This window comes from Camelus bactrianus, chromosome 15, assembly GCF_048773025.1.
Source record: "Camelus bactrianus isolate YW-2024 breed Bactrian camel chromosome 15, ASM4877302v1, whole genome shotgun sequence".
Lineage (NCBI taxonomy): Eukaryota > Metazoa > Chordata > Mammalia > Artiodactyla > Camelidae > Camelus > Camelus bactrianus.
Genome location: NC_133553.1, coordinates 60,232,668 through 60,376,846, shown reverse-complemented (window position 1 = coordinate 60,376,846; position 144,179 = coordinate 60,232,668). Strand labels below are relative to the sequence as shown.

Below are 144,179 nucleotides of genomic sequence, written 5' to 3'. Positions count from 1 at the left end.
GGAGGTATATTGACTCTTTCTCTCCCAGACCACATCCAGTGCTGCAGGGAGTCCTGTTGGTTCTGTCTGACCACTTCCACCTCTACCTCCCTACACCCAGGTGGAAACCACTCCCTGCCTTTCCTTGCATCGTTGCTGTGGTCTCTCAGTTGGTCTCCCTGTTTCTGCCTTGTCCCCCTCAGTCTGTTCTCAACTGAGAAGCCAGAGAGACTCTTCAAAAATGAAAAAAAAAAAAAAAAAGTCCTATATATATATAAATGAATTACTATGCTATACACTTGAAATTAACTATATTTCAATTTTAAAAAAATGAAGTCCAATCATGTTCCTCCTCTTCTCAAAAGCAGAGTCTCACCCAGAGTAAAGGAGGAAAGAGTGGAGGCTGAAAGCCTTCCACAGCCCCAGGCCCTACGTGGTCTCCGTCCATTTCCCTCCTGGCTCACTTTTCTCCAGTCACCCTGGCCGCCCTGCTGTTTCTGGAATGAGCCAAAATGCTCCTGCCTTCTCGGAATTCTATACCAGCTGCCACCCCTTCCCGGAAGGCTATGGCCCCAAACGTTTACACATTTTCCAAGTCTTTGCTTACAGTAACCTCTTAACAAAGCTTACCCTTGTGATTGCACCCTGCTCTTCCCCACAGGCCAGGTCTGTCTAACCCTGCTCTTATTTCCCTGTGGCACTTGTCGCCTTCTAACACACTCCCTATTTCACTCATGTGCTGCTTATCACTGTCTCTCCTGCTTGAATGTCAGCTTGGTGAGGATGGGGATGTTTTGCTTGCTGTTAAATACCCCATGCCTAGAATCCTGCCCGGCCCAATATGGGGCCTGGAAGGCAGTAAATAATTTGTCAAATAAATGAATTGAGTGTAGAGTGGCACTTTGGGTGCATTTCTTGAGCGGAGAACCTATAGTGTGAACTTTAATAGGCCATAAATTAAACTGAAGTCAAAACTCTTTTAAGTCCAGAATCTGCACTCCCCCTCCTTTCACTCCAGCTTGTTCTTTATTGTCCCACTACAATGGTGCAGAGCTGTCTGTGAATGGCCTCCTCTATGAATGATTTCATTGTTCCTTTTACTCCATGTGTTGCAGTTCTTGGAACTTGTATCAGTTCAGCTGTTTCATTCAACAGTACTTCCTTAAGGTGAAACATTACTCAATATGTGAGAGTCGATGTGAGTTAAAGTCAGAATAAGAATAATCTCCCTTTGAACTGGCAGAATTTAACAAGTGTCCGGTGGGATGTGAAGGTGCACCTTTGATATCCATTTTCCCTAAAACTCATCCCCACCTCTACGTTCAATAACAAGTCAGTTTCTTCCTAAATGGTATTAGTCTTTCGGACCCGTATGAAAAATTTCCTTTTGGTAACATAATAGATTTTACCCAACCTTTCTTTATGGATTCCTTACACAGGAGAATCATTATGCTCCCAGAAAGGGCCATTTATGTCATGTGACACTCTTCTTCTCTGTAGTAATTCTGCTGCTAAAAATAGCCTGTTCCAGAAGATGGCCCCACTTTTTTCTAGCTTTACCATGTTCATAGACATTTTAAATGCCTATCTTGGTTCCTTGAACTAAATCTCATAGTTTTAAATGGAGGAAAGCCCACTGGTAATGGATTAGAATAAGTGCATCTTATTCAGCCTATTCCATTGCCTCCCTTTCTGTTAGAGCATGAAAATTGGTGAATTCAGAGAGAAAAGACAGCTAATATAAAGCAGTAAGTGGGAATGAATTGTGCAGAAGTAAGTTGAACAGAGATTTTAAAAACATCTGACCCCTGACAGAGAGAATGATGAAGTTAATGTGGCAAAACCCTCATAGTTGGTAAATCTGGGCAAAGGGTATCTGGGAGTTCTTTGCACAGTTCTTGAAGCTTTTTTTCTGAGTTTAGAATTATTTCAAAATAAAGATTTTTTTTTTAAAGGTTTGATCCCTTTGGGCTAAATATTAGTAAACAAGGCATCAGCATGTATTAAGCATGTAAGCAGTCGCTGGGGATACAGAAAGATGAGTAACATTCAGATCTTGTCCACATATTGTTCACAGTCCAGAAGGGGAGGGAGACTTGTAAACAGATGTCATGGGATAATAAAGCAGGGCATCTCTGTCTCTGCTTCAGCTGAGGTACCTGTGAATAGGTACCAGTGTAATAAAGCAAGCTGATGATAATAGTCCCCTCCCCCCATGCAGATTTTACATAGGGAATGAAAAATAACTTGTTTTAGAATTCTGAAACTCCTGAGCCAGAGCACCTCATTGGGGAGAGGGCCCAGTCCCATGCAAGAGGGTTGGAACGCGACCTTCTTAATCCCATGCTTGAGGGGGACTCCCAGCGGATACCTTGGAGGGCTTTCAAATGTGTTTCTTCGGAGGGAACCAACAGAAAACAAAAACCCAAATGGCAGACTTAAGCCCTAACATGTTGTTAATGTAAATGGTCTAAATGCACCAGTTGAAACACAGGGCTTGGTAGAGTCCATAAAATACATGACCCGACTAGATGCCGTCCACAAGGAACTCACTTCAAAGATGACCACACAGGTGTCCTGAAATGTGTTTCTTCCAGGTGACAGCTGCAGAACTCAGGCCTGAGACATTTCCAACATACCGCGGAGCAGGGTTTGATTCCCATCCCAGATAATACAGTGCGTGAGAGAGGGGGCGCTTCTTTGGTAGTGTGGTCAGGAGACTGCCCTGCATTGGAATTGCCCTGCACTTCCTGTGTCCTGTCCAGCAGGACTGACTGCCTAGAACAGAAGAGGTTGAAAGGGGCCCCTGAGGCCAAGGGGCTGAGGATGGAGGCACATGTGACTCCCCAGAGGAGCAGCCCATCCTCTTGGGCAAGGAAATGGTGAGAAAGGGGCCCATTCACCTCTCCTCCAGACCCCAACCCTGGCACTAAGGAAGGGAGTGAGCAAAAATAGAGCAGGAAGATCTCAGTTCTCCATCCTGGTGCAGTAGGAAGATATGCCCCACTTTAGGCTCTGGGTTTTGATGATTATGGGAAATTGGACATTCTAATTTCTGAATTGAGCCTCTATTTGCTACTTAAGTTGACTGCAGGTAGAGCGAGCATAAGTCTATTTTGTAAGGCTGAGCAGAGACATCGCAGGCCAAGTGGAATTTCCAGCTAGTGCTGGGAGAAGAGGAACTCCACTGAGTAAAAAATGATAGCATTTTTATGAATATTGATTCTAACAAGAAATTATGGTTAATTTTTTAAAGAATGACATTAATATCATGATAATGTTTTTAAACTTCTGTATCATTTGGAGATACATCCTGAGGTATTTGTAGATGGAATGACATGAAGTCTGGTATTTGCTTTTGAATAATACTGTTGAGGCGGGGAAGTGGGTGCAGGCATAGGTGAACAGTCTTGGCCGTGAGCTGGTAATTGTTGAAGCTGGGTGATGGGGACATGGGTATCATTCTCTCTACTTTGATACATGTGAAAATCCCACTACATAAAGGTAAAGAAGAAGAAGAGTGGAAGAAAGAAAGTTAGGTTTTGATCACAATCTATGTGTGGTGCTTGCTTAACCTACTGGTTTGATGGGCAAATTTAACATATGATGCTAAGGGCATAAGATAGAAACAAAGGGTGATATCAGCTCAAAACAGAGAACACCTCATGCAGGGGAGTTAAGAATGCTTTACACAAGTGGGCTATTTGTTTGGGGTCTAGAATGTTGAGTGGGAGTTTCTAGACCAGAAGTAGGGGGTGGCATTGCAGATGGAAGAAAATTGTCCTGTTCTAAGACAGGACTGTGACGGCGCACGGTGTGTTCAGGGGATGGTGGCAAGCCTAATATAGCCACAGTGAAGGATGTGTGGGTGGGAGGCAGGGAATGGGGACCGGTAAGGATTGGGTAGGCTTTGAAAAGCCTTGTATACCATGTTGGGGAGTTTGCATCATATCCTGTAGCAGATAGGAGAGAGTCTGCAGAGACTTTCAAACAGGAGAGTTACATGATTCAATTAGATTATATTTTAAACAGAGAAACTCTAGTGACAGAGGGAATGAAAAATGTCCCACTGGGCGGTGAGGCCAGGGACAGGGAGACCAACAGGGAAGTTATTGCTGCAGAACAGAGCACACAGGAAGGGCGATAACAGAGCCAAATGGAGTCTTAGCAGAGCCCGTGGCATCATTTCATCCTGTCTTCTAAATAATTATTCTTTCTCCCTGACTTCCACAAACAAGCCAGTCACTCCTCACTAGAAAACCCCTCTAAATTCTCAAGCCACTTAACAACAACAAAGGCAGAACATAGGAAATCCAGAAGCTGAAAGGACAGGACAGGGAAGAAGACCAGGTAAACTGTGTGTTGGACACACACATCACTTGTTTTCTGTCTGAACTCATTATAGGGACTAGGCACACAGAAGGCAATTACTAACTAATCTGGGGGGCAGCCAGATAGTATGTCTTCTGTTCTTAAACAAGACAAATGATAAAGACAGTTAAGGATCTGGATATTGAGATAAAATTTACTAAACTGAAAAGATAGAGAACATTGACTGAAAAAAAGAAAAGCAGGTTACAGAACAGCGTGTAAAACATAATCTAATTTTAGTTAATAATTACAAAGGTAAAGATTTCGAATATGCACTAATATGATGATCTCTGGTCTTTATTTTTGCTCACTTGCATTTCAGTTTTTTCCCTGCATATATTACTACATCTGCAATAAAAAGAGGTCATTTAAAAGATGTTACAGTGGGGTTGTGGGTGTAGCTCAGTGGCAGAGTACATGTTTAGCACGCATAAGGTCCTGGGTCCAATCCCCAGCACCTCTGTTAAAAAAAAAATTAGATTTTTTTTTTTTACCTTAATAGGCTGGACCCAGCTTCCTTTCCTCTCCCAATGATTTCTTACAGTTTATTCACTATAAAAAAAATACTGCCACACAAAAAGAAAATAGCTAATTGGTTTAATTGTGAGAGGAATTCAATCTCATGTTTAACACCCCTAAGTTAGTTATTCATTGAAATTAATGCATGTTGCACTGAATGATGTTTAACAGAGTATGGACAGCTTATGAACAGCAATTCTGTTTGTGCTTCAGTTTATCTTCCAGTGGCTTATTCACCGTTATGTATTTTGTGACTATTCAAGAAATACTTGTTGATGATTATGTGACGGAAAAGTAAAGTTAGATTTGATCTTTCTGTTCCATCAGCACTACAGTTTGGAGACTAACTTGTGTGTTTCTGTCCTCATTTTCATTTTATTCTGTGGTGGAAGCAGATGACCCAGTTACTGCTTCCTGATTTTGAAGTAATTATAAGGCATTAGTGCTATTGCTATTTCTACTTCTAATACTTCTATAACACAGAAATAGCAGTAGACTCGAGACTAGCACATGTGAGTTCTACTCCCAGTTCAGTCACTAACTAGCTTGGTTTTTCACATATTTGAGCAAGGGTTCCTCCCAGCCCCCAAATTCCATGATCCATGAAACATTGCTGTTTTATATTCTTTCCAAAATGAGATTTTTCCAAGCCAGAACAAACAACAACAAAACCCCAAATACATTGTGAGGCTTTAGCCAGCAGCAATTTGTGTGCGTGACATCACATAAATTTGCACATGATGACTTCATAAAAGACACTGAGAATGGATATTATTGTGATTTTTTTAATATTTCCAGAACAAATAAAAGCAGTGCTTCTAGTTCTACTGATGATCCAGTAGATTCCAAAATAACTACAGACTGAAGCTAACTCTAATAAACTTAGCGATATAAGATGCCCTGTTATCCACCACAGGGAAATACAAGTTTATAATTGAGGTTAAACAATGTTAACAAATGTAAGATACCTTTTATTTTTGTGTGGGCTTTGGGGTCAGGGTAACTTGGGTTTAAATGACAATTTTGACACTTTGCGCTTCATTTTCCAAACCCTCTATTGAGTTTTTTATTTTTACCTTTTAGTTTTCCATTTCCAATACCATTCTCTGAAGACTTTTTTTTTTCCTGGTAGCATACTATTCTTGTTTCATGCTTACTAGTTGCCTGCTCCCTGCATTATCGCTGTTCCTGACAGTTTCTTTTTCCTGTTTGCTTGTCCTGGTCCACATCTTCGGCGTTAGAAGCTTCCTTCTGATGTCTGTTAATCCTCAGGTGTCTGCTCTTTTTTGATTGGGTTCTTTGCTTTTTTATTGTTGAGTTGTAAGAATTCATTAAATATTACAGGTACTAGACCCTTATCAGATACACGATTTGCAAATATTTCCTCCATTCTGTAAGTTGCCTTTTCACTTTCTTGATAGTGTTCTTTAACACACAGAAGTTTTACATTTTGACAAAGTCCAGTTTATCTATTTTTTCTTTTGTAGCTTATGCTTTTGGTATCACATCTGAGAAACTATTGCCTAATCCAAAGTCATGCTGGTTTTTCTATTTTCTTCTAAGAGTTTTATACTTTTAGCGGTTACATTTAAGTCTTTGATTCATTTTGAGTTAATTTTTTAAAAATATGATGAGGTAGGGATTTTTTTTCTCTTACATATGAATGAATATCCAGTTGGTCAAGGACCATTTGTTGAAGAGATTATTCTTTCTCCCACTGAACAGCAGTCTTGGCACAGTTGTTGAGAATCAATTCACCATAACTGTATGGATTTATTTCTGGACTTTGATTCTGCTCCACTGATCTATATGTCTATCTGTATGCAAATACTGCACTTTGATTATTGTAGCTTTGTAGAAAGTTTTGGAATCAGGAAGTGTGAGTCTTCCAACTTTTTGTTTTCTTTTTCAAGATTTTTTTTTTTAGTTATTCAGGGTTCCTTACAATTCCATATGAATTTTAGTATCAGTTTTTTCGTATCTGCAAAAAAGACTGTTGAGATTTTGATATGGAATCTGTAGATCATGTTGGGTAGCATTGCCATGTTAACAATATTAAATCTTCCAAATCATAAACAAAGTATATCTTTCTATTTATTTAGGTTTTCTTTAATTTCTTTCAGCAATGTTTTAGTTTTTTTAGTTTTCATTGCACAATTCTTGTATTTCCTTAAATTTGTTCCTAAGTATTTTATTCTCTCTGGTTTTATTGCAAATGGGATTGTTTTCTTAATTTCATTTTTGGTTTGTTCATTGCTACTGTATGGAAATATGACTAATTTTTGTGTGTTGATCTTACATCCTGTAACTTTGCTGCATTCATGTATTAGTTCTAATGGTTTTGTGTGTGTGTGTGTGTGTGTATGTGTGTGGTTTCTGTAGGATTTTCTATATGTATGGTCATGTCTTCTGCAAATAAACATAGTTTTACCTCTTTCTTTCCAATTTGAATGCCATATATTTCTTTTTCTGCTTAATTACTCTGACTAGAACTTCTAGTACAGTATCAAATAGAAGTGGTGAAAGTAGGCATTCTTGTCTTGTTCCCAATCTTACAACAGTCTTATTTGAGAAAAAGTGTGGGGAAATGGAAAATCTGATTTGAAGCTTTGAGTGTGTACATGGACCTCACTGACCGAGATGCTCTGTAGTTGACTCCCAGTTAGTTGGGGGACCTTCAGTGTCATTACCTTTAGGTTTCTCTGCTCTGCTAAATACCTTGTCTCCTGCTCTCCAGCTTCCAAAACTGTGTTGCTGTTGTCTCTTCTTCCATTCTTCCTGTCCCGGTGGGTTTATGCCTTGAAAAAAGAAATCCCTTTACAATGTATTGCTATTGTTTTATTGGGAAAAAGTATTCACCATCTTTCCTGGAACTCTAGGACTGAATTAATAGGTTTTGTGCCAGTTGCTGAGTTTCTGATTCATGCACTCAGGACTAATTCAGTTCCATGGATAAAATATGCTTTTCACTTTTCAATAGACTTTCAAAGTTTGAAATGGCGTGAACTTTCTCTTTAGATCTTTTAATAACCCAGAGACACCGCTGACATGACCTACTGGACCTGACAGGAGTTGTGGTGGGCTGTGCCATGGAAACATTGGAGTTATCCAGCAACGTGGAAGGAGTTAGTCACCAGCTGAGGGGAGCCTCCAGTGTGGTTTCCATCTGTACTATTTTTGTGCTCTTTTTGCTTATCTATACCACAAAATAAACTCTAATTACAAAAACTACTTGTGAATTGGCCTTATATCATATCAGAAAAAGCCCTTCTGGTAATCTAGTTCATCAGAGAGCTGCGGCACCAGGAAGCCACGAAAGGGCCCTCAGCAGACCCGTTTTTAGACACTTGTCTTCTGATCGTGGCTGGAAGTCATTGGTTCCCTGGTTCCAGGGCAAGGGCTCTGAGCCCTGACTGCACATGACAATCATCTAGAACTTAAAAATAAAGGGGAAATAAAAACTTGTCTTCGATCCTCACTCCAAACCAATTAATTCAGAATGCCTGGGGATGGAGCGTGATGGACAGTGGTATTTTTCTAAGGTCCTCTGGTAATTCTAAAGCACAGCAGCGTTAACAGCCCTGATGTAAGGGGCTGCTGGAAGGAAGTGCTTTGCTGAAGCTTTGGGGGCTTCTCCAGAGCCTGGTAAGACATCTCCTCTAGATGGGGCTAAGCCAGAGGAACCCAGGCCACCTCAGTTCAACCCGGAGAGCTGGGAGATGAAGCAATAAGAGCTTTTGATACTTCTCCTTCTGAGGAAATTGTTTGACCTATGCATGCTTGTTAAGGACTTCCCCCTTGAGTGTGGCAAGGAGTGCTGAGGAATTATACGACAGTCCTGGCTTCACACTCTTGAGCAGGTACTGTAATATCTGTTATTAGCCTCAGTTTCCTCATATATAAAAAAGAGGATCAGAGTTTCCTAGTGCTCAATGGACAGCAGCTCTTCCATTGTTCAAAAAGTAAAAATAAAATAAAAGGCAAAATAAGAGCTTAAAAATGGTACTACCAAGTTCAGAGATGCTACGAAGAGCTCTGAGCAGCTGTGTCTGGCAGGAAGGTTGCAAGGATGGTGTTGCATCACAGGGCTTTGCACAGTAATGTTCCCACCAATCACCTGGGGATTGTGTTAGGATGCAGATTCTGACTCAGGAGGTCTGAAGTGGGCCTGAGAAGCTGCATTTCTAACGAGCTCTAGGTGATGCTGATGCTGCCAGTCCGGGGACCACACCTTGAAGAGTAAAGCAGAGGACACGTCGGCCAGCCAGGGCGTCTGCTGAAATGGACTGCCCTCCTGCACTGCCTTCCATCCAGGACTTCTGTGAGGAGTGGACAGAGGGGGAGCTGACTGGACTCACAGTGGGCCTCTGACCCAAGGAGAGCTCATCCACAGCCTGGGCTTCAAAATATAAGGTGGCAGCGTCAGTCCCCTGTAATGAAAATGGAAAAGAACGTGGAAAGGAATGTACGTGTGTACGTGTACGACTGAAGCAGCATGCTGCACACCAGAAATTGACCCAACATTGTAAACTGACTACACTGCAACTAAGAAAGTAAATAAGTAACTCTGAAGGGAAAAAGAAGATGGCAGAGTGTAAGGGGGCCTGCTCATTAGCTGGGCCACTCAGACCAGGAATTTGCACCAAACGAAGGCCAAGCCCCAGAAGCAGTACCTGTGGCTCCCAAGGGGCTGGATAGGCTCTGGAGTTCTGTTCCATGTGTATCTAAAACACCCCTCCCTTTCCCTCAGAGTCTGGATACATTCCCTTACTCACCATTCATTCAACAAGTATGTACTGAGCACCAATTTGACTCAGGGCACAGTTCTGGATTCCAGAGATACAGCAGGGAGTGAAATGAGGCCTCTGTTTTCAGGGAGTTTGCGTTCTGGAGGAAGACTTCTTGCAACCAAATAGGAGAGCTAAATGCAAGAGGGATCCCAATGAAGGGCCTCCAGGGTCATTCTGTCATGTTCCGTTAAACACTTGGAATGTGTTTAAGTTAAGGGAGCTTGTTATGGAAGAGTCTGTGTTAGTCAAAAGTGTAAACATATTTCAGAAGGATGAGACAAAATAATGTATCACGTAATTTTATTTTAATTGAAATATAGCTGATTTACAATGTTGTGTTAGTCTTTGCTGTACAGCATAGTGATTCAGTTATACACATATGTGTATTCTTTTCCATATTCTTTTTCATTATAGGTATTACAAGCTATTGAATATAGTTCCCCGTGCAGTACAGTAGGACCTTGTTGTTTATGTATTTTATATATAGTAGTGTGTATCCGCTAATCCCAAGTATCACGGAGTCTTCACTGTCAACGTATGAAGTACGTATGCATTCAGGCTACAGAGATGGTGGGAGGTACCTCGAGGTATGCTTTAATTTTCCAGAATTGTACTTTAGAGAGTGTTTGTTTCTAAACAGCCTGATCTGAAAATGGTTTGGAAAAGGCTCTCGGCCCCCACTTTTATGCTGAACATTTTTAAGTACTATGATAGGATACAAAAAAAAAAGAGAGAATCACTTATTTTAAATGTGTAAACTCGTGAGAAAGACTGAGTCTTTTTCTATAGCATTTAGTAACAAAATGACAAAAGTAGCATTCTTAATGGTGTTTTATAAAGTAATAGTTAATGCATAAAACGGAGCAATTAGCAATATTTGGAATTCTGATGTTCCCAGCCTGTCCTTGTTTTCTGCATCAGGAAGCAGTGAAGCACAGCAGTTACGGACAGAGGTTTTAGAGTCAAACATACTTGGGTTCTAATCTCAGCTCTGCCTCTTGGGAGCCATGTGTCCTTGGGAAAGTTACCTAACCTCCCTGAGCCTCAATTTCCTCATCTGTAAAATGGGGATAATAAAAATACCACCTTCACAGAATTATTATAGGAGTTAAATTTTTAAAATATATGTAATTCAATACCTTTCGACTTTTATGAATCACTGTACACACTAAAAGATACTCCCATCTCCTCCTGCCACAATGACCCAGCGTTACCACTGGGAGTGTTATCCTCTCATGTCATCCTCCCCCATCTTCTCCTCCAGATTTGGATCTTCTTATCCACTGCTGCTGTATGTAGCCTCACGGTGGTGCTCACCGATTCCTGTCTCTAAGCTGTGGTCTCTGGGTTTTCCCAATATTTCCAGTTCTCAGAGCCCAAGAACAGCACTGAAACAAACAGAGTGGGGAGGAAGGAACCTCCTCCTCCTCCTTCCCTGTTATGGACAGGTCTCCCAAAGCCTCACCTTGAATAGTCCCATCAATTTCTGCCTCTAACTCTCTCTCACTAGTGAGCTTAAAATCAGTCTAAGGAACTAGATGGATGCCGAAAGCCCTTCTATCTCGTTCTATTCTCCAGTTCCTTAACCTCAGCCTCCACCTGTCCCCAGACTTCCTCTCCACATTCTGTTACAAAATAAAAACTCCTTACATATGACTGTGTACATGCTAAGTGATACTGACCTGGATGTAGGGTTGGTGGCAGAAGTAAGGTGTCTATGCTGAGAGTAGCCAAACAATTAATGCCCTGTTTTATACGTAAGTGTTTGGATAGTAATTGCACTTCATCCCACATATGACAACTCTCTTTTCCAACTTGTAATTCAATCGGCTAGTATAGAGTATAATTTTGTACACAATTCACCCTACTGGAGACAGACACTCAATTTTTTCTATTATTGACAGAACAAATCAATTCGGCAGACTGTGTCAGATATTTATTAATAGGGTTTTGGGCAATGAAAAGAAATGCGGTGCTGCTCCCACCTTGCTTTCCCTGTGGGTGAGAGGAACAAAATTAATTCTCAAGTCTTAATGATCTGAATGTTTTTTGAGTCCAGTGAACTGACTCCAAGGTTGAGACTTCGAGAAAAAAGAATAGAGAAGGTAGTTCCTTTCTTTTGAATTGTCCAAATGAGCTTATATGGGTGGGATTTCAGGAAAGACTGAAATGGTTGGATTAACAACAGTGCAATCTGGCAGGACATCTGGAAATACATGTGACCAAATTCCAAGGAACAGTGAGTGTGTCCACGTATATCAGAGTGATGTCATGCCCTTTGCCCCAGAGAAAAGGGCTTTTTGTGAATGAAGTATTATGGCTGCACATTTTTTAAGTACATAGAGTCTTTTTATATTGCGAATGTTCCAATTTAATTTTGTTTATTGTGGCAAATTACATATAACATAAAATTTATCATTTTTATCACTTTAAGTATATAGTTTATTGGCAGTAAGTGCATTGTTGTGCAAACCATCACCACTCTCCATCTCCGGACATTTCTGTACCATCCTGAAGAGAAATCCTGTGTCCATTAAATAAACACCCTCAGTTCCTCCTTCCCCCAGCCACTGGCAATCACCATTCTACTTTGTCTCTATGAATCTGACAGTTCAAGATACCTCATATAAGTGGGATTGTATAGTATTTGTTGTTTTGTGATTGGCTTATTTCACTTAGCATAATGTCCTCAAGTTCATCCGTGTTGTAGCACGTATCAGTTTCTTTCCTTTTTAAGACTGAATAATATTCCATTGTATATATGTTTCACATTTTGTTATCCATTTTATGCATCTGTGGATGAGCACTTAGGTTAATCCTGCCTTTTGGCTACTGTGAATAATGGTGCTATGAACATGGGTATAGGGCAAGCTGAAAGGTATATTTCTTACTGAGCACTTTTCAATTATGTCAAAATACTTTGAAAATTACTTCTGCATGAAAAAAATTTTTAAATTTAAGCATATTTTTCAGATAATGCAGTTATTATACTTAAGAAAAAATGAAAGAATATATGTGATAAATCTAAAACAAATATGAAAAGTTATTGGAAAAGTTAGAAGAATTTCAAGAAATGTCATTCTATGTATCCTAATGGGTAGATGACTGTCATTAGGTCTATGAACTACACAGTTCAAAGATAGGTATCCGCTCTTGACTGCCTGTGTGATTTAATAATTCCATTTGGATTCAAAATCCAGTCAGAGAAGAGCATGGGGGAAAATTTGATCAAATTGTAGAGTTCCCTTAATGAAAGAATCTTGTATTTTCTTTTTGATATAAATTCCAGTTTTCACCTGCAACTTTTGACCTTCAGGTATAAAATGAATATAGTTTGTTCAAAAAATGTTTATTAAATCCAAACATTAATATACATTTTTTGAATGAATTAAATGTGCTTAAGGGGAGATGTACCCAGTGGAAAAAAATAAATATAGTCTGAATATATATTTAACATTAAAAGGAATATATATGTATATGTATAACTGAATCACCATGCTGTGCACGAGAAATTAGCACAACATTGTAAATGGACTATACTTCAATTTAAAAATATATATATTCAGAGCAAACACACTAAACCAGTGGTTCTCAATTGGAGAACTATGAGGCATTTGGCAATGTCTGAAGATGGTTTTGGTTGTCACGACTCCAGGGCTACTGACACCCAGTAGGTAGAAGCCAGGAAGCCGCTAAACATCCTGCATTGCCCAGGACAACCCCTACAGGAAAGACTTATGTGGCCCAGAATGTCAAATGTCAATAACGTCACTGTTGAGAAACCTGGCACTAAACAGACAAAATGCACTGAACAATTACAATCAACTAGGACAGAATGGATGTTTGAAGGTAGTGGGTCACAATGAGGCTCTATTTCCACTTCTCATAAGGAGTGCTGATTATGGGGCTCTGATGTTTCCTTTTCTCTCTCTTTCTCCTCTCCTTCACCCTTCCTTGCCTCCTTCCTTTTTATGGTGACATGAAAGAAATTTATCTACCATTTCTCCACTCATTTTGGACTTTCAGCATTATTTCAAAGTGGTAAGAAATGTGATGGGAGGAAGGGGGTTCAGATTGGAAGTCAGGTAGCCTGGAACCAGTTCTACTACCCTGAAGTAGAAAGTACTGACTGTGTGACCACAAAGCATAGTTTTCCTGACCATCTATTTCCTCTTCTCACAAATGGGTAGGGCCACTTTTCTTCATGGGCTCTGCTCCAGCTGTGCTGGGAGTTCACTGCTGGTGTCACTTCGGATTCGCTCATGCCTCATATGGACTGGTGGTGCCTGAGCTAAACATTTTTACCACTGCCACAGAAAGTGGATATAACTTTAATGCCTACCCCAAAGGGTTTGGAAGGATCTTGTACAGTAACTAAAAATACTTTCAAAGAATAACAATCATAAATGTAAGGTTCCAAGGAATGAAAGGATATTAAAATGCCAAGAACGACAATCCGAAGATCAAAATATGCACAGCCCCATCTGGGGGTTCAGATGAGGTTATTTTAAATTTGGTTTGCTTTTGAGGGAGAGGTAATTAGGTTTATTTATTTATTTTTAGAGAAGGTACTTGGTATTGAACCCAGGACCTCATGCATGATAAGCATGCACACTACCACTTGAGCTATATTGCCCCCAGCAAATGTGTTACTCTTTTTAAACTAAGCCTTTGTTTCTGCTACCATTTAATTTGGGGGAAACAAAGGCCATTATAGCCTTGAAATTTATCGCAGAGTAGTTCAAATCCTTTATTTTGGTCACAGGAGAGCAAATTATGACAGAAAAGAAAAACATCTTCTAAATAATTGGGTCATCATGGTGTGGATCCATACGAGCCCTTCTGGGACAAGATTTAATCACTTCATAAATAATCCTGTGTGCTCATTAAGCTGCAGATGCATGTTCTTGCATGCAACTCATTCCTTTCCTTGCCACCCGGACTAGATGCGTTGTCTTTGGAGTTGTCTTGGGAAACAGGTGCACTTGGTTCAGAGTCAGGCAGGTGTAAGATGTCTCAAGAGCAGTGAAATTTTATGCTTATCAATTTTGACAACCCATGCTCTAGATTAACTAACAGGGCTTTCTCTCTCTCTTAATTAACTGGTGGATCAATTAATAAAAATTACCAGGCAGGACAAGTCTCTTGCCTCCTGAAACTCTGGATAATCTGTCATAGTCTATATTTAAGGCTTGAGATGGAGTTTTATGAAACGCCAACCTGTCCTAACTTCTTTCACCAAAACCATTTAAAATATATTTGCTTAGAATGAGCCAACGTCCTCTGATGTGGCAATAAGGAAAAATAAACATAGATGTTGAATGGATTTTCTTTTAATAATAAAGAACGTAATAAGGAACTCCCACCTTTCTGTAGTAGCTCATTTACAAGAGACCTAGTTATGGTGAAAGTGGACAATACGGGATTTGCTTCCTAAGCCTGCCTCGTGGGGCAGTGCTACTCAGGGTGGGATCCGGGGACTGAGACCAGTCAGCAAACTGTTTGTTACTTGTCCGTGATAACATAAGCACAGAAATTGAGAGGAAGCATCTAGGAATGTTCATAGTGACCTAAGCTTGTGATTGTTTTTCTAGTGCTTTATTTCCATTTCAAAAATTGTCAGTAGATGTTGGATTGGAAATGAAAAACTCTGGTCCTTCACTGCAGATAGTTTAAGAAGTGCTGTTGTAGGGAATTCTTTCAGCACTATGCTATCTTCTCCAAGGATAACTGTCCTCATAAATTTTTCTTAGGCCACAGAATAATACTATTCTGTCCTTCTGAGCTGCTCTGCTTCAAAGTGTGAAGACACACAACATCCAGCGTTTTCACCTGCAAAGCCCAGCTCTTTGATGGAGAGCCAGTTTCTGTTCCTTCTGCCCCTCTAGTCTCTTTAACCCTTTCCTGACAGGACTCATTTCCTTCCAGATCTTGGGCAGTGTCAAAAGGGCGCCCTTTGTAAGGTGTCTGGGATATGCTGGACGGGCCCCAACAGTTAGAGGAATGCTAAGGATGATCTCTTCTCTCTGGTGCCTCCACATTCCTCGGCCTCATTCCAGATGGAGTTGTGTGCTATTATCATTCTTGCATCAGCGGCGAGTCGGGTTAGCTGAGATGTGAGGGAACCGGTAACAGGAGATGAGATGACCTTCCCACAGTACGTCATGTTGTGAAGGAAGCAGCGCTGACTTAGGCGCCCTCCTGGCGTCCCTGGTATCCTTTCAACCCGCATGCCTCTCCCCACCCTGCTAAGCACAGACAGGAGCCTCTCGAGGATCCAGGGCTCCTCTGGCAGGTGACACAGCATCTAATGGAAACTGATAGGTTTAGAGTCTCTTTGGTAGACCTATATCTGCTTTTTGGAGGAATATGTGTATATTGGGAGGGGGGAACTGGACAATTTTTTTAATTAAAACCTTTCAAACCCAGAATTAACAAATGCTAATTTTATCTTTTTTCCCAGATATTTTTCTCTTTTTTTTAACATTTTTTTTATTGAGTTATAGTCATTTTACAATGTTGTGTCAAATTCCAGTGTAGAGCACAATTTTTCTGTTATACATGAACATACACATATTCATTGTCGCATTTTTTTTCGCTGAGCTACCACAAGATCTTGTATATAATTCCCTGTGCTATACCATATAATCTTGTTTATCTGTTCTACACATGTCTGTCAGTATCTACACCATTTGTATTTAAAGGACTAACACATTAAGTTCTCTCAAGTCTCAATCTTCTTCCCTCCCTTCCCAGGTATATTTACTATCATGAAGTGGGCAGGTACACTTTTTGTCTCTGTTTTTATATTCTTCCTATTTTATTTATTTTAATAAACACTTACATACACTATATAGATATCTGTTGCTGCATTACAAATCACCCCAACACTTACTGGTGCAAAGTGACAACAATAATTGTGTATTATCTCTCATGGTTCTGTGGATTGACTGAGCTCAGTTGGGCGGTTCTCTCATAAAATTGCAGTCAGATGGTGGCTGGGGCTGGAGTCATCTTGGAAAGTCCTCATTCATGGATCTGGTGGCTGATGCTGGCGGTTGGCTAAGACCTCATCTAAGGCCATCAGCCAGAACACCTACACGTGGCCTCTTCGTGTGGCCTGGACTTTTTTACAACATGGTGGCTGGATTCCAGGAGTACCAGGTCAAAGTTGTATCACCTTTTATGATCTGTGTTCAGAAGCACATGGTGTTTTTTCCGCCATAGTCATAGGCCCGTCCAGATTCAAGAAGAGGGAGCATAGAACCTCCCACTTCTCAACGGGAAGAATATAAATGTCACAATGTAGGATGATCATGTAGGATGGGAAATCTTATTGTGGCCAGCTTGGAAAATACAATCTATGCAAGCACTTATTCTGTGCCAGGTACTATTCTAAGTGTTTTACAAATAGTACAATCAAGATGTGGTACTATTTTGTCTGTTTTTAATCTTTTTATAAATGGCAGCATATGTTATATATCATTCTGTAACTTTTTTTTTGCTCCACTTTATAGTTTTGAGTTCTACTTAGCTGATACATGAGGGCTAATTCATTTCTTTGAATTGCTATTTTGTATTGCATGGTAGGACTACATCACAATTTATTCATTCCTTGTGTCCATTTATCTTCTTTTTTTAAGTTTTGCATATAATACTGTTTGACTTTTTTAATTATTATTTTTTTATTAAAGTGTAGTTGATTTACAAAGTTAGCTTCAGGTGTACAGCAAAATGATTCATTTATACATGTACTTTTTTCTCCAGATCCTTTTCCATTATAGCTTATTATAAGAAATTGAATCTAGTGCCCTGTGCTATGCAGTAGGTCCTTGTTGTTTATTTTATATATAGTAATGTGTATCTGTTAATCCCAAACTCCTAATTTATCCCTCCCCCTATTTCCCCTTTGGTAGCCGTAGTTTGTTTTCTTTGTCCGTGAGTCTATTTCTGGTTTGTAAATAAAATCTGTATAATTTTTTTAGACTCCACATATAAGTGGTATCATATGATACTTGTCCTTCTGTGTCTGACTTACTTCACTTAGTATGATAATCTCTAGGTCCATCCATGTTGCTGCAAATGGCATTATTTCTTTTTTTTTAATAGCTGGGTAATATCCCATTGGTCTTACATACAGTGAGGAATGTCCAGGCTGGTGAAAATTATGCAAACATATTTGCAAGATATGCAAAATTTGCAAACATTTGCAAGAAGGGGGGAGGGTACAGCTCAAGTGGTAGAGCACACGCACAGCATGCACAAAGTCCTGGGTTCAATCCCCAGTACCTCCTCCAAATAGAAATAAATAAACCCAATTACCTCCCCCTCATAAAACAAAACAAACAAACAAACAAAGAAATAACTAAAGAAAATGAGGCTGCTTGGTCAGAAAAACCGGAAGACCAAAAAGTGTTATGATGACAGTCCTCAATACGTAGGAAAAGCAGTCACATGGAAGAGAACTTGAGTTATTATTTGTCACTCCAGAGAACAGATTTACTTACTGACTCCATTTCCCAGACATGGTCAAGCAGAAGCAAATGGCCAGCTTTCCAGATGCAGTGGGGCACTGGGAACCTGGAGGTCTAAGGACGGACTTTGCAGGTCCAGTGAGGCCCCTGGAGATGTTGGCAAACTGTTAGTGAAAGTGCTGGATCTTTGGAAACAGAGTTCCTAGCTTTTTTGTCACAAAATCCATAACTCCAATCTAATCATGAGAAAACATCAGACAAATCCCAAATGGAGGGGAATTCTACAAAATACTTCACCAGTACATTCAAAAGTGTCAAGTTCATGAAAAACAGGAAGGGACTAAGAAGCTGTCATAAATGGGAGGAAATATGATGAGTAAATGGCATGTGGTATCCTTAATTAGATTCTGGAACAGAACTTAGATGTTAGTGGAAGAACTGTAAAATCCAAATAAAATCTGTTGCTTAGTATTGTACCAACGTTAATTTCTTAGCTTTGATAAATGTGCAGTTATCAGATTCAATGTTAACATTAGGGAAAGCTCAGTGAAAGGTGTATGGGAACTCTCTGTACCATCTTTGGGTTTTCTATAAATTTAAAATTATGTCAAGACAAAAGTTAAAGAATATAATTTCAATGAAAAAAAAAGTATGGAAGCACAGAGAGGTTAATTGATTTCTTAGGATCACATAACAGATAGTGGTTTATCTGAAATTAGAACTCAAGTCTCTAGACCCAAACCCAGAATCATTTATCCTAAAGTGAATCTCCAATAGGCCACCCTAACCGTGGGGTCCGTAATTCTCCTGCTGATCCTGGTGGATATATTTATGAATTAAACTTCTTTTGAACTTGCTGAGTAGGAACCAAATAAGATTTTTCCAACTACAGTCTTGCAACACTGCAAAGCCACTCTCCCATTCTCAGAGGCAACCATTTAAAACTTCCTCCACTCCTGTCTTCTGACCCTATCACCTTCTTCCTCGCACCCTCTGGTGGTCCAATCTACTTGGCAGCAGGAACAGAAGCCATCAGAGAACTTCCTCAACTTCCTATGACCCAACCTACACACCAACATGCCTCTCTCCATCCCTAGCATTCCACCAAAAGAAGTCTTCCCCATCATTGTGCCCTTCACCTATACCCTGGACTTTCCTACTGCTACCATTTCAGGGAGTATCTTTACCTATCCATAAACCTCTCCCCAACTTCCCCATCTCTACCTGTCTATTGACATCTTCAAACATAGTTTCTTATCTTCAATCTTAAGAAAGTATTTCCTCTTTAAACAACGATACTTCAATAAAAAAAATCCTCGATAGTACATTCACCTTAGACATCTGTCTTGCCCTTCACAGCCAGACTTCCTGAAAAAGTTCTCTCTCCACCTCCCACTTCACTGTTCTTTTTCTGTTTGATTCCTCTGAGCTTTTGACACTATGAAGCAGACCATTCTTTTTTTTTTTAAATTGAGATATAATTCACCCACTTAAAGTGTACCAGGTGATGGTTTTTAGTATATTAACAGATATGAACAACCATTACCACAGTCAGCTTTTCATCACCACACAAGGAAACCCAGGATCCTTAGCTGTCATTCCCCTTTCTCCCTATCCTCCACCCCCATCCCTAGGCAATCATTAATCTACTTTCTCTCTCTTTAGATTTGCCTCTTCTGGACTTTCATATGAATGGAATCACATAATATGTGGACTTTTGTAACTGGCTTCCCTCTCTTAGCATGATGGTTTCAGGATTCATGCAAGTTATAGCATGTATCAGTACTTCATTCCTTTTTATTGATGAATACTATTCCATTGTATAGATATACCACATTTCACTTATCCATTCATTAGTTGATTGGCATTTGGGTTATGTACACTTTTTAGCTATTATGAATAATGCTGCTATAAACATTTGTGTACAAGTTTTTGTGTGGGCATATGTTTTCATTTCTCCTAGGAGTGGAGTATCTGGGTCATAAGGTAACCCTATGTTTAATCATTTGAAGAACTACCAAGCTGTCTTCCTAAGCAGTCACACCATTTTACATTCCCATCAGCACTTTATGAGAGTTCTGATTTCGCCACATCCTTGTCAACACCTGCTATTATCTGACTCTTCGATCTAGCCATCCTAGTGGGTGTGAAGTGGTTTCCATCGTGACACACCATTATTCTTGAATATAAATGATTACCTTGGCTTCCATGAAGCTACACTCTTAGGATCAAAGTATAATTTTCAAAAAAAGCTGAAAAACATGACTGTTACACCAATCTAAAATGAAAATATGTGAAAATGTAATCAGTTCATCGATTAATGAGGAAATCAGTAAGATGGTAGAGCTAGCTCAAAGAGTATTTTGAGAAACTAGAGTTATAAAATCCTTTAAAAAATAATTTTAGAATAACATTACCAGGTTAGAGACAAAGTTGGTTAATGTCCTACAGGGTAAGAACCCATAACTTTTGAGGTTACCAGGTGGTATGCTGGAGCGCTGTCATACCAGCTGATTGTTAAATACTCAGATGCTTTGTAAGCAAGTCCCTTTCCCTCAGGCAGTTTACCAGCATACTATTTCCACTAGAAATAAATTATTTGAATCTCTACCAGACACAACTTAAGATGTTAGTAAGAACTTTTACAGAGTCTCAGTCCTTAATTCCTAACAAAGAGCAAAGCCAAACATGGTCCATTCTCTTAAAAAATGGCATCTTCCTTGGGTGGGCTGGTTACACAGTGCTTCACCTTAACACTGAAAGAACATGCAGTCACCCTTGTCACCTCATTTCCAAGTTTTGAACAATTTTTTTAATGCTAATTTTCCTCCAACCTCTCTAGTGCCTCCTTTTTCATCTCCTTTGTGGGCTTCTTTTCCTCTTAATTACCTTCCCTTAAATAATGGTGTTCATCAAGGCTTTATTTTCAGGGATTGTTCTGGGGTCTCTCTGTTTTCAGTCCTCTCAGTCTTCCCACTTTGCTGCCTAATTAACTACCACTCATCTTTTAACATGTCTCTGTCAAAAAAGCCTTCCAGACTCCCCTCTTTGAGAGCACTTACCACAGTTCTTATAAACAATTTATTGTGTAATTAATTATTTAATGTCTGTCTCTCCCACTAGACCATAAGCACCATGACAGCAGGGAACATGACTGTCCTTTTTACTTCTGAAATCCTCAGAGCTTAAATAACTATTTGTTGAATAAATGAATGAATGAGTGAGTGCACAAATGGAGAAATAAACAGATGGTAGATGGTGATTTCGTCATTCCCTTCCATGGCCTCAGTTTTCAGTATATTAGTGATTTAAAAATGTATCTTGCCAACTTTCTTTCTCTTTTGAAACTGAATTATAAAATGATATTCAGGGCAGATCTCTTGTTATATTTAAACACAAAGTGCTAGAACATCAGAATTCCATGTAGATATTTTTGAAAATGCCAAGTGTCAACCAAGGGGGCAGACAATTCAGCGATTGCTTGATCTAGGAAATAGCACTTGATTGCTCACAAAATGGTGGGAGATGATTCTCCACGAGTCGCTCGTGTTTCTTTATGTCTCGTGAGCAGAGGCACCAACAGACTTTGGTTCTGAATTATCTTTTCAAGGATGGCGTAGCCTGGGAAGATGGAAATAGGCTCTCCCTCCAGAGCAGAAGGTTTGTTTGCTGTGCGGTGTAATAAAGATAATGTCTCCCTCTGGGGCAAAGCTTGGGCAATGGGTTTGCTCGCTGCCCACCATACAAAATTGGAGTTTCCTAAGCGTGAGGCTCCTCTCCTGGAATGCAGTCCAGGGATGTGCAGGCATCACCTGGCCCTTGCTCTGTCACATAAAGGAACTGGACTCGGAGGACTGATGCAAGAAAGTGATAGTTCTCTGGCTACTGCTCTTGCTTTGAGTGATAAACTGTCCTTTGTTACCAACCCAGAAGATTTGTCTTTGGTCAGCCTCCACAGAACCGTGGCAGAACTTGTTAGCTTGCAGGTAGGATTAAAGTCTCCAGTCCTTCACAGGTCTTGACACAAAGTGGCTATTTATAAACATATTAATTGTCCGATGAACGGGAAGAAATGGCTTAAACATTTTATATCCTAATATAATTGATGGTCACTTACTTCATAGGGTTTTAGTTATGTCTTACAAGACTGATCAGAAGTTTGGGGTTGATGTGTAACTGATTGTACTCTTTCCTCTTTAAATAATACCATATAAGCTACCAGCTGGGGCTTTTACACAGCTTCTACTTTTCAGAAGAGCTTTTCTCATAGTGAGTGGGAGATGCCTGTGCATTTCTCCATATTTCCAGGTATGTGGTTTTGGAAGTACCTTCACTCCTTCTCTCCAGTGTAAGCTTAGCATTGCCAACAACTACCTCAAAGGCAAGAGCCATGCATGTTATTCTTTTGAACCCCTCTCCTCCTTCTTATAAGGCTTGGCAAAAGCTTCTGTCCAGATAGTATCACTATTACAATATGGTAGATTGTACTTTCCAAAGATTGCTGCTGTGGTATCTGTCACCCCATCCCCTTGCTCTTGTGCAATGTGACCTTGTCCCTCCCTCATCAAGAGATGGAATCTAGGGGAAGGGTGTAGCTCAGTGGTAGAGTGCATGCCTAGCATGCATGAGGTCCTGGGTTCAATCCCCAGTACCTCCATCAAAAATAAATAAATAAATAAATAAACAAACCTAATTACCCCTCCCCAAGCAAACAAAGAGATGGAATCTATTTCTCCATCTCCTTCTCCATTCCCTTGAGTCTGGGAAGGCCCTGTGACATCCCTGACCAATAGAAAATGGCAGAAGTAACACTGAGAAGTTCCAGTTATAGTCCTTTACTGGCCAAACAGCTTCTACTCCTGTCTCTGGGCTGCTTTGTCTCATAATTCAGCCTTTATGTTGTGAGAAGCCCAGGCCATGTGGAGAAGCCTCAACTGTGTTCCTGACCCACTTTCAAAATCATCTGCCAGCCAGTTAAGTGAGCCATCTTGGTTGTCTAACCCAGTTCAGCCCTCAAATGACTGAGGTCCTAGGTGACCTACAGCTGCAGTTGCATCAGAGACACCAAGCAAGAACTGATGATCTGAACCCAGTCAACCCACAAAACCACAAAAGATAATAATATATTGTTGTTTGGGGTAGCTTATTGCACAGCTGTAGAGAACTAGAACAAAGAGACTCCTGAAATAAAGAATTTCACTTGACCGTGTAGTTCTAAACCCATCCTCCATTGCTTAGAATACTCAAAAAGAGGAAGCAGGTTTGACTTAGGAATTAGCATAGCATTTGGTACCTAGCAGACCTTTTTGAAGTATTTTTATGAATTAATGAATGATTGGATATAAAACGAGAATCACTGTAAAGCAGAGGTCTTAATCCCAGATTTTAAAAAATGTTGATTTGCTCACTCATAAATGGAACACTTGGGAATTACTCTCCTTCCTTAAGTTAAATTTATCTGGCTTCTTGGGCATCACCAGATCTCCAGACCAGTATCAAGACAACCTATTTGATCACAAGTTTGAGTTCATGTGGGAGGATACTCTAGAACTGGTTTTGCTCTTGTTGGGCAACAGTTTGAATCAGATACTGTTTTGGTAGCCTGGCCTGGAGGCTCATTCGCCACACTTTTTAAAACTTTGAGAATGTTAGATCAAGATTCTGGAGATACAATCTTCAGATCTAAGAGCATTCAGTGTTGTCTTAAAAAAAAAAAGTTCATTCTGAAGCATAGCAGTGGATAGCAATCTCCTCCTCACCCCCTAGCCAGTTAACTTACTGTGTGCCTCTGTCCTCTCAATCCTTATGCTCCAGCCTTGCTGATCTTTCAGCAAGCCCTCAAATACCATATTCCTTCTCACCGCAGGACGTTTGCACATGTTATCTCATTCTCCCACCCATACCTCTCCATTTCTTCATCTAGCCAAACTCATCATTTTGCCTCAGTTCAAACACAAGTTCTTCAAATATACTTTCTCTGACCTCTGCAGAGTAGGTGAGGTGCCCCACTACATGCTCCCATAGCACCTTATATTTGTCCATCACAACATATTTTGCAATTATAATTATATATCCTTAATTCTGTAATTATTTCTCCTAACGTGCTTATTTTTCACATGCTTATAAGACCATCCACATAGCTTACTCTATACATTAACATAACTTTAATATTCTCCTGCTGTCCTCAACATAATTTTACTATTTCAGCAAACTCTTGACTGGGAAAATAAAAGTTACAAATGACTTTATTGTTGATTCCAGGACTTTCTTGAAAGACTCATCAACTCTTCAGATTAAAGCATCAAATGACAATTTATACTCCAAGACTCTTTGAGCCCATTGCCTCAATTTCTGAGTCTATCAATCCTAAAATATTTTTTCATGATCTCTACCCAGTGCTAACCAAGACCTCTTTCTCCTCTCAGTCAAAGACCCACCTTAAATTAGACTTTTAAAATTCAATAAATAGCCCAATTTTCCCTTATCCATCTGTAAGATGCTACAAAGGCTGTCTATGTAGTGCTCTCCCTTACTCTGGTAAGCAATTAAAATGAGTTTTGTCATAGTAACTCGTTGCCTTGGTGATATTTTGGGGGAGGCATTTTTGATGCTAACAACCAATCAATGTGCATGTTTAATGCGATTTTTTTTCCTTGAAAAGCTGTTATTAAATCCATGGTGGAAATCAGTCATGCCTTAGCTTTGAGGAAATGCAGTAGTTGATTGATAAATCTCTCATGAGAATTTTCATTCTTCATAAGGGTATAGACCTGGTCAGTTTTGTTCATTGGTTTATCTCTGTGTCAGAGCAGAACAGGTGCTTCATATATTAAATAAATGAGTGGATCACAGAGTAGATGACAGAACAAGATGGATTTCATGGTGTGCAAGGGCAACTCTTACTGATAAGACTTCCTGGCTGAGACTCCTGTGGCAAAGTGACTCAGAAATGATAACTCCACTTTCTCACCCTTTCACTGTCACCCAATTCCATAAAACATCATACAACCATACAGGGTTTTACATGGAACTCTGATAGTGACCTCATTTGTCCTATAGCTGCTTATCTGCTAGATCATGATTTTGATCTGCCCAGCCTACTTCTGTAATATCACCATTAGGTAAAACAGAGGTTGTCCATAAAGATTGCCATTGTTTGAGAAGTGAGTAAAAATGAGGTCCTCGTACATAATATGTCAGGGTGGCTTGACTGATTGAAGAATGAAGGGAAGCAGAATATGCCACCTCAAAATATGCCACTTTGGCATGTGGATTTTCAGCTGAAGGCAATTGAGAAGAAGCAGATATAAGAAAACGTCTCTGCCCTCCCGTATTTGCCTAAAAGCAGGACATATATTTGTAAAGATGTGCCCCTCTCTCCTCTCTGTTTAGAAGGGCAGAAGTTAATCATCAGATACAACTCTAGACCCTTATCAGCCCAGAGATGACACTAGAGAAATCTCCATAACAAACCTTACTCACTAGTCTTTATCCTCCATTAATTCCCCCATATATATACACCTTCCCACAATTTCCACTGCTAGAAACTCAAAGCCCTTTTCCTTCCTCTTGTCATGTCTCTAAAAATTCATTATTCTTTTGTGAAAATGCTTCATAAACCCGTTCTAACCACCCCTGCGAGTTACTCATCTCTGCGTGCTCCCATGTGTACATAGAACATACACGTTAACAAACTTCTATTTGTTTTCTTCTGTTAATCTTTCATCAGTTTAACTTACAGGGAACTAGCCAATGAACCTAAAGTGAATAGAGGAAACAGATTTGTTTTTCCTCCTGTGAGAGCATCAGCTATGATCCTGAGCAGGAGGTGATGGTGCTGTGCCCATCGGTGGTGCCATGGCCGTAAGCAGAGCCATTATGGAGATCTGTCAGTCAATGGTGTGGTCAAGAGAAGCTTATCACTGTTATATATATATATGATATATAATATATATATATATATATATATATATCAGAAGTGATCAGAGGACCATGACTTGCTTTTCTATAGAGATAATCTAGAAACTTCACTCACTATGCATTTACTCAGCACTGAAAACAGCTTAGGCACTGTGTACAGTGATTGGAGAGAGATGAATATTTTTTAAAAGGCACATTGAAAGCCTTTGCCCTGAATATATTCCCTGATGGAGAAAAATGATCAACACCTCTGTGTTCAATAGAATTGACCATTTGTTAAAATATTTGTTGTTGATGTTACAAATGAGTCAGACACTAGATATTTATAGATGATCTATTATGGCTGAGCCCTGGAGACACAAAGAAGTTTACAATCCTCAAGAAGCACACACGGAAGGGTAACTAACAAAATTCCCAGGCCAACAGAGTTGTGAGGGGCTCAGTGGTGTTGGTGGTGGAAGTTCAGAAGAGAGAGGGATTATTTCCCACTGGGTGGGCAAGAGGGATTTCATGGAGAGAAAGGGAATTTAAACTGCATCTTTAGAATGGGCAAGACTTGGCGGAATGAGGAAAGGAGGTGCAGCTCAGAGCGAGATACCAGGGAGGGAGACAAGGGCAGAGGGAGCTGACATTTTTGAGGTTTCCCCAGGGCAGGCACTTTCACAAACATGGCCTTCATTTAATCATCCTCCAAAATGTAGAGGACAGTGATGGCAATGAGGTCTTTGCTCCCAAGGACACAAGCATTACACTTAAAGCAATTAGAAAACAATAGAAGCTATTAGGGAAAAAATACTGGACTGAATATAATCAAACGTGGTTCAGCTCTTGTTCACTGGGAGAGATTAGGTCTTAGTAACTTAACCAAAAGCCCACCTGATTGAGATCAGGTAGGTACCTGAGAGCTAGGGACAGTCAGGCTGTTGGAGGTACGTTCTATTGGAGGTCCAGGTTAACTAGCTGAGCCCTTTGTCCCCTGGGCCTGGGGTATCTGAAATGGTTTTGAGACCTATTTAGGGAATTTTCAATCTGATTTTATTTGACATTTTATTCCGTGGCCTGCCCTGCTGATGCTAAACACTGTGGTGGCCTTGGTGGCACCCTGACCTCATAAAATTTTGCAAACTGGAGACAACTCCACAGGAGGTGAAAGTCAGGGAACTAGGTGTTCAGACAGTGTTCTCTTCAGAGGGTTGAAGGCCTGGAGGTTGGTATCTATGGCAGCCAGAGTATGTGTAGCCAGTCCCTTCCTTTGCCCTTTCTTCCTGCTGACCATGCTGGGGGGGGATGGAGTTTCTTATCTGTTTGGCTTCAACGCATTGTTCCTGTCTCTGGGAAGATGGACTGAGCTTTATTTGTTTTATATGAGGATAAAGTAAAAAGATTTAAACAATCCTAGAGCTTACTAATAGGCCAATGCTTTCCTGAGGACCCAATCAATGAATATGTTGGATGTTTATTAGGTATAAGGTACTGTGCTCAGTGCCGTTGGGAAGGGATACAGTTTGTAGGTGTGGTCCCCGCCCTCGTGGAGCTCACAGTCTAGCTAGAAAAATAAAAGATATACATAAAATATTACAACTAATGGTACATAGTGCTGCCTGGTAGAACTTTCCACAATGATGGAAATATTCTATAATGTGCATTGTCTAATACAGTAGGCACTAGCCATATGTGGCTGTTGAAATGTGGATAGTACAACTGAGGAATTGAATTGAATTTGTAACTTAATTTTTGAGTATTTTAAATAGCCATCTATGGATCATGGCTTCTGAATTGGGCAGCTTTGTATGAGGCATTACATGAGTGCTAAAAAAAGAATGAGCTGAGGTAAACAAGAGGATGAAGATTGCTCACTTCAGGTGGATGTGGACAGGGATGGCTTCCAGGAAGGGGTGTGATTATAGGTGGGTTCTAGGAATATGTAGGATTCTGGTAGCAGAATGAGTGGAAGACGGTACTAGATTCTGGGAATTTTCAGAGCACTGCTGGGGGTACTGGAGAGTAAAAATGGAACAGAGTAGAGTCCTCTTCTGGTTTCATCTCATCTCTTGTGTTAAAAAGATGGTTGGGTTTGATGAGGCAATTCTCTCTTTTTGGTGCCCTCAGATGCTTCTTTTCCAGGGGACTCAGCAAATAAACTTAAGGGCAATGGGAAGAGCGCTAGAATGGGAGTTGGCGCAGATGGGTTCTACTCCTCCTGTGTCATTAACATTTCTCTACACTAATAATGAAATAACAGAAAGAGAAACTAAAAAAAAAAAAATTCCATTTATAACCACATCAAAACAAAACAAAAACAAACCTGGGAATAAATGACCAAGGAGGTGAAAGACTCTGAAAACTAAAAACATTGATGAAGGAAACTGAAGATGATTCAAAGAAATGGAAAGATATCCTGTGCTCTTGGATTGGAAGACTTGTGGTTATCAAAGGGGAAAGGGGAGGAGGGGAGGAGACAAATTAGGGATGTGGGATTAACAGATACAAACATACCTATGTATAAAATAGGTAAGCAACAAGAATATACTGTACAGCACAGGGAGCTATACCCATTATCTTGTAATAACCTATAATGTAATATAATCTGCAAAAATACTGAATTGGTATGTTTTACACCTGAAACTAAGACAATATTATAAATCAGCTAGGGGGTGCTTATAGCTCAGTGGTAAAATAAAGCGCATGCTTAGCATGCAGGAGGTCCTGGGTTCAGTCCCCAGTATCTCCATTAAGAAAAAAGATAACAACACCACAATTTGAGAGGCAAAAGCAGAGTAAAGGTAGCTACCTGCCCCCAGGAAGTCACAGCCTGTTAGAAGTCACAGAAGACAAAACTATTTAATAAACAAACAAACAATTAAAAAAAAGTTTGTCTTCCGGACAAGTGCCAATTAACAAATCCAGATGGTCTAGTCACACGAACCAACCCCCTTCACACACCTCAAGTCCTTTTCCTTAGCACAGTTCAGCTTTCAAAAAGCCTATCTTTTGTTTCAGCAACTGTTGAGTTCAGCTCCCACTGGGCCCTCTTTAGTTATTACTGAATAAAGTCTGTCCTACCACTTTAACTAGTGTCTGGTTTGGTTTATCTTTGGCAGTCTTCTGTTTTTTGTGCTGATTCAGAAGGAGGACAATTTCTGGTAGTTCCAGTCCTGCCACAGCAACACAGCTTTAGCTCTGACTTCGAACCACATAGCACTGCCTGTCTTCCTCCTCCTCTTCCCCTCTTCTCTGACTTGGATGGGGCCTTGTTCCTAGGCTGGCAGGTAAACTGGCTATTTCTGGGGCACTTTTAGCCTCTCCCTTCCCTTCACACCTTTAGATTCTCTCTCTCCCTCTCTGGAACCGCCCCTCCTTTCCATTCTAGGTGCAACTCCCCTAGGTCAGAACACATCATTTCTTGCCTAAATGAATCTAATTACCTTTTAACTAGTCTCCCTACTTCCAGTCTCATCAGAACTCCAAAGTGCTCCTTTTAGCATACTGAGCTGATCACCTCACTTTCCTTGGAAACTTCCGTGGCTCCCTACTGCCTAGGGAATAAAGTTGAATCTCCTTAGCAGGTATGTGGAGCGCCACATTATCTCACCTTAACCTAAATGTCTCCCACCTCATTTCCCGTGGAACCTGTGATCACCATTCCTTAAACATAAGTGTTATCTGCACATTTCTAGGGTTGTGTTTACATTCTTCTGTCATTCTGGGACAAATGGCTCCCTTGCCCCCATTTCTGCCAATGATCAAAATTTTATTCTTTTTTCAAGGCCTAATTCAAATACATCCTCCTTCGTGGAAGCAGTTTGAGTTGGAATTCCCTCCTCTGTACTTCCACCTCATATCACTTTCTGAAGGTCAGGTTCATAACTGAGGTATAACTTATATACTGTTAAATTAGCCTTTAGGTGTATAGTTCTATGAGTTTTGACAAGCATATACAGTTGAGTAACTAACCATCACAGTGAAGAAATAGAGTATTTCCATCAAACCCGAAAGTTCCTTTGCAGACAATGCCCTCCTTCCATTCCTAGTTCCTGGCAATAACTGATCTGATTTCTGTCCCTATATACCTCATTTAAATTTATTTTTTTCATTTTCCCTCTAGACTTTGTTTGTGTACACATCTTTCTCTCACTGGGTTGTTACTTTGCAGACAGAGAGTTGTAATCATTCACTTTTCTATTCCTTATGGCTCCAAGCACAAGTCCCAAACACATTTATTACATGCCAGCTCATAAATATTTAATAAAAGAAAAAGAGAAGAAGGAAAAAGAAGGAAGGAAGGAAAGAAAAGAATGAGCCAAAGAACAAATGGACAAAGGGCCCTAGGAGAGTTCTGATTCGACAATAGGGAAACCAACAGGGCTCATCTTAGTTGAATGAGTTATTCTGAGTTATTCATCTGAACTATAAAAGTAGCTACTCTTAAACACCTAATACAAAATATATTAAAGTTTGAATCAGCAAAACTGATTTTTTGGTAAGGAAATCTTAATGTAAGTGACATATAAAGTGTATTGGGGGGTGGGAAACAAGCACCCACCAATCCCAAGTTAAGTTGCTTCTGATCTCCTGGCATATTACAACACCACAACTATGATATGAGGCATTCTGTCCTTGGTATACAGCAGGGACACTTAAAACTGAGGGAGAAAGGGAATGACTATTTACCAAGTGCCTCCAAAGTCATTATACTCTGTTTCATGTTTTATTTAATTCTCACAACTACTGTATCACTTAGGTGAAAAATTATTAGTTATTCGTTAGGAAAGGAAATAAATAATTATAGGAAGTATAGAGGTATACCTCTAAAGGGAGAAAAAGGTTTAAAATCTTTATCTTTAACTCAGGATGAATTCTTCAGAGATTTTTCCTAGTTTTTCTTCTGTGAAATCATAATAAGCAGGAAGGGACAAGAGTCCAGGTAATAAACACTTTTAGATGTCCATCATTGATCCATTCAGGGTAATTCTGATATGATAGCTATGTTCATTTCTGATGCCAACACGATGAGAAGGAATTCTAGTGTACTGTTTGATGAGGTTGTCAACTAAGGCACATGCAGGAGTTTGTGCTTTAAGTGTTGTAGTCAGTAAAGGGTACATATTTTGGTGTCACAGAAATTTAAAGTGATTTTGCAATCAGTCTTTGGAGATAATTTTCCTGTTTCTTAGAACAAGTTGGAAGATAAACTTTGGACAATGTATTAAACTATGCCCTTTGTAATTAAGGAACCCAAGATAATGTGTTAAAGTTTAGCGGAGATTTAAATTCCTGAGCTGATTAAAGAGAGCTGTTAAGACCATAAGGTTTGGAATAAAAAATTCTACTGTTGATATTATTCCTGGAGTTTCCAGGCATCATATAGTGATGATTTGCACTATCGCTTATTATTTTTCAATCTTGTAGAATGGCTCAGAATTAAATAACAACTAAAAATAAGTACAATTCAACCTGAAAGGCTGGAACCAGGGCAAGATGATCAGGAATTTTTGTCTGGCTCCGGGCTATGTCCCGTTCATGCAATGTGGAGGCACTGAAAGGCGTAGGGGTAGTAGATGGAAATGTTGTTTCAGGAAGATGTCTAGCTGTTGGTGCAAATTGTCTAGGGCAAAGAAGAGACAGAAGCAGATTAGATCCCTTAGAGGCTGCGGTAATATCCAGGCTGAGGCGATCAGAGCAGGGCTGGAAAAGTAATGGTAAGAAAGCAAAAAAGAAAATGGCAGTGCCTGCGGCCAACACTGGACGATGACCAGACCCAGTGATGTTGGGTGAGTGAGGAAGAGAACTGAAAGAACGGTTTCATGTTTTCCAGAGACACAAAGTTTTCCGCAGAGGCCCCATGACTATTCTCCCATCCTTCGAGCGGACGTCCTGGGAATGAAACGGGAAGCTCGCCTCAAGTTGGTCAGACCAGCAAAAGGCGCACAGGAGGCAGGACCGGCCAGGAGTGTCCTCCAGCACCCTCGTCCCTCCGCCTTGACACTCAGGCGGTCCCTCCGGCTCCGACCTCTCTCTTCATCCCTCCGGGTCCCCAGGTCCCCATCCCCCGCTTCACCCAGCAGCCGGCACCGCCCTCTGTCCCTCCCCTCCCCCTCCCCCTTGGGGCGCTGACTCGCCGGGCTGCCACGTCTCACTGATGACATCACCAGGGAGCTCGGTCTTAGCCAATCCGCTAGGGGGAGTCCGAGCGAAGTCCTAGCCAACGAGTCAGCGGGGTGGGGAGCGGGGAGGGGCGGAGCGGGGGGGGTGGTGAGAGAGGGGGGAATGGGTCGGGCGACAATCCCTCAAATACGCATGGGCCAGAGGCGCGGTGTTTGGCGGGAAGCTGAGTCCTGGCCGCCGCGTTGCACCGTCTGTCTCCAGCGCCCGCAGCCTCTTTCGCAACTCTCTTTCCCAGCATGCCAAGCGGTGCGGCCGCCCTTTGGGCTGTGTAAAGGCCCCTCGATCTAAGGCTTTCCTATTTCCTGGTTCGCCGGCGGCCATTTTGGGTGGAAGCGAAAGCTGAGTGGCGGCGGCTGCTGATTGTGTTCTAAGGGGACGGAGTCGGGGAAGACGTTTGCTCTCCCGGAACAGCCTATCTCATTCCTCTCCTTCGACTACCCGTGGCGCGGAGAGTCAGGGCGGCGGCTGCAGCAGCAAGTGCGGCGGTGGCGGCGGCGGCAGCTGCAGTGACATGTCCAGCATGAATCCCGAATAGTGAGTGCAGGAGAGCACCGGTCGGCTGGGTCCGTGGGCCAGCTTGGGAAAGCTTAGAGGGGGCGAGGAGGGCTGGGGCGTGGGTGGGGGCCTCGGCCGGGGTGAGGTGAGGGTGATGGGGCGGGAGAGGTTGGCGGCCGGGTGTCGGGCCCCATTGTCTGACGGAGGAGGGGCGGTCGGGGGGAGGGGTTGGGCCGAGGGGTGAGCCTCCCGGGCCTGGACCCGGTCTGGTTGGAGGGCGTAAGTGCTGGACCGGTGCGGAGGAACAGTCCACTAAGGGGGTTGCGGCGTTTGGGAGTCGGTGGTGGGGCGGTGGGAAGGGGTAGCTTCTCTTGGAGGCTGTGGCTTTTGAAGGAGGACTTGTTTTTAAGGGGAAGGGATAAGGTGGGAGAACTCTCCTAGAGGGCACTGTCAGACCCTGGGCCCGCACCCTGCGGAGCTGTCAGAACCGTCGGGGTGGAAACCAGCTTTACTTGTAAATCTTGAGCTTGTTGGCTCTCTCTTCCACCCTCCCCGCCAGGTTGCAGGTAATATGGATGCTTTACAGAACTGCGTGGGATTGAGGGGAGTGAGTAGATGGTGAGAAGCGATTTAAAATTTTTAGTTGTCTTTTTTAGTTATTTCCTGGAGTTGTTCTCTCACTCCCTGGGCCCATTTCCTTCCTAAAAACCTGGGCATTTGTGAGAATTTTTTTTTTTGGAGGACACTGAAGTCATTTTGTGTAGGTCAAGGGAAAAACAAAACATAACACCAGCATTAAAACCTGAGGATATCTTAAATTAATCACCAAATTGAAGGAAGACTTTGCTGTCAAGTTGAAGGAGAAAAGAATGTGTCCTATGGTGGATCTGTAGGTTTTGGATTACCTACTTTAATGCTTGCAGATAGGGAATGAGGTTCCATGACGTGTCATGAAAAGTTAATGCATTTCTTTTTCTTGCTTACTCAAGAAGTCACCACAGCAGATGTGACACACCTGGCACCTTTCCTGGGAACTGGTGTTCACTTTCCTTGGGAAGATTTTGTTGGGGTCTCCTTAGTGGCCCTTAAAAACATCCTTCCATGGTTTGCATATATAAATTAATGAATAATTGGAGGAGATTTAATTGGTATTCCTCTTTGGTGTCAGAAGGCTTTGGGGGAGGGGAAAACTTTTTTAAAGCAGAAATCGGTATTTGTCCTAATTGTTGAGTTTATTTGCTGCTTTGGTCAGCTGCTGCTAAACATTTCCCTTAAAAGGTCCACCCATCAGTTTAGCTGATTGTCATGTGTGTGTCACATGGCTCTTGCAAAATGCATTCTGACTTCAAGTTTTGTAATACTTTGGTTTGTTGCTGAAATGCCCCTTTGTGTACTAAGCAGAAGCCATAGTATTTTATTAAAATTTTATATACCTTAAGAAGTTGAGGATAATGTTCTAATAGTGCTATATTTGCAATGTTGGCGGGTTTTTTTTATCAAGGTCTCCAAGGACAAAGTTGGTTTTTCGTACTTGGGCAGAGTTGAACTTGAGGTCCCTAGTTTAGTAGTTTTCTTGGCAACAGTAAAGTACATGGATTTTCCATTATATGGAGGTTTGTCCTCTGTTCAGAGTGTTTCTTCTGTTTGCTACATGTATTTAGTACTGTAAATAGATCTTGAAGATTAATTGAGCAGAACCATGACAAATGATTTAGACTGAATTTGTTTTTCCTTTTGTAAAATTGGACGATGGTATTTATTCCTATCAAGGTAGTTTCGAGGCTCAAGTATATGTAAAAGAATTTGGAAAACTGCAGACTACTCTGGGTGGTGTACATCATTATCATGTAAGACATTCTAGTATTGCTAGGATTCAGAAATTTAATCTTTACCCTCAAGGAGCTTATAATGGCATATAAAAAACAGATTGTATATATATTAAATACCAGTAGATATGGCATATTCCAGATGTGTGGCATGGATTGGAGCAGCAAGATTTTAAAGGAAGGTGTAGGGTTGTGGTTGGCTAATAGGGTTCAGGAAGATCTTATAGAGAACAAACTAGTAAGGGAATTATTAGCAGTAAATTTGGAGAAGCAGAGGGAGTGAGGAGGATTTTTCAAGGGGGGAAAAGAAAGAAGAATGGTTAATAAATGGCAAGGATGGTAATTCTTAAGTAAATACAGTGCTAAACCACCCTTTCTTTTGAGGACTCTAGATTAAGGGTCTCAACAGAATCAAACCCAGAAATCATTTTTATATTTTCATGGCATCGAGTATGCCAGTACCTGGACTACTGTGTTTATAGTCTAGACTGTGTCTAGTAAAATAATCTAGGAATTTGGGAAAATCTTTGGAAAAGCACTAGTAAAAATTACTTAAGTTGAGAGGAGGTGGTATTTTATTAGGGAAGGTCACAAGGTCAACCAGCAAGCAGATTTTTAGCAGTCTGACTTCAGCAGTTTCTTTTTTTTTTTTTTGTCTTTAATAAAGTTTGTTACCATCCCAAAAGTAATCAGAGAAAAATTGGAAAGTAGAGAAAAGAAGGAAACTGTTAGAGTTTAATCACTCAAATACAAGTCCATTTGCTTTAAAACCTTGTTCTAAACTTGAAAATCCTGTTTTTTCTTAGTTAAAACTTTTAATGGATGAATACCTTTCATAATTCCACAATGTTGTCCTAATAGCTAACGTTTATGGCCAATTATATGCCAGGGGCAATACTATACCTTTTAATACATGTGTGTTATAAGCATACACTTTGTATGCTAATGTGAAAAAACAGTGTACTAGATAATGTTTACAGGTGCACCCCGTATGTTCCTTGTTTTGATGTATCATCTATTATTTATCTTACTCCTTTTAGAAACTTCTAAAATCTCCTTTATGTGTGCTGCTGAATTTGGTAATGAAAATGGGTTCTTGACAAAAGAAAAAGTTGGTTTTCAGAATGAATGAAATTTCAGATTTATATAGGTTGACATGCGATTACCTTTTGGTAGATTTACTACTGAATGCTTTTACTTTATGATCTTAAGTTGTAAACTTTTGGTTTAGGAGTGAGGAGGATAAGAAATACATCAATCCATGATTAAATTTTAAGCTGTCTTTTTGACTACTTTCCTTGTGATTTGGAGATTTGGAAGAAATGATGGCCCTAGGTTATCTTTATAGTGTACATGAGGGTAATGACCCACTCATTTGAATTTCAAGTACTACAGACAAAAACATAATGCAACTAAAAGTGGAATCTGAACAGTGGAAAAAGTAGATGGAAAGGATCAGAGCTTTCTTTTTTTTTCTGGGGATTTCAAGAAAGATTTTGTTAGGTGGTGAAGCAGGCAGTGATTATTTCAGCACACTAGTTAGGAAATACTTAACATTATTCTCATACCACAAACATTTTTCCTAATCCATTAGCTTCTAGCATATTTTTTTTAGTGTCAAGAAAATCATTTTGGCTGCTTCATTTGTAAGGAATGTGTTGAGAATAAAGTATGTATACCTATCATGAATATACCAGTTAACTACGGAAGGAAGAACTATATGTAGTAGTCTACCTGGATTGACTAGTTTGTTGCAGGAAAATGTTGTAAAAAAAGTTTACCTTGTTTTTAGCTTTTTAAAATTTCATTCACAACTTAAGATTTAATCAGTCTCTTAAACTTTTTTTTTTGCCAGCACTGTGCTTTGAATAAATGTTTTTTAACTTAAGAGCTTGAAAGTAAAAATAAGTTAATCAGTTCTGTTATCTGACAGAATGTAACTTAATTATTATATCATTACTACCTTTTACATAATTTTTAGTTAGAATTTTTTTAATTAGGAAAGAAGCAGAAATCAACTAAAAATATGTTTTCTTTTTTTTTTTTGTGGCAGTTCTAGAACTTTATAGACAATCAGCAGTTCTCATCCGCATTAACTGTAGATTTATGAAAGTGGTGACAGGTACATAGGTGACCAATGTATAGAGCTTATTTTGTTGAATCTTCATCTTCATTACATTTTCTGGACAATCGCATATGATATGGTATGGGTTCCTAATTCCTTTGGCTCAGACAGCTTTGTTGAGCCTGGTGTCAGTGTGCACATCTGGAGTTCCCATCTCCTTCATGGCATATTTCTGGATTTCTTTGAGTGCCTAAGGCCCGCACTTGAAACCCACTCCATGGATGCACTTGTGAATGTTGATAGTGTATTCTCTGGTCACCACCTTGTTGATGGCAGGTGGGCCCTTCTTCACACCACCCTTCTTTTGGGAGCCATCCTGCCTGGCTTGGGTTGTAAAAAGCTAAAAATAGGTTTTCTTTTTGTTGGTTGCCTTGATGACTTTTTGGTGATGTAGTGATTTGATAGATTCAGAAGAGTTTAAAGAAGTATTCTCATCCAGAATATGATTTCTTAATGTCTGTACAGAATCAACATATGTAATTCTTTGGGTAATGTAAGTTACCAGCTATATAGACTTTCCACAAAATACATCTTAAGAGTTTTTTGTGTGAATGGATGATCTTGCAGGATCATTTAAAGAAACTGAAATTTTGCATTTATAATTTTTGTCTTCTTTTTCATTATAATTAGGTTAAAGTATAGGATGTTGACAGTTTCTTACATATTCCAGTTTTTTGTTGGTCTTAAAGATGAAAGAGCCTCAGAATCAAGTGTTCTCTTGCCAACTCTTTATCTGACTTTTAAAGAGAATTTTGCTGAGTAATTTTATTCTTTGATATTTCAGTCTTTTTATTCTGAAAGTAGTCTTACTGATTTACCTGTGTGCTAGCATCTTGTTAGATTCGTATCATATGAACAGTCCTTTGGCTGTTGTATGTGTGTTTTCTGTCCTTGGCAGCTTGTGACTACATATCTGATGGTTTTACTACTTAAAGTTGTAATAGTTGTCTTCATTTTCGATAGTTGTCTCTTTCCTAATATATAAAAATAGGGTTAAAGTGCTTTTAAGGTTTTGAGACTCTTAAAGATGAAGAGAAACTGAAAAGGGTGAAGGATACCAGTGCATGAGACATTTTAGATGTGTAGCTTATCTGCTTTTACCACTCTTTGTCTGAACCATATTTTGGAGTTTTACTAAGAGATTTAGGCAAAATGCCTACTTTTTTTTTTTTTTTTACAGGGAGAGGGAGCAGTCGGACTATTCTACTGTTTTCTTGTAGAAGGTGGGGCTGAGATTGCTTCTTTTATGTCTAGAATAGAATTTAAGGAAGAAAACTTAGGTCTTGGCTTTTCTTTGGAACACCCTGTGAGTGTTTCAGATTATAAAGGGGTAATGCTGTAATGTTGTCTGGGGCAAGAAAACACTCCTGAGGCCCTAAGGATCCAGAAAACAAGTGTTTGTTGGTTTGTTGACTGACTTAAACAAGTGAAGAAGAGGAATACAAAGGACATGTAGGAAGTGGAGTTTTCCTTGGTACTTTTGTGACTGGTTGGCTATTGGTCAGGACACTTTGCTTTATTAAATCCAAGGTTATGATAGGTTCCAGTTAAGTTTACTCTGTTCTATGTTTATAGATTCCTAATTCTGACAGGTAGTGTTACCTTTGCTCACAAGGAGGACTGCTCTCTGGAAACATTTTTTAAAATCATAATAGCTTCTGTTTAACGAGTGCTTGATCCACTTGGCTGGGTCTTTACACAGGATATTTTATGCAGTCTGTGATTGCCTCAAATTGGTGAGCTTTACAAATGAAATTGACTGAATTATATAATTGAAGTTTTCCAAGAATAATGATGAATTTAAATTGTCTGTATGTATTTTCTTTGAGTAACAGTAGTATTTAAGTGGAATTATTATTTGTCCTTTCTATATTGCCTATAGATGAATTTTCCAGTAACTTGATTTAGGACAGTTATTCTTAACCCACTTGTGGTCATGTATGTACCCCTAGGAGCATTTGGTGAACCCTGTGGATTGGCTCCCTATGTGTATACAAATTCATAACATTTTGCATGAAGTTGCAAGGTGTTCACATTCCCTGAGCCTTTTCATGAACCTCTGTTCATGAACCTCAAGTTAAGAATGCCTGATTTAGGAGATTGAAAACAGGAAAGAGAATCTTTACTACTATTCTTTCAAAATATGGAAATCCAAAAGTTGACAGAGTTTAATTGTAAATTTGGTATCCTAAATTAATTAGTTTTGAAATGTGAGATTTGTTTGGGCATGGCTTTATTTTGATGACCTTGTCTGTGCTTTGCTTTTTTTCTCCCTTTTAAAAAATGCTTACCTTTTTGTTTCTCATTAAGTTACTAACATATGAAGTGTTTCTAAGATTCTTGAAACAAAGGCATATTAAGTTCACAGAACTTTAGTGTTCTCATTAAGAGCAATAAGTCATCTCTGTAGTATCTTTACTATCTTAAAATTCATATGTATGATTAGGATAAATACTTAGCTAACTGTAATACATAATATAGTCTTGAGTGAATTAGATGGAATTTATAAAAATAGTTGAATAGCTAGATTTAAAAAAGGATATTTGAAGCCATGTTGTCAAATATACACTGTGGATAATTATTTAGCGCTTTATGTGTAGACTGGGGGCTGGTATCTGTCCTCGTGAAGAGCAGTTGGGTTCACCACTTCCTAAAGCTAATGAAATCTAAACTCCAAAATTTACCATGGTCTTTTGAGCTGAGCTAGCTTATTCTCTACTAAGATGTTCTAAGTTAATTTAAGCAGTGAATCATACTTAAAAAATTTTGGTTCTGTGTGCAAGTTCATAGATGGTTTGATTCATTCTGATAGGTTTTATATGTAGGACTTACCATGTTTACTGACATTTTTGTCACCTGGGTGTATAAAATACATCTTTAAGGGAACATGGTGAAATACAAAAACAAAACAAAACAAAACATAACAGCATTTAGAGTTGTAAACCCTAGGCTTAAGTTCAGACTGCCACTTACTTCATACAAGTCAATTATCCCTTTTAAGCCTGTTTCTTTATCTATAAGATGTGATTAGTACCACCCCAGTTCTGAATCTCAGGAGTAAACTGTACAGTTCTATGCAGGCGTTGTTTGACATGTGTGTCCTAGTAAGGGATGTTAGAACATATATAAATGGCAGGTGGTTTCAATTTTGAAGTTTTTCTCTCATATTTAATGATCAAACATTGATCTCTGACCTTGTCTATTTAAAATTTTTTTTCAATACAGATTTCTTAAGTCTTCCAGTGAATGTATGTGTATACATACATGGGCGCACATGTGCATACATATCTGACTTCCCTGGGAAAAAAGCTTACTAAAGAAAACAGCCAGCCCTTTCTTACTGTCATCAGTTAGACTGTGCTAGGAGTTGAGGGGTTTTTATTTTTTTGATTATAAAACATGGACTCTGCTCTCATGTGCTTACCAATTTGTTAAGAAGATGACTCAAGCTCAAAGAAGCATAATCAATTTAACAATATTAACACAGTTTAAATCTTGTGATACTTTTTAAGAATAGGATGGCATAATAGTGCAAAAGATTTGGAGGAGGGGCCTGTGATTTCAATTATTATTAAAAGAAAGCTTTAGTTTTGTTGGTTTAGCTGAAGAGGAACAGAGCACTGAGGAGGACTCTCTAGAACCCTTGATGCTAGTCTTGGGATAAGGTCAACAACTAACAATTTGAGTTCCCACCACTAGTCAGAAATTTTGTATATGTACTTTATTTCCCCTAATGTATGAAGAAATAGTGTCCTAATTTTACAGGAATCAGAGGCAGAGTAGAGTTAAATGGCTTGCCCAAGGGCATTTAGAGTAAGCAGTAGAATTGGATTTTTGACTCAAGGGCCTGTGATGATAGAGTTCAAGTATGCTGTTTCCAGTTTACTATTTGTGGTTACCTTTTAGGAATTTAAAATTTAAGCCAGTTAATTAAGCAGCTAACATTATTGTGGTCAATTGCGTTTAAAATTTCTGATTGGAGAGGTCTTTTTTAAAATGTTAAGGGTTTGTGAGGTGCATATTATGAATGGACCTCTGACTTTCTTCACATCTTGCATTGGGTTGATATTTGAAGCTTCTCTGGGCTTGAAGCTAATTATTGTATCCATTCTCAGTGTTTCTACCCTCATGACTATTCTTGAACATTTATACTTGGGGCCTTTGAAGTGATGGATGTCTTTCTGTGAGTAAAGCAAGTAAAGCAGAGAATGCCTTCCTCTTGCTGGAGAGACAGGCACACTTGCTGGAGACCATGTTACTGTTTTATGCATTGTCAGACTTTGGAAATTGTGATCATGGTATTAATAACTGCTACCTGGTAATTTTTAAATGTAGATTTAAAAATTTTTTACTTTAGATGGTACTGGTAAACTTCTATGATATTTTGTCACCCATCATCTCTACAGAAATTTTGGGTAAATGGCATCAAAGTTTTTGTCTGTAGCTCTTGAAATTTTTCGTCAGGTTACCTCCTGGTTTGGAGGGAGGAAGGAAAAATAATAGTAATTGTCACTTTCTGTGCCCCTGTAATGTACTGGACACCGTGCTAAATGTTTTAGAGGCAATAGTTATAATATTGACCAGAGTCTAACTGAGTAGTAGAGGGTGCTAATTGAGCCTTTTTACAGATGAGGAAATAGAGCCTCATGGTGATAGATGAGTGCCATGCCTCAAGATCTTGTAGCTGTTATGTGATGGAGCCTGAATTCAAATGTAGGTCTTTCCAGCTCTAAACCCCATGCAGGCTTTGAAAGATAAGCGGGTACATTGGTGCATTTTTCAGCAAATGTTTGCTATAATATATGTTGTAAAAGCATTTACTCCTTTGCTTTCTTGTATGGCTTACCACTTCCTTCAGAACAACCAGTTTCCCTCATTTTCAGAATTCCAGCTTTGAGTTTTTGTAACACTGTTTTAAACAGCGCTAAGATGGAACTTGGAAAATTAATCTATTGTCTCTAAATTTTTTTTTAAATGTAGTTTTAGGGGTCGATTATGGGGAGTATTTTTTTTTTTTAATTGCTTGGCTATTTTCCTAAATACGGAAGGAACAAAGACTTGCCCTCTTAAATTCTTGGTAATTGACTCTCTGTTTTACTAAAAGGGTACTTTTACTTTTGTCCATAGCTGAAGGTTTATTTAGTTTTTTATTAATTTAATCACAAAGTAATATGTGCTCTATAAAATTCCAATAATATAGGAGCATATTAAATAATTAAAAGTTCTTACCTCTTTTTGTCTAGCTTGATGGTTAATTTTGAGTTGTGTTCTGTGGAGCACAATAAAAGTGAGTAAAGAAGAATAGTTGATGTCAGACAATTCTTGCAGCGCAGGTTATATTAATCATTCCGTACCCAAGGCTTAATTAATAGACTAGTGTGTAGTTTTAATAGTATATTAAAGTTTATTTGGCCACTATATTGTAATATCGTAATTATGATTTTGTTTTAAATTTGTTATGTGAGCTTAGTTTTAGGGCTACTTTAGAGTATGACTTTTATAGAAAGGTAAAATGACATGATTTCTATCAGGCAGGTGAACTTGTACTAGATGAAAGAGAACAAATTTGGGTTCTGTTGAACTTTTTAAAATAGCAGGACTTTTCTAAGGTAAACTTACAGTAATAGCTGATATATTTTAGGGGCACTGTTTGGATAAAAACAACTATATAGTTTTCCACTGTTTTACTTTTGTCTTTTCTTTCTTGATATCTGTTTCCAAACAGTATGTTGAAAATTGTGTTAATGTCAGTCAGCTTTCTCTTGTAGAATAGTTATTGACAGGTGAACTATGTCTGATAATCCAAATTTTATTTCATAAAAGAAGAAAAAAAGTTTAATCCCAAAATTCTCATTTAATCCCAGAAGTTGGCTTCATATGCTTGTGACTGTATTGGGAATGTGCCGATGCTGTCTGCTTACAACCTTGACCTACTACTGTACCTACTTAGGAGTCATTTGTATTATGACAGATTTGCTGAAAGTACTTGCCAAGGGTGTTCAGTCATTGAATAAACCCACTGATTAAAATTTTTTCCTCCCTTCAAATAATGGTTTTTTTCTGGTTATAAAAGTAATACAGGTTTACTGCAGACTGTTGTTTTAAAGTATAAAGAAAATATCGAATGTAATCCTACAGCTTAGAAGTGTCCATTTTTCCCCCAAATCTTCTGTGCGTACAAATTTTTTTTGACAAAAATGGGTTATACTAAACAAAATGTTCTGTAATCTTTTCACATAACAATGTATTTCACATAATAGTCACTTTTGAGATTTCAGAGTTCCTAGTAGTGTTTTAGATTTAGAAACAAGCAGATTCATCACCTACTTCATATTTTATATATGCAGTTTGGTAGCTTCATGAAAAGGAAAACATTTTACCTGAATAGAATTTTGAGCTGAAATGAGTTTTAGTTACTTTTAAAAAATACTGTTTCATGCTCTCACAATAGTGACTTTTTAAAAGGTATAGCAAATGTTAATGCTTGCATTAAAAATGGCATCGGTATCAAGATTATATTTAGATCATAAATAATGAAAGTAGAGAATTACAATATTGCTGAAGTAGACCATGAGTTGACCTGAGAAGAAACTGATAGCAAAAAAAATTTTCCACTTGCTATTATCTTTGACACCCCATTATCCACTTGTTAAAAGCCTGTTAATTTCTCTGAATCTCCCCCTTTCCATCTATCCTTAATCTATTTCAATCTTACATGAACTGTGTTAGCTTTTTCCCAGAATTGTCTCCTCTTTATTTTTCTCTGATGATAAAAATACTTGTGTCTTGAAAACAAAGCTTTTATTTCACGGATTCCAGCATGATTTATGATTGTTGATCTAACTTCAGAAAACACAAAATCTCTCTTTTGTGTTTAAAAAAATACCAGGGCCAGCTTTTCAAAGAGATTCTACTCAGTTCACTAACTTCTTCATAGTTGTGTTTTTCTAAAATCTTTTCATTTTGAAATAAATTTAGATTTACAGAAGAGTTGTAAAAGTAGTACAGAGAATTCTTGTGTACCCTTCACCCAGCTTCCCCTAATATTAACATCGTACATACCATGGTACCTTTATCAAAATTAGGAAATTAACATTGGTACACTATGAACTAAACTAAAGACTTTTATTCCGGTTTCTCCAGTTTTTCCCACTAATGTCCTTTTTCTGTTCCAGAATTTAATCCAAGATACCATGTATTTAATTGTGTTGTATCATGACAATTGTTATATCTCTTTCAGTCTGAGCTTCTCAGTCTTATTTTCATAATCTTGACACTTTTGAAGAATACTTTTAGGTATTTTGTGGAATTTCTCTCAGTTTACATTTGTGTGATGTCTTCTCATGATTAGACTGGGGTTATGGATTTGGGGAGAGATACCGTAGAGGTAAAGCACTCTACTCATATCTACTCTACTCTTGTACCAGAAGGTACAAGACAGCAACGTGACTTATTGCAGTTTATGTTCACCATCGTCACTTAGTAAAATTGCTGCCTGTCAGGCTTCTCCATTGTAAAGTAACTGTTTTTCCCTTTCCATGCTCTGTTAGAAACCAGTCATTAAGAACCCATACTAAAGGGGAGGGAATTAAGCTCCATCTCCTGGAGAGAGGAGTATTCAACAAATTTGTGGGCATATGTTAAAACCACTGCAGTAATAAATATTTGGGGGGACATACTTTGAGGACATAACAAATATCCTAATTCTTCTTAACATTTCACCTACTAATTTTAGCATACATTAATGGATCTTGCCTGTAGAGGTTAATCTACTGGTGATTTTTTTTTTAACTTCTCTCATTCCTTCTTCATGTATTACTAGGAATCCTCCTGTAAGAAAGATTTGTCCTTTCTTTCCCATTTATTTGTTTAATCATTTATACCTGTGGAATTACAGATGCTTATTTAATTCTTTGGGTTATAATTCAGTACATGGTTATTTACTTTGTGGCTCAAACTGTTGTCTTGACCATTGAGAGAACTTTTAAGTTGGTGTCTATGTCCTTTTAACATGCCATGTCCCTGTAAATTTTTTTCTCTAGTATTTTGACCAAAATGTTAATCAAGGATGGCTATAGATACTTTTAGCTGTTTCTCACAATGAAAGAGACCTGATTAAAAATGCAACATTAAAATGTTCTCTGATCTCTTAGCACAGTGCTTTCTAAAAGTCACAATGCTATATTTTGGATGAATAAGTCATTTTACTTTCACAGGGATAGACATGTTAAACATAAGAGTAGGGAAAAATAGACTCCAGATTACTTATGGGGAGAAAGTATGAAGTGTCATTGTCATAGTAAAGTAGACATGAAAAAGTTTAGAGGAAGAACCATAATATAACTTGTAATATAATTAGGAAGCATTCATGTTTTTTCCAGCCTTACGGTTATTCTGAAATAGAGAAATTGATCTCTAAGGTAGTGAATGATACCACAGGCAACATCTGTGGCCCAATGCTGTCATTTACTATAGCAGGACCCAGTACCACAGATTCAGAGAATGTTTATTGAGTACTTACTGAATACCTGGCACTGTGCTTAGGGAAGTTGGTAAATTCAAGGCATTTGTTTTGTCAAAATTTCTGTTAAAAATTAAATAATTGTAGTAGTATCAATGGTGTGATTATTCTTGCTAACAAATGAAAATTTTTGATGTACTTATTGCTAATGTTCAGTGTTCAGCAGTCTTAAGAATTCATTTGGTTTAATTAAAGAGGAAGCTATCAATAGTACTAAAGTCAGTCAGCATCTATACTAATAAAAGTTGTTTGGAATTAGTTATCAATAACTTATTAAGGGTAAATTTTTATAATCATTATCCCCATTATCCCCTTTCTTTCTTTAAAATCTCAAACTGAAAAGGGTTTAGTTACTAAGTTCATCCTATTCAACCCTTCTTAATGACATGTTTAAAAGCTTACTTCCTATTGTGACCTTTATTTTGCTGCTGGCTAAGGTACTTTGGATTTTTTAAAAAATGTTTTTCCTTTAGATAATTAGAGACAATAAGTGTACTATGGTAACTTGATAAAACCAGAAAGATGTTTTAACACCTGGGTAACAATTGATGAATATTCACAGAGATAATCACTTTTAAACATCTCCCTTACATGTAAATATGATAATTGTAATCTACATTTGATTTACAAGTGATATTTGGGTTTCACTTTAAGTAGGTAGCATTTTTTAAGAACTAACTCACAAAGAACAACATTAAAAATCATGAATTATCATCTTAAAAATCTGTAAAATCTGAATCTTTTTGTTGTTGTTTTGAAATTGCTTTAAAAGAACATATGAAACTGTTTATAGAGTTAGGAAGAATCTATGAGGGATTCCTTTGGAGACCATAGGCTGACCGACTGTTGTCTTCAGATCCATGGAGGAATCCCTGGGGATGGTTTTTGAGTTAGGCTTGGCAGTGGTAAACGTGCATAAACAGAGCGGAGCCTTCAGTGTTTTCTGAAGAATGCTTTATGCAAGCTTTGAATGTTGGTATGGTTGTATGTTTCTATAAACAGTCTTTGGTTTTACTGCATCTCCAGTTTAAAATATTTATAATGCAGGCTTTCAGAAGTTAAATGATCCATTTCCTTCCTTCCTTCCTTCCCTCTTCCCTCCCTTCCTCCCTCTCTTAAGGGAGGAATTCCAGGTGGATGCTAGGGAAGGATCATAAAAGCCGTTTGCTGGAGGACTGCTGTGAAATGATTTGAGCTTGAAATTTGAAGGAGAGATTTGTTTCATTGGCAACAACAATGGAAAGTTAACTCCCTGTGCTTTAATATTGCAGAAGAGTGGGATTTTTTCTAGCATAAGTCTCTTGGGCTCTCCAAGAATGCTTACCACTTACCTTTCCTGTCATTCTTTCCTTGGAAGTGAAAGTTCACTGATCTTAGAGATCATGGCTGGTGTTGCCTATCTCACATTTACATAATTCTCTCATGTTCAGTGATTCATCAAAAGGGCTCCTACTGTTGGTTGCAGTTTTGACTTCTGTTAAGTCACTCATGGGCTTTTCAGGAGCTGTAGTCTTCCTCAGTGAGCTGTTATTCTTGGCTGTATTTCTGTCATTGTAGAACTTACAGTACAATATGCTTTTCATTAATGTGGTTTTCTTTTCCTTTTTGCAGTGATTATTTATTCAAGTTACTTCTGATTGGCGACTCTGGGGTTGGAAAGTCTTGCCTCCTTCTTAGATTTGCGGTAAGTTGAAATTAAAATGCTTTTAAAGAAATTAATGCTGTGTATGTTTTCCAGGTAGACAAAACATTAAACAATTTTATTCAGAATATTAATTTTCCAGAACTTATATATTTAAAGCCTCCAAGTGTACATCCCTACTGATATCTAGACTCTTAAATAGAAGTGCTGTTACTCTTAGAAGAAATTTAAGCAAAATGTGGTTATAAAGTCAGATCTAATACTCTTCCTGGAGGTCATGTTTCATTCCAGCAAAAGTTGTGAGTTAAGAGGAAAATAACTGGCCTGTGTTGAAAGTGACTTGATGGAAAACAAGTCTTCAAGTACAACTTTAGTAGAATCAAAAAAACTTTTTTGGACAATGGCATAGGGTTTTATATGCTGAAATTTACAAACTGATTAATGACTTTCAACCTAATAGAATCTAGAGTCTCCTTCATAGTCTTTACCAGCTGCCTTTAAATTTAGTGTGTTTTCCTTCTCACTGTCTTCATCGTTGGTTCTTAAGAGTATGGGCCAATGGGGATTAGCAAGACCCTCTCAGTGGAGTCCATGAGATCAAAGCTACTTTCCTAGTAACGCTAAACTGTTAGTATTTACTAAATAGCACTAACAAAACGTTTGCCTTTTTTCACTCTGTTGACCTTTCCCTCTGATGATATGGTGGGTAAAACTGCTGGTGCCTTATTAGCACCATGTCAAAGTATTGGTAAGTCCTAAACTATACTCATAGTCATGGTATTTACCTCTATTCACTCACAGGGCAGGGAGACACCATTTTCACTTAAGAATGTTTTTGGTGAAACAAAATGATTAATTTTTTTTCTATCTTTTTTTTTTAATTGAGTTATAGTTGATGTACAATATTATATAAGTTTCAGCACAACAGTAATTCATAATTTTTAAAGGTTACATTCCTTTTATAGTTACTATAAAATATTGGCTCTATTCCCTGTGTTGTATGATAGATCCTTGTAGCTTTTAATTTCATATTCTAGTTTGTACCTCTTAATCCCCATCCCTATCTTGCCCCTCCCCTCATCTATCTCCCCACTGATAACCACTAGTTTGTTCTGTATATCTGTGAGTCTGTTTCTTTTTTGTTATATTCACCAATTTATTTTTTTAGATTCCACATATAAATGATATCATTCAGTATTTTTCTTTGTCTGACTTATTTCACTTAGCATAATACTCTCCAGGTCTGTCCATGTTGTTGCACGTGGCAGAATTTCATTTTTTTTTTTAATGGCTGAGTAGGATATGTTTGTGTGTATATATCTTCTTTATCCACTCATTTGTTGATGGACAATTAGGTTGCTTTTAAACATGATTAATTTTGAAAAATCTTGATTCTTGTGTATTTTTTAAATATTTTGTGTGAAGAAATGAGTACTGTGCAAAAAGTGCTTTTACTGTAGACTGAAGTATGTTGGTTGTCTCAGGGGAAAGAAAAGCATTTGTATAGTTTGCATTGTGAGCTAAACTAATTGCTTTTTTTAATTGAAGAACTTTTCTTCTTCTTTTTCTTTAACTTGAAAGAACAACTAACAAACTATAGTTATGTAGAATTGAGTATTGGGTACACATTTTGTCAGATGAGCAGAGACTGTCACTTCAAGGAAAATATCTGACAGTATTTGCTGCCTGTAATAAATTCAAGCTTTCAAGGGAAAATTAGAATTTTGGAAAATTTAAATTTACTACTGCAAGCTTGATAGCATCTCAGATACCTAATATGACTTTTCTAATGAGTGATATTAATGAATCTTATTTTTAAATAAATATATATATAATTTCATTATATATAATAGTTTAAAATGAAACCATGGAAGTACTAGCAAAGCACTGAGAATTGGGACAGAAGAGATAATAAGTGCAATGGTTCAGAGGCATTTAAGTGTGAGTCATTTAGGGATTTATAAGAATTCTAACAAAGCATTTAATAAAATATTTCTAATAAAGCACCTGGCATGAAGAAGTGCAAAATTAATGTTTATTGCATTCATTTTGTTCTCTACTTTTCTATAGTACCTGATACTTCTCTATTAAAATATTAAAATTTTTATAAAAGTGAATACCTAATAATGATAAAGAGCATTTTGTCAAATACATTCAGTTCTTTAAAAATATCCTTTTACCCAGTGATTCCATGTGTGCAGAAATGTGAATATATGTGAAGGATAAGTCAACATAGCTACCTCTAGGCACTGGGAACTCTTTCTGATCGCATTTTACAGTTTTCTCTTGGACATCTTTTGTTTCAGTCCCATGTACGGATTCAGCATTATCAAGACTCACCCACACTGGCTTCATTTAATCCTTTTTTTTCTTCTCTTTGTTGGAGTGCAGCAAATGTAGATCCCAAATGTGTCATTTTCCCTTTATATACTTCAGTATGCACTTCTAAAAACTGGACATTTTCATATAAAATACATTTATCAACTTACAAAGTAAGTTTCCCTGGTTGTCTAAGAAGTGTGGTGTTAAGAGTTGGTTTGAAATCATGATTCAGACATGGTTCACACATCCCACTTGGCTGTTTTCCTGCTCAGTCTCTTAGAGTTTTTCCATCCTCCCTCTTTTTTATTTATGTATTTTTCATGCCATTTACCTTTTGCAGAAACTGGGGCAGTTGTCCTGCAGATTGCCCAACATGTTAGACTTGTCACTTTGCTTTTCTGTGGTGTCTTTAAACTAGTTCCCTTATCCCTTATGTTTCTGTAATTGGAAATAAGGCCCAGAGCTGTGCTATCTTTATGGAAGCTGTTAGTCCCATATGACTATTTAAATATAAATTAAAGTTGAATAGAATAAAAAATTCAGTTCCTTATTCTCACTAGCCACATGGGGCTAGTGGCTACTGTACTGACTATGACAGTTTATGGAACCTTTCCATCATCTAAAAAGTTCTTTCGACAGTGCTGCTCTTGATAGATAGAGGCTTGATTAGATTTAGGCCCATCTTTATTGGTGGAATACTTCCTAGGTGGTGCTTTATGTGCCTGAAAAGATTCCTCATTGAATTTAGGTGGTAAAAGCCTGATCTCTCCATTCACAAATCTTTTCACAAACATTTTCACTTAAAGAAAAAAACTGAATTTTGTTTCCATTACGAGTAAAATATTGTAACAGACACTTGAGAAAGAAACAGGTATAATTTTAAAGGTTTAACCTTGAGTTAAACATTGTTCACACAAAAAACTTGCACACAAATGCTCATAGCAGCATTAATTATAGTAGCCCAAAAGTAGAAACCACTCAAATGTCCACCAGTTGATGAGTGGATAAACAAATTTTGGTATATCCATGCAATATAAGCCATAAAAAGGAATGAAGTGTACTGATTCATGCTGTAACATTGCTGAACCTTGAAAAGTTTATGCTGAGTGAAAGAAGCGAGGCACAAAAGGCCACATTGTATGATTCCATTCATGTGAAATGTCCAGAACAGGCAAATCCATAGAGACATAAAGTAGATTAGTAGTTTCCAGAGTCGGGGGAGAAGAGAAAATGGAGAGTGACTGCTACTAGGTGTAGGGTTTTCTTTTGGGGTGAGGAAAATGTTTTAGAATTAAATAGTGGTGATGGTTTTACAACTTTCTGAACATACTGCAAACCACTGAACTATACATTTTAAAAGGATGAATTGGGAAAGTAGCTCACTGATAGAGTGAATCCTTAGCATGCACGAGGCCCTGGGTCCAATCCCCAGTATCTCCATTAAGAAATAAATATTATATTTCAGTATGTGAATTACATCTCAGTTTTTAAAAGTGATAACTAGGAAATAAAATTGACTTCTAAAAAAGTTCATTAGAAGAGAATGACATGATCATTGCCTTGTGAATAAATTGGACGGGAGGATGGAGGAGCAAGAGTTTTGCTGATTAGCATGTTAGAAAAATCATTCATAATCATTGAAAATATAAAACCTTTTTCTGTATGATGTATGTAAAGAATTTGCCAATAGATGTTTGGAAAAATTAAAGAATAGCTATTGAAAAAATCTTAAGAAGAAACCACTGTTAAATAGCACTTTGTCTTCAGAACATGAAACTCAGTGCTGTAGCAGGTTGGAGTGGCTGTTCTCAAAATGTTATGCCTTATAAACCTTACCAGCTTTGTAGGTAAAAGTTAACATTATATTTTCTTATTTACATTTGAACATTCATTTTAATTGTTAACTTGTTTTCCCTTCAGGATGATACATACACAGAAAGCTACATCAGCACAATTGGTGTGGATTTCAAGATAAGAACTATAGAATTAGATGGGAAAACAATCAAGCTTCAAATAGTAAGTAATTTTTGGACTAGAAAGTTTTTGGGAAATTATTTTGGTAAATTTAGAGTGTTATTTTTTTAATATGTGAACAAAATTAAAGTAGCTTAATTATGCATCTGTGATAGTGGTAGAATAAGAATTATTTAGATTCAAAATAAAGTGATTTCTCTTAAGATTACCTTTCTCATTGAATTTCCGGTTCATAAAGCAGAGAAATACATGTTTTAAGTCAAACTTGGTCCTAGTTCTTTTTCTTGTGCTTTTTATTAGTGGGGTCTAAGTTGAAGTTTACCTTGTCTTAAAGCGGAAATATATTGCACGTGTTTTGTATGTCTTTTATTGTGCTGAATATTGTGAAACATTAAAAGAAACCTAGGAGAAGTTTCTTCATATGTGGCTTAGTTGAAGAGTATTTATTAGATAGTATGTACCAACACTGTAGAAATGTAGAATTTTATTAGAAAGGAACTTAGCTTTTCTCACGTTTTACAGCTCAGAAAATGGATGCTAAAGAGATTTAATGACTTGCCTACAGTTATTAGCAGAACCAAGTGATCCATAGCTCTGTTTTCAATGTTTTGTGACCCTGTGCCGTCCTTACCCCCTTATCAATCCTTAGATCCCCAACCCTGAATTAATAACAGGCAATTGTATTAGAAACTTAATATGGGTCTACCACACTACCAATGTGGACATATCTGTGGTCTTGAAAAGAATTAATCTCTGAGTGTTTTTTTTTTTTTTAATTGAAGTATAGTCAGTTACAGTGTGTCAATTTCTGGTATACAGCATACAGTGTTTCAGTCATACATATACATGCATATATTTGTTTTCATATTCTTTTTCATTATAGGTTACTACAAGATATTGAATATCCTGTGCTATACAGAAGAAATTTTTTTTTATCTATTTTATATATAGTAATCTCTGGGTATCTTTAAGAGTTGGCTATTAGTATGAGGTAACATAGAAAACAAGTAACTGTTCTTTTCATGGAATTGATAACACACTTGAGAACTGTAAGGAGTTCTGAATTTGGAGTCAGAGAACTTGGATTTATTGACTTCATTTTGGTATTTATTAATTAAAGAGTCATGGGTTTAACTTAACTTCAGCCTTTGCCCTGAGACTCAGTTTCTTATCTGTAAAATAAGTTTGATAATACTTGATTTATTAACTAATAAGGTAGTTGTGAGAACCAGATCTGTAACTGTGTATGTGTATATGATTATGTATGTGAAAGCCCTTTGCAAACTTTTGGGCAATATACAAATGTTACTAATGATGTGACATACCTAGGTAAGTGAATATTTGATAGGTTATTTTTTTAGCTGCTTCCTTTCTTATGTGACCGTCATAAGGAAAAGAAAGGTACATTACAAAAGAATTGTGGATTTTGACACAAGTAAACACACTTGAAACTCCAAATTAAGACTTGCAAACATATAGTTATCAGAGATAGCTTTAAATACTTTCAGTCAGTGAACAGATTATCTTCCATATTGATTTTTCCCATTACATGTAGAGTGCCAGCTTGGCACCATAAAGAATATTTCAGAAGGATGCACCCAAGCCTGTAACTTATTGATGTGAAATGATTATGTTGTGTGTGATCATTGGTCTCAGTAAGATTTGGATACATATTTGTAAAATATCCATATATTGTTACTTTCCTATGACTGGAAGGGATCTTAAAGGTCACTCAGTGTCCTTTCATCTTCAGTAGCAGTTTCCTTTCACTATCTGGTGTCTTTTTTTGAACATTTCTGGGAAGCCCACCATTTTTCAAAGCAGCTGGTTCTACTTATAAATAACCTCTAATTGTTAATTCTTTATATTGAGCTGAAGCCAGTTTCCTTTAACTTCTGTCTCGTATTCCTTTGCTTTTTACAGCTGCCAGAATGAGATTAATTCCTTTTCTGCTGGCAGCCTGCCATTTAGATTGATCTTATCACAACCTTCTACCCCTGAAGTCAGTCATTCCTTTCTGAAAGCATATTTCCAGAACCCTTTACAATTTGGGATACACTTGCATTTTATAAGTGCCTTTTATTAAAATACGATTCCTAAAATCAAATACAGGATATAGTCCAGCCAGTGTGGGCTACATGGGGTAAATTCTCTATTGATTTGGACTCCTGTTTTTTTTTTCTCTTGAATGTCAGGGACTCAAGCCATTTTCTCATCATTGACCCATTCAAGGACGTAAAAATAAAGCCTGAGTTTACTACATTTGCTGTCTCAACAACCATATTGCCTACCAATTTGGATCTTAAGTTTTGTTTTGTTTTAATCTTACATTTTGTGACTAGTGTTTTTAAAATCTAAACGCAGTATTTAACTTTTTCAACTCTGTTACATTTCATCTTGCCTGGCTTGAATTATCTTTCCAAGTTTTCTGGGTCTTCCAAAATGATTGGGTTGATCTATATTTTGGTTAGCTTTTTCTGTTCAAGTTGCCATCTGGGTCTTTATCAGAGTTAGTGATTATGAAACATTAAGCAGTGCAGGGCATGTACAGAGTCCAGTCCCATACAATGGAAGGCCTCTTTCTGTGATTGTTCCTTCATGAAGCTTTATGGAAATGCTTACATCACACCAGGCATTCAGATAGATTCAAGGTTACAGGGATGAATGAAACATAGCCCCATGGGAGGAGATCCCATTTCAGTGGGAGAGACAAACATGGGAAAATCAGTTCCCCTGTTGAGTATGAGGGGTAATAAGGATTAGATACCTAAAGGGTGATCAGTTATAGAGGAAGGTACTGTTAGGATGTAGAGTCAGGGGAGTTTTCAGAGTGGCAGGGAGACATCAGAAATTTTACCCTCTGGATGCCATTGCTTAGTTAGCCACAATTCTTTGTTAACATTTATTCAGAAACTGTCTTTTTCTTATACTATCTTTGTGAAAGGAGTTGGTGGGTGGAGAAGAGAGGAGAACTGAAATTTTATTGAGCAGCTTCTATAATCAAGCATTGTGCTAGGCATTTTACAAACACAATTCATTTAAGAGGGTGTTATCTGGGATTTATAGATGCTGTTAGGTGACTCTTCCTACAGTAAATAACCAGGAACCTAGATTGGATGCTTTGAAGTCACATTGGTTTGCCTCCAGAGCTCGTGCTTTTCCAGATACCTGAAATTCTTCAAGGCTCCTGACTGATACAGTAGATCTAAATAGTCTTCTGACTCTCAGGCTGATACTTTGGGTGAACAAAGTAATGAAGCTGTCGTGGCTTGTTTTTGTCGGTTTTAGATTTACAGTTAACATTTTACCTTATTTGCTTCATTCTTTTTCCTCTGGAGTTTGTTAAAGTAAATTATAGATATTATGATATTTTGCTCCAGAAATACTAATTATGCATCTCTATTTTACTGTGTAACTACCATTATCACATCTAACAAAATTGACACTAATGCCTTAATACTATCTAGTATCTGGTCTGTATTCGAATTTCCACAAAATTGCAACTTACTTTTAACAGTCAGAGGTTGGCTGGGTCTTAGAAAAGGAAGTGATTCCACTGAGTGTTCCTGACCTTTTTTCTTTCTTTCTTTCTTTCTTTCTTTCTTTTTTTTTTTTGCCATTTAAGATGCTGGTGGGGATCAACACCAAGCTCGCAGACATATTCCAAAACTTTATAATTCCTTCCCCCTAAAGGCTGGTGCAGCTTAATCTCCACTTGCTTTAGGCTTAAAGTCCATCTTTTGTTTTGTTTTTTTTCAATGGTAAGCATTAAGCAACCACTCTTTATTACCCTATATCCATCAAGATGTTATCTTTTACCAGTATCTTTTAGTGGGGTAGGTAGCTATTTTGATGATACAAATTTTTTTTAAAAGAAAAGGTCATTGTCTAGGAGCAATTTAAGCAAAATTCTTACTGCCCTTGTTAAAAGCAAGGCTTTTAAAATCTAACAATTGAGCTTTCCTGGTATTTTTAAAAATTAGTTTTTTAAAACCCAGAACTTTAATGTAACGATGTGTTTTTCAGCATTGGAGCCTAAGTAGTTGAGATGTGGTAAACTGTTCTTAAGATTAATTTTATAGAAGTACTTGGGGTCATCTTCCTTATACTGTTTTCCCTAGGACTAAGATAAATGTTCCTGAGATGGTTAAAGTGCTGTCTTGACTGGTAGTAATCTGAATTAGGTCCTTTCAGTGGTTTCCCTGATGATAAAATGTCTTGCAGGTGATTTTCTCTTATGTGTAAGAGTGTACTGTGTTTAAAGAGGCATTAGACCAGGAGCTTTTCCTAATACCAAGTCAACCTGTCTTTGCATTCATACTAGCCTTGTACAGTGCTGAAGGCTGTAGGGGATATAAAGAGTATGACATAGCTCCTCATCTCAAAGAGCTTATAATTACAGTACTGGTAGCATTACTACAAGCTAAATTGTAGGTACTACCTTCTTTTCTGGACCTTCAGGTATTTGACAGTTACTGTGCAGTTTAGTAGTCTGAGCATGGAGAGCTAATGTTTCCATGTCAAAATCTTGACAACTGTGTAAATTAAACTGTTCTCCCTCCTCCTTTCCTTTTCTCCAACTGTATTTTAATGCAATTGTTTGGATTTCTTAATTGTTTTATGATAGTGGGACACAGCAGGCCAAGAAAGATTTCGAACAATCACCTCCAGTTACTACAGAGGAGCCCATGGCATCATAGTTGTGTATGATGTGACAGATCAGGTAAGTTCCAAGAGAAAATTGTGTTATACTCACAAAGTAGGAAGTTACTAATTGATAAATATCAGATTCTTTTACTTTGCGTATAAGCTATCAATATTATTTATATGGCAGAAGACTTCGTCTACCCCTAAATGAGTGAATCACATAAAAACCATGTTTTAAACCAATAATCTTTTAAGAACAGATGCATTGTTATTTTTCTCCCCTACATCATTGAAATACATAGTGAATTGGTCAACCAAAATTTATTATTATTTTCCTTTAGTAAATAGGAATTTTAGTAATTGGTTTTACATTTGCTTTTAAGGGACCAGTTATATCTATTATCAGCTAAATAACTGATTGTTTTGGCAAGTTTGTAGGGAACTGGGGTTGCTTGGTTTATACTGTGTCCTTGGTGCTAAGTATTAATAGGAATTTGCCTGGTAATTAGACCTGTCAGCATTGCCAAAAGTAAAATTAGGGGTTTCTGCCTGTATAGGATGTAGTTCAGAAATAGGGTGAGCTTATAGAGGAGAGTAAAGATTTGCTGTTGAAAGGAAGGTAGGGGGATGTGGACATAGTGTGAAGAATGTGGTCTAAGGGCCATTCTTTTGATCAGAAAGTTAGAAAATTTCAGGGTCCTGTTTTTTTTCCTGTCAAAAGAATGAAAGATGAACTTTGAAAGTTAGAATTTGTAATTCTTTTTCCAACAAAAAGCTCACATATTTATTACTGAGCCAAACAAAGCACTAGTGCAGAAACACTGACACAGAGAAAAATCATTTTCCCAATTAAATATATCCAGCTGTTCAGGTAATAGTGGTATTTTCAGAGTGATATGGAAAGACGCAGGTGACCTGGACACAGCATGAGTATGTGTGGCACCTCATTTCCTGGGCTCCTTATAGACTCAGCTTGATCTTCTCCAGTGTCTTCTCTTGGAGTTGTACCTGATTTTATTATCAGTTTCATTTGAATCCATTGGGGAATGGGATGATTCTGCTTTTGTTTCTTGGCCAGGAGTCACTTGATCCTGAAAGTCTTTTGAGAAGACATGGTAGGAGCAAATTCAACCACCTAGAATTTATAATTCTTGTAGCAAATGTTAAATCTCACCTCAGCTATGAAATCATAGCAAATTAGGAGATGACTAGAACTATAGACTTCACATTCAGTGCCATTAGAAGTAATGGGTGAGTGATAATCAACATGAGGGAAAAAAATGTTGCTAATTTCAGAAATCTTATTACCATGTAATATTTAAAAGTGAAAATTTTCCTCTTTTAAGTATGAATGGAAAAGAAAACAAGCTGCTTTACCTTGGACTCATTTATTTAATAACTTTGACGTCTCTGGTAGCAACATTTAGGCTATCTTACTTATAAACCAAAAGTTTGTCAAGTTTCAAAAACCAGGTTTTGTAGCATTTTAATGCATATATTTAAATTGCATATTCCAAAACAACTGGATTTGCCTGAACTGCAGTTTAATGTTGAGCTGTATTTCCCTCTCAAATAGGCATTTTCAAGTCTTCAGATTCTAATTTCTTACTCATATAGGCATGTATCATTATTTTATTATGTTCACGTCTTTCCCAGCACTAGTTATTTTGTAGCTAGGGTTGTCTCATGGTCAGCAGATACTGCTGTTTATTATTTGCTTCATTAGGACCGTTGTATCCAGAACTGTATTGCCATTCTTTAAGATGTCTATCTTTTTAGGAGTCCTTCAATAATGTTAAACAGTGGCTACAGGAAATAGATCGTTATGCCAGTGAAAACGTCAACAAGTTGTTGGTAGGGAACAAATGTGATCTGACCACAAAGAAAGTAGTAGACTACACAACAGCAAAGGTATGTTTAAAAGTTTGATTTTTCAAACTGAATTGGGAGATGGTGAATTTGAGTTTGAATTCAATGTTTGGGTATGGAGTTTCGTAATGGCCACGACCACCTTAGCTTTAAAAATCATGCACTAGAATCCTCTGATAATTCGTGCAGTCTTTTTGGATTCAGTAAACTTAGTCCTTTATCACTTCCTGGTTCAGATGATGAAATACGCACTAAGTGAAAAAGGTTTTTCAGTGTTAATTTAATTGTGCCTTATATTCTTAGGAATTTGCTGATTCCCTTGGAATTCCATTTTTGGAAACCAGTGCTAAGAATGCAACAAATGTAGAACAGTCTTTCATGACGATGGCAGCTGAGATTAAAAAGCGAATGGGTCCTGGAGCAACAGCTGGTGGTGCAGAGAAGTCCAATGTTAAAATTCAGAGCACTCCGGTCAAGCAGTCAGGTGGAGGTTGCTGCTAAAATTTGCCTCCGTCCTTTTCTCACAGCAATGAATTTGCAATCTGAACCCAAGTGAAAAAACAAAATTGCCTGAATTGTACTGTATGTAGCTGCACTACAACAGATTCTTACCGTCTCCACAAAGGTCAGAGATTGTAAATGGTCAATACTGACTTTTTTTTTATTCCCTTGACTCAAGACAGCTAACTTCATTTTCAGAACTGTTTTAAACCTTTGTGTGCTGGTTTATAAAATAATGTGTGTAATCCTTGTTGCTTTCCTGATACCAGACTGTTTCCCGTGGTTGGTTAGAATATATTTTGTTTTGATGTTTATATTGGCATGTTTAGATGTCAGGTTTAGTCTTCTGAAGATGAAGTTCAGCCATTTTGTATCAAACAGCACAACCAGTGTCTGTCACTTTCCATGCATAAAGTTTAGTGAGATGTTCTATGTAAGATCTGATTTGCTAGTTCTTCCTTGTAGAGTTATAAACGGAAAGATTACACTATCTGATTAATAGTTTCTTCATACTCTGCATATAATTTGTGGCTGCAGAATATTGTAATTTGTTGCACACTATGTAACAAAACAACTGAAGATATGTTTAATAAATATTGTACTTATTGGAAGTAATATCAAACTGTATGGTGATAAGTATTGTTTTAATTCTTATGGCTAAAGGGAAATAGAGCCTTGCATTATACTCAAAACAGCCATTTGTGTGTGCAACCAGGGCACTGTAGACCTATCTTAGAGCAGCATCCAATATGCTTTCCAGATAATATACCCAATAAATGACCTAGGGAGCCTTCTGTGCTGTATAGGGATTTAACCAAGCTTAGTGGTTCAGGGAGATTACATAAATTGTATGAAAATAAGTTTAGAACGTATGCAGTCTAGCTTATTATCTCTGATCCTTCGCTAAAACCATTGGAAATGGCTTCGTTGATCAACATTTTGCTAATTCTTCTGTGATAAAGGTGGAAAGCAGCACACCTTTCTTAACTGGCAGATGATTAGACTAACAGGTGTGCTAGTACTGTTTCTTCCATGCCTGGAGTCAGATGTCAGCCATCCTCCACAACTATGTAACTTAGGTTGGAGGAGAGTTAAGGCATTGAAGTAGAAAGCAGAAAATGAACTATTTGCCCTAATTTTAGAAACTATATCCCTTTAAATTAGCTGAAAACACAAATGCTGGGTGGGAATGATAAATGAGAGAAATATATTTATTTCAGTGGAATTTTGCACATGTGAAATTTTGTTAACTAGGACCTTAACGATCCTAGGGTTGGTTTTTATTGTGGGGAACAAAAATCTTTTGCTAGCACTGGCATTTTAAGGTAATAGAAGTCAAAGATTGTTTCCTTGGGGTTGAAGTAGCAGCCAAAACATTCTTTACTTGGGGGCTTGGGATGTGGCTGTTGGCAACACATTTTATGGTGGGGGTCTTTAATTCAGTGATAAAATTTAAACTAAAAACAAGCCAAAAATTATAGGTTTCTTTATTTTCACTAAACAGGCAATTGAAATACATGGTACAAAAATAAGTGGTTAAGATTATTGTAAAATGAAATGGACAGAATAAATATTCAATTTAATTTTCCATCTATGAGAATTTCACAATAAAATCACAGTTTACTTTGTATTATAGATGTGCTTGTTGGATCTATTCATCCTCACATAAGGCAACTGAAAAATTTCTCAAGTTACCAGTAGTTATTTGGGTGAAATTTTTTATTAATGCTTCAAAAGGTTTGGGTTTTGGGGTTTTTTGGGGTTTTTTTTGCCTTATCAATATAGTATAAAGGGGAAAAGAATTCAGAAACTATTTTTTAAAGTAGATGAGTGATACAAATGTTAGTGTGATACACTTTGGTTTTTTAATACAGCAAGTTGTTCAAACTGTCAGCTTATTCTTGTGAGTTAGCAAAAAACATTACATGAATTTAAGATGTGGGCATATTTACATACTTACTGAGTTTTGAAAATTCCAGTGTTCTTTCCCCCATGGCAGTCGAGACTGGGGCTTACTGCAAGATGTCTTGCCATGCTTCGCTATCTGCTTTTATGAATTTACCCATAAATGCAGTTTTGAAAAAAAAAATGTATTCTCATTCCTATCCCCATTTTCAAGTACAAACTCTTCAAGCTACTATGGGCTTTAATAGTCTGTTCACTCAATAAATGAAATTAATGCTTTGCTATATTTTAAATGTAAGTGGCTACCATGAGTTACCTTACAGATGTGAAGTTTTCTAAATCTAAGCAGTCTCTGGAAAATCCTTGCAGAATGATAGCTGTTCTGGTCTGAGTAGTAACTACTTGTTCTTTGACCTTGGACCAAACCTCCTTTAGCATATATGTTACCATTGCATTGTATTTTATATCAGCCCTTCTTTATGATCCCATTTAAGCTTTAAAACAGTCCTGTATTGACACTGTCTCCTATTTGCAGATCAGCTTAACCAGGGAGCTGTGACAAGAACCCAGGTTTTCAAACTGCCAGCCCAGGTTCTAGTACTGCCAGATTCCAGTGGACTTAAGTTCTACTAATTTAAAGGGAACTACTAAGAAAATTTGCTGCAGGTAAAGTTGGAATTTCATAACCACGTTATGTCACTGTAAGCCACTGCTGTCAAGGCTAACGTGTACCACAGCACACTGGCCAGCCAGGCTGTTTGAATCTAGCCTGGCCACGTTTGCTCGTGGAATGCTGCTGGCAGCATCTTCCGAGGCGGAAACCGTTTCAGCTTGAGTTTTTTAAGGGAGGTCTTAAACTTCTTACAGCGCTGCCGAAGATGACATTAAGTTGTACTGATACTCTTCAGCGGCATTCACAACCAGGTCCAGAGTAGGCACCCTTCAGTCACACCTTATTTCAAAGGAAGTGAACAAAAATATCTTAGGTCATCTCTAGGTAAAGTAGTACTTTCTTGGGAAACAGGGTACTCTGAAGTAAAATACTCTGAAAATTTCAGTCAGTTGAAGCTGATTATAATTATTAGGTTGAATGGCAGAATGGCATGTTCAGCTATTCATTATTATAAAGGGTTGTCATCTTCAGTTTTTGCTAAGTAAGAGACTTATTTTCTTGTCTATCAAATGTTAGTAAATACTCCCAAGGGCTATCCTGTAACATACTCAGTGGAAAGACATGTACCAATTGATAGCTCTAAGAGAAGGTGAAATACATCAATTTAAGAACAGAGGCCATTAGACATGTCTTTTTAACCAGTTCTAGGCTTTTAAGAGGATTTTACATATATAATGATATGCTAAGGTGTTCTTTCTAAATCTCACTATGTACGGAACCAAGATTACAGTGGAGCTGGCAGAATCCTAATACGCAGCTTAGTTCTGATCATGCCCTTAAGCATTATGGTAAGTCATCCCAGAATAGCAGAGGCACCTGAAACACTGCACTTTATACAGCTACTGTTGAATTTTATATTTTTTCCTTAATTGTTAAGTATTAGAATTTAACAGCTTATTTTCCAGTATAAAGTCTGAGAAATTTTAAAGCGGGGAAGTCACATTTAATGATAGGATTTTACTGCATATGGAGGTGGATGAGATGATGTTAAGATTATGTGGTTCAGCCCCCAAAACTAAAGCCCTAAAAGTCCTTTTGTTTTGGTTGGGGGGGGGATCAGGTTTGTTTATTTCTAGAAGTGGTTCTGGGGACTGAACCCAGGACCTTGTGCATGCTAAGCATGCTCTCTACCACTTCTTTCTCTAAACTTCTTTTAACAAGGGTAATTTTGTATTAAATATTTTGTCCTGAGAGACAGTCTGCTTTATGAAAATAATTGTTCTAATGTCACTTGCTCTGGGTTCAGATGACTTGTTCATTTCTGTATAAACTTAAAAGATCTTCCTTTCTTAAGCGCCCTCCTTGAATGTGAATCTGGAGTTTGAAAAAAGGTATTTAAGTGTGAAGAACCCCTTCCTTAAGGCTTATTAGCCCACTGTAGTGCTGAAAATACACGGGGGAAAAAGTGCTTCCTCCTTCCATATTCATTCATGGCCCAACAGAACTTTTTTTTTAAGTGCCTTTTTTTTTCTTAGTTTTATGCAAAATCTGTGGTTCCTAGCAATAGCTGATCATTTTTCTTTAAAAAGCCATAGAATTGGCTTTAAGTGGTTGATCAGATTTTTTTCTCTGAGGTACTTACATGTCAACTCCCAAAGCAACAAAGAATTCCCTTTTTTCCTTCACTTTTGACAGCCTTAGTTTCTATAGTTAACCGGACTGTGTGATTCTGTCCACGGCCTTCCCTGACCTGACCACTCCTCCAAGGGAGAGCAGGAATGGAGGCTGCCTCCTCCTAGAGGTACCCTTAAGGTAGATCAGTCAGTCCAGAGCCCTGCGGAAGCTCAGCAGCAGTTCCCTAAGTCCCTGACACATTTTCCTTGAGATATTAGCTAGGCAGGCAGATGGAGCCCTAGGCCCTTAAGATGATAAAAGGTATGCTAACAGCCCAAAATAATTTGTAGAGAGATCTGTTCAGAAACTTCTATTAATTGGGAGAGTTAAAGTCTCTTCTGTAACCTTCAAAGAGGGATTTATAATAAAGCCTAAGCTTCATTTTGTGAAGTTCCAAGTTCCTGGCCGACCATTCACTTTTTTCAGTCTCCTGGATCCTCCTGTGTGCCTGCAGATACCAAGTATTTGGTACCTTCTTTCTCATGCCAGCCTTCTTTAAATGATCTCAGCAGGTGGACTAGTTACAGAAGCTGTCTCCTCTTTTTAACTGGATAGGAGGAGGAAAGACCTTTAAGCCTCATTGGCATTATTTATCAAAAACTGCAAAGCTACGTGCTCTATGTAGAGAAGCACCAAAAGGAAAACCTTAGTTTGGAAGGATTCATTTTAAATAAAAATAGTAACTCAATAGCCCTTACTTCAGGGAAGAGAAAGGCATTTTAAAGCTAGTACATTAGAGTTAGGTTTCCCCCTTGATTTCATTGTTAAATGGCTCTCACAAGGACTTCCTGCAAGTTTCCTACTAGCCAGGTTTTGGCTGACCGATTACATCTCTGCCTGAGAAGACGCCTGAAAGAGAAAGAGAAGCTTGTTACAGGCAGAATGCTGCAGAGGAAGAAATGACACAGTAGTCACCTGCATTCACTTTAGCACTGAAATGACCACTGCTCAAATTTATTTGGTACAAATACAGGGACTTGCTGCTCCTGACATACCAGGAATTTATATCCTTTTACCCTCTCTTGTCTACAGTGAACTCTCACCTGAAAAACCTGAGTTGAACAGCACATTTTGGTTGTAGGAGAGAAAGTTTCAGAGAAAGTATGCTCCTGTTGTGGAATCATGTTGGGCAGTGGTAACTCCAGTGACACCAACCCCTCTGCTCTTAGCACCCCCTTTCTTATCATTCCTGTTTGACCTTTCAGAGATGAAAAGGAAATTGTACTGTTGCATCTCCAAGGTATGGTACTCCCATCTACTCCCCTAGCCCTTTATGGAAGGGACTATGGAAAACTTGCAGAGCCTTTTTGGGAAAAGGAGGTATGGGGAGTTATCAGTAACTCTGGATCCCTGTGGGCACGTGCTGCTGTCCAGAGCTGCTCGGAGATGGAGTACCAAATGAGGTGGGGGAGAGGACTGCAGAGCAGAGGCAGCCTGTTAATGGCTCTGTACTGGAGGAGCGTACGTGTGCAGGCATTAAAAAGCAGGTATTGATAAATTTGGGGGTGGGTGACAGATCTGCCAAAAAAACAGTGGAAGCACAGAGGTGAAACTGAGTAACGGAGACCACCGCAGTAAGCGTTCCTCACCACAGGAGTTCCCCCTTCCCCCACCCCGTTCCTGGCAATGGAGCATCTCCCTTTTTCAGGACCCGGGGCTCTCCCAGTATCTCACTTATTTCAGTAGCTCTTAGCTCAGTAAGGTTCTAACAGTCAGTTGTCAGAGCAGGGGCTCGGTACCGTAGCCTGGCACTGGGGTCCAGGAACAGACTCTTCTCTTGGGTTGCTCCACTTACCAGGCTAATGCCCTTCACGCTGGTGCTACTGTGAGCCACTGGCGTGCTGTCAGGGAGGAGGGTGCAGCCAGCCAGCATGTCCAGAGAGGATAAGATGGTGTCGTACAGGTGATCTGCGTGGCTCTCCAGCTCACTGGGCTGCTTGGAGATTCTCCCGAGGACATCCTTTAACACTAACAAATGAGGTTTAAGGCAATTAGGCCAAAGAAACAATGCATTTTCAAAAGCACACACAAGGGTGTAGCACTTTATACAAGACGGGAACACAAGTTTCAGTGTCCACTTTTTTTGACAGTGAGTCTCCAGGGACCATACTGCGCTGGAGGATCTTAAGTTGTTAACTTCTGGCTAAAGCTGAGACAAGACTTTTACTGGGTCCACTCCAAAATTACATAATTCACAAAAAGGCAGAGATATGGTTGTCTGGTGACTGGGATCATCTGACTTCTAGAGATAAAACAGGGCGCACACCCAGATCCCACGGGGCACAAATAAAAACAGTATGCCAAGGTCAGGACTCTGGATCCTGCTACCAGGTCCTGTGCGCTTCTGCTGGCTGTGGGACTGTCAGTTAACATGTGTATAGATGACCTGGTAACATGGGAATGCTTGTGAACCCTTTTTTGTGGGTCCTAAATGAACAGACTTCAAAAGAAAGTTACCTGAAAGCAAGCTAAGACAAGGGTTAGTGAGGCCAAGGTTCCATTCATCTGAGGCCAAGTGTCCATCTGAGGAAGGGACGGGCTAGATTTAGAGTGCATCACACACAGCAGGCTTGTTTTTTTTCTCTTAAAAACTTTATTTCCTTTGTTAAACACAAAGGCTGCTTTCGCTTCCTGCGCCTTTATCAGCTGTGTTCGCACTCTCCCTAGTTTCCTGCCACAGCTGCAACATCTGCTGGCAGCGGAAGGGAGAGGGGAAGCTGCGTTATCTGCGGAGGATGCTGACAGAGGGGCAGCAGAAGGCACGGGCCGGCTGTGTGGAGGTCAGCCCTAGGGAAGCCACACCCGTGCAGCAGCAGCAGGGCACAGTACCATCCCGACAACTCCCAAGAGGCGGCAAGGCAGGCTGGGGAGTGCGGCCAGGCTGCATGGTTCTGCTCGCCAGAAAAGGAGAATGGCTGGGTTCTCCCCGACACGTTCACCAGACCTTTGCTCAGTCTTCCTGTGCGTGGTCAGTGGAATTCAGGGGACCTTATCTTCTGAACTTTCATTTTAGAATGTTAGAATGGTTGGTTGGAGCCAAATAAAAGGCAAGTCGGGAACAGGGATGAGATTACCTTTCCCAGTAAGACTTTGATGTTTTTAATTGAAAAATGTATACAGGGGGCTGGTTCAATTCACGTCAGTAGGGTCCAGTCATTTGATCCAGTATAATGAGAATTTGGGGTGTCGGACAGGACTGTCAACTCATGCACCAAAGTAACTGGGTCAAAATGTAGTGAAAACCTGCCACGTGGCCACAGGGACACCTCTGGCTGGAGGCGGAGATGGGGGCATCCATCATGAAGGGATTAACGTGGCTTCCTGCCCCTCAGGTTATACTTGTGGCCGAGGAGGAAAGCAGGCTCTGAAGAAGCTGGAAGGGAGTCCATCTGCTCAGGCTCTACTGACTCTGAGAACCTCTCAAGAGAGAACGGTTGTGCACCTAATTGGAGAGACCCTGTGAATGTCAAGGGGAACTCGTGATTTTCACAAAACTGCCAAGTTCCTGACTGTCCTAAGCAGAGGATCAGGAGGGGCAGGGTGTCAATCTCAGCGAGCCTGGATACAGATCTGAAAACCACAGAAAACCCAAAAACCTCTTACTTGGGCAGTAAAATACCTCTAGACTCCTTTGGAGAGAAGGGCAAAATAAGGATAAATTATTACAGATTAAGTCCTGAGAAATATTACTGAATTGATTTTTAAATGAAGGTCAAAAAAGCTGTACTTTTAAAAGGCCCACTGCTACATGTGGCCTCCAGGAAGCTTCCTTCCTGCTCAGGCTCCTGCTCCCCCCAGTAGCCCGGGAGCCCGCACACAGGGGCTGGAGTCTGGCGGCCACTCCTTGTGTGGCCCAAGGAAAACTCACAGCTCTGTGAAGTGAGGGAGTAACAGCATCCACCTCACAGGGCTTCGATTAAATGGAAAAAAAACGTGGTATGTCAACTCCTTCAGCACAGTGCCTGACACACAGTGTTCAGTAAAATGCTGGTGTAGTCACAAGTGGCAAAGGAGCTCCGCATACTGAATTTCTGTCCCAGTAAAACCCAAAAAACCCTAATGCAAGAGAACATAAGAGCCAACGCAAAGGCCTCCTGCAGAGACTGCAAAGGGCTCACATAGTTCAGACTGGATAATTCATGCCCTGCTGAAATCCCTTCAGTGGCTCCTCGTCCCATCAGAACCCCTCTGTCTGTTCAGTTCTCAATCCTGGTGTTTTTTTCCTCCCACGGGATGCTGGCAATGTCTGGAGATACTCAGGGCTGTCACAGCTGGGGAGGTGCTACTGGCCTCTAGTGGGTAGAGGCCAGGGCTGTTGCTAAATGTCCTGCAATAACAGAACCACCTCCCTCACAACAAAGCATTATAGGGCCCAAAATGTCCAGAGTGCTCAGGGGAACTCCATACCACCTCCCTACCATGCACCCGCCCACTGCTGTTCAGGAAAGCGCCACCTTACCGCCTCTCTAGCCAGTGGGTCCTGCCCAGTTTTGCTTATATTGTTTGCTTCCAGCGTAAACCTCACTTCATCCCAAAACGCAGGCAAAAAATAGGTGAGCTCTTTCCGCACTTGGTTGTTCCGTCTTACAGGAAATAAGGGGCTGCTTTGGGGGGTCCATCAGTTCACTGCTTTAACCTAGCACTCTCCTAGCTCATTCTCCATATCATATCTGCCCCCAGCAAGGACAAGGCCAATGGGAAAGCCCTGCACCCTGTATGCTGAGATGTACTCCCCAAGACCGTGATCTCCACACTTCTCTAAGCTGGGAACCCATCCTGTAACAAGGGGACAGGGGAGCTGTCCCCTCCCATCAGTTGACTTCTTCCTTCAGTCTGTTCCCGGAGAATAGACCAACCACTTTTGGATCCTGGAACAAATTCCTCCTCAGAGCAGATAACCAGAGAGGGGTCTAACCTGCACTGGGAGAGGAGACCCCTGGGGCTCCCCACTGTGAACACCCTACGTGAAAACCAAGCCAGCATTCCCACCCTAGACACCACCAGGGAAAGACAAAAGCAGTGTCAGTCCTACAGGCGCAACGCCTGACTTCTCCCTGCACGTGCAGGCCTGCAACTGCCTCATTGTGATTGCGGGGCCGTGATGTGAGGGGCTGTGGACAGTTGCAGGCATCCTAAGGCAGTGGGTGCAGATGGGAGGGGGTCTTCCACCACTGGCTCCTTCCCAGGGACAGTATGGGTCTCCGGACTCACCCTGAGAGGGATTAAACTGGCTAAATTCACCCCCCCCCAAAAGAATTAAAAACAAAAACCAAAAAACCCAAAAAGCATCTCACCTGGAGTATTATCCAACAGGCACTGAAGAAGAATCTCCCCTTTCTGTAAGACACTCTCCGTCAGAGACTGGTGTTCATCTATTTCTTTCTTAAATTGCTTAAAGCATATCAGGAAAAAAGAAAAGAAACTTCATCACTATCATTTTTTCAAAGTTAATGGAAATGATCCCTTGCATGGTAAATGGATTTCCCTTTAACCGTCCAGTCCTGAAAATTCCCCAAGTAAACAGTACAATAGTTTAACTTCACCTTCTTTGAGCCCAAGGCCAACAGAGTCAATCCTCTTTTCTGCTTACAGTTGGACAAAAGGAGCATTTTCTCTTCTCTGGCAGAGCCTGGCTCATGAACAGCCTGGAGTCAGGGTTTCCTGCTCATGCTACAGCTCACAGGGCTCTCTGTAAACTCACAGGGCTATGAGAGTCTCACACACACAGTCGTCTATACCAACAGGCCTAGTAAGAGCCACAAGAGAGGTGCCGTTAACCTGACCACAGGGAACTGCTGCCTCCACCCCACTCCCCCTCAGTGTCCTGCTGTCTGTGGACCTTAGGCCTCGGGAAGGCATCAGGGAAGCTGAGTCCCCTAAGTAGCTGACCTCTTTCTTCCTCTCAGTAGCCAGCCTTGTAGCTGTTTCTGATGTTCCTTTACCTGCTAAGATGTAAAGTCAAATCCACGACCACCTTTAATACAGGGTGCAGGAACTGGTGGTTCACATTTTGAAGCTGTAATTTTACTTTTGGATTTACTATACTCCTGTCTTCACTCTTCCTGTGCCCTAATACCTGCACTTGTTTTTTTTCTTTTTTTTGGGGGGAGAGGTATTGTTTACTGATTTATTTTTAGAGGAGGTACTGCGGATTGAACCCAGGACCTTGTGTATGCTAAGCATGTGCTCTACCACTCAGCTATACCTCTCTCCTTCACTTTTTATTTTATTCCTCAGTCCTGTCTGTAGTTTATATAATGCCACAAACCCACTGTGTTATTAAGACAACGTATATGAGACAGAATCACAGTGAAAACATGTGAGCACAAATGCACATGCCTCTATTAGGTATTTAAGTGAAGGTCAAGGTAGCTCATACATACGCATGAGCCATGTGCCATTTTGTGTGGGGAGGGGCTGACAGTGTGGTCCCACTTTGGGACACAGTTGTGTGGGTGACAAGTGGGTTAGGCTTCAATGACCTGCAGGGATAACTCCCAGCTCAGATCTCAGCTCTACCCACAAAGCAAGACAGTTGCCTCTGGCTAGCCTGTAAGGGGAGGCTCAGGTCACAGAATGAGGGATAAAAGGGGGGGGAATGGAGCTTTTCTACTTGACATCTGCTCGGATGGGAACAGGGCTGAGGCTACCTGGAAAGGCCACCCAGGTAGGTCAGACTAGGGCAATTTCCAGGCAATTTCCTCTCCCTGCGGTGGTGCTGCCCCTGGGCCCTCTGGGAGCAGTCCCCGCACAGCTGCACATGCTCTCAAGAGCTGCGCACAGGGGACCATCACACTCAGCCTTCCTCTCCTTTCTCAGCGTACTCTGGGCAAGAAACTCATGGCAACCTCTCTCCACACAGCAGGAAAAAGCTTCCCACTAGGGTAGGGCAGCTGGCCCACCAGGCCAGACCCCTCCCCTAAATTTTAGTTGGCTCCAAGTTAGAAAATAAATGCTCTTCCTCCTGCCTGGGCGTGGTGGGAGCTCTGAGTTGGGTGGTGCCGCCCTGGCTCAGGCACTCATAAATCACAGCCTCTTCTGCTCAGTGAACCGTCCCAGCAAACCCTTTCCAGACTAGCATCAAGTTCAGACCACAAACACCACCTCTGCTCCTTCAGACGAGGTTAAAGAGGCCTGACCAAACGTACGTGCTAGAAGCCAGCGGGTAGTTCAGTCAAAGTTAATGTTTATACTTAGGGTAACTTGATACCTTATCATCCAATCCACAATACTTCTGAGAATGAAGGGGGGACCTACTGATAGTTATGCCAGAACAGCACAAACTGTCATCTAGACACACTTGACCTAGTCAAGTTAACCAGAACCCAGAGATTTTTAACATAACAAAATCTAGAAAGAGATAGCTCCCAACCCCCCAAAATACCCTGCAAAGCAAACTGAGTCATATTTTTGTTTAAATACCATTAAAATGCTTTGTGTATATTCTAGACTCAGTACAATTTCAGCTCAAATCTTTAAATAGCAGTCAGTGCTGTCCAACAGCACTTTCTGTGATGAAGGGCACGTTCTACCTGCTCTGTTCAATATGGCAGCCACAAGACAAATGTGATGACTAAATACTTGGAATTTGCTAGAAAAACTGAAAAATCTCATTTTTAATTTTACTTTATTTAAATAGCTACATGTGACTCGTGACTTCCTAACAGTGCAGATCTATGCTTACCAATACCTGAGACATTTGAAAAATTTCACTGCGAATCACCCTTAAGCAGTTTTGATTGAGGATAAATAAAATGTACTTTCTTCAAACTCTACTTGGCCTGGGAAGTTACTCATACATTTTACAGTTTTTCAGCATGAAGAATTTGAAAAGAACCTCGAATTCGATTTCAAGTAAAAGTCAACTGAGCCACAACATACCGAGCATCAGTTATTTGAACTTTTACTTTCTAATCAAGTAATTTAGCCACTGCTCTCATGAGTGAATGGCCAGAGGCCAGGACCACGTATTACCCGGTAAAGCTGCAGAGAAGACTTGAGGCTTATGAGACTGGACTTGGGCGGAGTCAGGTGGTCGATAACGTCTGCTACGTTGTACAGCCAGCGGATCAGCTCTTCCAGCTGACAGCAAAACGTCTGTGTAGACAAACAGAACACGTGGTGTTATCCATGGAACCGCTGTTCACATTTTCAGAGGTTAAAAATACCTGGGGATCCCAGGATACAGTCTCATCGCCTTTCCAGAGCCTCCCCTCACTGAGGCGCTGGTCTCCTCTCTGCCCCACCGCCATGACTCCAGACCTCCGCCAGGACATATAAAGAACCCCACCTTGCTTCTGTCCCCCACTCAGGCTGGGAAAGGCCAGCCCTGTGGGTGAGGATGGAGGAGCTCAGGAGAGGGCAGGGACAGGGACAGCCCAGAAGAGGCCTGCTTGACAGAAACCAGTTCTTGGGTCAGCACTACTGCCAACTCTAGAAACACTCCTGGGGAAAACATGAACACACAATACATGACCACAAATCATGACAGATGTGATTCTACGCCTAGAAACGACTGAATTAAAACTGCTTATCCCTGTTCTGCCCCCATCCTGCCCAGGAAGCCAGGTCCCTAGCCTCCCTCCAGCCCCTCACTTGGGGGTAGCTGTGAGCCAAGCACTTTACCTCACGGTCTAGCAATCTTTCATCCCAAAGCAGAGCACATGCTAACACTGGTCCTACCTACATCACAGGACAGAGAGTCACTCATGGGATATCACAGGGCAAGTTAAACCCACCCCTCAGGCTGGCTGCCCTGCATCCGTGTGGACATGGTGTCTGGGTGCTCGCCCAGGAAGCAGACTGTGGGCTCTCCGAGTGTGTGGACAGCCACCTTCCTGAAGATCCTTGTGTCAGGGACTGCGCAAGGCCCTCGACATGAATTATTTCAATTAATCCACACAACATTCCAAAGAGACAAAGCTCCACATTCTACAAACAAGCAAACTCAAGAGACAGAGCCGAATACATCTGGAAAAAGATGAAACCTCTAATTGGAAATGCACCCCGGTGTTCACAGCAGCACTATTTACAATAGCGAAGACATGGAAGCAGCCTAAATGCCCATTAACAGATAACTGGATAAAAAAGATTGTGGTATAGACATACAATGGAATATTACTCAGCCATAAAAAGGAAATACCATTTGCAGCAACATGGATGGACCTCAAAATTATCATAGTAAGTAAAGTAAGTCAGACAGAGAAAGACAAATATCTTAAGATATCACTTATATGTGGAATCTGAACGATAAACGAACTTATTTACAAAACAGAAATAGACTCGTAGAAACAGAAAACAAACTGTGGTTACCAAACAGGAAAGGAGGGGGAGAGACAACTCAGGAATTTGGGATTAAGACACACACCACTATATATAAAATAGATAAACAAGGATCCACTGTATAGCACAGAGAACTATATTCAGTATCTTTTAATAACCTAAAATGGAAGAGAATTTGAAAAAGAAAATGTTTGTATATCTATGTGTAACTAAATCACTTTGCTGTACACCTGAAACTAAACAACTCTGTAAATCAACTATACTTCAATTTAAGAAAAAAAAAGACTGAACCCAAATATTCTTCCAGGGAGTATTAGCTGTATCTCCAGTCTTGGGTGGTCCACAAGGTTCAGTGGCCATAACTCTGCAATTATACCACTTCCTCAAACTGGAACTCTAAGAAGTCCTGCAGCCAAGAAAACACTTGTGTAGAGCCCTTATTCCCCAGAGGCATCTGAGCACAGGTCCTTCTTATACCTCTTAATCCCCAAGGTCAAGGGCCGTGGGGAGCAGCCTGGGGTAGTGGCTGGCAGCTCAGGGTCTGGGCCTTGCTAACCGTGAAGGGGCAGGTTACCTAACCTCTTGCTGCCTTTTCCCCCAACTGTGAAATGAGAACAGCAGTAGAGCTGTGAGGATTAAATAAGATGAGGTGCAGCATGATGCCTGGTGCACACGTGCTCAGTGTTAACAGGTTCCCCAGAGGTGAGTGGCCTGCGGGAAGAAGAGACCAGACAACTGGACGTAAAGCCTCTGAATGCTGACTTTACCTTCACACACTGCACGAGTGACTCTTTCCCCTGCTCTCTTCCTGTCCTGGGAGGCTGCCCTTCAGCATCTGGATCCAAGAATGCCCGCCGGTCCCACACAGACGGCAAGGAGGCGCGTGTTCTCAGTGGTCCAGAGGAGACCCCTGGGGCCTGGTTGCTCACCAGACTGCCCTCCCCCGCAGAGCCCCTCGCAGGGAGGAAGGAGCGCAGCAAACTGTGGTTCTGGCCCCCAGGGCTCCCAGACCCTCTGAGAGCAGCCCCAGAGGGAAGCTGGCTTTGGCTGGAGTCTGATGGGAGGGAAGCTGGCCCATCACTGTCTGACACATCCAGAGAGCTCTGTCCTTCAGCAGTGCCAGTGAGCAGGGGCACCAAGGTGGGAATGGAAGTCAGATACGAAAACAAGCTAGAAACTTGTGTCAGCCGAGGGGGCAGGGCCAGGTACTCGTCGTCACTTTCCACCTCCTCTTCTGACCTCCATCTGGACTCCGTGCAGGCCAGGCGCCGGAAGCCCTGGCTGGCCCCTTTCTCTCCTTCCAGCCTGGGTGAAGGCCACTCTCTGTCCCTTGTCCTTAGGTGGGGAGAGCCCAGCTCAAGGTGCTTGTCCACGGGTGGCCAGTCCTTCACACCATTCAAGGTAGGCTCTCTCCTCTCCCAAGGAGTGTCCCTGCTGCCTGGGGCTCTGGGCGTAGATGTGAGATGGCTACAAGATGCCAACCCCACACTGCCCTGATTCTGGGGTATTCCAGAGGGCCGCTGCTTAAGGCCTGGCTCTCTGGGCCCAGAGAATGGCAAGGCAGTCGCCTCTGCTGGTGGGCAACTGTGGGAGACATTAGTAGGTGACTTTAGGGTGCTTGCTGGGGAGATGGAGAAGCTATCCAGGTCTATGCCTGAGTCCTGCAAAACAGGGTCAGCCAGCACGTGGCTGTCAAGGTGCTTTGGGAGCCGAGGGCCAGGCCTGAGTGGGTAAGTATAGTCCAGTAGGTCTTCGTACTCTTTATTTGGGTTCCAGAGCGGGGAGCGGCGGTCGGGGGAGGGAGGCAGGGAATCTGGCAGCACGCAGGCCCAGTACTCAGCCTGGAAGGATAGACGCCTCCCGCCCAGCGCGGAAGCATCGCCCCCAGAGGACACAGGCTGGGGCGACCACTGGAGCCGAGGCCCCGGCCCCACCCCCGAGGGGGCTGAGGGCGGGACGACCAGCTCCAGGGAGGAGGAGACCTGGGCAAGGGAGCAACCCTGAGACGCCACCTTTTCCTGGTGACCCTGAAGGCTGCTGCTGAGGGACGCAGCAGAGCCGCTGCAGCTGGAGGACTGAGGAGCAAGGGCCCCCGGGTTCATGGCAGACCTTCCCCTTGACCGGAATGGCAGGCCTGAGATGCGAGACTGCGGACTGAGGTCCAGCACCTGTGGCAACTCAACTGGGGACGGGTCATCTTCCGTATCAGCATCGTGTCCTGAGCTAAAAGTGGAGACTCTGGGGACGGGGCGAGTCTGAGGTAGCTCCTTAGAGGCAGGAAGCCCAGTCTCCTCCATCTGTAACGACAGGAGGGAAGGAAACGGTGAGAATAAGCCAGCCAAACTTCTGTCCTCGGTGACAACTCGGGAGTTCTCTTTGGGGGCCCAGATGATACTGAGGAAAGGAAGAGGTGACAAGAATCAGATGGAGAGTGTGTGCTGCTGGTGGCCAGCTCCGGGGAGCAGCCTGTCTTCCCCAAACCGATCCCACCCTCAGTCCTTTCAAAAGTTCTTCCTCCAAAGATGCCCAGTTTGTGGGTGAGCAGAACTCAAGCCACTCTGTCGTGCTGAAGCTGGAACACACCGCCTAACCTTTGAGAAGCAGACGGAGCCTCAATCATTCTGTCACTGACAGGAGGCACACCCAAACCCGGCAGTCAGGCAATCCACCAGGCCCCACGCTGCTCAGCTCACACCCAGTGGTGACTGAACAGTGACAAATGAGTCCTCCTCTTCAGCCTCTTCACTTCAGATTGTTAATCTGCTCGATGACGAACCAGCCCCTAAGTGGTTCAGGGCGTGCGCTTTAGAAGCAGACAGATCTGATGCCAACCCCTAACCGCCAGCTTCCAGATGTACCACTGTGAGCCTCACTTCCCTCACCTGCAAAGTAGGGGTGGTGACAGGACCATTTCCTGGACCCTCCTTCCCCAAGTCTCCTCAGGGGACCCCTAGAGCCTCCACAGCACCAAGTCAACAACAGGACATGGCTCCTCCATCACAGCTCCCTGGCCTAGCCCTCTGGGCAGAAGTCTTGCCCATAGCATGCTGGGTCCTCAAAAGGTCACCAGTCACACTCTTGAGGAACAGCACATGCTGTGGACAGAGCCCCCTGCTGGCCACAAGGCCCAACTCTCCACCTGAACCTATAAAACAGAAGTCATCACCCAGGCTCCCCAACTACCCCACCGTGGACAGGGGGCGGGGAAGGCACGTAAGACAGTGAGACAGTGCTGGGGCACTCAGAGGATGGCATCAGGTACACCTACAGTCCCATCTGCCGTCGTACTCACCTGGCTCCCCACGGAGTGCAGGTCTCTGGTCCCCAGGCCAGCAGGAGGAAGCAGGCAACCAAGAGCAGGCTGAGACCCACCCGCTACCGGCTCCTGGCTGGCCCTGCTGGCCTGTGGCTGGGAGGCTCCAGAGGGGCCAGGGTCAGTCCCTCCACAGCAGGCAAGGGCAGGGAGCCCCTCGGTGCCCGCGACAGGGGAGGCAAGCCCCCCCTCAGCTTCCAGGCGTGGCAGCTGCTCCCTGTCCATGGGCCCCGGACTGTCCGCCTCCTGCTCCCTGCAGCTCCACCTCCCACAGGACGGGGCCTTTGTGTCTGCAGATGCTGCCACCTCTACCTTTTCTTCTCCCAGAGCCATTGGGATGTCCCTAGGCCAGAGTCCTGCTGAAGTGCTGGCTCCCTACAAAATGGGAAAGGAAGAGAAAAAAATAAATTTTCTGTATCTATATCCAGGAAACCTTGCTTTTCACTTTTTAATGACTTAGACAAACATTTTTTGGCCAAATAAAAAAAAAAAAAAAGAACAAATGATGGCGACTTCCTCAGAGAAAAAGAGAGGTCTGGCTTTTCCTCGGCCCCAGACCCTTCCAAAGGGCACACAGGAGCACATCATTTTGTCCTCTGCTTTTATGTGGCTGGGAGTGGCCCAGGCAGCAGATGCCCAGGAGGGTCAATGCAGACCCAAACCAGAGTCAACGCTTGGTCCTGCCTAAGGTCACTGTTCTGTCCCTGTCTCTTCTGCCCAGCCCCATTGGGGAAGGGGCCTGGCTTGGGACCCTCCTTGTGCCAGCCCCACAGCAGCTGTCACAACACCCCCAACAGCAGGCGGTTCCAGCCTGGCCCTGGCAGCTCGAGTCCAGAGAACAACAGGTCCCAGCACGCCCAGGCTGAGGCTGAGCCCAGAGCCTGCTCTGCCAGCAGAGGAGGCAGGACCCTCTCAAAGCACAGAAACCGGGCTGTGAAGCCGACAGACCCTTCTCATGCCAATGAGGGCCGGCAACCAAAGACAGAGCAGCAACTGCTGGCTTGGGTTACGATTAATCTGTACCTGAGAGAAACAGTGGAAATCCAGGTGGGCGACAGTGGTAATGGCATGAGCACCCGCACACAGACAGTGAGAGAGAGAATTACACCAGGCAGGCGGCAGGCAGGTGGGGGAGAACCGGGGTGAGCTCTCAGGGTGGAAAGAGGGAAGAGTCTAGGAGCTGGGTCTGAAAACAGAACTGTTCCAATAGGAGCTTCAGGGACACAAAGGGAGCCCCCTCGGCCTGAGTGTGCAGGCAAGGGCTCTGACGGGAGCAATGGGGATGGGCTGAATGGCAGTAGAACAGATCCAGGAGGATTTGGAGTGGGAAGCAAGGGAAGAGCACTGCAGGATTTCAGAGGCCCTGCAGTGCACTGGGCCAAGCTCAAAACCCAAACCTGGCCAGAAATAGCCTTGCTTCCTCAGAGATAAGAGGGCGGGGTGATGGCAAGAGGAGGTGCTGGGGGCACCAGGGAAACCTGAGAAGGTGGAGGAGGCAGTGGAGTGGGTGTGGGCTCCTCCCTCATGCCCCGCCGCATACCCGGACCACCACCACGGACACCACCGGGGGCACTACCACAGGCAGCGAGCCGAGGAAACCAGAGCCGCCTGCCCTCCCGGCCGCCCGGCCAGGCTCCAGACAATCAGAGGTGAGCCGAGAGGAGAGCACACACATCACATGGTTCTCTCATCACCCCACGGCCACCACGTGCACAGGGACTAATCAGAATAGCTGTTGGACAGGTCGTCTGTGTTTCAAATATAAACTACCCTCAAGTGTGAGTCTCCCTCCACTCCCGACCCCGTTCCTCACCCACACAAGCTAGTGCTCACAGGGCGTGATGACAGTGCCCGGTGCACAGTGCCAGTCTCCACTGGTGCTCTAGTGTCACAGGGCGGAGGGGAGGGAAAGAATCAGGTTAACAAGTCACTTGCAAGGAACAAAGGAGTCCAACAGAGGAAGAAAAAGCAGCCAGATTTTCATATAAATCAATTAAAATATTTCCTACTAGATACTCCCACAAAAACAGGTAAATAATCTAAGTTTGTGTGCATCTCATCTCTTGATGTGTAATGCAAACACAAAAATCTACTCCATCCTTCCCTCTATTTTTACAACAAAGTAGCAAACTGGACAGAACACACTGTTTAGAACTTTTCTTTTTTTTTTTAATGAAATACTTTGGAGATCTCTCTTCAGCAATACACAGACAGCATCCTCTTTTTTCACCACTGCCCAGCACTGCACTCCGCTGTAAGGATGCACCTTAGTTTACTTCCCTGGTCCACTCCTAGTGGATATTTACATCACTTCCAATCTTTTGCTATTGCAAACAAGGCTGTGTGAAGAACCACGTGCATGCCCCACTGCACACGTGCCAGCACACTCACAGCAGAGTCAGAATGACAACCGCTGGGGTGAAGGGGACCTGCAAGTGTACTTCTGGCTTACGTTCCACCTCTACAGGTGGCATAGATTTCCATCCCCACCAGCAGCCTGAGAGAGCACCTGTTTCCCAGGGGAGCCAGGTTCTCCTATCCTCACTTCACAGAAGGTAAGCCACTCAGAGTCAAATCCAGGTCTGTGTGACTCAGAACCCAAGTTCCTTATGAACCAACTGGGGAACAAGTTACCAGAAAGGCACCCAGGGTGGAAGGTGGGGAGACTGGCAGGGGGACAGGAAGATGGTGACCAAGTTCTGCTGATAAAGAGTCTCATGGAGCCACATCCTCACCTGGTGGCTCTTTAAGAAACTGCACGTGAAGACACACGCAAACTGTGTTTTCACAATTATGGGAATAAGCTGAGTCCTTGAGCTGGAAAAATTAGGGTGAAGGCTGAACCTAGCCTATGACCCCCAATTTCTGCCACTTGCTGCATTCCTAGAAACTCTCAATGGCCAGAGTCAGGCCGTGATGGGTGGCTAACTAAAGAGTGTGGTCTGGAGACAGGGCACTGGAATAAGACCATGCTGGGGCAACAGAGGGGTGCAAACAAATGATCTGTCTTGCCTGGATCTTATTATTCAAAAAAGAAGGTATCCATTCATCCCGGGGTTGGAGGGGCAGGCAGGGGGTAGTGAGCTAGAATTATAAACTATTCAGGAGATACCTCTAGGTGACTCTTTTAAGTACACATACAAAACTGAACTAGGTTAACCTGTTGCCAGAGGCCCTTCAGCAACCAGGAAAGGTCTGAAATTCAATGTTTTCACAGAAATGGTACTTCTGAAAAGACAAATTATGGGTGGTTATTTTCTCAGTCTGGATACACAGTCCTTTCATAATCTTACTTATTAATCTGCCTAAGAAATCATGCTGTATTTTCCCTGTGCCACATAAATTTTTGATGAGAACTACGATATATGTGATAGAAAAAGTCTGTGAGTGTTCATTCCAAATTCTATGTAAAGTACTACAGAACACAAAGAAAGGGAGAAATCGACCGGGATAGAGATAATCAGGAAAAACTCCTTGAAGTAATGACTGCTGAAGACAAACCATTTTTAAAACATCAATAATGTGGAAGAAAACATCAGCCCAGCCAATGCACAAGCTTTGGATTTCTAGGGCTTGACTCTCTGCACTTGCCAGGTGGGCATCCGTAACAATGCATGAAAGTCCAGCCCTCATTTCCAGAGTCTAGACTTTACACATCATCATTCCTTGTAATCCTCTGAGGGTGAGGAAAGAGGTGGGGATCTACTTGGGCCCTTCCAATGAGAGACAGCTTACTCCTTTTCAAAGTGCCCAATGGGCTGCTCAGATGAAAATGACTTGCTCTGCTGTCAGTAGCTTTAAAAAACCTACTAATCTACATGGGTCCCTCCTGCTCTCTAATCACACGTGTACAGTGTGCCTGGAGGCTGGCAGCTCTGTGGGGGACAGAGGCCTCAGTCAGCCTCCTTCCTAACAGGGAAGCAACAGGAAGTTGGACTGAGTGACTGGAGGGCTCAGAGTATAGACAATGAATTCAACCCTCCCACCTGAGAAAGGTCTGCACACACCAGCTCTGCCCTGTGCTTGGCCAAACCAAGAGACAAGCCACAGAAGCTTCAGGATATGCCAGGGACCACCTGAACTTTAGTATTAAAATTCTCCATTAGTTTCCAGGACCTGCAGAGGTGTATGACCTACCAGATATAATTAGGAGTGATGCAGACTTGGCTTACTCTTGCTCTACAGTAAAAATATGCTCACATATCATGCACGGGATAACACTAACTCGGAAGCCTGGCCATCTGACCCTTCCTGGTATCTGCTGCACCACCCTCGTGCAGTCTGGTCACAGCTGCCAGGGCTTCCTCCTACCACGCCCGTCCAGGATGGAGAACAGAGGACTGGGGTTTGGGGTAGTTAGTGGGGGAGGTAATGTTCCTCTTAACTAAACCATTCAAAAATATAAATGATCAACTTAGGGGGCAACCCTCTTTTGATCAAAAAAGGACTTTCCCCAGGATTCTCTAAATCAAACTCCCTTTCAAACAATCTGATTTATATCAACCTTGCCCGGGAAGCTGGGTTCTGGGCAGGGCCCGTCTCTGAACCTGAGCGCACAGACAGCAGCTGTACCAGCCACGAAGGCCAGGTGCTGCTCGACAGAGCCAGCCCTACCAGTTCAGGGGCCCAAGCCTTGACACTCCTTGCTGTTTTCGCAGGAGGCAAATACCACGCACACACAGAGGCAGAACCTGGCCAGAGCACTGGACAAAGAGGCTCTCAGCGCTGCTTTTTCTCGAAGGACATGAAGCTGCCCACAAGGGAAGCAGGGCTGTGGGGTAGGACCCAGCATCGTCAGGTTGCTGGAAGGCTTCTGGGGGAACTAGACTGGTGTGAGAAATGAGTTTAAAGGCAGAAGCCAGTCCAGGCGTGGGAGGCAGCATGAAAGCAGGTAAAGACATATGTGAGGGAGGCCAACAAAAGGGGCAGTCACAAGAGGCCCAGGCCGGCCTCGGGGTGGGGCGGGTGCCAGGAACGCTGTGGCTGGAGGTTTGAGACTGGGAGGCCACTGGCTAAGGGCGCCTGCCATTCCACTTGCTCCTTCCCTGGCTGCACAACCCTGATGCCCCTCAGTCCTCTCTCTACACAGGCCATCTCTCCCTGTGGGGCAGGTCATCCTGAGTGCTCTGCCCTCCTCCTTTGCAGGTGAAGCAAAGCAAAGCAAAGCAAAAAGGAAGAGGTTCAGAGCTATGAAGGGGCAGAGGTGTGTCCCACGGCTTGGCAACAGGCTGATGACATCTTCAGGAACCTTGGCCCCAGCACTCCCTTTCCTTCCGCAGGGCTGCTTCCCTACCTCCTGCTTATAGTCAGAGTCCTCCAGGGCCCTAGCAGGAGCCAGTGCGACCCTCTAACCAGAGTGGTGGGAAGGCTGTCACAGGCTGCTCTCCCCTCACTTTCTCTCGCTCACTCACCAGCTGGCTGACTGGGACCACCGGGAACCTCACATCAAGGCTGATCTTCTAACTTGTCAATGAGAGATCTTTACACAGCCTCTAAGGAGATGCAGCTGCCACATCTACAAGGCGCTTAACCGAGTTTCCAGCCACCCCTTCCCTCAACCCCAAACTCTCTGGCCCCCTCAACAGTCAGGAGATTATTGCCGTCCAACAAAGCTCAAAGTATGAGGGTGACGGGGACTGAACATGTCAATCAGCCAGCCCCTCTTGTTCCCATCAAAGAGCAAGGAAGAAACACAGTTCCCCTGTAACAAAAATCGTTCCGACTGTCTGCAGAGGCCGGCCCTGGACCACATGGTTGCAGTTCCACAGGCCATTGCTTTTACTGTACTGACAGTTCTCTGTGTCCATCAGGCTACGTGTATGAAGACTGATGAATCTTACTGATTTTCTGGAGGTGCTATTAAGACCATCACTCACTATATCAAAGTGTCCTCTTTGGAGAATCTGTGGGAGAAGAATTCTCTGAGCTCAGTAATAGAAACGGCTGTTTCACTGAGTAGTCAGCCTGTTTTTACTTTAGAGGTAATGGAGATGTTGCCAAAACTAATAAATTTTTTTTTCTTCTTTGCTTTGGCTGCTAGGAAGCTCAGGACCAAATCTGTAGTCCTATCCAAGTAAAATGTATAGCACAGAGAGGCCCTCCCCTTTTGTTCTACTCTTACCCTTGACTTCTCTTAATTTTCTTTTACCCTATCTTCTTTAATTACTTTTATTAAAAATCTTGTTACACTGAAAGCATTTTGGAAAAATTCCTCAAATCATTTTTTGGAACAAAATAGAGGAACTATTAAAAAACAGAATAAAATAATAGAAAAAAAAAAAAAGGCTCCTAAATCCAAGACTTCATCCCAATACCAGAAGAAAACCAAGCCTATTTACCAGTACATCTAAAAAGCAAATGTAGATACTTAAAGTTAGTACCTTTCTACTCAAAGTGCTGTCCTTGGAAAAGCAGCATTCGCATCACCTCACAGCTTGTTGGGAATGCAGGTTCTCAAGCACCACCCACCCCAGAGCTTTGGAATCAGAATCTGCATTTTAGCAAGAGCTCCAGGTGGTTGGCAAGCACAACAATGTTTCAGAACCACCAGGTTAGTAAGCCTGCTGTAGCACCCGGGAAAGGAACTACAATGGCTTTATAACCACTCACTGAGTGCCTACTTTATGCAAAGCATACAAGAGAAGGAAATTTATGGTCCTTGTCCTTAACGTGTTTCCAACAGGACATGAGAAAAAGCTCAATACCTTGTGGCAGGTTTTTAATGGCTAATTATGGATTGTCACAACTGGAAGGGTACCTTCAGAAAGAATAGTATTCCCTAGAAAGGATTCAAGATTCATGTGGCTACACTAAAAGCAGAATCAGGGACCAGAATTCTCCTGTGATGGTTACAAATGAAAAGTAGTATGGTCTTTGTTTTGGAGACTCCAAATAATTTAAGGGAAACTGACATGCCAAGGGGACCTACAGCTGGAAGGAAATGTACAACTTAGCCTGTTTCCTGCTACCAAAATGTGGTACAGGAAAACCTGGAAGTGAGGCAATATCCCCACAGGGGGTGTATCTGCCACCTCAAGGTTTGGCAAATAGGTTTAGAGCTAACAGGAAAACTTCTTCCACTGTTCACAATGTTTGTGAACAACTTTAAAGACAGGAGAGTTTCTTCAAGAGAACAGATTCAAGTTAAAAGGAGAGAAGCTACCACAAGTCCACCTCCACTGGAACCTACCATCCTAAAGACTTTTCATCAGGCCCCATCTGTTTCACTTCCCTGCTTTTACACGACCATTTTGATTAACAGACCACATGAAGACTTTATCCAATACTACTGTAACACTTGGCCACTCCATCAATGTCCAGTGGGTGGTGATACTCTAAATGCATAAACAAGTAAACTTCCACAGAATACTTTTACTCGGGGGTGGGGAAATCTGGAATAAGGGATTTTTTTTTTTAAATCAAGGAACTTATAAGGACCAAAAGGCAGGCAGACTCCAAAGGGTCAAATACTATACAGACATTTAGTATTAGTGAATCTGTTCAAGTATCTGTTTATTTTTATCCTAACAACTGCCACCAGCTCCTGAACATTTTCTTTGTGCCAGCAACTATGCTAAGCACTTTATGTCAGTATTTTATTTAACCTTCAGAAGCCATGGAGTAGGTACTATTCTAACTCCCATTTTAGAGGAAACAGAGGCATACAGAAGTTAAATAAATTGTCCAGAGCTGGTAACTTGGCAAAGCTAAAGTCTGATTTGACTTAAGAGAGCCAGAGCTAAACTATCTCCCTCACCTGTAAGAATAACTGGCCCAACGAGTTAAAGGAATTAAAGTTTTTATTTTGTCAACGTTTGACTACACTGCTGATTTTTTGTTTTCTTTTGGCTTCCTTCAATCACTGAGGGCCTTCTCTAGTCCAAGCACTGTGCTAGGGGCTGGGGAAACCACAATACAGTGTGATGTATAAAAACAGAGGCAACGGAAGGTAGCTCAAAGGAAGGAGTGACAATTAGTTGTGGGGTGGGGGAAGAGCTTTAAAAAGCCTTCCTGAGTTATTTACTCTCTTCTCTACTGAGTGGCCCTGAACTGACTGACTCAGGTGGTGAAGGAAACAAAGATGAGAAGGCTAACCTCTAGTTCTTTTAACGAAGCCCTGGACTGTTGACTCCTTGACCCAACACATTTCGTCATGCATCTTACCAACATCCTTCATACCCCAGATCTTGGAACGTAAGGGTATTTACGACTGCCACCTATCTCCCTGCCTGCCTTCCCCCAGCCCGCAATTAATTCCCAGTGAGATCCAAATCTGCTCTGGCACTGGTAGGTTTCCGTTAATTTTTATTACAAACAATATACCGAACCCAATCTCATAATTATAAAAGGCCTGAAATAGGTTTTGGACTTGTGCCCCTAGGCTGAGAACTGTTCTACCGATGACAGTTGGAAAGGGTGGCCATTCTAGGCGTAAAAAGTGAGACAAATTGTTTTTTCCCCCAAGCAGCGGGGACTGCTGCATTCAAGGCGACCAGAATGCATCATTTGTCTCCGTCTTAACAGTTGGAATGACCCTGAGCTGGTGAGAGAGGGTCCTGCGATAGCCCGGGTCCGGGAGCAGCGCGGGCCCCTCACTCCCGGCGAGCGCGCAGGGTAAATAGGACAAGCCCGGGGCGAGGCAGCGAGGGAAAGCGAGTCCCCCCGCGGCGCGGCAGACCCGCGGCGCAGCTGCCCGGCTGAGAGGATGCGCTCCCTCGGCCCCGCCTCGCGGCGCTCCAGCTATTCCAACGCCGCCTCCGCGCCTCGCCTCCCGGCCGCGACCCGCACCCGCCGTTCTGCCTGCAAAATGGAGGCGCTCGCACGAGGCGCCCTTGTCCCCGCGAAGCCTTTGTGCCCTTTCTGGCGAGGGACACTAGGCCCCGCGGCCCACCCGGCCGGACCCCGCAGACCTCAGGGTAGAAGGGGCCGGGCCGCAGCCGCCGGCGCCGCGGACCCCCAAGCCCCGTGCCCGCGCCCCGGCCGCTACCTACCGCACCTCGAACGCTTAGGACTCTCGGACCGGGCCTGCGGCGGTGCCCGCGGCCTCAACAGGCCCATGCGGCAGCCCCGCGGCGGGGGTCCCAGGTGGATACAGCGGCCCTCCTGCGGGAGTCCGGAACGCCTGGGGCGGGACCCAGCGCCGGCCACGCCCTTCAGGTCCACTCCGCCTCTGCGCGGAGGGCGCCCTTAGAGCAGCACGACCAATCCCAGCCCCCGGTATGGAAGCTCAACCAATGCGCAACCCGCTGCTGCAAGAAGAGCCCACCCCTGGCACCGTCTTAGCCTATGGGGGGGCCCGGACCTTCTTTGGGAGGCTGTCCTCCCTCGCCTTCCGCGCTCTCGGATCACGTTCGCTTTTTCTGGGCGCGCGGGGTCATGCTAGGGCGTGTAGTCCTGGGCGGCGAGGTGGGTGGGGTGGGTGCCCTGCGGCGCCTTCTCCTTGTGTGTAGACCGCACCCTGACTTCTGGAAAACCATGCATTCATTCATTTGCGTGGGGCGCACGGCTATGTTTCCGGTGAGGAGCTGCCGGGTAGGCGGACCCGCCGGGTAGGCGGACCCACAGTCTTTGTGCGTTTGTTTACGTTCGCATATAAATAACCAGGCGAGTGACAGAAGCCTGAACAGGTGCCACCGGGCAGGAGCACCAGAGGAGGGCAAGGTTCCCCGGGCCAGGGGTTGAAGACAGCTTTAGGGGACAGGCGGAACTTACGCGGGCTAGGAAAGGATGGGAGAGGTGTAGATAGATGAGCTGAGAGCTGCTTAGCGACTCTCTGAGCAGCCTGGTCTAATGGGAAACCGGCGATAGAATCCGAGGGGAAGTGGGATCCAACCTGTGGGAAACCATGATGCACATACCCTTTCACGACAACCTCCTCCCCTCTGCTCTCGCCAGCATGAGGCCTAAGAGCTTAATGACACAGGTCCTACTGCTTAGCGGAATCCTGGGGCGTAGAACTACCACCAGGCTGGGGTGGAGAAGAGAGGCTGTTCCTGCATGCTGATGCTTTTGCCCTGTGGCACTTTCAGCAATCTGGCCTCCATTAAATGCCTCACCAGTTCGTAAAACAGGTCTATAAATGTTTGAATGCCTGCTGTGGGCAGCCTGAATTCCAGCGTACAAATTCTTTACTGTGGAGTTCATGGGCCCCAGGCAGTTTAGGAGATAAAGGTTTTCCAGAACCTGTTGTGATAGCTGGAGGTTGTGTCTAACCCAAGAGTCACAAACTGACAGCAAGAGCAGAAACTAGCAGATGGGTTTATTTGGGCAGCACATCGATTTTTTTCGCTTCTGCTTTTTAAATAAGAATTTAAATCCCACAAACACCACTTCTTTATTAAGTAACAGCCAGCCACTTCACACATTTGTTACCTGCCTGACGCTGGAAGGTATTTGCATTTGTGACCCCTGGTCTTCTCTGAACACACAGAAGACCTCTCGGGGAGTCATCTAATTCCACTGGCTGAGACTTGGGCCTTTACCAGTCAAGACAACCAGCTGGACAGAGAATGAGACCAAGTCCAAACAGGTAACCAGGTCGAGCATAAAACCAGGGCACCACATCCAAGTGAAGGGAACTTGAAAAATAACAAGGCCGAATGAATAAGGCCTCTAAAAGCCAAGGAAGTTATGGGAGGTAGAATTTGAGATAAAAAGACTATGAGCAGAAAAGTACTGATCACAGCAAAAAACCAGCCCAGTCTACCTGCTGTATGTCAGGTCTTGGGTCAAATCCCACCCTGATCTCCTCAACCAGCTGCACACTCTCCCTCCTTTGAACTCTGTGTAGCATTGATAATTTTCTACCCTGTACGGTCTTCTCATCTGTAAGAGGGCACAGGATGGATGACACCTGAGGTTCCTTTCAGCCCCGACATTCTGTGATTTTGTGTGGTGAGCATCTTTTGCTTTTGCCTGACAAGTAATCTTTCCTTTGAGGAATTGCCTGAAACCCCCTGGATCAGATGATTCTTTAGGGGCATCACACTCCCCTGGCCACCCAAGGCAGGAAGGATGGAGAAGGAGGAGGCATCGAGCCCAGGCCTGGCCAACTGTAGTCTCCTCCTCCTCTCCTCAGAGATGTAAGCCAACCTGAGATGGTTTCAACACTTGTCTGGGATTGCAGAGAATGAGGCTGGGAGAGAGTTTCTTTCTTTCCTCTGGTGTCTCTCAGTTTAAACAAAGTAAGCCTAGAGCTGTGTATGGTTTTACTCCTTTTACTAGAAAAGCTAGGGGGACCCGGTCTGGAAATGGTAGAAACCCAGGAAGGTCAAGCAGCAGGAGACTCAGCCAAAGCCATGCTGTTCTAACATTCATGCTGTTCCAGTTAGGTTGTATGCCTGCACTTTTAGTGCCACCGAGAATTATTTTTAAACACTTCTGTGATGTTAGGTATTCATTCAAGATTCAAGTTTTGGGCAGGACCACTGGCTTGTCCAGCTCTAGGTCATGAGCCTGGGTTCTAGCTATCAACAGGCAAGGCAATTTAAGGATTCTACTGTGGATTCTACTAGACCTGTTGGCTTCTATTGTGGGAGGAGGGGCCCAGCCTCCTTCCAAGACTCAAAATAGGGAGGCTCCCTCCAAGTTAGAAGATATTCAGATGCTGGGGAGTAAAAAGAAACTGCACTATAGTCCATCTCTTAGGCTGCCCAATGCAACCATCTTTCCTACAACAACAACAGTGCACTCATGCCTCCCCAAAGGAGGGCAGCTCAGTCTCATCAGATATTGTATCTGGCCCCAAGTCCCAATCTGTAGGTGATGGTCCATTCTTCCTCTAAGTTTCACCATCATCCTATCTCAAGTATTGCAATTTGACCAAATTTCAGAGTTAACTATCACTGATAAACTTTAAATACTGTTATGAAGAGAATGGAGATGAAAGAAAAGGACATTGCTAGAAACTCTAGGTTTATACATGATACAATAAGAAAGGAAATATCAATAGAGGCTAAAATCCTCATTTTTGAAACTGGTAATGAGGCTTCATTGGCATTTATGATTTCCCATTTTCAGTACCTATTCCAGGTTTCCCATGACCTTCAAGCAGGCCAGTCTTTCCTGGTGAGGTTAACCAAACTTTCATTCTTGAGGATCTGCCTGGAGGTAGCACAGTACCTTTCCATTAACTTGCATCCCTGCGCACGGGACTGATGAGGTGCCCCAGGAGACACCTCATGGGTTCCAGTCATAGTCCTCCTGCCTCTATCCCCTTGATAGTCAGGACCAGTCACCAGACAACACTGTAACCTCCAGTGGCCTAAGGAGACCGCATCAATTTCCGTAACACCACAGCCCCCAAAGAAGAAAAATATAACAACAAAACAAAGCTATAACACAAGGAAATTTTCTAGAAATAAAATATGTGAATTCTTGAAAGGAACCAAAGTTACCTGGGGAAAATGGACTCGATATCATCAGTGTCAGGGAAATGCAAGTCAAAACCACAATGAGATACAATGGCTACAACAGATAGGTAATGACAAGTGTTGGCAAGGATGTAAAGAAATTGGACCTCACACATTGCTAGTAGGAATGTGAAATTGTGCGGCCACTTTGGAAAACAGTCTGGCAGCTCCTCAAAAGGTTAAATATAGATTTACCATATGACTCAGCAATTCTACTCCTAGGTATATACCCAAGAAAGATTAAAACACATGTTCCCACAAACACTTGTACATGAATATTCACAGCAGTATTTTTCATAATAGGCAAAAAGTGGGCACAACTCAAATGCCCATCAACTGGTGAATGGATAAATAGAAATATGGTATATCCATAAAATGGAATGTTACTAGGCAATAAAAAGGAATGAAATACTGATGCATGCTACACAACATAAATGAACCTTGAAAATATAATGCTGAGGAAAAGAAAAGATCACATATTATGATTCCATGTATGTGACATATCCAGAACAGACAAGACTATAGAGGCAGAGAGCAGACTAACAGTTGCCTAGGGCTGGGGGAGTTGGTGATAGTGGGGAGTGACCACTAACGGGTAACCAGCTTCTTTGAGGGGTGATGAAATGTCTTTAAATTGATGATGATGATAGTTACCCAACTCTGTGAGTAAACTAAAAACCATGGAATTGCACACTGTAAATCGGTACATATGGTAGATGAATTATATCTCAATAAAGCTTAAAAAATGGATACAGGAGTCAGCGTGAAAGAGTTTCTCACTGGACAAATTTGGGACAATCTGTACATCCAAAAGAATAATGTTAATTGATTATAATGATTTTAAAAATGAGTCCATCACAATTTCCAAGCAAATCATAAGGAAAAAAGGGAGAAAAAGAAAATTTCACCTTTACAGAATGACAAATGTACAGGGAATGAAAGATTAGACATTACCATTTGCAACGCCAATATCATAATTAACCAAGTCAAGGATTATTAACAGATGCTTAACTATTGGGAGAAAGACTGTCAGGGAAAAGGATATTCACACAGATTCTAAGCTTCACCCCACTGGCTACTTGCTAATTACAAGGAGAAAGTTATGCATTTATAAAGGAGAAATCAAGCAGTCACCATCATAACCAAGGGGTCAAAGTCAGTAATAATGGGACTATCAAACACATGCCTCCTAAAAAGTATTCTTTCCAGAAATATTTAACCTAACTTCCTGCTTACAGGAAGTACAGTGGATACTTAGACAAGTTCATCACCCCCATAAGATTTACCCTGAGGGGACACACGATGGAGAAAAACCAAGATACTGGCCCTGGACAGTTAAGGTGCATGTCAAAGGAGTAATTTCAATAAGCCCAGACTCTCATCTTCCTATACACAGGAAGGTACTAAATTCATTAACTTCAGATGTCTGGTTTTCTTTAATTAGCAGTAATCTTTTATGTTACATCTACCTGGGTGGTTTTGTTCATTTGTTTTTGTTTTTGCAAAATCTCCTCCCTTAGAGTTTTCTCTAAGGGAGAAGCTGGCTTGGCGTAAAAGTTGATTTTGGACATAAAACAGAGGAAGGGCTCTTCAGAAGAGTCCCTGAAGCTATATCCCGGGCTTAAGTCCTCAGTAATTCCATCGATAAAACATAATTCTCAACTTTCAAGCTGTGCATTTTTTTCAGTTGACATCACTATAGTAGTTCAACTACTTTCTATATCTCCATTTCAACTTTTACTCTCCTGTCAGTTTCGGTCCCATCTGTCTGTGTCTCTTTAAAGCCCCCAGAGAGATGATCTTAATAGAGGATGTTCTTGCTGGTCACTGTTTTCACTTTAAGCTACTTCAGAAGGGCTAGTCTGGCCACTAGCATACAATGGGACTGATCTCTCTCACGGACTGGAAAAAAAAAATGCACATGAGAGCTGCGAGTTAAGTTTTATTCAGGGCAAAATGAGGACTATAGCCCGGGAGACAGCCTCTCAGATAGCTCTGAGGAACTGCTCTGAAGAAGCAGGAAGGAAGGTCAGTATACATGTGATTTTAGTGAAGGGGGATACGTGCAGTCAAGCACACATTTTGGCAGAAGGCTGCTGCTAGCCACGAGGAGCAGATGTCTCCATTAATGATTTTAGTGCTTTTCTAGATATGAGAAGATGTAAGAAGTTGGGCTCATAGAATCTCCTTCTGAAAACAGCTAACTCTCTGAAGGCCTGTTCTACCAGTTTTTCCCAGAGCACAGAAAGCATTTATGCCTGATCTCTGCCCTAAACGCCTCTCAGGGTGTATTGAAGGCCAGCAACTGCAGTGGCTCAGTGGCTTCATTCTCATAGAACCAGACAGTGAGTGACAGTTTTTAGTTGGCCCCCTCCCAGTCCATTCATGTGCCTCTGAGGTGATGCCAGACAGGACGACTTCTGCAAAAGAGCCCCTCAACTGGGGGCTTTGGCAGACATCCTGAAGCTTCTGAAGTGTCAAGAAAGGAACTTTGCTTGGCCTATTCACCTCGGTCTCACTGATAGAAGTAAGGTGTGCACAGAGGAAGCTGACTTGGGCTAAAGGCTGATTTGGGACGTAAGTCAAAGTGAGATGTCTAGGTGATGACTGTGGTCAGTGGGAGACATGGGGCTGTAGTTCAAAGTCAGGGCCGGAGGGGAAGAGGGGATAGCTGGTCATGTAGACATGTAAAAAATTAAAAACAGAAACCTCAGTTAAATAGTCAGGAGACCAGAAGGCAGAGCTCTCATGCCCTGTGATAACAGTGGAGCCCAACAGGAAGAAGAAAGACTCCTCTCCCGGCAGGGACTCAGCAGTGAAAAGCCATGGACTGTTTGTCTGCGGCCCTCCTAACTTCCTTTCCCCTCTACAACAGAGTTCTCCTTCCCTTGCCGCAGGGAACTTGCCCCTGGTTGCAGACCCTGAGTTGCAATTTTCGGCTGATCTTGAATAAACCCGTCTTTGCTAAAGAAATATCTGGCAGTTCATTTGATTTAAATCAACTGACATGATAGGGAAAGCCACACACAGGAAAGAGATTTCCATAGGCATGGAAGAGACAGGAAAGCTGGGAAAGCCAAGACCACTGCTGTATTAATATAGCTATTCCTTCAACCACTTTTCACCTCTTCCCCCTCCTCAAGCAGGTAGCAGGCTCCGTGTTTACTTTCTCAGAGGAGGTTTGTGGCAAGATGAAAAAAGAAGTTGCCTACAAAACATTCCCTTCCTGGCTTTGTTTTCAGAAGTTGAAACCCCCTTGGGTGGCTGAGTGTGCAATGGGGAGAGGAGACAGGAAATGGCTCTGAGGGAAACCTGAGCAGAAGCGCTGCTGGGCTTCCCCCAGCCTAAAAGAAGTCCTCTGGCTGGGGGAAGGGCCGAGGCGCCTCTGCAGCCAGGACCTGTGTCCTGCTCCCACAGTGTGGCTGGACCTCAGAGGGAACAGTGAGGGACCCCCAACCTCACCAAGTAGCCACATGTCCCAAGGGTTGCAGATAAGCTAGTGGCTATTAGAACTGAGGGAAGCAGGTAAACCGAGACAATGGGGGCCCTGGCAGTGACCAGGGATGACCCTTCAGTGCAGGGTCTTCCAAGGACTTCCCAAGGATGGTCTGAGACAGACTTTCCTCTTGGTTTGGAGTTGAAATTAACTTGACTTAGATAATTTACTCCATACTGGATTTTTAAAAAAGTTGTAGGGGATGAATTTACGACCTCAGTAATACTGCCCTGACCATCTCTTTACACTTGGCTTTTTCTGTATATGGGATTCTTTTTTGAAGATAGATTCACAGAAGTAGGAGAATTACTGATTGAAAGGATGTAGACATTTTTAAGGCTCTGGATCCACGTGGCCTAGATGTCCTCTGGGTGGGCTGTGCCTTTTCAGATTTGGATTTGAAAACGAGGACCTCTCTTCAGTGGAGTGGGTGGGGGAGAGACTGGAAACCTATTAGGAGGCTAGTGCAGTATTTCACCTGAGACATGAGGATGGGCCAAAGTAAGATCATGGCAGTGGGCAAAGAAGAAGGGACAAATTCCAGTGTCATTTAGGAGGTGACATCAGTGAACCATCTCTGCCTGTCGGTGAAGGGGAGAGAGTAACCAACAGCACCCCACTAGTTTCCAGCTTCAAAACCTGAATAGATGAACCTCCTGTCAACCAAGCGGTAGTGAGGTTTGCTGGAAAAAGCCTGTGTTGTGGATCTAATCGACCTAGTTCAAATCCTAGAAACCCCACCACGCCCAACTAATTAGCCGCATGGCCTTGGGCAAGTTACTGAAATGCTTTGAGCCTATTTGCCATGATTTTCCTCACTTGTTGAAATGGCCAGAGTAACATCTGTCAGTCTCCGGGTTACTGTAAGGACTGAATGTGAAAATGTTTTTAAAGCACCTGGCCTATTGTGGCTTTGAAGAAAGTAAAGAGAACTGATAATATGGATAAAAGAGGGTGTAGAGACTTGGAGAATAAAGAATATACGTGGTTTGAGAGAAACTGGGCTTAAGAGGTCTTCCTGAGAGTCTGTGGGGTAGACTTTATCTTGGTATACTTTTCTTTTTTAAGAGACCTAGAGGTGTGGGAAGGACTAGGAAAGAGTGGGTGGTGGTCCTGCTGCCCTTGGGCAGCAGTGCAGTTCTCAAGTATGACCACAAGATGGAGTCCATTATGTTGCAAAAAGCAAGTGCAGCCTTCATCTGCCAAACATCCAAGGAGCATCTTCCCTGTTCTGGACTCGCCTTCCAGAAGCTTTTCCATGCTGCTCAGTGCCCTTGGAGGCTGACTTGGATTACATTCATGGGCTCCTCTGCTCTCTGACTTCCATCTGGGTTTGGCCAATCTGGGACCAGCAAGAACTCAGAGGATGGTTAGGGTGTTTATTAAATCTCTGTCTTTCTTGGGGCACACCACAGATTGCCTTCATCCTTCCCAGTGAGGAGGGATGTCCTCCATCCAGCACTCACTGTCCCTGCATTCCAATTAACCACCCTCTGTGGGCCCCAAGATAATTCACTATTCTGAGTTTTCCCTATACCTTGCTCCTACCTTTGTCAAAACTAATTGCTCCTCAAACGGCCCTATTTGAGTGTGCCTTCTGTTTCCTGTTGGAATCTCGACTGATACAGCAGGCTTTCCCCTTACATGGTAGCAAAATGGTTTGCAGCAGTCCCAAATCACACACTTTCACAGCGTACAGCTCAAGGGAGGGAGGAGTTCTCATTCAGCTGCTTCAATAGAAGGAGGACAAAGCTTCTTGCTTATAAGCCCAGCAAACATCTCGATATTCTTATTCATCTAGGTGGATCAACACATTTCCATTCTCACCACCATCACCACCACCACCATAGTGATTGGTTCAGGAGTGGGTGAACTCCTAGAACATTTTAATCAGGGATGAGCCTTACTCCAATTCACATCTTAAGATCACTCTAGAAAAAGTGGCACTAATTTGGAACTTGCTGCAGGCGTCCAGGTGAAAGACAGCAGAGACCACACAGATGCCAGCTGTGGGATGGAGATATCAAGCCAAACCTGAGGTCTATTTTAGAAGTAAAAAAAAGCATGATCTGCAGTAAATCTACTGATCAGGAGGAAACTGGGTAGGAGGTAAAAGAAGAAAGGAGAGGAACTGCTCAGTTGCTGGTCTGTTACTGAGTCGTGTCGGTGGGGGCAGGAATCAGGAGTGTCCAGCAGAGGCCACTCCGCATCTCTGGTCCTAACTGCAAATTCCGACAGAAGAGTGTGATTGGCTCCCTTTGGGTCAAGTGCCCTCCTGGTCCATTAGCTACGCTGAGATGAGAAAAGGTTTACAGGAATGCATGTAGGAGGGCCTGCCTAAATTTGCTAACAATCTTTTGAAAAGGTGAAAATATAGATACAAATAACTAGAATATAAAGCCTGCGATGGGTACTCTTTGGGGTGTCTTCCCAGCTCACCAGCCATCCAGTCCCCTTTCTCTACAGCCTGGCCACCCACCCTGGGGTAGCGGCCAGCTGCAGCCGATGGCAGAAAGACTCTGTTGTGAGAGAACAAACAAAAAGAACAACAACAAGATGGAGAAACAGACGGAGTATGTCTACAGACATGTTTCTGGTTCTGTGTCCAAAGAACTGACCATCCCAAGATGACTTGTGTCTACTTTGATTTCTCACTGATTCCAAGTTACCTAGTCATCTGTACACATAATTAATCTACACAGTGATTTTTTTTTCCCCACATGCTAGAATAACTTTTAAAAATGGTTTTCAAGTTATTTTATGGGACTGTGTAAATTCTCTGCCTACTTGATAAGCCCTCTGCATCCATGGAAACGTCTCTCTGAGTCCTTGTTTATACACTGTTTAGGGCTTCTGAGTTTTCTGGGGCACCGATGTTTACTAATTCACTGGTATAAATGGCTTCTCTATCTCTATGTCCAACCAGAGAGAAAGAAGTACACGTGTAATGTAGACATAAAATTTATCCATATCTTATAATAACCTGTAGTGAAAAAGAATATGAAAGAATATATATATAACTGAATCACTATGCTGTACACTAGAAACTAATACAATACTGTAAATCAACTAGCCTTCAATAAAAAATTTTTTCTACCTCTATCTTAAAAGATTATTCACTGCTTTTCAGCTGGGTGACATTGGACAAATTACTTAACCTTTAATTGCTTGTTCGTAAAATGGGGATTGTAATAGTGCCAACCTCACTGGGTTGTTCTGAGGATTACATGGGGTAACCTGTGCAAGCCACTTAGCACAGTGCCTGGCGCATGGTAAACCAAGCACTCAATCACGGTTGGCGGTTTTCTACATGAGAGGAATAAAGAAGATCTCCAAATGCTCCCGCGGAGAGACCCCCACCATGCACCGTGAAGTGAGAAAAGCAATATAGAGAAAGGTGTAAAGAGTGTGCAACCATATTAAATATATAAAATATTAAACATATATACCTGTATTAAAAACCAAATAATGGAAGAATAACCAATAACATTAAATAATGGCTACCTATGGGGTCAGAGGGCACAGAGTCACAGGGGAGGAGGAAGACAGGGAGAAAAGCCAGGCGTCTCAGCCCTTAACTTCATTTGTAAATTTGACTTTAGAGCCATGTAAATAATTTACATAATTGTAAAATAACATTCAAAAATGTTAAAGTCATCTTCAAAAGTAAAAAATAAAATAAATCCGTTTTGAGAATAACTGCCCAAAGAAGGAACTCCACTAAGTGGCTGTAAACCCGGTAAATTCAGTGCACATCCCTGGTTGGATATACCCTGAGGACAGAAAAGAAGTGCCAAGTATTAAGCTATGTATTCCTATTTTTGCAGGCAGAATTGTTATTCTGAGATTGTCGTGTGTGTGCTGTGGTTTGATAAAGCGATACAACACGTGACACTGTAATTCTCCACTCGCAGAGTAACGGAGGAAAGCGTAGGACAGCAGAGGTCTAGTAAAACCCCTATGGTTCCGATTTTGAATGGGAACTATCAGGATGAATTCAGAATGTATTTCTTAGCTCTGTCCTTGGCAAAGACCTGGAAATAATGGCCAACTCTGAACCAATGAGCATTCCAAGCCTCCAGACTGTGGTCTCACGTGTTAAAACAGACCCCTAGAATATTAATTTATGGAGGTGACTGAGTGATAACACAGAGAGGTAATGCCATTGAAAGAAGAATTGATTACTCACATTTTCCAAGAGCAGGGGCATGCCACACCATGCTGGGCCACGTGGGGAAGCACCAGGTTTGGTCAAAAGGCATCAGGAGTGAGGAGAGAGCACGGTCCAGAGCCTTTACTGTGTTTTCTGTGGGAAAAGGCAGAAACAGTTTAGGACTGGATAGTCTGAATAATGTTGGTGGGCTCTTGGCTACGGGGTGGTCTTGAGTTGTCTGATACTTGGCCCCGGGTTGATTTAGGGCAGGGGTAATATTGGTTTGGTATGTGAGTTATATATAGAAGGTGGCTGAGGGTATAGGCTCAGGGCTGGTTGGTTTGCATATGAAAGGTAATTCTGCAGGTGAGTCGTTACTTTAGGAATTAACTAGCCCTAGGAGAAGCAGTCTCCTCCCAGTCAGCAAGGCTCCCCAAGATGTCAAAACATCATAAAATGAATACATAATTAATAGATCTCAAGATACCATTTCCCAGTAAAAGGAGTCAGTAGTCCTTGGAGAAATTGTTGGCTCCAGGAAATAGATGAGATGAGCCTGGAAGATCTTGTCATAGTAGAGAGTAAGGATGCTTTCAAAGATGACTTGGGTCATCCCAAAAGGACTCGAGACCCAACTTGAGAAGCCTCCCACTGGTCAAAGACGGAATGATCTCAGCATCAATAAAGATAAAAACTCCAATGGATTAAAACACATCACATATATTTAAAACCACGAATTAACAGTGTTACCAAAAAGAAATGTAATAATGTTCCTGTTTGAGGATGCGAGGAAGTCAACCCAGTATTTCGAAAACCAGTAAATAAAGAAAGAATCAAGCATTTACCCTGCTTTTCTGTCTGAACTCAACCATTGATTAAGCAAATAGTAAATGAAGGGCGTTTTCTTTGTTTCAGTGCAGTTTAAGGAATGGTGGAATCAAACTACCACCATTTGATAAACCTTAATGTATCAAAGGATCTAGGTATTGAGAGTCAACACCTCTTGTCACAACAAAAAGAGAGACAGTCAGACATGAAGAGCCTCCTGCTCGAATACACCACTACTTGGGAAATTGTCTTGCAAAAACACTGAACCTGAATCTGAACCAGCCTGTAGTTCCAACAACCAATTTATAAGAAATTCAAAGGAGAGCTGAAACACAATACAAGATGCACAATACAACTGGAGAGCTGTAATCAGCAAGACCTAGACTGGGGGAGACTCTCCAGGCCAAAAGGCCCGCTGCATTCAACAAATTCATTTCAATTAAAAAGTACTGAATAGGGCAGAGGTGACAGGGAGAGGGACATGTGGACATATCAATATCGGTGGGGACCCAATATAGAGCCTAATTCTATTAAATAAACCTTTTAAAAGTTATAACTTTATGAAGCGATTGGAAATTTGAACTCTGACTAGAAGTTTGATTAAAGAATTGTTAATTTTTTAGATATGATAATGGAATTTGGGGGACTTTTTTTTTTTAAGAGTCCTTACTTGTTAGATATATATACTGATACATTTATGATTAATTATGTGATGTCTGAGATTTGCTTCAAAATAATGCAGGAGAGGGTGTGGGTGGGAATAGATGAAACGGGATTGGTCAGGGGGTGATGAGTACATAAAGGTTCTTTACGCTATTCTGCTGCTTTTGTATGTATTAAAAAGTTTCCATAGTCAAAATTTTTTAAAAATGCAAGGTAATGATAACAAAAAGTTAGCAATTACTCTATTTCCACATCTACACCTCTGACTAGCCTGGAGCCCATTAATGTGAAAAGATCCAAAAGACTCAAAGACTAGACATCCATTTGGCCAGTCAGTTTTCAAATTCTTCCTTAATAGAACTTTCCAGGCACATTTGTAATAACATCCTATTAATTCTTATGGAAACAAGATAGTCTAGATTTAATTAATCATTCAGGTAACTAAAAACAACGCCTTTATGTTCAATCCTAATTATTTTGATTAAACTTTTTCTAAAATGTCATATAATTCCGTCATAGGAAATTGAGTTACTAACAACTTTTTTTAATTTTATGACTCAGAATCATTGTCAGGAAACCTCAGACACCGGCAGGTGCTGTCTGTAATCTAGCCTAGGGGGCTATTTAATTACCTGCTGTTATTAGCGTTAATTCAAAAGCTCTGAGCCTTCTGAGATGGTGATTCTCCCGCTTCCCCCTCCTGGCTACAGTCAGCATGTCGGCTCCCCACACCCCCACATGGAACTGTGGTCTGTTCTCTGCTACCGCTTCACCGGGTGCCCTGTTTGTAGTAAGCACCCAATAGCCATTCACTGAACTGCATTAAACCTGGGAAGAATGGAAGGTTGCCAGAGGAAGTCAAATAATTAAGCCTATTAACTCATTAACTTTAATTTTAGACACATCACTTAAGCTGCTGAGTGTAGTCTGGGAATTCATACCTGAGTTCCAAATGCTTGAGGGGATGCCAGGAGTCTGGCTGCTGAATTAAGTGGGGGTGGGGGCGGGGACATGGCTCTGTTACATATTAAAATGTATGTTTGCAGGCGCACATAATTGCTGCTAATTGGTACTGCAGAGAGCACAAAAGTGGCAAATTGATAAAGGAGGAGTTCTATTTCTACCTCTAATATGAAGAATAGCCCTTGATTACCTCAAGTACAACCCCACCTTCATTGGAGATACCGGTGTACGAAAGTATTGTCTGAAATTCCAAGCTACTTGTTGAAATTGAAACACATTTTTTTATAAAAGAAAATGAAATATTTTAACTAAAACAAACAATTAGGTAAATTGTGTGGAAGGAAAAACAACCCATAATCTTCATTTAATTGGTCTTTGCCACTAAAACATTTGATCTTTAACTGTGAGATACATCTTAAGTGTATCTTTAGTAGGCACTTAATTATTTCTCACTAAACATAGTTTTGCTCAGGCACAAAACCTTGGAGTCATCCTAGATTTTCCTTGGTCTTATCTTACATCCAACCCATCTATAAATCCTGCTGACTGTACCTCCAAAATCCAGGATCCAGCCATCTGGACACCTTCACCGCTACATCCCAGTCCAGATCACCACTCTCCCTCTGCTGAGCTTTGTTTTAGCTCCTTATCTGTCTCCTACTCCACCACTGTCTGTTCTCGGATCTGTAGCTGGAGTTGATTGTTTATATGAAGACAGTCTTACCTATCTCTTCTCTGCTCCGTACCTTCCAGTGGCTCCCATGACACACCATGCTTCATCAAGGTCTGCTGTCTACACAGCCAGCCCCTGTCTGCCTTGGAACTCATTTCTTCCACTCTCCCCCTCGACTACTCTGCTCCAATGACATGAGCTTTGTTGCTGCCCTTTAAACATGCAATAAATCTTTGTTGAATGAATGAAATACAATAGTTGCTGCATGAATTAATGAGTGAATTCTATGATTAATTATAATCAATAGCAATTAGTACAAACTGTATGTTAGCCCAGCCCAGGGATGCTCTCTTACCTAACTGGTCTAGTCTGGTGGTCCTCAGATTTTACCTGGTATCAGAATCACCTGGAGGGCTTGTTAAAACTCCAGTGGTTAGCCTCACCCCCAGAGTTTGGGATTCAATAGATCTGGGGTGGGTCTAAAAATCTGCATTTCTAGTAAGTTCCCCGGTGACGCTGATGATACTTAAATAATCCAGCCTGGAAGGCCAACTGAACATTCTGAGCAGATATTTGGCAAAATTTGCCCTGGTGTTCCTGTCTGCTCTTTGGATGAAAAGATTAATTGCAGGAAGGACCTCATTTTTTGACAGTTAGCCACAGGCTGGCCCTCTAGCCCCAGTAATGACTCCACTGGCCCCCAATTAAAACACTTTTTGTTATTTGGAGAAGTTCCCAACAACTTCTTAAAAAAAAAAAAAAAAAAGAATTTAGCTGTAGGGCCAGTAGTTTGCTGTTCACAAAGGTCTTTCTCATGGGGCATGCTGGTGGCTTCCACAGCAATGTAAGATTCCATGCTCTGTTAGAAATCACTACTGTCCTTCAAATGGAAATGACACGGGGGAAAATTGGTTTATAAGTATGAGAAGGCACTACATCATAAATGGAAAGAGGTTTCGTCGTAGCCAACAAGGAAGGGGCACACACAGGGCAGACGTCCAGCTCTGGGTAGCCCGTGGCGCCCTGCACGCCGTAGCCACGCCGAGGCCTCTCCCGCCCCGCATACCCCTCCAACCCCCTCCTTACCGTGGTGAGGACGGCGCCTTCCGCTCAGCGGCCAGATGCCCTTCCCCGGCGTCTTCACCTCACTCCCAGCCAGCCAGGGAGGCCCTGGGACCAGCAGGGGTAGGAAAAAAGGACGGAGGATTGAGGGCGTGGGCGTATCCGCGTCCTGGGCGAGGCCCTGGTACCTCCGGAGGGGCTGGGCCGGCAGCTGATGGGCCGACGTGGGGGGCGCGGGGCGGGGCACTCAGGGGACGGCTCCGCCCTCTCCTCCCCGGCACACCTGTTCTCTTCCTTCTCCTCTGTAGACTGGAACGTGCGTGCATTTCAGACGTTAATGGAGCCTGGAAAAGGCATCCAAGTGAGCACGTGCAAAAGTTAAAACCAGCCCTCCATCTTACAAGGGGGTTTCCGTTCCCAGGAATGTAAACTAGACCGTAAAACTCCTAAGGACATTTTGTTCATTAGACATGTTCTTCAATGATATAGTTTCGGCAGTTTAAATATGTTCTTTACATGTGGCTAGGCAGTTGATCTTTTTGTCCCAATAAGGGGCTCATTGAGGCTGTAGGCTGACTGCCTTGGGGACTACTGGTAATCTTTTCTTAATTGAAGTATGAGTGATTTACAATGTTGTATTAGTTTCTGGTGTACAGGATACTGATTCAGTTATACATATATGTTCTGTTTCATTATAGGTTATTGCAAGCTATTGAGTATAATTCCCTGTGCTGTACAGTGGGTCTTTGTTATTTATCTATTTTATATATAGTAGTGTGTGCATCTACTAATCCCAAACTTCTGATTTATTCCTTCCCCCATCTCACTTTCCCCTTTGGTAACCATAGTTTGTTTCCTATGTCTGTGAGTCGGTTTCTGCTTTGTAAATAAGTTCACCTGTATCATTTTTTTTAGATTCCACATATAAGTGATATCATATGGTATTTGTCTTTGTCTGACATACTCTACTTTGTACGATAATCTGTATGTCCATTCCTGTTGTTACAAATGGCATTATTTCATTCTTTTTAATAACTGAGTAGTAGTCCAGTGTGTGTGTGTGTGTGTGTGTGTGTGTGTGTGTACACACATATATATCACATCATTTTCATCCAATCATCTGTTGATGGACATTTAAGTTACTTCCTTGTCTTGGCTATTGTAAATAGTGCTGCTATGAACATTGGGGTGCATGTATCTTTTCAAATTAAGAGTTTTCTCCAGATATATGCCCAGGAGTGGGATTGCTGGATCACATGGTAACTCTATGTTTAGTTTTTTAAGGAATGTCCTTACTGTTTAGTGGTATTCTTGGGCTTTTTTCAGTTTTATGAGACCTATGCTTCTTATCACAAATATCATTACTCTCCTTTCTCTGTGTTCTACTCATTTAAGGTGAAAAAAAATAACAAGGGGAAGTACAAATTCAAATAGTTGTAAAACAAATATTGCCGAACAAAGATGGTGACACCACAGAAACAGAGCACTGCGAGGGGTTTTGAAGTATTCGTTCATTCCTGAAATCAACATGTGTCATTTAACAGGCATTTAGGGGAATCCAGATCTTCTCTGGAATAGGGGGGATGTGTCCTGGAAATGGAGCTGTGGCAGACCCTGCCCATTGGCCCCTCATTCCCTCAGGTGTAAGGCCTGAAAAACTAGAAACCACTTTCCCAGACTTCCTTGAAGCTCTGCCAAACAGAGGCACCTGTGTGAAACAGAAGATGAGCCTGGGAAGGTGGGAGTGAGGGATACAGGGCAGAGCTGTATTGGGAAGTCGGGTTCCGGTAGCTGGGAATGGGGTTCTACTGCCTGGTTTCCTGTGTCCAGAGTGTGGGGTGGTGGGCAGTGGCAACCGTTCTGTTAGAACAGTTCTTCTAGAACTCAGAACTCTTAGCCGCATTGTTCCTGGCTACTAGCAACCCATCTGTTTCCTTGTACTTCTCAGAAGTTCTGTATGCTCCTTACAAATACCCTGTAATCAACGTATTTCTGCTTTTAGTAACAACAATGGATTCTGCTGTCTGCAACTTGGAATCCTTACCATTAGGTTACACTATCTAAATCAAAGCAATTCAGACTGGGCTCAAGGAGGTGTGTTATGACATCATTCTCTTTAAATCCCTTGAAATTGAGACAAATCTCCGGTTACAGTTTCCTCTAATTACCATTCAGTTTTAATTTCTTCCTCCTGTGTGCTCTGATGCTTATCAGTCAGAGAGGTTCTAGCATTCCCTACTTGACTGTGGATTCTGCCGTTTCCTCATCCAGTTCCTTGCAGATGTTTATTTTGAAAGCCAGCTGACACTCTCCCCTGGCACTTTTGTGGCACCTCCAGCACTGTCACTTGCATGGTTTTTGACAGCTATTGCCATGAGAACATGAACACCGTGGGGAAATGAACACAGTGACCTTCATAACTCAAAATGAAAAAACAAATCACGAGTGCTCATTGATCCAAGGCTTACAGTACAGCATGCCACGAGAGCTCACAGCCGAGGGCGTATAATACTCTGTCTACTTGTTAATGGGTATGGTTTAAAAACACGAGAGAGAGAAAGAAAACCTATGTTAATCTTATTCTTCAATACTGTAATTCCTCATGTGAACAGCACCATCAGCTTTGCATAGAACAATGCTAAATGTAGTATACTTTTATTGCACAAAAAGACAGATGGCAGGGAAGTTGCATATAGGGACCGAAAGCCACCTAGAGAGACGTCATGTCAATAGCACTGACTACACAGTGGGAGAAGGCCCCTGTGCTAAGGAAGTGTCTAATTCCAACTCTAACACCAATTCTAGTGTGTTTGGGGTGGGGAGGGTTGTCTCCCCTCACATCACCAATCAATTCTCCAACACCAGCTCGGTGTCCTAAAATTCAACTCAGTTCTAACGCCAGATTCTCAGTCCGCAAGAGTGTCCTGACTTCAGATGCCAACTGCAAGTCCAGAAGCAAGACCTGTGCTTCTCACTGATTGGTTATAAATCAGGTGTTCCCACAGCATCCTCCTTGGGTTTGACTAATTTGCTAGGGCTCCCAGAACTCAGGAAAATATTTACTTACTAGATTACAGGTTTATTATAAAAGGATATAACTCAAGAACAGCCAGGTGGGAGAGATGCTTAGAGCATGTACATTGGAAGGGGTGCAGAGCTTCTGTGCTCGAGCGTGCCACCCTCCCTCCAAATCTCCATGTGTTCACCAACCCAGAAGCTCTCTGAACCCCGTCCTTTGGGTTTTTATGGAGGCTTCATTAAGTAGGCATGATTGATTAAATCATTGGCCCCTGGTGATCAAGTCAACCTCCAGCTTCTCTTCCTTCCCCGGAAGTCAGGGGGTGGGTCTAATGACCTGGTTGGTTCCCCTGGCAACCAGCCTCCATCCTTAGGTGCTTTCCAAAAGTCATCTCATTAACAAACCAAGTTGTAGTGGGAAGAGGCTGGTTATGAACAACAGGACACTCATTTCACCTTCATGGCTCTGAAACAATTTCCGGAACTGAGGACAAGAGACCAAACATCATGACAAAAGATGATCCCACTGCTCTTAGTGCTCAGGAAATCCCAAGTGTTTGGGGAACTGTGAGCCGGGAACTGCAATTGAAGACCAAATATATATGAGAAGTATACTTTGGTCACCTGAATGACCAAATATATATTTCTTATAAATCCCTAGCCCAGAAATTTGCAGCCTTGGCCACCCATTAGAATCACCTGGGACTTTAAAAAAATGTAAATTAGTCAAGTCCAAACCTAGACCAATCGAATCAGACTCTTTGGGGGTGGGGCTCAAGCATTGATTAAGCTCAAGTGATTCTGATGAGAACAACCAGGTGGAAGTTTCTACTTTGCCTCTTTTATCTCGTGCATGTGCCTTTCTCTCCTCTCTCTATAGGCGCCTGAGGATTTAAGATAAAGTAACCACATAGATTTTAATAGTAAGTAGCATTTGTGGCTGGAGGCCAACTTCCAGTTCAAAGACTCTTACGCAAATGAGGCCTGTCTGGTGTGGATGGGAGCTCCACCAGGGTGTGAGTAATTGCAGGCAGGGATGACTGGGGCCAACTTGGAATGTCACCGAGATAGGTGCCTTCGTTTGTCTTCCAGCTAGTAAAAATTCTAACCTGGCAACCAACAAACCTCAGGCCATTGTCCTAGGGTTGGGATGGCTAAGCCCTCTTTCCTGAGCTGAACACCGTAGCACATTTTCCAATTTCCACCAAATCATACCAGTGGCAAATGGTCCAGGAGAGAGGGGACATATTTTCCTTAGAGCAGAAATTGGCAAACTTTTCCCATAAAGGACCAGTGATTTAGGCTTTCTGGGACAAGGGCCAAATTAGAGATTATCATGTAGGTTCTTATATAACAGAAGAGAAAACGCCTGCCCCACCGCTGCCTGGGGTGGGCCATTCCCAGCAGTGGACAACTTGATGCTCAGGTGCCATCAGCTTGGAGACATTTTCAGGACAAAGAGCCACTGGCCTGATGAGGAGAGGTTTGAGGGACAGGGGAGTGGGGGTGGGTGTTGGCTGCCACAGTTGGTTTCACTCTGCCAGTGTCACCTAGACCCTGGAACATAGTCATCTCAGCTTGGGCCACTGGTCAGAGGGGAGGCAATTCGCCAAGTTGCCGACACCTGGACTGGGATTCTACTGCTTGGTCCCAGCATTTGTTAACAGCAAAGTCTCCAGCATGCAAGTGGTGACCAGTGTGGGCAGAAGTAAGATGTGGCCACCAGCCAGGGAGTCTGGTGCCGGGAGTAGAAAGGGGAACAGGGACCAGGGCCACTTATGACTTTCATGGGCCCTTGGCACTTTTACCTTCATGAGCACTTCCACCATAAACACATCTTAAAGATTATATTCTATAACTGTGTTGGTATAAAGACAAATAAAATCCAGGCTGGACTACATGCTTTCCTTCAGATGTTAAATTAAGTTAAAATATTCGTATGGGCCCCTTAAAGTCTTGTGGATCCTAGGCCCTGTGTGTACTGTGCCTAGTGGGTGAGTCGGCCTGACACAGGTGGAGGGAGCCCCCCAAGCTTGGTCTCCATGGCTCACCACACTCATCTATTGGCGCAGTGCTCGAGGGCCACACAAAAACAAGAAGCAGTAGGATTTGACATGGGGGCCCTGGTTGGCTGACCCCTGCACTAGACGACCAGGATCCAGTTAGCTGAGAGAATTTCCCACGGGCCACAGGACACCTAAGAAAAGACATGGTCACCTGCAGTGACTGGGAACCACTACAGAGAGTTGGATCTCCTGCCAGGTCCTGCCCCTACCCCTATTATTTTTCTTAATAAACTCTTACTCACCTATGGAAAAGTATATAAAATAAATGCGGTCAACTTAATGCACTGTCACAAAGCAGATGCCCATCCAGATCAATAAACAGACCACTGCCAGCTCTTCGAGAGGGTCCCTCTAGTCCCCCTCCAATCACTGCCCTCTCCCCACCTGAAGAAGGCCACTCCACTGACGTCTAACCTTGTAGGTCAGTTTTGTTGGTATAAATTGAATAATGCCACAGAGAGCACTGTACTCTCTCATGTCTGACCTCTTTCAGTCCTGGCCATTGTTGCTCTTGTGCTTCCGGAAGGACTGAATAGAGTGGACTGCCACTCGCAAGATCCTACTGTCCTGAGATTGGTTCTCTTCCACGAACTCAGCTGGAGGTGAGGAGGACCTATGAGCAAGCCAGCCAGCCAGCCCAGGGTGCTCTGTGGACTAGAGAGAGAGAAAATGTACATTGATGCTACAAAGTGCCTAGCAACAAACGCAGGCTCCTCGTGACAGGCACGCTAACAGGAAAGCCAGCCTGACCCAGAAAGTTGATAAAGGAGGCTCTTCTTAACCAAAGCCTCATTGCCTCTGAGACTCATTAGCCACTACTTATTAAAAAGAATTTTTTTTTACAGAACAGACATATTCAATATGCTTTACATTTGAGCATGAGTCAACATTTTTAACTTCAACTCATCTCCCGAGTTCAGGGCAGCCCTGTATAACCATGAAGTCTGTGCACGGCACATCTCTGGGGAGCATCATTTACACAGGGTGTGATGTGAAGGGTGCTGAGCGTGGAAGCACGCAGTGCAGGGAGCAGGTTAGCAGACTCCGTTGCCTGGATCCAGACCACATTTTAACTAAGCATGTAGTCTGCATACATAGACCTTTATCAGGTATACATGTTTGGGGAAAAGTTCTTCAGATTAGTTCTGTATACTGGTTACCCATTAACCAGAACTAGTTTTTTTTTTTTTTGCCCCAATAGGCTAAGACGATTGAATCAGTATTTAATGATTAAGAAGATCTTACAGGATCTTTTGTGGGTGCGTGGGGGGAGAAAGGGAGTAGAGGGAAGGTGGGCAGTGATTACATTTTGAACATCAATTCTCTTTTTATCTGGGATGCATCTGTAAAAGAAAACATCTCTATCTACATATACAAAATATCCAGAATAGGCAAATCCATAAAGACAGAAAGTAGATTAGCAATTGTCAGAGGTCCCGGGTTTCTTTTTTGGGCTGATGAAAAATCTTCTGGAATTAGATTGTGGTGATGGTTATACAATGTTGTCAATATACTAAAAACGACTGAATTGTACACTTATTTAAAGGGGTGAATTTTATGGTGTGTGGATTATATTTCAATAAAATTCATCTGTACAAAGCACCCTAAGTATCCCAAGACTATCATCTCAGTCTCGTGTCTTACTCCAAATAATCCTAAATCTGCTAGAAAATCTGGTCCAACATTCTTGTGTGTATTGCTCCTAAGAAATAACTCGGGTTTGAGACTCTGATTTGAGAAATTTTAGGATACTCATTTCCAACCCTTTGAAAAAATGAAAAACTAGCGGGGACTCCTGGCTGTCTTCCTTGGAGAAGGGGAAGTTTTCTTTCAAATGACTTAAGGTGTCCCTCTTGCTATGTGCTCACTCACCCACTGAGACCCCCAAGTAGGGGGGCCTGCAGGTTGAAGGCCCTGACACTGGGAGGCAGAGCAGAAGCCTGCCTCTGCCCACCCTGCCACCAACATGAGGAAAAGGGGTGGAGCTTGGGCCAGGAGAGCAAATTCCTGTCTAGAAGGCAGAGGAGCTACCTGCATCCGGAGTACAACTTGGGAGGACGTAGCTGAAGAGCGGAGAGGTGAGTAGAGGGCTTCTGTTGTGAATCAGGAACATTTGAGGGCAGCCTCACAATTGTTTGCAAGGCCTGGTTCCTTTTAAGCAGTTATCCAAATATTTTTAGGACAAATGTTCAAAACGGGCATGCTCCCATCCCACATAGGCACGGCAGATCCGCAGAGGGGCCTACAAGCTGAAATAGGCCTTCCTCTCTGTCTCTCCAAGGGGAAAAGGATTAAACGTGAGCACATCACTCATCGGGCCCATTGCAAAGGGCCACAGGCTGGTTGGGAAGCTTTCCTGCCACCCTGTGTCTGATCTGAGAGCCAGCACTGACCAAGAACCTTCCCTGTGCCAGGCGCTCTTCTGAGCATTTCACATATTCACACGCCTATGCCACCAGTCGTTTTATTATCCCCATTTTAAAGATGGGCAGCCTGAGGCACAGAGAGGGTATTGGGCCCAGGGTCACACAGCATGCAAGCGGCAGAGCTGGGACTGGACCCAGACCGTGCATGCTCCTCCTCACTCCACCATCTATGCCGTTCACGGACATCATCACCAGTGTGCCTCTGGGCGGGCTAAGGGGACCCAGCAGATAGATCAGCACTCTTCCTGCTCCCCTGGTAAGAGGTGGCTTATGGAATTGCCCCTCTTGATTTGACTACATTGAAAAGCTGAGTCACTGAATACTAACGTCAGCCTCCAAACACTCTCCACAACAAAGAATCAAGGCAGCCGCACTCCAAGGTGGGGATTTAAATTGTCATTAGTAACAGGTCCCATCAGACCCTGGGTCTGTGCAGACTCTCTTCCCATCCCTTTGGACCTTGCCCAGAAAGTAAAACTAGTTTCCTTATTATCTGAAGGGCTGGAAATGTCCTGGTGAAAACAGGGATCTCTCCCTTCAGAGGCCCCAGGGTCCGGAAACTAAGACTTCCAGCGTGAACCTGTGGGATAATCCCATCCTAAGAGGCCTCTAAGTTCCCTAATTGTGCTGGAATGTGGGGTCACTGAGAACGAGATGCCAGAAAAGAAACGGCAAGTGTGGTGCTGAGGATGGTAGGGGCGTGGGCCATGTGTCATGCAGGGACGTCCTCAGCCATTTTACTGCTGGGGCATTCTCCCACTTGGCTCTGGGCTTACAGTAGAGGTCCATGAAGGCCTGTTGTCCTAACAAGACAACTTTATGGAGGTATGTGGCCAAACCACTCACTTTTTGCAAGAGCCCTGCCAGTGTTGAGTGGGAGGCGCCTGGGAGTCTCAGCTCTCACTGCCACAAGCCACACCAGTCACTGCCCACCCCAGCAGCCCACCCTGCCCCAGGGGTCATGTTGGCTAGAAGCAGCTGGAAAAAAAATCAATTCCGTCACCCGCAGGCCACCCCCGAGAAGAGCTCCACCAGTAAATGCCACTTCCAAACACAAGAAGGGAATAAAGGAACATGCAGATCCTACTAGAAAGGCTGTATTCTTTTTTGAGGCCTGCTACGTTTTAAGGCAAGTGTCACACATACAAAACAGTCAGAGATGAACAGTATTTACGACATGTTAGACTAGAAGAGCGGGGAGACATCTTCAGACAATGAGACAGCATGGTTTTCCCCAGCCGGTTGTTCCTAGTCTGATCCCTTTTGTGGATCGAAAAACAGAGAGAAACCCAGGAGAAGGGGAGGGGTCATCATCGGGATTTTACAAGGAAGCACCCTTCTCCAGGCCACTGCACTCCCCTCACTGCCTTTCCAGGTCCAGGATAGAGGATGTACAGTTCCTGGGTCTGATCTAGTTTCCACGTCTTGTGAAATTCACCTTTAGAAACAGGAAAATCAGCCAGAGAGCCTGCAATTGGTTCACCTCTGTCCCAATTCAAACTTACTTAGATTGAAGCCACAACATACACACGCACACACATAAATGCTACACACATGTACACCCACCCGCACACACACAGATGCTACACACATGTATGTGTGCAATACACATGTGGAAGAAGGGAAGAGATCTACTGAAGCCTGAAATGTTCATCTGCAGTTTGGAATCCAACAGTGCAATTGTTTCCCCTTGGAAAACAGAAGGTGTCAGCAACAAGCCGGAGGGTCAAGGTTTCCAGGCACCTCTCAGCTCAGTTCCTGGTCACTCCTGCTTCACAGGAGACAGGAGTGCCTTAGCTGCTTTAAAGAGGGCTGGAGGGAGCGGGGCCTGCCCGTGGGCCGAGTCTGCTCTGGACCCCTTGGCTTTTCTCCATCCCTTTCACTCAGGCACATCCCCCACCCCAATTTTAAAATGGGAGAATTTCACTATTTCTGTCCCTCCCACCCGTTGTACTTGTGATGGGACCCGCATCACAATAATGTGCTCTGCTTCTGCAGGGCCTGGGTGACAGCAGTGGGAGAAACAAGGGAATGAGCGAGGCTGAAAGTTTGGGAGCTTTAATGGCTGGTGTAGGATGGCAGAACCAGTGCCTGGCTCTGGGAGTCACAGGGAGGTCAGGTACCCAAAGTGTGGTGGGAAGCGGGGTAGTGAATTCATGAAAAACTGAAGGACCTTAGGAAGAGGCTGCATCTGATGCTAATGAGAAAATACCAAGAGAACAATTGACCTGATAAAAGTTGCTCCTGCACAACCTAAAAGTTGCTCACAGCACGCAAGCCTGCTCATAAAAGTGTCCTCCCCAGGAGGAGGAGGCTCCTGGAGAGCGTAGGTATCGCCTAAGCAACAGTAAGGAGAACTGGGGGCGTTAACGCTTGATACCCCGTAAGCGAAATGCCAAACGGTCGTTTTCATGGATTCACTCAGTTCGCCTCACCAAACCCCTCTGAGGTAGGTAAGAGGCAGGTGACATCAGCCCCATTTTACAAATGGGGTAAAGTGAGGTCCCAGGACTTGCTGCAGGTCACCCCATGGACACACGCCATCAGCCACAATGAGACAGCAGTCTTGTGCCTTGTAGGTCCCCCACCGCCACCACTGGCAACACTGGTCTTCTCTATAAAGCCCCCTCTCCTAGGTTCAGACCGAGTCAGCAGGTATTGTACGGACTGTTAGGCTTATAATTTTAAACTCTGATGTACTAGAGGTAAAGGAAGCCAAGACCCTAGAAATCAGCCAAAGCCAGGGGATTGGGGGACCTGGGAATGCGGGTACCCCACCCCCTAATTTGTGGTTTTAACAAATTTTCTGTTTTGTTTTTGCTGCAATGCAGCCTTTCAGGGAGGGTCTAGTTGGATTAAATATCTTGCTAAACCAACAAGGGTCCTGAATGTGATGACCGCATCACCTCCCCGGAGGAGGCCCCTCTCTGGCCTGTTACCAAATCACAGCAGGCAGGGATAAAGCCACAGCGTTGTCAGAGGCCCAGGTCGTGGAAGCAGAAAACCTGCCCAGGGCTGGGGCGAGAATGGGGGCATCAGCATGTGTGCGTGTGTGTCCTGTTGTGTGCCTCCCTCCCCCTGCAGGTGGTACTCCCCTCCTTTCTTTGACCTCAGAAAGTAGTTGTTTACTTAATGCCACTGACCAGAAACCCCAGCAGTGCTAACACCATGGAGTATTTCTAACTTGATGACGTGCAGCGCCTCCAGCCCAGTGACCCAGAAGCCAGCCACACCTAGTTGTAGCATGGACTCTAAACACCTTGAGTCCCAGCTCAGTGAATTTCAGCCAAGGCTAAGAATTTGGGAATTTTTCCAATTACTACAGCTCACGAGGCAAAGCGACAGACGACTGCCACCCGCCAGGTCTGCCCGGAAAACACCTGATGCTGAGCTTTCTTAGGTGCAGTGAATAACATGTGCATTTTCCAAGCTTTAACCCCCAGGTACCTGTGAGCCTGTTATTCCCCCAGCCTGACAGCTTGAGGGTGTGTTTCTGAACAGAGCCTGGGTGCACACAGTTGCACCTGGACACGGTCAAACCAAATGTCAGAGAGTCCTGGTCCTCGGGAACCAGTTCCTGCTAGGAAGCCCAATGTCTGCACCGAGAAGTAATCCTCAAACTGGTGACTGGGCCAAAGCATTGCTCGGGAGGCTAAAAGTCGGCGAGGGCAGTGACTGGGGCCCAGCGGCGGGACTGAGGGGGCGGGCACGCCTGGCGGTGAGCTGGAAGCCCAGCCCCATCACAGAACCGACTCCTTGGACTCGGGGGCGCTGGCCGCAGGGCCTGCGGGGTTCTGGTGTGTCACCAGGGGCGACGTTTCCTCCTCCGACTTGCAGTTGGGGACGGCCTCCACTTTCACCTCGCTCAGCTCCTGCTCCCCTCTCTTCATCGCCTTCTGGTTCAGGTGGTGGAGAATGCCCGCACCCAGGGCATCGCCCTCCACGTTCACCACCGTGGTGGTGCGGTCCCTGAGGAAGAGAGAACGGGAGGGCATTACAGCCGATGCCGCTAGAAGCCACCAGGGGGCGCGGGTGTCACCGCGGGCTGAGCCACCGAGAGGCTGTGACCTGAGGGAGAGCGGGTTACAAGGGCATGAGGCCTCACTTGATGCCAAACCGCTTTTCTTCAGGTATTTTTGTCCTGATGAAAGTAACAGACCCTCACTGTAGAAAACCAGGGAAAAAGAGAAGTACAAAGAAGAAAACCAGTCACCACCCCCCATACTCCACAACCCTGAATCAGTATTGACATTTGGATTTTCTTCCAGAAATCTTCCTATGCATGCTTTCACGTGTAAGAGACCCCATCGAATAAAAGCTACAGGGAACTGGGATGACAGCATAGCTTTGGTTCTGTGTCCAGCTCCCCTCCCACTCATGGTTCTGCTGCAGGGAACCTCCCTTCTTTACTCATTTTGACCCTGCGTCTCTACTGAACTGTAACCTTCATATGCTCTCTAAGGCTGTTGGCAAACACCATCTCACAGAAAACAGCACTGTCCTTTCCAGAAGCTTGTCTTCCCATAGATTAGTCCAATGACCATCCCCCATCCTTGGGGCTTAGAATAAGGAAGTACAGTGCCCATTCAGGAGCGAGGGGAAAATGTGAACTCGCCTGAGGCACTGGGGAAGCTGAGGGCTGTGGATCAGAGGTCACGGGTGGTGGAGGGTTCATGTGACTGCAGGTCTCTCCTGGGCAGCCCAGTGGCGTCCTACCTCCCTAGTCCCAGCTAAGCACCTTCCCTACGTAGAGGCGGCGGCTGGGTGAGGAAGGAGGTAGGGCTGCCGACCCTCTGCTCTTGTCCTATCCAACCCATCACTGCAGGGCCTGAGTTCCCTCAGAACTGCTGTCTGGACAATGTAGGTTTCCACTGCACATTTCGCCCCCGAGGAGCCCTAGGGATTCTGAGAAGCCCCTTCAAGTTTCCAGGGCTTAAAAAAAAAAGGTTGGAAACCACCATTCCTAACCACCGTGGGCAGAGCCCCGAGCCCAGTGCCAGGCTCCCGCGTTTAGGGTATCCCATGCCCCTCTCTGGCGAGCCTGGCCAGGAGTGTCCTTCTTCCCCAATGTTTGCAGAAGGCGCTTCCATGTGCCCAGAACTCTCCTCCATGCTGTGTATGTGCTAGCTCATTTAATCTCCACCACTACTCTGGTGTGGGGTCTGCATTATTCACATACGACAGCTGGGCAGACCGAAGCATGGACAGTTCATATCACACAACTAGTAAATGGTAAAGCTGGGATTTGAACCCAGATACCTGGGCACCAGGGCTTGTTTCTTATTCACTTGCTTTGTCACTCTGCATCAGTTATTTCAGCTGACCTTCCTTATAAAACAAATATTATTTGTGTCTGAGAAGAGTATTAGATGACTCAAGGCAGCAACACTCAGAAACTGTTCTGCATCTTCACAGCAGCCCTGGTGACGGCCGTCTGGATTACACCTCCTTCCTCATTCCCCACCGTGGAGCCCAAGTCAGGGCTCTCGCATTAGCTGGGTTCACCTCTCCTCTCGCAGAAATCACCCCTAGGATGTTCCAGGCCAAGGACAATTACTCCCAAGGGCTCACTGCTCCAATGGCTATGACTCCTATGCAGCCAACAATCTCCATAGACCCTCGGACCCCCAGCTTTCTCGGATGTTTTAAGCAAGTTCTCGGTAATGACATGTTTTAAGTTTCTCTGCATGCCCTGGGCCAGTGCCACGCTCCTAGGGAACTCAATACAGACTTTTATTCTGTGCCCTTAGGACCTGCTACTTACACAATCCAGTCCACAGCCAGGATCAGAGAGAGGTCCTGAGTGGGCAGCCCAATGGCCTCCAGGATAATGGCGATGGTGAGGACCCCTCCAGCTGGCACGCCCGCTGCTCCGACACTGGACGCCGTAGCCGTGACTCTAGGGGATAGTACAGCAAGGACAGCTGTTAGCCCAGAACATGGAGGGGGACACAGAGTCAGGCAGAGCATGGCAGCCACAGCTTAAAAACTGAAAACCACACAACCCTAGATTCTGTCAGCTGCGCCCTCGAGCGAGGACCCATTCTCTTCTAGGAATGAGTTCACGCTGTCCTCATTTCACAAATGAGATGCCTGAGTCACGGTGAGGCCCTCAAGTTATGAACCAGGCATACAGATGACAGAAAGAGTAAAGAACTTACAGAATGGTGAAAATCTGTCCTGCTTTCAGCTCGATGTTGTTGAGCTGGGCGATGAACACCGCGGCCACGCACTGGAAGATGGCTGCGCCGTCCATGTTCACAGTGGCCCCGATGGGGAGAATGAACCTGCTGATCCTCTTGTCTACACCATTATTTTCTTCAATGCACTTCATCATGGAGGGAAGGGTTGCTGAGCTGGACACGCAAGAACAACCAACCATGAGAACAGTCCCTCCCAGCCAGGCCAATGTGTCACTCAGCTCTGACCCAGGAACAGAGCAATTAGCCCCATCCGAGTTTCCGGCACTCTCCCCTTGAAACAAGAGAGAAATCAGAATTTTCTCAGAGTTTCTGTCACACGTGGGGGTTTGACAGCTCCCAAAGGATTCAAAATGGGACTCTCTAGATTTACCTGTTATAGTTTTACCTGGACACACAGTTACAGATTTCTCAAGAACCATGCCTTGCCTCGTGGTGCAAAATGTTCTCAAGAGAACAAAGAACTATTTACTCTATAGGTGCATCTCCTCTCTTGAATGTTTTTTCCCCTAAAAAAGTAAAAATGATTTTTTTTTAAGAAGCAGAAATGGCTCTGAGAGTTTGGAAAGAGTAACTGTGTTCCTGGGTCACTGGTAGGACGAGGCATGCCCTCTCCAGCGGGCTCTGCACAGGGCGGCTGACACCGCTGAGAAGGAGGCTGGTTTCCGTCGAAGCTGGAGAAACTCACCTCCCTCATTCTTTTCCCACCACCACCCTGTCATACGCACAGCCATTCGGGATGGAAGGAAACATGCAAAAACTCGGGAGGCAAAAACTCCATATGTGAATGCAACGATGTGCTACCATCCTTTGCAAGTTGACTTTAATGTATTTGGAAAGCCCAGTTTTGAGGGGGAAGGATTTCCAGTAATGACAAGGTGCATCCTTCGTGCTAAATGAGATAATCCCACAATCCTGTGGACTCCTAGAGAGCTGAGCATGTACCCCTCACCATCATGCCTTGGTCTTATTTCCTAATTCACCTGTCCAGAGGGAGAATTGGGCAGATGACATTCTAGAAGCTTCCCTGCAATGCTGTTTTGAGTTAAGTGGTTGCCTTCTTTTACACAAAGGGCTTACTAATTAGGGTGAGGACCCACAGTTGGGCTAAATAATGCTCCGACTGACCTCTAAAGAGCAAGAAGCAGAAGAGAACGAGACAATACCTCATTCTGGCAATTCCAGAAATCTACTTCCATAAGAGCTGTGGGGCTGGTAGTACAAAAAAATCAGGTAAGTCCAATTTAAAGTTTTCAAGGAATTAAAATATCTTGAGATGCTGGCTGTACACCACCTGAGGCTCACTAGGCCCCATATCAACACAGGTCAGAGCAGCCAAGGGCACCCAAAACCCACTCACCTGGAACAGGTAGCAAATGCTGTTGCAAATGGTGTGACGAGGCCCAGGAGGAACCTGAATGGGTTTTTTCTTGTGAAAACAAAATAAATAAGTGGCAGGACAATTCCTCCGTGAATGAAATGGCCCAATATAGATGTGAAGATATATTTCCCCAGACTGGTCACCAGCACGATGATGTCCTTCATTTCCACAATCTTGCTTCCAACCAGGAACATGATGCCCACAGGTACGTACCTAGGGCATGAGCACAGGGCACCTGTCAGTAAGGGTGGTGGTGCTGGGACTGCAGGCCCTTCCTGATACAGAATGCAGGGACTCTCAACCAGGCGGTCTTCATCTCTCCCTAGGGTGATCCTGAGGCTTAGAAAAGGAGGGGCGTATACCGTACCGATTTTACAGGCCATGAAACTGAGTAAAATGAACGTGATTGTTCATTGTGGGTGATGGAGTCAGGACCAGGACTCAGACTTCTTTCCTGTTGGATACAGTCCATCCTTAACAGCTGATACTACCAACCACATGGGCTCCCAAGTGGAAAGGCAAAGAACTCTTCACGATCCAAGCCTCTGGGGCTAAGCTTGACTTTCAGCTTTGCTCAGGCTTGTTCCGAGAACTCAGAAACACAAAAGGCTAACACCTATTTTGCAGAATTGCTGTGATACCGAATTGAGCCAAAGCTGAGACTTTTGTGAAGTTTTAAATTCTTTGTGTTTTGAAAAACATGATTCCGTGGGAAAAAGTCATTAACAATGACCCTCTGGGAACACTCTTGGAGCGTGAAGATTTTTTTAATGGCAGGATGGGAAGAAGGAAGGGAAGAAATGGACTACAGGAGCTACAAAGAACAAGAGTCTGTTGTTTTGAATTCAGTAGAAATTGAGGAAGAATTTTATAACTGTTGACTTTGTCAATGTTAATTATATAGATAATAACGTCACATAGTTCAAAATTCAAAGGGTACAATAGTGTGAATTGTGTAAAGTCTCCCTCCCATCTCTGTCCCTCAAGCACCCAGTTTCCTTCCAAGGAGGCAGCCAATGTTACTGGTTTCTTGAGTTTTCTTCCCAGAGATACTCTAAGCAATAGTATTTTTTGTAAGTCTCATAGTAATACAGGAATACCTTCTCCTTTCAAAAAATTAAAACATTACAGATTAGGCCAAAATCTTTAAGCACCATCCTCAAGCCAGACCCCTCCTCTGATAACCACTCCCACTTCTTATGCATTTAGGTACACAGGTATGTGTTTAAATCTGCACATTTATTTTTAACCCCCCATTACATCTTGGAGATCTCTGTCAATGGACATTTGGGTTGATTCCACTTTTACCTCATTCTTTTTAAATATCATCCTCAGAACTGTACTACAGATTATGTTGCCATTGCCATGCTGATGGGCATTTAAATTATTCCCAGGTTTTCATCATTGCAAAGTACACTGCAAACGGGCCTCTTTGTGCCCTTGTGCTTGTGTTCTCCAGGTAGAGACACCACCTAGACCCACCGGCACCTCGACCCACCTAGACCACAGTGGGACCACAGAGTCATGGGGTGTGCATGTTTTAAATTTTTGTAGATCCTGACAAACTGTTCTCCAAAGTGGCTACTCCAATTCAGCTTTGGCTCAGTTTGGTTCCCTCCAGCTGCTGAGGAGAATAATCCTTTCCCTGTACCACTGGTTCTCATCCAAGGATGACTTTGCCCCCAGGGGACATTAAGCCATATCTGGAGATATTTTTGTTTGTTACAACTTTGATGGGAGGGATGGTGTTACTGGCATCTAGGGGCTGGAGGCCAAGGATACTGCAAAACATCCTGCAGTGCACAAGACAGCCCCCCACAACAGAGATGGTCCAGCCCCAAAGGTCAATAGTGCTGCTAATACAAGGATATACTGTACAGCACAGGGAATGTAGCCAGTATTTCATAATAACCATTAATGGGGTAAAATCTATAAAATTTTTGCATCACTATGCTGGACACTTGAAATTAATATAATACTGTAAATCAACTATATCCCAATTTTAAAAATGCAGCAGATTTTTACTATAAAAAGTTGGAAAATGCAAAAAAAAGCAGGAAAATGAAAATTAAAATTCCTGAAATTCTGAAGGAAAAAACAATAGCACTGCTATTGAGAAACCCTTTCCCCACCCTTATCAATGCCTGATAAAACCAAACTTTTCATTTCCCTGGTTTCTAATAAATTGGGCATCCCTTAAAATGTTTACTGGTCATTTACGTTTCCTCTTCTATGAATATCTGCTCACAACTTGTCCTTTTGCTAATAGTTTATTCAGTCTTTTTTTCCTTTTCAGTAGTCAGAACTCTTTATATTAGTGCTTCTCAAACTATCTTCGGTGAAAGGCTTGTTTCTTTCTTTCTTTTTTTTTTTAATGTAAGTACTGGGGATTGAACCCAGGACATCGTGCATGCTAAGCACACACCCTACCACGGAGCTATACCCTCCCCGCAAGACTGGTTTATTTCTATCCAGTTGATCATGGACCAGTACTCTTCTAAAACACACAAGAAAATAAAACACTAAAAAAAGATCATGTGCTTGGATGTTGAAGTAATATGAAATTGCTGTAGAAGTTTCTAAACACTTATTCTCAATTTCCCTATAAATTTCACTGCAGACAGATAAATATTTTGTGAACTGGTACTAGTCCTTTCTATACTAATGCTTTGAGAGAGAGAGAGAGAGCGTGTGTGTGTGTGTTTGTGTACACATACAGACTATGTGTTAAGTATATATCAATTTTTTTCAATAAGTGTCTTGTCTTTTAACTTTGTCCAAGGTATCTTTTGCATGCAAACATTTTGTATTTTGTTGTCAAGTTTAGCAGCTTTTTATGGGTTTTACTTTCTGCATTTTGTGTAGGAAGACTTCCTCTACCCCAGTACTTTCTTCTAATACTTTTAAAGGACTCCCTTTCCTCTTTCTTCCTTCCTGCCTGGATAGGTTAATGCCTGGCTTGGCACCATGAGTGTTACTGGAACACAGCCACGCTCATTCATTTATAAACTGTCTGTGGTTGTTGCTTTTGTCCTACGAGGGCAGCATTGGCCGTCACGGCAGATATCACATGGCCTGCAAGGTTTGCTGACCCTGTATTCAGTCCATTGAGAAGTTATTTCTGTGAACAGTGCAGGCTAGGCAGGTGCTTCGATATTCGAGTAGAGAACTAGCGAAGGAAAGAAAGTAGGAAGAGCCACTACCAAAGATCCCTCCCACACCTGATGGAGATCCTTTAACCTGTTAAGGCATCTGAAACCCCAATTCCATGCGGGATGCTCTTACTGGGCAATAGATCTCCCACTGCATTTAGCCAGTCAGCTGGGTCTGCCCTACCAAATATCTGCTTCTATAACTAATGCATCTCACTGAAGGAATTTGGTTTCCAGATTGAAAACAAAACAAATGTGTTAACACAGAAACATTACTTTCTTGCTCAGAGTTTCCCTTAATCCAACCTTTGGGAGGGTTTTAGACTTAAAAAAAAAAAAAAAAAGCCAGGAAAAGAACTTGACGTGATGAAAACACTTTTTCCTTTTTGGAAATATTTTTCTCCCCAGAACAACAGCAGTCATATGAAGTGTCATGTTTACAATCTAGAGTCAGAATCTGGAATTTTGGGTTGAGCAAGAAAATCTGATTGCGTAAGACAAACACCACCAGTGGGGGCTCCAGACTTGGCTTCCCACCCAATTCCAAACTTTCCTACCAAATTCCAGGCTACTCTCCTAAAATCAGTCCTGCTGTCTCTCCACCTCTACCTCCCCCACCAATGCCATCTAAGAGAAAGCAGTTCTGGGATATTTAAGAGTTGACAATAAGGAAAATGCTTTGTGCGTGTAGTTTCTCAACAACAAATGGACAGAAGCTAAAATCCTGGCTTGAATAAAACAGCAGGATAAACTTTATGAGGCCTTGACACTGGACTCGGTATGATTTCTGAGAAGTTACTTTGAGAGATCTTGTCAAATTTTTCCTTGTTAGCCAGAAATCAATCTAATGGTTTTTATTAAACAATTACCTTTCACTGATATTACATAAAGAGACATTTATGTGATGGAAAGACCATTCCAAGTTTATATATGTGGTGGAAATGGATTTGTCCTTCCTGGTGTAAAACCCTCTAGTAAGGGGCCCTTCTGAAGCCTGAAGTCTTTTGTTTTAAGATAAATCAGCCTTATTTTATGCAGCAGGTAGCAAACTTATGGAATTCATTGCCCCCTAGATGACATGTGCATCCCATGTGATACAGAAAGATGGTGAGATTCATAAATAAATCACCAACGATAGAATCCTACAGGTCACTGTGGGTGTCAAGGAGAGGACTGGTAACGGTGGCACACACCTGTTTCTCTGAGGTCCTTCACCCCAGGTACCAAGACTGGCCTATGGTGCACCAACCACATACAGAGCACTGGGCCAGGTGGCCCCACATGAGTGACCTAGAACAGCTGAGCTGGGTTCTTTTTAGGATGGCAGGAGAAATGAGAGAGAGAGTAGGTAGCTGGCAGAGTGACACTCACCACATAATCCATGACACCAGCACCATTGTCGCCTCATTAAAGGCATTGAAAAAACGAATGAGCTCTTCTCCTTCGGAGCCGAGTTTCTTCAGGGCCACTCCTAACACCAGGGCAAAAAGGACCAATCCCAAAATGTTCATCCCTTCAATCTCAGTGCCAATGGGAATCTGTAGGATCAGAGGGGACAGAGGATCTCAGTGTACAACAGATGAGTGAGAATTAAAGATGCATTTGCTTGTAATAGCCTATAATGGAAAAGAATCTGAAGTTGTACACCTGAAACTAAATTAACACAACATTGTAAATCAACAACAGTTTAATGAGGAAAAAAAAAAAGAAAGATGCATTTGCTTGGTGTCTCCACCAGGCTGAAGCACTGTGCCTGGAATGAAAAAAGGCTCAAATTTTGTTTAACCCTCAGCGATCTCACAAATCAAGAAGGAAACTAAAAGGGAGACGGAGTCTGAGGACACAGAAAATCAACAAACAAAAATTTCACCTAGTTGTTAACTCTGAAAGCTGTTCAGAATGGGCATAAGGTAGTGAGCTCCCTGTCACTTGGTATATTCAACTAGAGGTTAGACAATCACTGCAAAGGGTTGTTTAAAAGAAGAGCTGATTGGTGAAAAGGTCCTTCAGATTGCGAATCAATGATTGTAACTTTGCCTCCTAATGTCAACAAATTCTTTGTCGCTGGGCTCCTACCATGGTCTCCTCGCTGACAAATTTCAAAAGATGTTCAGAATCAACATGGGTATTTTCAGGATATCCTTTCCTAAACCACTGACTTAAAATAGATAGAAATAATATATTTTTAATTTTTCCAGCAGTGCTGAACCTCATAACTGCAAGCATATATTAGACAAACATTTTATTCAACACATTATGAAGTTCTGAACAGGAAAGAGGTCAGCACAGTAAAAACCAAAAGAGCATTTTTATCATTGTTCTAGTCTGAGTCCTAGTCCCAACTCTGATATTAGATAATTTCTTTGAGCTCAGGTGCTTCAACTGCAAGATGAAGTGAAATGGACTAAGTTAGTAGCTTTCAACTTTTTTTTTTAAAGTAGAACTTTTCCTTTAATCCAAGAAAGGCCTGTAAAACCCAGAGCCACTCAGCCCTGGGGAGGTGTATTAGGAGGTAGGGGAAGGGCAAAGTACCTCCTCCCCTCCATGATAGCTCTGAGGCTAGACTGAATAATCCTTGAGGTCCCTTGTCCCTTCCAGCTCTAGCAATGAAGGCTGGGACTCAGTCCGCTGTCTGATAAACAACACGTACTCAAAAAATAAATAGAACTTAATGACAGCTATAGTGAGTTAAGCCCCTGAGACAAGTTCAATGTGCAGGGGCAGGTTAAATCACCTATTAATTCTATTTCAGAATAGCAGAAGGGATGTTGTAATTTTTTTTTTTAAGAAAGGGAGCATTAGTTCCAAGTCAATGAAACTGATCAGCTGAAGATTCCAGTGCTACACACACCGGTCTTTGGCCATGTTGGTAAAAAAAGGAGCAAATCTAGCCTGTGTGATTCAGACGGCTCAGTCAGACCCCGGAGTTTTCAGCCCTGCATGCATTGTGTATGCCCCTTCAATCAAGAAACATTACTTGCTTGGTAAGTATTTGCCACAAGTGATCTCACGAAGAGCTTTACCTTTTCAAGGGTTATGTTTCCAGTGCTCGTGTTGTGGGTCACCTCTCTATAGTCAGTTGCATACTGTGAACAAGAGAAAGAAAAACCCCTGTCAGTGCACAGCCTAAGACCCCCTGGAGGAACCAAGAGGACTGCTGGGCCTCTTGCTGCTCCGTCGTTCTTCACCCTGAGTGCTCTGGGCATTCCCCACTTGGTTGGCCCAACAAGTGCCTCTGAGGATGTACAAGTAACTTAAGATCAAGGCAGTGTGCACTCCAGGAGGCCTCTGGTTATTTAGGACCCAGGGAAACAGGGATGATTTCCTATGTCCCTTGGACACTGGTCTGGAGGAGAAGGTCCACACAATTTCAAGCTGATAGTCTGGTATCTCACACAGCTGAGAGTCCGTATTACTTGGAGAAACTGGATATTCATTTCACAATGCCAAATCTCACTTTTCGGATGTGTCATTTTATTTTCATTCATTTATTTATTAAGCTCCAACTTGTTCCAGAACTTATTTGAGTGGGACTGCTTTTCAGCATCTGTTTCTAATCTGTTTTGAGCCCCCACTCTCCAAAGCAAAGGATGGGAGGCAGGACAGTGTGTTCTGGCTGAGTCTTCTGGGAAACCCTCTTATGGGAGGTGAAATGTCCGCCCGACTTTGGTCCTGAGGTTGACTTTACACACTTCTGCCCGATGTGCACAGGTGTCTCCCTGGGGCAGTGTGCACTATTGTCGGGTGGACTCTGTTATAAAACATCTTCCTGACCCTTCTAAGGACACCTGGCTTCTGGACTGCCAAGAGGAGCCCATTAGCGGGTTCAGACCTGGAGGCCTGCTTTGAACCCGCCTTTAGGGAGCTCTGGTCTCTCTCAGCTTTAACTTATCAAGCTTTCAGACAGGCAGAGGTGTTCAGTTGTCCCGTGATCAAGGGTGGCAGGGGAAACAAAACCCACCCTACATCTGTGGCAGGCACTGAAAGCCCCACAAACCTTTTATTTTTCTCCTATTTCACATTATATATACAAGCCAGAGTTGCGTTTATATGAGATTTTTTTAAGAGAGAGAGGCTATTAGTAGAAACAGTAAAGTCTTTGCTTAAAAAGGGCAATCATATTAATCCATCTAATCTAGACCTTTATAGTCCTTCTCTGTGTAAAGCATGCCCACAAGGGCATTATTTACAGCATTGCTAAAGTCAGGGAAAAACTAGAAACAACCTGAATGCCCATCAGCAAGGAACTCATTGAGTAAAATTACGGTGCGCTCACACAGTGCAGTACAACCCGTAACTTCTGCAGGAGGTTTACCGATGTAAGAAAATGTTCACAGTAAGAGCAGGTTACCAAACAATATGTGTAGTATGTGTACATTCTAGCAATGTGTGTAGCATAATTATTTTAAAATCATATGTGTGTGTACACATGCATAGAAAAAAGATATCTGAAGGATGCATACCAAACTGGCAATGGCTAGCTCTAGGTGGTGATTATGGGTGATTTTTATTTTCTTCCACCTTTTTGTACTTTTTTTTCCCACAATGAGCATACATTATGTTTGTAATCAGAAAAAAAAGATTAAAATGTATTTTTTTAAATGCTAAAATATTTAAGAGCCCCTCAAACTGTGATCTGAAAGTATTTCTCAGGTGATGTGAAAAGATGCTGGACCTATTGGGATATTTTGGAAAAATCTTGGCGTTTTTGTTGTTTGGCTCATTTGTTCTCACTCTAGGAGGCCCATCTATAAAAATCTAGGCTAATGTTACTGAGTTTGTTAACAACACTATCCCTCCCCTGTTTTACTTTACCTAACTCCACAGCAGGAATCTATACATCCCCCCTTCCCCCAATCAAAGTTTCACATTTTTAGCAAAGCATCAAGCCTTACCGTACGGAAAGCTGCAACCACAAGATTTGAAGGAAACAGGTTTCTGTTAGAAAAGAAAGCATTTCATCAGTATTCTTAAAATTCAGCAAAGTGTCTGTCCGCTTTAAGATGCCCATTCCTGTGGAGCGGGTAGAGCTCAAGTGGTAGAGCACATGCTCAGCATGCACAAGGTCCTGGGTTCCATCCCCAGTACCTCTATTAAAATAAATAAATAAACCTAATCACCTCCCCACTAAATGTCATCTTAAGATGCCCATTCCTGAGAATGGAACACCAGGCCACAATAGACGCTTTGGGTGCATGGATCTCTATCCTCGTCTCCCTCGTGGTGCCCCTTGATACTTAGGCTTACCTGCGTCCAACCAAACCAGAATAACTGCATCACTTTCCCTTCCCCTAGAGGCTATGCCCTGTTGCAGTGATGCTTAGCCTGGGGAGTGGTGCTGACCGCTAGTGAAATCCAAGGGACTGTTTCGTAATTACAATAATTGCAGGGGGCATCCTGGACTTGGGGGAGTGTATTTAGGGGGAAGTGCCAGGTCCCAGCCATTTGTTCTGCTAAGTGTGGCAAAGTCCTGTATAATAAATGGTCTCAAGGCCCTCATGCTTTCCAACGCCCTGTATGACACACTTACAGATGAAAACCTTATGTATAAATTACTTGAGCTTAAAACTAACTTCAAAACAAGGTATTTTTTGTCCCATTGGAACGTACGCTGAATTTTCTAGGACTGAAATTCCTGTGTAAAATGCAGGATGATTTTTTGTTTTGTTCAGAATGATTCCAAGAACTGTTCACTTTTCTGGAAAATCATATCACCAATGGAGAACTGTAGGAACTGGGTCCTTAATTACACACCCCTGTATCGACTACCAGTCTGCATTTAAAGCTGTCTCATTAGAAGTGAATCTAAATTCAGAAGCAAGCACCTAGCCACTTTGCCTTAAGAGCATTTACATCCTGAAACACATTATTTTTATTAGAAATCACTCTCCTTTGGCATTTTTTCTTTTTCTCTTTTGAAAACATTTTTTTACAGCATACTTTAATTTTTGTTTCTATTTTTAAAAGTATTTAATACCTCCTTCTACACACTTCTCCACTCCCTACCCCCTGCCTCTGGCAACCATCAATCTGGTGGGTTTTTATATTACAGTTAAATCACACTGATGTTTGAAATTATGTGTCTAGGTAAATTCTATTTATGGATCTCATTTCAGGATGAAGGATATTATCAAATATTTGTTATCAAAGGAGGGCAATAGGACTGATCCAGTTAAACTAGATTTTGAAGCCAAAATCTATTCATGCAAACATGAATATTTTATGTTTATTGAGGGCCTTCTTGGGTCAGCTTCTGTATAGATGCTGGTCATGACATACAAGAAAATCCCACTGATGGTCCACTTATTCTGCCCACTTCCCATAAGAATAAGTCTAGAAGAGTAAAAGATCATCCTTTGCAATTTGTGCCAAACTTATCCACGAATTCTTACTTCTGCGGTTGAGCTGTTCATAGCACTAGAATATCTTGGCAACTATTTGCAGTGCATTTGGTTTCAGATGTAGGCAGTTTTGACTGCAGCCCAGCCTAGCAAGCAGCATCTAAGAGGCCTTCTGGTAGTCACACCTTTGTGTACACTTGAGTGTGTGTGCTGGGAGTGGGCATGACTTGCTTCTAGCCAAAAGAATACAGCAAAGGTAATGGGATGTCACTTTTGAGATTTTGTTACACAAACTTGTGGCTTCCATCCTCCTAGAAGGCACTCTTTATTGCTTTGTGGGCTTGCATATTTGATGAAATAAGTTGCCATGTTGGGAAAACCCATATGGCAAGATACTGAGGGTGGCCTCTGGCCAATAGCCAACTAGGAATTGAGGCTCCCCATCTGAGCTTCAAGGAACTGAATTCTGCCAACAACCATGCAGCCTCAGAAGTGAAACCTTCCCCAGCCGAGCCTTCAGACAAGACCCCAGTTGTGGCCAACATCTTGATTGCAGCCTTGTGAGAGACTAAAGCAGAAGACCCAGCCAAGTCATGCTAGGATTCCTGACACCACAGATACTGTGGGATAATAAATATGTGTGTGTGATTTTAAGCTGCTAAATTGGTGGTTATTTGTTATACAAAAATAGATAATAAATACACCCACCAACAAGGTGCAAAAATGACTGCGTTAGAACACTCAGGGTGCTTCTACAGGACACATAGAGACTGCAACGTGGGATTTCCCAAACCAGCTTGTCTATAAAACCTGAATCGCTTTTAACATACTTAGAGAATACTTGTAAGTACACACGTGTATGTAAACAAACAAAATGCGATCTTCGGTCGAATTACTGCTGCAAAATGGTGATCAGAAATTTGATGCCTATCACAAGCATATTTACTTTAAAATCAAAAAAAGGTAGAAACAGACCAGGAATTTGTATTGGCTATTCTTCAGTGTAATAGATGAATAGCAACTTACATTTGCCTATTATTTCCATTACAAAGCACCTTTCTCAGTCTTGTAGGGTCGGTTTGGTATCCCATTTCCATTTGCTATACTAGTTAGAAGCCCAAACAGGCCCTGAGCCAAGGTTTCAATGTTCCAAATCCACCACAGTAGTTCCCAGGCTGAGCTGGCTACCGGCTTCTCTCCCTAACAGGACAGGGAAGTTAAGGAAAGAGCTGGGTTAGAAGTCCTCTATCTTCCCCATGGGGGGCAATTTCCCCTGCAAATACTTCGCATCCTTCAGAAATGAGTCGTTCCCTCACTTGATGCAAACGCAGCCTCTCCCACAGCCTTGAAACACACTCTCTTCCAAAGAGCACAGACTGTTTGTTTAAACCCTTCTATCTGGCCTGCCTGGTGTCTTTAGCATAAGCAATAACCCAATACTGTCACCCAGAACGGACCCTGACCCTAAGCCAGAACTTCTAGACCAAATAGCCACTGACACACCAACCTGTTTTCAGACAGTCCACTATATCTAGTCTACAAAGTCCAATGGGAACAGAGGGGTACATTCAATACTAGAGGCAAAATGGCAACTCCTGCCAAAAAAATCAAGTTCCTGAGGAGAATATGATTTTTTGGGCAGTTTCTTATAAAGGTAAACATACACTTACCATATGACCTGGCAATTCTACTCCTAGATGTTTACCAAAGAGAAATGGAAGTATATGTCTGCAAGAAGGATCTGTATGTATAACAGCATTATTCCTAATAGCTCAAAACTGAAATGTCCATCCATTGATGAATGGACAGATTTTGATAAATCCATGCGATGGAATCCTACCTGGCAACCAAAAGGAATCAACCACTAGTAGACACAACATGGGTAATCTCAACAACATTGTGCTGAGCAAAAGGAGCCAAAGAAAAGCACATGCTGAGTGATTCCATTGCTATGGAACTCTAGAAAAAGCAAAACTAATCCATAGTGAGAGAAAGCAAAACTTTCTATCCAAAACAGCCTCGGGCCAGGGGTGGAGAGTGGGAATTGCTGAGAAGGGCTATGGGAAATGGAAATGTTCAGTGTCTGGATTGTGGTGGTGGCTAAACGGTTTATCTATTTGTCAAAACTCATTGAACTGTACACCTAAAATGGGTGCACCTTTTGTATGTAAATCATATCTCAAAACTGCTTAAAAAGTTAGAACAATAGACACAGTGCTAACTGCAAAGGCAATTAGATAACCAAAAAAACAAAATACATATATTCAATGGGATGATGGAATTCTTTTTAGATTATATGGCTCAGCTTTCAAATATTAATCCCATGGAAGGAATCGCCTACGGGTAGTTAGGTGAACCCACAGAATCATACTCCTTTCCTGTAGTTTCCCTGGTTGCCAGAGGACAGGAGCAGGATCCCCCCTCCCTCCCATCAAGGGACAAGACTGTGAGGCTGCAGGAGTAAAATGAAACATTCTTCTCCACCCTTCATGGCTCATGCTTTTGGTCATTGCCATACCAGAGGTCATCTTATGTCATCTTCCAGGCGTTTTCTAGTTTTGCATTTTACATTTAGGTCTGTGACCCATTTTGAGTCCACTTTTGTGAATGGTGCAAGGGCTGTCTAGATTCATTTTTTTCCATGTGGATGTCCAGCTGTTCCAGCTCCATTTGTTGAAAACATTACTCTTGTGCCATTACTCTTTTGTCAAAGATCAGTTGACTATATTTATGTGGGTCTATTTCTGGGCTCTCTATTCTGTTCCGTTGATCTATTTGTCTATTCTCTTGCCAACACATTGTCTTGATTACTGTAGCTTTGTAGTAAGTTTTACAGTCGGTTGTGTCGGTCCTCTGACTTTGTTCTTCTCTCTGCATTCTTCTCACTCTTCTTTCCTTTGGCTTTTCAACACAGATGCTGCTGTGGACTTGGGCTTTTTCTTGTTCCTGAGCTCTCCTGTATTCAGGGATCAGCTGCTGAGCAGTTTTGCCCCCTAGAGCTCTGTCTCCAGGCACTTCTCCCAGCTCCTCATATTGAAAGAGTAACTTCTTGGGCTTTAAAATGAAGGACATTTGAGCTGGAAGGGATCTTAGAGGTGATCAAATTCAACCCCTTCATTTTGCACCCAGAGACATCAAGTTGCTACCTCTCCCATTCATGTTCCACCTAGACCAGCAATGTTCAACAGAGCGTTCCATATTTATGCTGTCCAATGTGGTAGTCATGTGGCTATTGAGCCCTCAAAATATGGCTAGTGCTACTGAGGGTCTGAATTTTTTTATTTTATTTACATCTAAACCATTAAATTTAAATAGCCACTTGTGGCTAGCGTCTATCCTACTGGACAGTACAGACCTAGAGTTGTGAGATTTAGAATCTGGAAATCAGCAGGATCAAATGGTCTTCTCATGCTTACCTCTGCATGGCACTCAGTTTCCCTGGGCGTTAGCAGGGTGCTTCCATCCACTGAGCTCTTCATCTTATTTTAAATTCTCAACTACTTTCTCTTTCTGTTATTTGACCCTGAGAAATTTCCCTGAATTACATTAACACCAGATATACATTAGACCAAAGTTTCTCAAACATCAGGAGGCCATGAAATCAATTTACTGGCTGTAACCAGCATTTTATAAAAGATGTAATAAATTAGACAGAATACAAAATATCAGCATGTATCACACTTAAAATGTTGTTTTGTGGAACTTGTGTTTCAGGTTGCTTATGTGGGGGTCGGGATGTCTGTGTATAGACGCCAACATTTAAAATGTATTTCTCATACTGGGTCTAAGTAAAAAAAATTTGCAAAAATGCCAAGACCATACTACTAAATCCAGAGACCCAGGTCAGACCAAACTGGGAGAGAATGAATGGACAAGCCTTCCCAGTGCTAAAGGAACCTTTGGACTTAAAACAAACAGAAAACCCGCTATAAACCAAGGTTGAACTGGAGAAAGCAGAACTTCTGTGAGTGGTACTGTACAGACTTGAACAGCTCACACCATGAAAAACTTCAAAATTGTTCCTTCTTTATATATCTGGTGCTGTTTGTCCTTCTGATCCTATTGTCAAGGGTGATATGCATTTCCCTGTTCCACATGAGAAAAATGTAAAACAATTTACTTTTGCTTAGGTCTATTTTTTGTTCCAGAAGTACTTCCTTTTATTTAAGTTCAAAAACTCTTTACTGAATTTATGAAAATTTCAAAGACTCTTCAGAACAGGATATAACACTGTAGGTACACCTGATAAATATTTATTATTCTTAGTGCTTATTGTTACAGAGTCAGTTAACTGAGATGTGCTCCTTCAGATCTTGGTACCCCCTACAAGGCTGGGAGCAGAGGAAGGGCTGGGGTGATGGACTTACACTATGGAGACAGTGGGGGTGGGGGAGTAATGTACCATCTTTTTAAGGCCCACATCCAGTTTTAGATTCCAGCCAGAAAGGCTAAGGCTGGGCCCCTGGGGTGGGGGACATTTGAGGAAATAAGGCTAAGAGCAGCATGTACTCTGTATCAAATAGCCCTCAGCTGTCCCTGAGAGGCTGGGACACACTGGAGTATTAGCAAGAATATTAACTCACTTCATCCTCATAACAAGTCTAGGTACTAGCTACACTATTACTAGCCTCATTTTACAGGAAACTATAAGTTAAGGAAACTAAGGTACAGAGACACTAAATGACTTGTTCATACAGCTAGTAAGTGGTAGAGCTGGATTCAAACCTGGTGTCTGTTTTTAATCACTATCCATACTGCCTCGTAGGGTTTATGTTCTTTTCTAAACTATTCAGATATTCTCCTGGGCAGTAGAAGGCGCCGTGTCAAGCTAAAAAAAATTTTTTTTTAATTACAACCTGCCATTTTTAGTGACTAGTCAGGCTGTGAAACCTCCATTAATTTGGATCCTTGTTAGATATGCTAAGAGCCTTCATCTTGCCTACAGAAGAAAGAGGGATAGGTCAAATAATCTGCCATGTCAACATTTAAAATAAAAGATTCCCTGTTCAGGCCCTTGACTATGATCTGGGGGCTAATGTTAGATCTCAGTCTCTGATAGGTTTATTCACACCTATTGAAGAAATGTGTTCTTTGCAGCCTGAGAGGCATCATATTCACCCAGTTCTCCAAATGGAAAGCAAGTCCCTCATGCCTCCCTCTGTGAAGGGGGAGGCTCCCCGCACTGTCCACTGTTAAGAAAATGAACACAAGAAAAGCAATAAAGCCTAAAAAAACAAGCAACAGGCAAAATCTCAGGTGTCTTTACCAGGCATGCAGCAGCCCCCTGCGACACTTCTGCGAGACAGTGGCCCAAGGCCACTCTCCTGGCTGCCAGTGCAGACAGTGCCCTGGGTCCAGTAACTACCTGCCTCCTTGGCAGATAATCCTCCGGTTTTCCATTTGAAAACCACCAATATTAGCACCCAGAGGAATGTCAGAAGTCAGCTGCCTTGATCCTTTCCATTTTCAGGTGAAGAAAACCCAAGGCCAATTTTGGAGACATGTAATGTGGGGGGAAAAAGCAACTGAGATGTCAGGGAGGACATGTGAGATTTCTGCCCCATTTCAGAATGGAAGGCTCTTCTAAGTTTCGTTTTGATTTTCTCCATTTTCCAAATTTCCCACAGTGTTGACTCCAGTAGCCCAGAACACTCCTTTTCCTCCAGGCTCCATGTGGTCCCAATATACCTAAAGGCTACATTAGCTTCAGGTCATCTTGAGCCCCCCAAACACTCCTTTTCTTCCCACTCACTCTCATTTATTTCAGACTATGAAAAGAGGGCCAATCCCATTAGCTCATGCAAACCAGAAAAACCCAATTGCTCTGTAATATGGCTCCATTTATAACAAGAGCAAGCATCTCCTAGGTCAGCCCTATTCTTAGAGCTTTACAGACATAACTCATTTATCTCTCAACACAATCCTGCGAGGTAGGCACTTTCATGATCCCTATTATAAAGATGAGGAAGCCAAGGCACAGAAAGTTATGGACATGTCCTAGGATCCATCATCAGTAAGCACTGTTAGGGACCAAAAAGCTGCACTGAGTTCCTGAAGACCTACTTAAAAGTCACGTTGGGTCACACCCAGTTCTGAGACTCCTGTACTCTTCCAGGTTCCAAACCCAGAGCTCTGGAGTTGCTCGAGGGGATACTGTGATTTACTCATCTGCCAGTTTTTCCACCTTGAAAAAATAAAATAGAAATCATAGCAGAGAGAGCTGGTGGGAGTTTGGGGGCACTCTAACATCAGGAAAGGTCATGGACTTGAGCAAAACCTTGGTAGCCACTGTACTAGGTCACCTGAGGCTTTTCCCACTCCCTCAAAGTCTTTAAATTTTAGGCAGTTACCAGGTGCAGACCTGCGGGATAACTGAAGTGTTTGCTGGTAGAGTCTCATTTCCTGCTCTTGCCTACAGGCAGAGTGAACTATACCCTGACTCTGCCAAAGAACATGCTCAGAGTCACATAAAATCAGCATTGGTGAGGTTTCTTTGGAGGAAGCAACTTCAGATTTTTACCCAGAGACTCCCCAGACCCGGGAAACATTTCCACATGCCTCAGGACTCTGTTTCCCCTCACAAGCTGCTCAATGACAAAGCCAAATCCAACCTGCCCACTTGCTTTCCTTCACTGAAGGGGCCCAACTCCTCTGCTTACAAGTAGTAAGCGAATTCTCGACACAACCATTCTGGTTCCTGGTTCCTCTTTTGGCCAACATTGCATCATTTCTGAGTCGGGACTAGACCAGCAGCATGGCACCATCACTATGGCTTGTTGACTCTGAGGAGGGAAGAGTGGGAAAAGTAGAGCCTGAACATGGGGGCACGAGACCCATAGTTCTTCTAATCCCTCTTTTGATAAACCACAATATGGCCTTGAACAAATCACTTAATCTCTGTCTCAGTTTCTTACGTGGTAAAATAGGATCATACCACCTCCCCTATCTTTATCCATGAGCGGCTGGATTAAATAAGGTTGGCTATTGGAAGCATTATGAAGTGCCACCTATTCCCAACAAGCCACAACAAAGGTTCTCTTGGTCTTTCCCTGTATCTGTGGCCTCAGTCACCAAAAGTCTGCACCTATACTGACCACTAAGCCATGATGCTGGGTCATTTGCTTCAGAAGCAGGAGCTGAAGGGGCTTGGATGTAAAACCAGAAAATCCTGATCAGGAAATAAAAAGTCCCTTCTGGGGCTGGTGGTAATAAAGTAACCCCTTACCTCATTCCCTGCCCCTGTTCTTTGGCCACTGCCTCTCTCTTGGAGATAAAAAAAAAAAGCTACTAGCCTCCCTGTGGGGTACCATGAGCAGGTTAGAACTGGGCAGCCACATTCCCTCCCTGAGCCACTGATCCCTGCAACCCCCCCCAAAAGACTCCTTAACCCCTAAAAAACTAGCCTCCTTGACTGATACACTGAAGGTAATAAGCCAAAGACACTCTTAACCTCAATATACTTTGTTTTCAGTACCCATCTAAAAGTTAGTATCAAAACCTTAAGGATCTCTAAAGACTCCAAATATCAAGCTGCCAGACACTAGGGCAAAGGCTGTATCTCGTCAAAGTTTTGATGGGCCACCTCCACCTGTCTTCTTGATACGAAGTTTTGGTAAGAACTTTTTGGTCCCACTCATCAAAGAGGCTTTTTTCTTTTTTCAATGTAAATGCCTTGGACTTTTTTTGTTGTAGTAGTTTTAAATGAACACACTCTCTCTTAAGTGGCAGACAGTCATCATATTTTCCAGAAAAAATGGAAACATCAGGAAGTCAAGTCACTTGGCCCAGAGTTTGCTGTTTTTCACCACCTCAGCAATGAGGAGCTTTGCCTTGGTGACTCAAGACAAAACACGTCCAAGGCTGTGAATCCAGAATTATTGGGAATCTGGAGGGGGAGCCAGCTCAGCTCCCCACTCAGCTGAACCTGGCCACATCAGTAAATGACTCTAGACTGCAGTTTTCCCATCTGTGAACTCTGGGCTAATGGAGAAACCAAAAGGGGCTGGGGCTTTGGATAACCCACAAAAACTACACTACATTGCAAGGAATGAAATGCAACTTCTAAGAGCCATAAAAAGCAGGCAAAGTTAAATGAAGATATTTCTTTCTCCCTCCTCTCTAGAATTCACACCTTCCCACAAATAGAGCCCCTTGAAACTCACAATACCCTACAGTGGACATGACTATGGGGGTGGACAGTAACCTGTCCCAAGCCCCCAAGAGAGGCATATTTCTGGGCAATGACCCTCACACAACTAACCCCACTCTTGTTATCCTTGGGTCTATGGACAACTCTTCAAAAAATTGCCAGCTTCCTCCCAGCCAAAGGGTTGAAACAGAGGCCACAGATTACAGGCAAGAATGACCTAACAGACAAATTTAACCAATGCTCCAAGAAGCTTTTGGGCACCTTGGGGAGAAAAACTGGGTAAGAATATTGGGGCATGGTTGGAACGTTTTACCCAATGAGGGCAGCTAGAGAGTATAAGGAGTAAAGTACAGGTGAGATGGCCGTCTCTTCCCTAACACTCCCATCTAACAGCAGGACTGGTTCTTGCTAAAAGAGGCAGCCCTGCTTGAGAATGTCCGGTGCGCCCCCGCTGCCTGCCGTTTGTAAAGGTGTGGTCAGCATGCAAAGACTCCGGACGTTATTTTGATATTTTAAAAACGTTAAAGGCCACCAGCAGCTAGTTAGGAATTAACTCTTATGAGTATAGGAGGGTGTGTGTGTATGAACTGGAGTGCGTTAGAAAGCTGGCGTCCCCCACTGTGCACTTGGCGAGGTAAGGGGGAAGCGGGCGTTACCTGGCCAGGTCTAGGAAAGAGTCCACTGTTTCTTTCGGGATCGGAGGAGGTCCCGACTCCTCCAGACCCAAGTCGCTGGACTGAAGGGTCTGCGCGCCAGATCCAGGCTTGATGATGAACGCCAAAGCGACAGCGAGAGCGGAGGCACCTAGCGTGGTGAGGCCAAAGTAGGCGATGGCTATGCCGCCTAGGCGCCCGAGAGAGCTGGCGTCTAGGGAGGCGGCGCCCGACACCAGGCTGCAGACCACCAGCGGCAGGATGATCATGCGCAGCATGCGGAGCAGCATCTCACCCGGAAAGGCCAGGTAGGTGATCTGAGTGCGGTTCAGCCTGAGCCCCCGCAGGGCCGCGCCCAGGCCAGCACCCGCCACCACCCCAGATACTGTGAGCAGCACCAGCGCGTGGCGCCGCAGGAAGCAGGCGCAGCGCCTCGCGCGTCCCGCAGTGGTCCCGGGTGAGCCAGGCCCTGCTGCAGGCCCCGCCTGGGCGCTGTCTAGGTAGCCGTTGGTCTCGCTGCTCTTCTCCATGGCACTGCCTGCGGCTCCGAGCTGGAGGACGCTGGGGACTTGGGCTCGGGGAAAAGACACGGCTCTCAATGAACGGATCAGGCGGAACTGGCGAAGTCTGCTAGCTGTGCACAGCGGGTTCTGGGAGCCGGCCCGCGGGGGTCTCCTGGCCTGGGCGCTGGAGGAGGTGCGGGGAGGGCCAGGAGAGACACAGGAGAGCAGGCTGTTGTCCCGGGCTGAGTGGATCGTGGATCGCGCTGAGCCCAGCCTTTCAGAACCGCGACGGACAGAAGATGATGCAATGAGGGACACGCAAAAGCGAAGGAGACACCCACTTCACACCCACCGCCCCGCCCCCCAAGGCTCCGACCAATCAGCGCCCGAGAGTCGCCGCCGCGCGCCTCCTCGCCCTGCTCCCCGCCACCCGCGCGGAGGGAGGGGCTGCCGGGCCGGGGGCGCGGCCTGAGGCTGCTGGGGTGCTAAAGGAGCCGGTCAGTCCCGGCGCCCGCACCCGCCTCGGCCCGGCTAACCGAGGCCCACTCCCGGTGACCGCGGAAGGGCGCGGCCTGAGGGACGGCCCGGACTCGCTGGCACCTGCCGAGGCCTCTCGGGCCGGCCGGGGTCTGGGCCCTCGAGGTCAGAGGGTCGGGGAGAATCTGGAACGCGGCTGCGTTCCTTGTCCTGGGGATTGGGGGAGGGGAGGGGTTCTCAACAGGGTTGGTGCTGTCGCCCCCGCGCGGCCGACGGTCGGCGGAGAGCCTGTCCGCCTCTTTTTCGAAGGGGCCGCGCGCGATGAGGGATCTTGGATGGTCCTCCAGCCGCGTCCTCCTTTGGCGTAAAGTCCCCTTCGCTAGTCCCATGGGGTTGCGAGTGATAAAGCTCTCCGGGGTGCCCAGCGCAGGCCCTGGTCCGGAGACAAATGGTGGGTGGATGGATGGATGGATGGGTGGGTGGAAGAATACATTAGAAAAGCCTTATCACACGCTCATTAAGGGCTCTGATAAAGCTTCACTCTTAAATTCGTAATCCAGTACCTAGGCCCCGCCACTGCGCGCCGCCGGGATAGGCCCTGGGTCTCCAGGCAGCTGTCTGCGGTATAAACTGAAGGCGCAAAACTCTTCTAGAATAAACAGACCTCTCACCACTTCCAGTTGCGTTTCTCCCTTGTAACCTCAGGTGAAACACACAAGCTACTGGATTTTAACCTCTTCCATCCCCTGGCCCCCAGCCACCGCAGAATAGTGCAGACAGTGGTTTAGCAGCCTGCAAAGGTGGTTCCTTAATGTTCCCATTAGATTCGTTTCCTTTTTATTTCAACTTTTATTTAAAATCTGCTCTGGTCACGGCAGATATGAGAGAAACCGCTGCAGAGTTGTTTCACTGTTTATTAGCTTTTCATATTTTCTCAATCTGCTTTTGAAAGGAATAGTTCTTTTAAGACTTCTGTGAAAGTGAAGTCTTACCTGTGGCTAACCTGAATTAAGGAGGAAGACAATTTACTATAGATTCCTTGCTGAAAAGGGGTCATCTTAAAACACGTCAGCACAGATATCTGGGCAAATTAAAATGCCTTAGTAAGGAAATTTAAGGAGCTGTCCATATTTTGAGACAGCGAGGTTTTTGTTTGTTTGTTTGTTTTTTGCTTTAAATAAGCCAGCCAGGCACTGACTGGAGCTTGTAGGGTTGTGGGGGTTTTTTGTTTGTTTTGGGGTGGGGGTTGAGGGAAAGGGGTACATATCAGGTGAAGAGTTTACATATTTTTATACGGTTTTGTAGAGCAGAGTTTATTTCTCCACAGGCACTGAAGAAAGAGGAATTTCTACAGCCTCACTCTATTTTGCCAACCAGCCTCTCCCTTTGTTTTGAACACCACTTTTATGCAAAGGATTCTCAAATCATGCTCCTGAAAAGAATTTCCAATTGCCTACTTTACATCTCCACCTGGATATCCTGCAGGCATCCTAACTCAACATCTGGGAGACCAAACTCCTGGCTGCCTTCCTCAAGACTGCTCATCCTGCTGACTGCCCTATTTCTGTTACCAGCATCGACTTCCCAGTTACCTCTGCTACAAACCTCACAATGACCTTTGATTCTTCCTAGTGTCTCCTCTAAACTGACCAACTGCCAAGTCCTGCAGACACTTCTTTCACAGTGTTTATCACACCCATCCCTCCTATCCATTCGCAAAACTGCCATACTTATTTCTTCACTTTCTTATCTCAACTGTCAAAGTGTCTCCTAATTAGTCTTCCCATCTCCAATGCTCCTCTTATTCCAACCATCCTATATTTTGCCTTGCCTCAGGCCAATCTTCCTAATGAATCGTATGCATGTTAGGATTAGGTTCAGCTTCCATCCAACAGAAAAAAAAAAAAAAAAAAAAAGGAACAGTGCCTTTTCCCTTGAGAAGACTTCCTAAAGGTTGCACACATATTTCCTTTATATTTCATTAACCAGAATTTAGTCACGTGACCACATCTAGCTGCAAGAGAAGTTAAGAAATCTAATCTTAATTTGCACCGGCGTAAACCCAGTTAAAATTTGGGGCTTCTGTTAACTCAAGAAGCAGGAAAGAATGATATTGGTGAGCAAATCCTTCATATCACTTCTTATTCAAAAGCTCTCAGTGGCTCCCACTGACTTAAGAATATGCTCTTCAACCTGACATTCAAGACCAACCTACCATGATCTGGCCTTGGCTTACTCTCTAGCCTTGTGCCCTCCATGCATGCAACAAAAATGAGACTGTCTGATGCTTCCACATTTTCTTGCCTCTGCCGCCAGTCCCAGTTCAGATACCACTTCTCTCCCAAAGCCCTTCTTAACTCTTAACCCCTTGCTCTAACTCTGCTTGCTGCCAATTGCTTTTTGTCTTGTTCCCCTGTACCTCACAGCTGTGTTAATAGTTAACCCTCAATTGAGAGTAGTGAACTCCCTGCACTGTTGAGTGGGAGAGCAGTGTTTAGGGGTGCCTTATGCCACACTGAATACATCTGTCATTGAACTAGCAAAACCACCCCTTAAGGAGGAGCTAGGCTCTTGGGACTTCTTTCAGAGACTGGCTGCCCTGTAGCAGTTCTGCCTACATATGGGGCCTAACAATGGGGCAAACCAAGAAACAGGTGTCCACTCCTGGCGTCCCCAACAGCTGGTAAAGGGTTTCAATTTCTGCCTTCTTTTTTTCTTTTTTTTAATCTCTCTCCTTTTGTTCATTAAATTTTTTTGTCTTTTCATAATTTTACATGCTTCTTGCTTGTAGAAATTTAGTATCAATAAACCAACATAAATTGATAAATAATATGTATATTATTAATAGAAATATATTTATAAAATAATAAATAAAAGTTATTGATTCCTGTATTTAGACACTGTCCCTCACAACACCCGTAAGTGTTCTCTCTGGATTCTAGATGTGTAAGTACCAAATTACTAAAATACCTTAAAAGTGGTCCAGTCTGACACCACTCACCATCACCACCACCATCATCTGATGCTTGAATCTCTCAATAGGTTGGAGTATGGTTCTCCCAAGTATTTCCTCTCCTCTTCCTCCCATTTGGATGGGAGTGTACTTACTCACCCCTTTGACTCTGAGCTTGACCATGTGACCTACCTGGCCAATGAAATCAGCAGAGGAGTCCAAATGTTTTTGCAGAGTTGCACTTGGACTTCTGCATACCTGTGACCCAGCATGCCCCAGGTAGATGCTTCGCCTTCAGCCTGGCACCAGAACAAAGACACAGGAGTGTGTCTGAATCCAGCCCACAGCCTTGAGCAGGCCCAGCTCCCTCACATCCTAAACAAAATAAATTCTGGTGTTGAAACCCACTGAGTTTTTGAGTCATGCATTATTGTGGCAATAGCCAAGTAATACAAATCCTCTCTTCAACATCTGTTCCAGTTATCTATTACTAAAACAAACCACTCCAAAATAGAGTGGCATAAAATGACAACCATTTTCTTATGATCATATTTGTAGGCTAGAAATTCAGAGAGAACATAGCAGGTGTGTGTGGGGGTGTCTCATCTCTGCTCCATGATGTCTGCAGCCTCAGCAGGGGTGGCCTCATGGCTACCGACTGAGGCCATATGCCTGTGGCCTCAGTTCTGGCTATCTGCTGGGATCCTTGGGTTTTTTTTACACATTGCATCTACTGAGGCTGGAATGTCCAATATGACTTGTTCATTCACATTACTGGCACCTGGGCTAGTGTGGCTAGAACAGCTGGGGCAGGCTCTGTATCTCATCCATTGTAAAGAAGAATCAATTTCCCTCATTAAAGCAATGGTGTGGATATTTTACTTATGCAGTCAAAGAATGGTATTTTTCCTACTTTGTCAAAATAACTGTTTATCACTCCCAATACATTTGAGTGTCAATGAATAATTTGTCTTATATGCACATGCTGGTATCTGCTGGTAAAGATGTTATCTCAGTTCTAACTTCACATGTGATGACGGTTTAGTATTTTCCACATTATTTCACAAGAATTGCTAGTAGCATCACTAGAATCACATCACAGGGCAGGAATTATTTTCTGCCATAAATGGACTGAAAAAAGATAATTATATCCTTCATCACAAGCAAACTTGGGTCCGGAGTGCTTCTTTATCTTTACTGAGAGACACCAGATAGTTTAACAACTATACTAAAAAGATGAAACTTCAGTTTAATTCTTCCCATGCTAGCAAAACCCAGCTTTGTAGAAAATGCAATGTGATTTAAAAAAAAAAAAGATTATTTGCTTTTCAAATAGATCAGATTACTCAGCAAACAGAGTAAGCAAGGTGAAAATCCAAAATAACAAGTAAGTTCTTTTTCTCACATGACAGACAACTTAGCACAAAGTAGCATACAGAATCAGAGTGTGGGTGACTTTATAATCTATAATCCTTACTCTAGGCTCCCCCCATATCATCTCTACCTACCAAAAGGAAAAAAAGTGGGGGAAAGGGCCATAAAGATGTCCCTAGAACCAAAAGGTCAGGTACAGACTCAGATAAACAGTTTGAGTCAACACTAAAAGGGAATTTGGTCCGAGTGGAAGTAAAAAGCAGGGTGAAACAGAAATAAGATGCCTGTTTCTATGGTTGTAAGGAAAAGTTAAGGCTCTGTGAATGGAGATTTTCTTCTGAGAGAGGACTGGTGAAATAGGAGCACTGAAAGAGATGAGTTAAAGATGGGAAGACAAGTTCATTTGGTGTCTGTGTTTTGTGGGCAAGGATTATAAGTGTAGGGGTTTAATTCAATGACACAACCAGAGGTTGCTTACTGTAAGTAAATCACTCTGCAAGGCCCATAGAGTAAAATACAAAAAAAAAGGGGGGTGGGGTGGAATATGGACTACTTGGGGAGCAGACTGAAATGCATATTCCCAAGCCTCGAGGAGGGCCTAGGAATCTGTATTTCAACAAGCCAATCCTCTCACACATCTCCCCACTCCTATCCCAGATTATTCAATCAAAAGGTATTTACAAGGGCATTGAATGAACAGAGTTTAGAATTAAAAAGAAGTCCAAGATAAAGTCTAGGGCTAGGCCTTCAAAACCTGCCACTCAAGTCCTTCTTACTGGGTATAGTACTAAGATATGAGAAGCAGGTGGCATTAGAGGGGAGGGGCATTGGCTAGGGTAGACAAGAAATGGAAATAAATTAGAATGAGTTATAGTTCTCCCAATAATTTATTATGCCTGGCACAAGAATTCACGGACGTCTGTTTGGGAAACAGCAGTGGACTGTTGAAAAGATAGTTAATCTTTCATGTAGAATTCAGCACTCCCCAACCTTGACTCTCATCAGAGTCATCTAGGAAGAGATTAAAAAGGACTCCAACTCTGGAAATTTTGTTTTTGTAGCTCTAAGAGTAAGACCCAGGCATCTTTTTGTTGTTGTTCTTCCTATTCATAGATTAATGAGATGTAACAACCATATGCAATGGGATCAGGATTAAAAGATACCTATAGCATAATATTGAGACAATTAGGGAAATTTCACGTGAACTGTATATTGAACTTAATGTTGAGTTTCTGAGGTGTGGCAATGGTGTTCTCGATAATGGCCTCGTTCTTGGGAAAGGATGGAGAATCATTTAGGGATGAAGTGTCAGGTGTTTGCACACCTCTCTTGGGATGGCTTGGTATAGGGGAAACAGGTGTAACTATAGAGAGAGCAATGTCGTAGGGGAGGCAAGAGGTTAATGGCTGGTACAGCTAGGCGAGGAACACATGGATGCTCACTGTTTTGTTCTTGAGACTTTTCAGTAGGCTAAAATTTTTTTTCAAAATTACAAAACATTAAATTTTTTACAAGAGAGAATAAACGATGGGAGGGAAAGGCTCCACCTTTGGTTCTGTTGCACAACAGATTAAGCAACCTTAGTAGGAAGGTATGGGTTACAGGAGCTTGGAGCTGAGAGGTCATTGTAGTCTAAGGCTGTGGTTCTCCACTCATTTTCTGCTATGACACACATGACAAATGATGCTTACACACAGCACCCACAGCCACCGGTGGACCTAAGCTGAGATATAATTCCTAGCTACTGACCTGTAACACAACAGATTTTCTTCCTACTTAAGAAAGAATGTTGGATTGCAAATAAGTGATATTATCTTAGGGATAATTTTGAATTCACTCAAATTTATTTTAAAAATGTGTAGGGGGAGGGTGTCAGCTCAAGTGGTAAAGTGTATGCTCAGCATGCACAAGGTCCTGGGTTCAACCCCCAGTACTGCCATTAAACAAATAATTAAATAGATCTAATTACCTAACCCCTCCAAAAAAATAAAAAAAAAAAACTGGAAAAAAAATGTCTGAACTTCCCTACTTTTGTGTGGAAGGGGTTTGGAAATTCAATAAATCACTCTGAAGGGCAAAGAAAATGTAGATTATTTGCTACCTGTAACTGATCTAATCTTTGTCACGGGCAGTCACAGCACTGGGTCATTGTAGGGAGGAGAAAATGGCTTTAACTTAACAGTGAATATAATGGAAGTCTTTTCCAGTTTAAATAGCCTCATGTGGATAACTCAGAGTCTTTTGGTAAATACTTGTATTTCAGACTTCCTTTCTATCAATAAGTGACTCTACAATGGTGTGATTATAGACAATTCTAAGAGTGGTTACAATTTTTTAAAAACACTTAAGAGTGGTGCTTCACTAATAAGAAAAGACGCATGGGCATTATGGTAGGTTACAAGGACAGTCCCATTCTTCACCTCTCCTTGTAATCCGCCCCTCTGTCATGTTACTTCTCGGGGTCCTCCAACTCCGTCTGGGCTCAGCCGTATGAGTTTCTTTAGCCAGTAGATATAGCTGACCCAAGGCAAGCATAGGTTTGAAATAGGCTTATATACTGGGCTTTTCTCTTGAGTCTGTGCCACAGCCATCAGAATGTGCCCGGGCTAGCCTGCTGAAGGATCGGAGATGTGGAGCACAGCTGAGTCCCCAGGCATCACAGTGCAGGTCATCCTAGATCCACCACCAGCTGGTCAACCCCAAATATGTGAGCAAGCCCACTCAAGACCAGCAGAGCTGTCTAGTCAGCTCCCCCATCCACCAAAAACATGAGCAATAAATACTTATTGTTGTGTGCCATGGAGGGTTTGTGGTTCTTTGTCACTGTGTATTCCAAGTCCTCTAAGAAGCATATGCCAACATGGGATAAAATGTACAAGGATTTTATTTGGGAGATACCTACGAGAGAAAAGAGGGAGGGAGAGGAACTAGCAGACTGCCAGAGGGCAATGCAAGTCTGACCCCAAGTGAACGAAAGAAGGAAGGAAGGATGGGTAGAAACATTCTAGACTATCATTCAGCCAAGAAAGGTCAGCAAAGCTTTACTGGGGAGCCTTGAGGCAAAGTCAGCTGTCAGAGGTGTCTCAAGACTTCCGAGAACAGGTTGGCCTTAGCATCCCGTCTGCACTCAGCCATTGGCTGGAGCAACCTGTGGGACACATGGCCTTGGCATAAACTTGGCAGTGGGTTTCAGAGTACACTAATTTGCCAATTAGACTAGTAAGTCTTCAAGGTTTTTTCCTCATGGCTGCCACGGTTACACAGCTTTAGTGGTTAAGAGTTAACTGATAGAGGCACAGAGACTCCACTTACTTGTAGAACAGCTGTTCTTAATGTGGGTGGTCCTGCCTCCTAGGGGGCATTTTGTAAATAAATGTCCAGGGGCATTTCTTGGGTGTCATCATGACTGAGGGGGTACTACTGGCATTTAGTGGGTGTGGGCCAAAGATGCTAGATGTCTTGCGAATCACTGGACCATTCTGCACATCCTGTGTGTTCTTCATCAGTTTTCAATGCTCTCTGTGATATCCACAAGGGGAAAATCTGTTTAAAATGATCTGATCCAAGGACCTGATTCTGTTTTACACAGAAACATCAAATATTTCTTGCCCACCATAAATATGCACTGCATTTCTAAGACTACAACTGTTGTGACATTGAAAAAAAGATTGCTTTGTTTCCGATTTTACTGTACTGGTTACCCATGTTACAAAATCATGCCACCAAGCAGCATGCCCTATGGTGCTTGAATCATCAACACAAAGTCCTGAGACAGGCTATATTTGCAGCTGTGGCCACCGTGAGCAATGTGCAAACATTTAACTATTTCATTCTGTGCCGTGTGTGATTATTCCCAAGTATTTACTCAGAATGAAATACATATCATTTTATTATATTGATTTTCCTGAAATTACATGATAGACAGGCTATATTACTTATGAACTTCATTTTAGGAGAAGGTGCTAGGTCTGACATGGACAAGAACCACTCCTACAGGATGAGGGTCTATAAAAGGACTATAAAAAAAGAGAACTGTACACTCGTGTTCATAGCAGTACTATTCACAATAGCCAAAAAAGGAGGAAGCAACCTATGTCCACTGACGAATGGATAAACAAAATGTGGTGTGTGTGTCTTCATGGGTGTAAATATATATATAAAATAGAATATTTAAAAGCCTTTAAAAGGAAGGAAATTGACATGTGCTACAACATGGACACGCCTTTTAGACATTTTGCTACATGAAATAAGCCAGACACAAAAGGACAAATATTGTATGATTCCATTTATATGAGAACAGGCAAATGTGGAGAGACAGAAAAGTAGAAAGGTGGTTGCCAGGGACTGAGGGAAGGGGTAAGTGTGAGTTATTGTTTAGTGAGTATACTGTTTCAGTTTTGCAAGATGGAAAGAGTTCTGGAGATTGGTTGCACAACAATGTGAATGTACCCAACACCATTGAACTGTACACTTAAAAATGGTTAAGATGGTAAATTTTATATTATGTCCATTTTACCACAATAAGAGAGAGAGAGAGAAAGGGAATGTAATTCCAGCCCGGGGTCAGACTCTTGAGTAAAATATTAATGGATACTAGTGAGTAATAGTGTCCATTAATGTTATATTGATATTTAAATACATAGGTTTACATGAATATGTATACGTATCTATTTGATATATTAAAACTGATAAGAAATGATATGACCCTTGGAGAAACTAGTAATTCAGGAAGTAATACCAAGATTTTTTTTTTTTTTTTTTTTAGAAAATAGGACTTAAGGTGAAGTTGAATTGGAAGGTTCGGGTGACCTCATGACCTTTGTGCTGGTTACCCACCACTGTCCCCCCCACCCCAGGCCACACTTCTCTCCGTGACGCTGGGGCTGAGCCACATTTCCCGCTTCCCCTCGCCAGCCTTCCCACGGTGCTAAAGGCACTGGTGGGCACTGGGAGAGCGGAAGAGCGGAAAGGAGGGCTGTTTTCCTGCTCCTACCTCTGCCACGCGATGACTAGCAGCCGCGGACAGCCCTATCTCCGGCCGCTGGCTTCTCTCTGCCGTCCCAACGCCAGCCTTGCGCAGCCTCTCGGAGGCACCGCCAGCAGCAGGGCCACACCTTCCTCGTCACGTCATCCGGAGTCCCACCCACCTGCGCCTTCGTGGAGGACCAGGCGCGCACGTGTGGGGAAGGTCTGGGGGTCAGGCCCACCCCGCCTCCTGCGAAGCTCTGGTTTCTCTTCCCTTCTGCTCCCCAGCCCAGGGGCAGCTGCACCCTCGGTTATTAACCTCTGGTTTATCTCAGCATTCCTTTTTCACTTTTCCCCCCAGCTACGTAACATTTCTGTAATTAACTGCCTGTATTATATTGCTCCCACTGGAAATTCCTAGCAAGATTTCTGTCTTCCTGACTGGATCCTGATTAATGAAATCTTTTTTTTCTTTTTAATTCCAGTCTGAATAGTTCAACTCCACAACCAGAGCTGAGAACACAGATACATAAAAATACTTCACAATAACGCCTTACTCCCACCGGGACCCTCGCTCACAAGCGCCCGCTCTCCACCCTGACGCATCCTGGGGCGGCTCGCTGTGGGAGGAGCGCGCGCTCGGACTTTTCTAGAAGGGGGCGGGGCCACAGCGGTGAGCGGGCAGCCCCTCAGGCCGACGGGGTGGGACCCCACAGCGGAACCGCCAGGGCTGGCTTTCCTCAGGCCACTGGGGCGCTGAGCCTACGGCGACCACGCGGCAGGGGCTCAGGACTGGCTTCGCTGCGTCCTCCACGCGTGGCCTCACTGCAGCGCGAAATGCTCCACCTTGGGCGCCAAGCGAACGGAACTTCTGTGACCGCGTCTCCAGAGGCGGGGAGCCGAGCCTGGGTCTCTCAGCACCGCGGTGCACGCACTTGCGCACGCTGGGTGGCCGGCGCGGCCCTGCGACCCCCCTCGTGCTTTGGGCTTCCACTCTAACCCCGGGCAGATGCCAAATCTTTTAAAGAAACATCACATCTACCTGACAATAAAGTGGCCTGGAAGTGATGGAACAATCTGGTATTCATCCCTTAAAGCAGTCAGATTTCAGTCTCTAATACTACTTTCCACTAGTAGTTGACTCTATTATTCTGTTTGGGGCAGAGAAAGTAGAAATGGATTAGAAAATCTTACTGTTGTGAAAAACAAAACTGCTTGCAAAGATCTCTGGGACTCCCATTGGCCAGACTGTGACAACCTAAGCATTGAAAAAAAAATAAATAAATAAATACATAGTGATACTCAAAAGAAGTAACTAAAACATAGTACCTTCAAAGAAATACAAT

At 42.8% G+C, this 144,179-nt stretch overlaps 3 protein-coding genes across 11 annotated transcripts; 1 reads left to right on the top strand and 2 right to left on the bottom strand.

The window, feature by feature from the left end:
• The first annotated feature begins 32,514 nt into the window (after positions 1–32,514).
• On the top strand, positions 32,515–59,775 carry RAB1A (RAB1A, member RAS oncogene family). The gene is made up of 6 exons (XM_074341238.1): positions 32,515–32,752; positions 46,797–46,869; positions 51,070–51,165; positions 55,751–55,846; positions 57,550–57,681; positions 57,943–59,775. Exons 1-6 carry the CDS (start codon positions 32,730–32,732, stop codon positions 58,138–58,140), a joined length of 618 nt encoding a protein of 205 aa, XP_074197339.1. The 5' UTR covers positions 32,515–32,729; the 3' UTR covers positions 58,141–59,775.
• CEP68 (centrosomal protein 68) lies at positions 59,612–99,365 on the bottom strand. Of its 9 annotated transcripts, XM_074341230.1 has the most exons (10): positions 99,200–99,362; positions 95,023–95,139; positions 74,907–75,302; positions 72,382–73,911; positions 70,307–70,429; positions 67,627–67,723; positions 64,790–64,855; positions 64,128–64,300; positions 63,112–63,181; positions 59,612–60,997 (listed from the first exon to the last, which is right to left on the bottom strand). In XM_074341230.1, the coding sequence occupies exons 2-9, from the start codon at positions 95,041–95,043 to the stop codon at positions 63,158–63,160; spliced, it is 2,430 nt and encodes an 809-aa protein (XP_074197331.1). In that variant the 5' UTR covers positions 95,044–95,139; positions 99,200–99,362; the 3' UTR covers positions 59,612–60,997; positions 63,112–63,157. The 9 variants fall into 9 exon arrangements, with proteins under 9 accessions (XP_074197331.1, XP_074197336.1, XP_074197332.1 ...); XM_074341235.1 differs by having other exon boundaries at positions 59,612–63,181; positions 75,240–75,302; positions 99,200–99,365; XM_074341231.1 differs by lacking the exon at positions 63,112–63,181.
• An 8,401-nt stretch (positions 99,366–107,766) lies between these two features.
• Positions 107,767–133,345, bottom strand: SLC1A4 (solute carrier family 1 member 4). Its single transcript, XM_010963774.3, has 8 exons — positions 132,565–133,345; positions 122,314–122,356; positions 120,442–120,504; positions 118,790–118,956; positions 114,246–114,479; positions 112,847–113,041; positions 112,450–112,584; positions 107,767–110,654 (listed from the first exon to the last, which is right to left on the bottom strand). Exons 1-8 carry the CDS (start codon positions 133,089–133,091, stop codon positions 110,426–110,428), a joined length of 1,593 nt encoding a protein of 530 aa, XP_010962076.3. The 5' UTR covers positions 133,092–133,345; the 3' UTR covers positions 107,767–110,425.
• Positions 133,346–144,179: the final 10,834 nt, after the last annotated feature.

Excerpts from the sequence above, each read along its gene's own strand:
- RAB1A (XM_074341238.1), top strand. The coding sequence starts at position 32,730 with ATGTCCAGCATGAATCCCGAATA. Across the intron at positions 46,870-51,069 it reads GCCTCCTTCTTAGATTTGCG|GATGATACATACACAGAAAG; the intron begins GTAAGTTGAAAT and ends TTTTCCCTTCAG. Across the intron at positions 57,682-57,942 it reads TAGACTACACAACAGCAAAG|GAATTTGCTGATTCCCTTGG; the intron begins GTATGTTTAAAA and ends TTATATTCTTAG.
- CEP68 (XM_074341230.1), bottom strand. The coding sequence starts at position 95,043 with ATGCCCCTGCTCTTGGAAAAT. Across the intron at positions 70,430-72,381 it reads CACTCGTGCAGTGTGTGAAG|ACGTTTTGCTGTCAGCTGGA; the intron begins GTAAAGTCAGCA and ends TTGTCTACACAG. Across the intron at positions 63,182-64,127 it reads GCGTGAAGGGCATTAGCCTG|GCGTCTTCTCAGGCAGAGAT; the intron begins GTAAGTGGAGCA and ends TTTCTCTTTCAG.
- SLC1A4 (XM_010963774.3), bottom strand. The coding sequence starts at position 133,091 with ATGGAGAAGAGCAGCGAGACCAACGGCTACCTAGACAGCGCCCAGGCG. Across the intron at positions 120,505-122,313 it reads TGGTTGCAGCTTTCCGTACG|TATGCAACTGACTATAGAGA; the intron begins GTAAGGCTTGAT and ends TCTTGTTCACAG. Across the intron at positions 114,480-118,789 it reads CTGGTGTCATGGATTATGTG|GTACGTACCTGTGGGCATCA; the intron begins GTGAGTGTCACT and ends CTCATGCCCTAG.